This window comes from Antechinus flavipes, chromosome 1 (genome assembly GCF_016432865.1).
Source record: "Antechinus flavipes isolate AdamAnt ecotype Samford, QLD, Australia chromosome 1, AdamAnt_v2, whole genome shotgun sequence".
Taxonomy (NCBI): domain Eukaryota; kingdom Metazoa; phylum Chordata; class Mammalia; order Dasyuromorphia; family Dasyuridae; genus Antechinus; species Antechinus flavipes.
The window spans coordinates 237,156,860-237,301,038 of NC_067398.1; the positions used below are offsets into that span (position 1 = coordinate 237,156,860).

The following is a 144,179-nucleotide window of genomic DNA, read 5'->3' on the forward strand; positions in this document are numbered from 1 at the left end:
AATTTTCAAAAATTCTATTACAACAATTCATTTATTTTTGTAACTTGTAACCAAGAATCCCCAAAGACAATGAATTCAAATGACCAGGTTTGATTCTAAAGATTTAATCAAAAACGTCATTTCTTTTTTCATCCTTCTTAATGTCAAAACTTCAGAAAAATCTAAATATGTTTATGGATTTATTTCACATTCAAATAAGTGTAATAGGGTCCCAGTTTTCTATACAAGTAGTCAAGGTACAAAATGCATATCAGGTATGGCACAGTCAATACTTCATTCCCATTGATTATGCATAAGACGCACAGAACTCATAATTAATTGTGAACAAATACAGAATTACATAAAGTGCTCAAATTGAATTTCCCCTCCATAGAAAGTAATTTTAGGACACAAGTAAATGATCAGTATCTTTCCTATTGGATTGTCAATTATAGTGTACTGCTTTCAGTGCCCCATGTTTGGTGCCAAAATGTAGTGTCCTTCTGGAGGTCCCTGTTCAGGCATCATAATGTTGTGAATGGGATCCACCTGCCAGTGGCTGCTGGAGGTCTAAGTCAGACCTGTAGAATAGATCTCTTCATGTGAGAGGATGATGATGATACAAGAGACTCAGAGGCACTTTTGTTCTCTGATCTCTCTTCTCTTCTCACTTGCCTCCAATTTATTTTATTCCCAATCCACAAGGAATATCTATGAAGGCTGCTTTGTAACTCCTTCAAGTGTTATGATTCACAGCAGTGGAGGCTCTCAGAGAATTGATCTGCCCCTTCATTTAGGTATGGTCCTTAACAATTCCCTGTTCTTTGTTTTATGGAAACACGATTATTTTCCCCCACAGCATGGTCAGTAAATTTATGGATTAGCTGTTATCTAAGTCCACAAAGATATCTGAGTTAGCATGGTAGGGATTGCAAACAGCACTATAGCAGGTATTGAAGCTTGTGAGATGTCATGGAGGCAAACTTTCAAATGGAGAAGAGGATTGTAGTCAGAATAGGCATTTTTCATAAGTCTCTCATCAGTCTCCTGGCTCGGCCCTTTGATGTGTTGGTGCATTTAATTACCTCAACTAAAAAAGTCTTACTGGATCTCTTTTCCCTTTACTTCCCTGAAGGTTACCAAAGGAACTCTAGGAGGATCCTACTCATGAACAATCTCAAGCACTGCTACTTCTTTGTTTCTTGGCCCCATGTTGGGCGCCATATGTAGTGTGTTGCTTTCAGTGCCCCACATTGTGGGGCAAAATGTAGTGTCCTTCTGGAGGTTCCTTTTTGGGCACCAAAATGTAGAGTCCAGATTAGCTCTCTGGAGGATCTTGGGGCCAGCCTTGATCTTAGTGGAAGAGAGGCACCAGTATGGTAGTCAAAGATGGAGTCTCTCATTATCAGTCCTCTCAGCCCTTAGTATGATTACATCATTACAGCACACTAAGTATGTGTGAAGTAGAGAACCATTATCTCATCAGTCACACTGAGTAAGTGCTAAATATAAATACCCTGTTGTAAGTATCCTTGCTTCAAGTAGAACACAGGTGGCCACGTCCTCCCTGACTTCTCAGGAAAGGAGGTGAGAACACTAAAGGGAAATGGGAACCAAACCAGACATTGTCAGCAGATTTCCTCTGAGCTGAAGGATCTTATACCTTACCTAGGTTCCCCCACTATCTGCAGCCCTCTAAAGTTAATGTCTGAGCTACTGGTAAAATTGAAGGGTGACAAGGTTTGGATCATCAACAGAACAAATTTGTTGTTGTTCAGTCACACCCAACTCTTCATGACCGCAACTGTTTTTGTTGTGTGTGTGTGTGTTTTTTCTTTTTTTTGGTTTGTTTTCGGCAAAGATAATGGAGTAGTTTGCTATTTCTTTCTCCAACTCATTTTACTGATGTGGAAACAGAGACAAATAAAGTTAAGAGACTTGCCCAGAGTCACACTGCTAGAAACTGTCTGAGAACAGATTTGCAGTTAAAAAGAGACTTTCTGATTTCAGGCCCAGCATTCTATTTAGTAAATCACCTAGCATAATGAATAGGGATCTCCATAATGACGGCTCCATTACTCCAGTTCTAGGGATTACATTGGTAATTTTCTTCTTTTTAATAGGTTTTATCAATTTACAAATTACTCCCATTTTATGAAAAGCATCTTATAACAATAACAAAAAAAATCGTGAAATAAAACTAATAATACAATAATCTCATCTGAAACTATGTGCAATATTTTACATCTATAGCAAACATTACCTCCCCCCACTATCTTTTAAAATGAACAGAAATTTTTTTGTCTCATTCCCCATATCATTGAGAAACAAAAAAAAAGAAAATTTCTTATAAAAATATGCATAATAAAACAATACAAATTTCCTCAACAGCTCTATGTTATTGTTAAAAAAAAAATAGTATTGGTTAAAAACAGACAGATCAATTAATGGAACAGTTTAGGTTACAACAAAGAAAGGCAAAAATACTGAAAAGCCTAGTTTTTGAGAAACACAAAGGCCTCAGTTATTTGAATAAGGATTAACTCTCTGACAAAAATTGCTAAAAAAGCCAGTCAACAGTATAGAAAAAATTAGATTGAAAATAACACTTGAGAGATAAGCTCAAAATGAGGATGTGACTTAGATATAAAAGATCACATAAAGTAGAGACATGAAAAAAAAGTGAAAAACAAAAATTATCAGATCTGTAGATAGTAGAAAAGTTCATGACCAAATAATTAGAAAGTATTAAAGAAGATAAAATGGATAATATTGATTACATCAAATTTAAAAGTTTTTGCAGACATATCAAATAAAGCTAAAATTAAAAGGAAAATAATTAACTGGGGGAAAATCTTTGCAGCATGTTTCTCTGATAAAGGTCTCTTCCTTCTCTAATAAGAATGGCATTAAGAAAAACTCGCTCTAAGATATAACTCCCCATGTTGAGAAAGCCCACTCTCAGGATACCTCTCCGTGGGCTGCATGCAAACACAAGTCTACCTTTGCCATGTGCTTTGGGAGGAACACTATTCTTAGTTGCAGCAAGAAAAGTTCATTTTCAGGAACTCTTGTTTGACATGTTTAGAATGGTATGAAACAACTATGAACTTTCTCCTCGGGCTACCTTGACAACCACATGTACTATGTGGTTTTCCTGAGGGTCAATATTAACTTCCAAAGGGGGCTATAGGTAGAAGAAATACTCTCAATTGTTGCGTTCTGGAAGAAATAAGAGAAAAGGTGAGGAGTCCAAATAACAGCTAGCTATTTTTAATCAGTTAATCACTCTCATCTTTTAAAAATAATATTTTACTGATTTTCTTCTGTTTTTACATTATAGTCATTTCTGGATATAACCTTCTGGCCAGAAATTATGCTTTAATATGATTGCTTTGATCTTTTTGTTGTAATCATTATGTATTTTGTTTTTCATATTCCTACTACTCTACTTTTGCACCAATTTATATTTTCCTATGCCTCTCGGTATTCTTCGGTCATTTCTTGAAATAAGAATTTTAGTATATTCATGCATCACAATTTATGTCCATTCTTCAAATCTCCATTTGAATAGCCACTCTCCAAATGAGTAGCATCTAATTTGTTTTCTTAGTTCTTTAATACAACAAAAAGTGAAATTACAAATAATTTGCTACATATGGGACTTTTTGTCTTTGCCCTCTGAAGGGTCTACACTGAAGATCACTAGGCCAAAGAACATGGAGATTTTAGTCATTTTCTTCACATAATTCCAAGATGGTTCATCAATCTGTATTTTCTCCAACACTAAATTTGCAGGGTATGAGATGAAATCATAAAAATTGTCTTGATTTGCATTTTTGTTATAAGTAATTTAGGTGGTGCAAGTTTTAATATTTTGTTAACTATTAACTATTGATAATAGTTTTTAATATTTCTTCTGATATTTTTTGTTCATAGTCATTGACCTACTTATCTATAAGGGAATAGCTCTTGGTGGTATTATATATTTATTTTGGTTGGTGTTATATCATAGATATCAGACTATTATTAGAGATATTAGATGCAAATATTTGTTTTCCAGTGTACTGCTTCCCTTATCTTAGTTGCCTTGATTTTATTTGTGTAATAACTTTTCAATTTTGTATAATCAAAATTCTGATTACTTCTATAACTTATAAAGTTAAGCATTCTCCTGTTAGTCATACCTGCGAAATGTACCTCACCTAAATCTGCTCTAATTTCTTTATGACAATCTTTAATATTTATGTTTCATATCCATTTTAAGCTTATAGTATAAGACATTGATTTAAATCTTCCAACGTCCCCAGAATTTCCAAATTTTTTCAAATATCCCCAGAAATTCCTGTTAAATAGGAATTTGTTTTGTCAAACATTGGGTAATATTGAGTCCAGTTAGTTCTGCTTCTTTCTTATCTGGCCTGTTCCAATGATTTCTTTTTCTATTTTTATCAATCAAAAACCAAGTCATTTTAATTATTCATTGATTTATAATATAATTTGAGGTCAGAAGTGCTAGGATTCCCCTTCATTCCTATTCATGACTCTAGATTCTAGATTATTTGTCCTTCCAAAAGAACTTTATTTTGTCCAACTTTAAAAAGTATCCATTTGAAAGTCTGGCAGGGCATTAATTCTATATAACTCAATATAAATACTATCATCATTTTTATTACATTGGTATGGCCTAGCCATGAGCAATCTTCCAGCTATTTAAGTCATAATTTCTTTAGAGAACATTTTGTAGTTTTATCTATACAGGTCTTAAATACATCTTGGAAGAGTGATTTCAAAAGTACATGTAGCTTCATGTTCTTTGAATGGGATTTTACTTGATTTTTAGCCATTTTCTCAGATTTTGTTTCTGCTATGAAAAACTGTTAGTTTTGGTGGGTAGGAAAACGAAGTTAAAAGAAAACTTCCACTGTGTCTGAAACACTTAATTTTCCAATTAAACAAAGAAGGAATATTTCTTTACCTCTTGTCCTAACCCAAGATTGGCCAGTATAATATCACATAACATTCAGGCTTCTCCCCCGCCCCCTCTTAATTTGTTCTATTTAAAAACCTATTTTTGGAGTGAACCTATGATTTCAAAGGTATAAGGTTCTATCAATGAGCAAATTTTAACCAATGCAGGTTGGAATGTACCTTGCAACTTCAAATAGCTGTCAGAGCTACAGAAAACTTACATTAATTAATCGGCTGAAATTAAGAGCTTCACGGGTCCCATGTTTCCCACAGAAGTCCCAAGTTTGAACTAGAATCTAAATATTCCTGATTACAAGACTGGCCATTTATTCACCTAACCAAGCTACCTCTTTTTTTTCCTTTACAATCTGGTGCCATAATGAATATTGTTTTGATGGTTCTGCTCTCTAACTTTGTATCACCTCTTATATCGACTCATGTTTCTCAGAATTCCTCACATTTGTCCTTCCTATAATAAGATACTATACTTTGCATAGGTATTTCCCAATTACTGGGCACTTAACTGTTTCTAAGTGTTTGTTGCAGTCAAAAATGTTTTTAACGGATATCTTAGATTATCTATATCTATCTAATTTATCTATCTATATATATGTGAATTTTTTTTTTGGGGGGGGGAGCTTAACTTCTTTAAGTTACATGATCAACAGTGGGATTTCTGGGTCAAGTTATTTTTTCAGTGTTTTACTACATAAATTCCAAATCACTTCCAGAATATCAATACATCTGCCCTCCAGTGGTGCATTAGTTGCAGTCTTCCCACAGTCCCTGCAGGGTATAATTTTTTTTTTTTCTTTTGACAACTTTGCCACACACTCACAGTATTTAGAAAAAGATTAGGAACTTGGAGGGCCAGGGAAATTAAGTGACTTGTCCAGGGACACACAGTTCACCTAAGAACCAAGATTCACACTTTGGCCCTCACACTCCAAATTCAATCTTCCACTTGAGACTGGACAAGATGGCCTCTGGGATTCTTTCCAATTGTTAAGATCATGTGAAAACAGATTTTTATAGATAAGGAAACTAGCTTTTGATTCCCTATTACGTGACTAAACTCCAATTAAATTAAACTACTTAAAAAATCAATTCAATCGACGGGAGTAATGAGAATAGGTTATCCTTTGCTTTGTTCTTAAAATAAACTGGGGTGGGGGGAGGAAGTGTGCATTCAATCATATCCTATAAATGATCTCTCCACACTACGGGTGGAAAATTAAACTAAGTGCGAGGCCGCTAGACAGAGCGAACACCATTGGTCAGAGCCCTGGAGAGCCAGGCTCCGGGAAGATGCAGCCCCCGATCCTGCTCCCCCTCCCCTCAGCCTCCCTTCCTCCTTGGAGATAGTCTTTGGGGCGCCTCGGGGCTCTCGCGAGATTTCGCTAGCGCCGCCGGAGCGAGTCCAGAACTTTGAAAAAGAAAAGAGCGAGAAGAGCGAGCCCCAGGAGCCTCCGCGGTAGCGGGGCCGTCATCCCGAGAGCATCCGCCTCCGCCGCGGCGGCGCGAGTGCTAGCTTGGGGGGCGTGCTAGCCTGCTGGGAGCTGGCGCGAAGAGAAGCCTGTTCTCTTCCCTACTCTCTCCACCCCCAGGCCTCAACCAGTCAGTCAGTTCCCTCCCTCCCTCCCTCTCTCTGGGGGCCCGTGGCAGGACCGGCTTTTCATCACCAAGTGGAGAGGAGGAGGAAAGAAAGGGTTGGAGGAGGACGAAAGGGGAGGTAGCTATGGGGAGATCGACTGCGGGCTCCTGCCGCATTTCGGAGGCAGCGGCAGTGTGAATCCTTTAGTACTTAAGTCTTCGAAGGTGGAGGGAGGGCGGTTTCCCTCTTGGCCCTAGGGGCTTAAACGAATCTCTAGAGAGCACCGGAGGCAGGAGTGGGAGCGGCTGGAGATTGCTGCTGCAGCTGCTCGAGCTCCCAGCAGCCGGGTCGGAGCAGGCGCGCGCGGAGGGCCTGGCCGCGTGCGTGGAGAGCAGTCGTGGGGGCGGGGGCCGAAGAAGGGGCGACTAAGAAAGAGCAGGACGGGTGTGGGGGGTGCCTGCGTCGCCTCAGTAGGGGTCGCCGGGTTTGAATAGTGGAGGGAGGAAAGCACTGGCTGAGCGAGGGAAAGAGGTTTCCTGTGTTTTGCTGGTTCCTCGGGCCTGGGGCGGCGCTTAGAAACCGAGCAACTGAGCCAGTGGAAAAGAGGGGTGGGTGGGTGTGAGACGGAGGGTACGGCCCGAGGAGGGAGGGGAAAAAGAGCTGAGAGGAGGGAGCTCTGGGCCCCGCCTCCCTCGTGTGGCCAGAGCTGCTGCTGCCCTGGCGGAGGCTTTAAACAGCCCGGACGTTTCCAGCTGGGCCCCACGGCTATCCCTTTCCTCCACTCCCCCCACCACCCCCAACCAGGCTGGAATTTGGGGCCAGCGGTGACCGCCTTGGGAAGCCGGGCTACGGACTATCTGCATCAGAGCTGCTTCCCCGGGAGAAGGAGGAGGGTGTGTGTAGCTAGTGGTTAACGGGAGGGCAGCGTTCTCCTCACCTGGGATTGCAGCAGCAGCAGAAGCATCACGCCGCTGCAGCTCTTGGTGACTTGGGGCGTAGAGGGCGCCGAGCCTGCGGGGTTTGCCTGGGCGGCCGCGCGCTGCTGCGGTTAAGGCGGCAATGGAGGTGGGGCAGAAGCCACAACACCCGGCGCCCTCCTCCAGCGCCCAAAGGCTGCCTGCTCCCGCCGGCGCTGAGGAGACGCAGCGCGTTTCTGCCGCTGCAACCCGGGTGGACCTTCCCGGGACGGCCTTGCTGGTCCAGGAGGATGCTGTGGCTTCCAGCCTTTCGGGAGGAGCGGACAGGGGCGGGGTGGCTGCGGCGGCAGGAGATGGCTTAGGGAGACCACTGGGTCCCACCCCAAGCCAGAGCAGGTTTCAGGTAGATCTGGTCACTGAGAACGCTGGGCGGGCGGCAGCGGCGGCGGCGGCAGCTGCGGCTGCAGCAGCTGCGGCGGCAGGGAGCACCACCGAGCCCCCGAAGGATGGGAAAGCTAGTGGCGAGAGCGGAGCGGGAAAGAGCAGCGAGGAAGCCAAAGGCCGGTTCCGGGTGAACTTCGTGGATCCGGCCGCCTCATCGTCTGCGGATGAGAGCCCTTCGGACGCGGCTGGGATCGGGGGAGAGGGGGCTAATGTTAGTTTCCAAAATGGGGGAGATACGGTGCTCAGCGAGGGCAGCAGCCTCCACTCGGGCAGTGGCGGCGGCGGCCACCACCATCACTACTACTATGACACCCACACCAATACCTACTACCTTCGCACCTTTGGCCACAACACTATGGATGCTGTGCCCAGAATCGATCACTATCGGCATACGGCCGCCAACCTGGGTGAGAAGCTACTCCGGCCCAGCCTGGCCGAGCTCCACGATGAACTGGAAAAGGTGAGACAGCTCCAAACGCGCGCCACCTCTGCCTCCTCCTACTTCTGACCCTCTGTCTCTCTTTCCTGACTATTCATCGTTACCTCTTCCTTCCTCCTTGGTAAGGTGGCATGAATGCATAGTTTCCTTGCTTTCTTTAAAGCCAGATGTCAAAATTGAGATTGCATAGGAATAGAATTCAGTTGACAAAGTTTGCGACATGGCACTCCTCTGTATAATAGCTCCATATGGTTTATATCTGTTAACTCACTTATCTTGAAACTATTATCTAATCCTCAGAATGACTATAAATCTAATTATTTTTTTGTTCCGGAAAAGTTGGGTCAGTTGGTCATGGATACAATGCAAAAGGAAAAAGAACAATTTAAAGTTTGTACCCTATTTATAGTTTTTAATGGCTCAGCTAAATCATTAAGATTAATCCTGCTTGAGAACGTGGAGGTAACTTAAGTCCTAAAATTTGGAATCTGACTGGGTGTGTAAGTGGCATATGAATTATTTTTAAAAATCACTTCTTTGAAGCTTGAATGTGCTGAAGATCTCAGAAATCTAAAGTCTTAGAACATGCTGTTCTTGATAAATTAAACACATTTGATGGTAAGCCTATGTTATTTAGGGTGAGTTTGGATGCAGGACATTTGTTTAATATTTGGTTCAAATTTATTTATTATTAATTACTAGAGAAGGATGAACTAGCTTTTATTATGAAAAATATCCAAGAAAGCTTTTGGGGGTTGAGGGGTAGGGACGAAGGTGTGAGAGAGAGATGGTGAAGGTATAATATCCTTTGTATAAACTATGTATTGTACTCTAAACCTTATTTTTTTGTCCATCAATTCACTTGCATTGTTGATTTGTATTCCCAGTATAATGTGATTTATATGGCATTCTATAGTAATAAATATCAAACTTTATCCCTTAAGGGCATAAATCTTTATCTTAAAATCATCCTTCTGTTAGATTATTATTCATATCTACTGAATTAAACATATGTAAAATCCCTTTTTACATTTAGCCTTGGGAAGAAATCATGGTAGGTTGAAACTAAATTTTTATCAACTTACGTAAATACTTTAAATCCAAACAACATGAAAGCCCCTTAACTCAAAATATTTCATGTGTTCAGCATTCTAGGGCAAGTATCAAGGATAGTGTGTGGCTCTTTTTATCCTCCTACAGCTTGGAATAGTTATGAAAGACCCCATTTCTTCTAACTACTTGTTTAAAAACCTAAGATTATTTTTTACTGTTTCTTTTTTGTTGTGACTTTTCTGATATGTTTGCATCCTTAATTATCAAGAATTTCTAATAATCGTTTTTGTTTTTCACACTTCTGCCATCTTTTTTCTCATTTTGTTTTTTTTTTTTTTCTTTTAAAAATACAGATCTACAAATTTAAGATAGACATGTAACAGATTGGTTTATTAGTGTGATGCTTGCCTCTGCATTGAATCTACTATTGTAAAAGTATCATAAAAGTGAATTTCTAATTCATTGTTGGCGTGTGATAACTTAGTTCAAAAGTCTTAACTGTCCTTAAAAAGTTTTTCCTTGAGAAACAAACTCTTAAACTCTTTCAGATTAAAATTTGTGTCGTTTTAACTGAGCTATCAGTCTTGTATCTTTCAGAAGAAATAAAAATGCATTTTTGTGCTTTGTTTTTGACATATTTAAGAATTATTTTTCAAAAATATTGGAATTTTTTATTGTGTATTTGAAAACATTTTTTCTTTTCCCCTTTCCTTTCTACGTCAACTTTTTTTAAAAAACGTGGTTCTTTAGGTCCAAGTTCAAGCAGACTGTTGAAATTAACTTGATGTATAAAGTTAGTCAACTGTTTGTTTCTCCAAGTAGAGAATACTTGAATAATTATTAATGGTTCCTTACTTTCCACCTATGGATCTAGTTCCAGACTGTTAACAGAAAGGAGATGAGGAAGTGACTTAGTCATAAAACTACAGATTGAAGAAGTCAATGTGTAGTTAGTCGGGGCAAATAGATTAAATGATAGTTTGCTGATGCTTCATTCTTCATAAGTAAATCTTATTTTCAAATTTGACAGTGCCTGTTTTTAAACTTCCAAGGATGTATATGACTTGTCTATATATGATGACTGTTTTTGTTCTCTGTGCATTCATAGAAAGTAGCACCTAATCTGCCTAATAGAATTTTGTCCTGTTTACTCCAGAAAGAAACTTTTTAAAACCCAGGGATTTAACAATTTTCCCAACTCTAGGAATTATGGGGGGGAGTGGGGAGAAACTTTAAGTTAGTTTGAGTGCTCTTTTCATGATGTAGAGTTGGTATTAGAGAAAATTGGTTTTGAGATGGTGAAAAATTCTTAGTTTTCTTCTTAGTGTGTCCCCAAATCAGAATTTAATAGAATTTTTGTAGTTAAATTTAAAAAGCATTTATTAAGTTATTTTTCAAGGTACTGGGAAATACAAAGATAAAATGACAATCTCAGATGTTTATGATTCCCTTCTCTTTCTCCTTTTTCTTACTCTTCCTTTCTTTTCCTTTTTTCCGCCTTCTCTTTTCCTTTCCCTTTTCTTTCTTTCCCTGTTTCCCTCTTCTTTTTCCTTGTTTCTCCTTCATTTCTTCCCCTCCCTCACCCATTCCTTCACTCTTTCTCTTCCCTTTCCCCTTACTTGAAGTACAGGACCATTCATTGACTTAATTCTAATGATTTCCATAAAAGCTTTGTCGTGTTCTGTTTTTGTGACTTGGGTCAGTTCATCTTGTCTTAGCTTTATGCCCCTGTGTTTCCACAGTCTCACAATATTGGTGGAAACATTCAGTCCACTTTAGCCCTATTCGGTAAGAGAATTAGAAAATCCATTGGTGGTGGGAATTTAGTGAACCACACTGACTATCTTGTGACTCAGTACCTTTTCTTATTCAGTTATAGATCAGTCTGTCTCCGCTGTATTGGGGTTCCAGACCATAGCTGAGGAGGTCTGATCCTGATTTGTTATAGGCAGTTGCTTAATAAATAATATTCTTGGAAGTTTGAACCTTTGTTTCCTCAATCATTTTATAGGTAACTCAGTAACTCAGAATTGCATATCTCAAGTGATCTACCAATCCCAGATTCTCCAGCATCTGGGATGACAGCCATGTGCCACTATACCCAGCGGAGCACTATTTCTACCTGTTTTTTCTTGCCACATGACCTCTCATCTTTTCTCTGTCTTTATGCATCTTTTACTCTTATTCTTTGAAGGTTACTCATTTAGTATGTGTTGTAGCTTGTTCAAACCATGCAAATGTCTATTAACCCTCTGAATCCATCTTATAGAAACATTTCCCTGTGGATGGTAAAGTACTCCAGATGCTCCTGTTGATACATGATATTGTACTGGTTGCACCAACCCACAAAATGTTGCATAATCTTCTCGAAGCTATCTGTTAACTATTTAAGAGTTGTCCTCATCCATTTGATCTTTCCAGTGTGGATAGTCAGACCAAATTTTACCTGTTGCCCAGTTTTGACTTGCAGTTAGTGTATAAATGGAAGGTCTTTGGGCTCAGAATCAAAGAGGAAGAGAGCAGGCTCTGGATTGTGCTTTGGAAATTACAAAGTTCTAATTACCTCACATTTCTCCATGAAAACAGAGACCCATCATTTTAGTAACAGTAATCTACTGACATGTATAGCTACAAAACATGGAGCAAATTTTACAAAGTAGTAAAAATGTATAATGTGTAGTTCAAATTGAAATATTATTTGGATAGGAGAAGTCCTTGGCAATATGAAATGTCTGAAAAGGGAAGGAGTGATAGTTAGGTCAGGTGTACCTGAAGTGTGCCTTAAAAGAAGAGGAAGAGTTCAAGAGGCAGAGTGAGGGAGTCTGTGCACAGTGGAAGGGGTGGGGCGCAGAAAGGTGGGGAAACAGGTATCCCAGTTGGCTTGGAATGGAGAGTATGGAGAGGTAAAATGAAATACTAATATACAATAAGATGAAATAAGGCCAGTTAGAAGGAAATTGGAGTCAGATTGAGGAGGGTTTTGAATGTCAGGCTTAGGAATCTATATCTTTTAGTGTATACTAGAAAGCCACTAAAAGTTTTTATGCATGGGGAAGCTGATTTTGGCATGCATATCTGGCACATAGCAGGCCCTTATTAAATGCTTGTTTGTCAATTGATTGACCTTATTATAAGGACAGCTTATAAGAGGAAGAGGTTAGAGGCAGGGAGATCAGTCAGGTTGTTGAGTAGTTCAGTTAAGAAATTGAAGACTAAACTAAATAAGGCAGTTTTCATTAGAAAAGGGAGGGACAAATGAGATAGTACTCTTTGAGGGGATTTCTCAGAAATATGATTAACAAAACTTGCTACGAAGTAGTGGGGCAGAGAGGACTGAGTTTTTGAATTTGGATGATGTCATCAGCAAAGATATAAAAAAAATTAAGAAGACAGGCAATTTTGAGGAGAAATTTTGATTCTGTATCCATTATAGAAGAATACAAAGCTTAAGAAAATCAAACTGAAGTCAGAAGAACTTCTGGAATATGTCACTTAATCTCCAATAACTATAGGAGACTTCTGGAATAATTGATAATAAGAATGAAGAGTATAAGATGTTGGTAAGACCCTCAGTCACCAAAGACTAACTTTATTTTCACATTGTAGTGTTTAAGTCACTTAAAAATCATGTACCACATCTATGTAAGATATTACGTTAAAGATGAAATTAATTCGCATCCTCTGATACATTGACAGTAAAAAGGAAATCAAGTAATATTTATGTGACAAGAGAAACTGTCAATTTGAAATTTTAAAAGAGATAATCTCACATGTGTAATCAAAATTTGAATCAATACCTGCTCCTTTCTTCTTCTCACATACCTGGTTGTATTTTGAATTCCATTGTATCTCATTAAAGTATAAAGTATCTCATTAAAATATATTCTTGTGAAGTACCTTTATAATATTTTGGCATTTGTCCCTATTAATTTATATGTAATGTGTACTTGAAAATGTATAGCAGCTATTTGAGTTGGCTCCATACTTAACTGAAATATATCTGAACCTGTAATTAAATTGTAACATTGAAATAACTGTTCTGTTTTTTAATGGGAGAAATATTATACAATGGGGAAAGCTCCTGTTAACAGAGGTTTTGAAGCCAAACCTTGGGTGGTGATGGTTTGAACAAATATCCTATGCATCTGAATCGGAGCCTGTCACCAACTGTTTATTAGAAATTTCTGACGTTTAATAGGCATTTCAAGCTCACTATATTCAGAACGGATCTCATTATCATCCCATTTTCCTTAGCTCCAGTTGGGTATATCTGACAGCCTTTTATTTACATAGATTCACAACCTCACCAGACAATAGATTTACAGTTGGAAGCAATTTAAGAGGACTTCAACTCTAACTCCTCATTTTACAAACAAGGAAACTAAAGCCTAGAGAGTGAGTAGCTTGCCGAGGTCACATAGCTAGTGAGTGTTTGAAAGGGAATTGAGCCCTGGTTTTCCTTATTCCAAATCAAGCTCTCTCCTTGCTGTGCCAGGTTGTCTTTCATTATCCATTCTTCTCTCTACTCCTCTTATCCATTCACTTTCTAGGTTTTGTTGATTCCACTTCTATTAGAGCTTGGATCCATCCTGGTTCAGGCCCTTATCACCTCTAATTACTCCAAATTTTTTCCCCTGCTTCCAAACTTTTTCTTTGCTAATTCACTTTCCATGCAATTACCAAGTTGACATTTCTAAAGAGTCGTCTTATGCCACTTACTTGCTCAAGAAGCTGCATTGGCTCTCTTCGGTTTTTAGAATCAAATGCAACCTTCTTGGTTTAGCATTTTAAAACTCTTCATAATCTGCTTACATTCTCTCTTTCTAGGCTTATTATCCTCCTTTGTGCACTCTGTGAGTTGACCACCTTCTTTGTTGATCCCTCCACAGATTTTACAGCTTTGTGCCCCTGTGCCTTTGTCTTCCTAGTATATATGTTCCTTGTTTTCCTCTATCTCTTAGGATATTTAGTTTACTTTAGATGGGCACAAGTTAAAGTGGCATAGATGCCACTTCCTGCAAGAAAAATACATTAGTATCCCAGTGGCTAGTGGCCTTTTCCCACAAGAAATTACTTTAGGCATCTGCAAGAATCCTTTCCTAGCCCTCCTTAGTTTTGTTGCCTTTTTCTGTGGCTATCCCACAGGCTATCTTTTCCCTCCTTCCCTCTCCTCCTCCCCGTCCCTCCTCCCTCCCCTCCCCTCCCCTCCCCTCCCCTCCCTTCCCCTCCCCTCCCTTCTCTCTCTCTCTCTCTCTCTCTGTGTGTGTGTGTGTGTGTGTGTGTGTGTATCTTAATTATTTATACTTGTTTGTTTGCACATTATCTTCCTCATTAAAATGAGCTCCTAAAAAAGCAGACTGTAAAAAACCTTTCTTAGAATCTTCAACTTTTAAAACAGCTCCTGGCATGTAGGTAGATAATAAATACAAAGTGACTGACTTCCAGTTTTACTTTTTTGGGAACATACTATTTTCACTTTAATAGACTCTTTGAGGGCAAGTCAGTTTTATCCCTCCTTTCCTTCTTTTTTGGCCTTTATTATCTCCCTATCCTAGACAGTGTTTAGTACTTGTGTGGAAGTTTAAAAAATGCTTTTGCCTAATGAACACTAAAACCAAAGAGATTAATTAGCCTACAAATCCATTACATTTTAGAGAGATAGACTAGGGGAAGAGGCATGACGTAATTACTTGAAGTCCCAAATTTACAAATGAACCAAACATAAAGGCATTGATGATTCAATTTCAATTACTTTCCCTTCATTTCTCTTCACAGTATATTATCATACAATACAATAATTTATGAGATGCCTTTTATGTACCATGCTATGTACTAAATTCTTTTTTTTAAATATGTATACATATTTATCCAATTATGCTGCACAAGAAAAATCAGATCAAAAAGGGAAAAAAAAGGAGAAAGAAAACAAAATGCAAGCAAACAACAAAAAGAGTGAAAATGCTGTGTTATGATCCACACTTAGTTCCCACAATTCTTTCTCTTGAGTGTAGATGGCTCTCTCCATCATAAGATCATCATAATTGATCTACGTATAATCTTGTTGCCATGTACATTGATTTTCTGGTTCTGCTCACTTCACCTGGCATTAATTCATGTAAGTCCCTCCAGGCCTCTCTGAAATTGTACTGCTGATTGTTTCTTACAGAACAGTAATATTCCATAACATTCATATACCATAGCTTATTCAGCCATTCTCCAACTGATGGGCATCCACTCAATTTCCAGTTTCTTGCCTATGTATTAAACTCTTAAGGAATACAAATTAAAAAAAAAAAAAGACTTTCTCTGTCATCAAAGAGTTTTTAGTCTCTAAAGAGGATAGACTAAGATATCTAAGCTATTACTTTTTTATCTTTTCTCCCTTTTTGCTTTTGCTAAGTAAAGAAAGGGTGAGGAGAAAATATTTCACTGCCTCTTTTTTCTCTCCTCACCCCTTTGCATCAGGTTTCAGACTGCTCTCTCAGAAATCACTAACAGCCATTTAATTACTAAATTCAGTGGCTTTTTTTTTTTTTTTATTAGACCACATCCTCATTGATCTTTCTCCTCTTCAATATCTCCCTTTCCTGGATACTTTCCTTACCCTCTTGGCTTTTATAATACTTTTTTTCCGGTTCTCCTAACCTTCCATTCCTAAAGTCTTCTTACCTGAATCATTCTTTTCCTGCCCCCTTAAGTGTATGTTTTTTCCTAAGTCTCATTCTGGGCCCCCCTTTTTTCCCCACTTCTTTCACATCTTTCATTTAGTAAACGCATTTGTTTTATTAGTTCAGCTTTTATTATCCATATGGAAATGACTTCTGAAGCTATAAATCCATATTTAGTTTCTCCTGCAAGCTCTGGTCTACCTCAGATGCCTGTTGTACATTTTTGTCTCAATAACTGGTTGCTACCTTAAACTCAACATGTTTAAAACTGGATTCTTCACCTTTTTCTATGCCTTCTTATTTTCCTATGTTATTTTTACTGGTGGTAGCACAATGCTTCAGTTATTGAACTTCTGTTTCATCTTCAGTTCTTTCACCCCTACAACCAAATCCTGTCAATTTCCACAATTCTCTCACATCTATTCCCTCCTTCCTATTTAACATTACCCCACCCCAGTCAGTTCTAACTTTTTTCTTCTAACTGTGCTTAGCACATAGTTGGTGCTTCAATAAATGCTTTCTTGCTAAATGACTTTAAGACGACTGTGTGCTTTTTAAAGAGAAATTAATAACCCCTGCAGCTTCTATATCGCTTTGAAAATCTTTGCTTTTTTCTGAGAATTAATTAGGCTATTTTGCATCTATTCCATTCCAGACATTATTTTTTGTTTTTAGCCCTCCTTAGAGCTGTAGTGTAGTTATCCTTTTTCATTTTAGATGTGAATGAGCCTTGAAATCCATACACATGTAACTGCTGCACTATTTTTTTCACAGTTACTGAAATGTACTCTTTAAAGCATTGTAGTTCTTGTACTTTTCCTTGGAGTAATTAACATTAACCTCATAAATATAACAATTAAAAATACAACAGAAGAAAACAATGAAAACTATGGCAAAATCCAGCACTCAGATGATAGAAAACTAATTAAATATGGGGTAAACAACTCAGTTCAGTTTTATTTGGTCAGCCATCCAGTCAGACTGTTGTCATTAGAAGCACAAACATGTTCCACTGCTGTCACAAAATGAAGACATTTCAAAATTATTTAATGTTTAATATTTAATTTGCGTATCATCATAGGGAAAGAGGTAGGGAATGAACATTGGTTAAATGCCAAACATTTTACAAATATTAGCTCATTCGGTACTCCCTACCACTCTGAGCTAAGCTCTGTTATTGTGCCTGTTTTCATAGTTGAGGAAAGTGGGGCAGGTGGAGGTTTTAGTGACTTGTCTGGGGTCACTTAGCTGAGGAGGGTTGAACTTGAACTTCAGTCTTCTGACTGCAGGCCCAGATCTCAGTTCTTTGTGTCACCTAGCTATGCTATACAAGCAGTGTACTTATTTAAACAGCTGCATGAAAGATGAAAATATTCATACTCAGTGGATCTGTAATTTAATTAATGGAGTATTTCCTTTGTTTAGTGTGGTCCCTTCTCATTCTGTTTGATTCTTTTCAATGTTCTCCCATTTATTTTCTAGAAGCATGAACTACCCAGCCACTTTTAATGTGGGGTCCATGAACTTCTCGTTGTACATTTTGCTAACTATTTTAATGTAATTGGTTTCCTTTGTATACATTTATAACATTGTGAGGTGCCCCTAAAAGTTAAAAAACTTTAAAATCATGTGGGGCCCTATTTAGCTATCATTCTGTGGCTATTTCACTTCCTAATTTCTTTCAGTAATATGCTTTATGCCACTAATTTTATATACATCATCAGTAGAAGTATGCTACCTCATACATACATCATACATCCCACCTCTACTGTGTTTTTCTCCATTGCCTTTTGATTTGATTTGCAATTGTAATTCTTTGGAAATTGTGGTATTTCAAGAGGCTTTTAAAGATACAACTGTCTTTAAGCCAGCATTTGTTATAAAAAATATATCCTTGGATCATGGAGAAATTTGAGGTCATTGTAAACACTTGGACCTTATTAGATGAAATTCACCTTAAACTCTTCCTTGTGTTCAATTCTGGACCCATTTCAATTATTAATCAATAGGTATTAATTTACTAAATGTTTACTATGTGCCAGATACCAGGATATGTGTTGTACATATCAATGCTTATAGGCCAACTAGGTGATACAGCAGATAAGAGTGGCTGATATTAGGAAGACTCTTAGTCCTGCATTTGAACCTGGCTTCAGATACTAGCTGATATGAGTCATATCACCCTGGGAAAATCATATCACTTTTTTTTTGCCTTAGTTTCCTCGTCTATAAAACGAACTAGAGGAGGAATTATGAACTTTCCAATAATTTTGCCAAGAAAACCCAAAATGGGATTTCTTAAGAGTCTGACACAACGAAAACAATTGAACCAATCTATGTGCGCACATGTTCAAAATAATATGGAGAATAGATGTACAGGGTTTTGAAGGAAGGCAGGAATTCTAAAAGACAAGTGAAAATTAAGAGCATTTTCAGAACAAAATAACAAAATAGAATACAGACTATTGTGCATGAGGAAGAGCAAATAGGCCAGTTTGATTGGACAACAGAGTATTAAAAAGATTTTTCAGTCTCCTAAGTAGGAGGAATCTAAGATATAAAGAGCTTAAAATGCCAAATAATAGTTCATATTTGATCCTAGTAGTAATAGGGAACCATTGAAGTTTGTGATGTACCTGAAAAATCATTTCAAGAAATTTTGGGAATAGACCTGGGAGACTGTTATAATAGATGTTAAAAGCCATTATAGTAGGAGCTATGAGTGGAGAGAAAAGAGGTTGTGAGAAATAAGAAAAGAATTTAACAAAATATTTAAAAACTGAATGGATATGTGAGTGGTAAATGGACTTAAGTGACTGGAAGAATGCCTTTGATGAGTAATAACAAAGTTCAGAAGAAAAGTGGTTTTTGGTGGGGGACATAATTATTTTGTACAAATTAAATTTGAGGTGTCCAGGAGACATCTAGTTTGAAATGTCCAATAAGTAGTTGATAATATAAGAATAGAGCCACAGAAAAGAGACTAGATGAATAGATCTGGAAATCATCTCTACTTAAAGATACTTGAACTCATGGGATTTAATGTGATCACCAAATAAGATAATATAAATAAAGGGAAAAGAGAAGAGACAGTAGGGGACAATCTTGAGGAATATTCAGTTAGTAAATGTCAGATAGATCAAATGCCAGAAAATAAAACTGAGGAGCAGTCAGACTACTAAAAGAGCAGTGTAATGAAAACCCAAAAAGAAAAAAACATCTAAGGAGCCAAGAGTCTATAGTATCAAATGCTATAGAGCAGGGCTTCTTAAACTTTTCACACTCTTTCACCCGAGAGATTTTTACATGTCTCTCGGTATATAAGTATATAAAATAGTTACACAAATCAAACATTTACTGATAATAAATCATAATTCTGCAGCCCCCACATTCAATTATGAGACTCTATGGGTTTACAAACCACAGTATGAGAAGTTTTGCTATAGAGAGATAAAGAATATTGAAAAACTGAAGGAAGTAGTTTTAAAGTAAATATTAAGGTTGGAAGCTAAGTTACAGAGAATTTTGAAGACAGTAAGAAGAGGAAGTGAAGGCATAAAATGTAGACAATTTATTTTAAAGGGTTAGCCTAGTGGGAGAGAACACATAAAGCATAATAGCTGACAGATATAATAGGATTTAATAACGATTTTTAGTAATGGAAAAAGTTGGATATGTTTGTTAACAGCAGGGAATCAACTAGTAAATAGGTAGAAATGAAAGATGAGGAAGAAACTGGAATGGGATTTATTAGGAATTAAAGATAAAGAGTGGATGGCCTTTTTCATCACTCTAGTATTGAGAGTAGTTATCAGTCCTTTGTTTTCCAAAAGGATCAATGACATCATGATGGGTGAAGACTTGCACTTGAATTGCTCTCTTCTTCAGTGGTAAGATAAAAGTCAAGACTCCTGGCAGTGGACTGGGATATAGATCTTTCTACATGTCTTTCTAAATTAAGTTGTTTTCCTGGCCTCAGTTTGTCTGAAGAAATACCCATTCAGCAATTGAGGAAATCTGAGACAATTTACTTTTTGTCCTGTGCTGCTTTGGTATGTTTTCTCTGGACTACTCCATTGGATTCCACAATGGAGCTACTTGACTACACTTTCAAACCCAAATCACCCTGACTTTCATTGAATGGCAAATAACACAGCCCCAGCCCAAGCTTCTGTGGCTCATTGCTTAGATTTTGATGGTTTAGAATGGAGAGAAAAGGGAGCTAGTTCTAAATGTTACTGAAGGCTTGAAAGGAATAAAGCATTTGGAATAGCTGCTGTGTTGTGACAAATAGAGCATTAATTCGAAAAGAAGAAAGGGTAGAAAGATTGCCTTGATGCAGTAAGAACCAAATTAAAATTAAATTAAATTTTTTTCTCTTGAAATGCAATCTTATTTAATTTTTTTGTGTTCTGAGTTGTACTGTGGGATTATTTTTGCTTTCTTAGGAGGTGGATAATATGTTTCATCATGAATCATGTGGAATTATGTTGGAGAATTCTTAAATCTTTAAAAATTGTCTTTAAGTCTCATTTTTAAAATGTATAATTGACTCAAATTTGCAAGTCATTCTCTAATTGATAAATGATCAAAGGGTATGAACAGAGATAAAATTAAAACCATTTCTAGTCATATGAAAAAATCTTCTACATCACTATTGATCAGAAAAATGCAAAATCAAGACAATTCTGAACTATCTCTATACACCTCTCAGACTGGCTAAAACAATAGGGAAAAGAAGATAAATTTTGGAGGAGATGTGGGAAAACTGGGACACTAATACATTGTTAGTGGAGTTATGAACTGATCCAATCATTCTTTAAGTATTCTTTTTAGTATAGATTATTCTCTTGTTTTTGCTTACTTCACTCTGTATCAGTTCATACAAGTCTTCTCAAGTTTCTTGGAAACCAATCCCTTCATCAGTAGTATTCTACCACATTCATTTTAATATAATTTGGTCATCTATTTCCCAGTTTATTGATACTCCTTCAGTTTCCAGTTTTTTTGCCACCACAAAAAAAATAGCTAAATATTTTGGTATATTTGACTTCTTTTCCCTTTCTTTGATCTCTTAGGAATATAGTAGTAGTACCAAATATAGTAGTAGGATTAAAGAATATACACAGTTTAATAAGTTTTGGAGGATAGTTCCAAATTACTTTCTAGAATGGTTGGACAAGTTCATAGCTTCTCCTTAATGTGTTAATTCATTTATTTCGCCATAGCCACTTCTAGTCTTTATCATTTTTCCTTTTTTTTGGTCAATTTTGCTCATTGATAGGTGTAAGGTAAAACCTTAAGAGTTGTTTCAGTTTACATTTCTCTAACTAGCAGTGATTTAGAGCAATTTAATACAAATGTTTATATGGCTATTGATTTCTTGGATTTCTTCCTCTGAAAACTATTATTTGTATTCTTTGCCAGATCTTATCATTTTGGGAATGACACTTATTTTTATAAACTTGAATCAGTTCCTATATAACTTAGAAATGTGGCATTTAACAGTGCAAAGATTTCCCCCCTCACTTGATTTTCTTTTCATTTTAGCTGCATTTGGTTTTGTTTGTGCAATACCTTTTTAAATCAAAATTTCCCCCTTTATTGCTATCCTTTTTATCTCGTTTGGGCTCAAACTCTTATCCATTAATCTGAATTTTTTTTTTTTAAATTTTCCCTCTGATTGATGTCACTCTTCATGTTTAAGTCATATATCCATTTGTAGCTGATTTTGGTATAAGGTAAGAAATATTTGTCTATATGTAATTTTTGCCTGATTGTTTTCCAGTTTTTCCATTACTTTTTGTTGAATAGGGAATTCTGTTTAAAACACTACTCTACCGTGCTCATTTGCTCTTGTATGTTGCATACCAAATTGGTTCCATTAACACCACATTTAATGCTACTTTGTAATGGAGTTTAAGAACTGGTATTTCAATGATTCTTTCTTTCCCACTTTTTTCCCATAAATTCTGTTGAGAGTTTTGAATTGTTTTCTAACATACAATTGGGTTGTTTTGTTTTGTCTTTAGCACTATAAAGTAATCCCATTGGTTGTTATGGCTTTGAATAAGTAAATTAATTTAGATAGTATTATCATTTGTATTATATTGTCTGGATCTATCCACGAATAATTAGATAACATGAATTTCCAATGGCTCTAGTCTGCTGCTATGAGGGACTTTCTCTAGCTTTGTTCAGTATCACATGAAGTAAGAGTAAAAGAGCTGATGGTGGGAAAATAGAGTATATGACTTTGAGAAGAAATGATCAGGAAAAATGTAACAGGAAAAAGAGATTATAAAATACAAGGATAGTATAAGAGTTGAATTTATTTGTAGAGGAAATAAGTATAGGTTTGAAGTAGATGGGAAAGAATGTGCAGAGTTAAGGAAGAAGAGGAGTTTGGTCTTCAGCAGTTGGATTGTATTTTACTGGAATGAGGAAGTTATGGGAGAAGATGTATGCTAGTCTTTGAAGAATTCAAAAACTAACCAGCATTTATTGTCTAGTTTGTAATAAGTGTTGTACTAGGGATATAAAGAAAGAGGCAAAACAAGCTCCTGAATGAATTTCATGGGAGAGGGGAGAAAGAAGAGAAAACATATAAATTAGATCAAATACAACAAAAATAGAATAGATGGATAGTAATCTTACTCGGCGTGGTACTAGCATGTAAGAGGATCAGGAGAAACCTCTGGGAAGAGGTGGCTTTTAAGCTGACTTTTAAAGGTAGCCAGTAAATTCTGAGAATCACAAAGTGGGAAGAATAGCTTTCTGAGAAGCACAGAGATGGGAGAGTAGTGTCAAGGAATAGCAAGTAGGCTAGAATATAGAGTTTATGGAAGTTTAGGAAGTAAAATGTAATAAAATTGGAAATGAAGGGAGGGGCCATTTTGTGAATAGTTAAATGATCCCCCAAAACAGACTTTGTATTTTTATCTTGAAGGCAGTAGAAACCACTGATAGTTTTGAATAGAGGGAGTAACACATCAGACCCACACTTTAAGAAAAAAGTGAATACTATCAGCTATGTAGAGAATGCCTTGGATTTAGAAAAGACTTGAGCCAGGAAGACTTGGAAAGAAAGGGGATTTGGCTTCTCTGGGAGATGTTGTCAAGAAAAAAAAATTAAAAGATTTGGCAGCTAATTAAATTTTTGAAGAAATTATTGAAGAAAGCAAGAGAGAAGCATTATGATACAAACTTGGATGACTGGGATAATAGTAGTGCCCTTGATAGAGGAAAGTTTGGAAGAGAGCTAACTTTTGGAGAAAATGTAACCAATTTTGTTGTGCACATACTGAGTTTCAATACCTATGGGACATGTCCCATAGGTAGCTGGTGAGGCAAGGACTCAAATTCAGAAGAGTAACTAAGGCTGGATAAATCGATCTGCATAGAGAGGTAGTAAGTGAATCCATGAGATTGCTGTATGAGAGAATATATAAAGAAAAGAGACTATGTGGGATAAAAGTATAGTCCCCTGAAGAAGGCAAGGGATTAAAAGTTAAAGGTTAATTGTCAAGATTTCTGACAAGAAATATGGTGATGTCATAGGAGGCCTCCACACCTCTACCTCATGACAGGAATGAACAGGGCCTGTAACCAAAGTGTCCCTGATCATCCCCATCAAGAGGCTGTAAATAGTGTGTCTTGGAACATATTAGGCCAGGAGCAAGAAATAATGTTGTGTCCCCTTCTGCCTCAAAGGTCCTTTGTTTTATGTTTTAGCTTGTGGGACTCTTTGTTGTGATGGACTAACCCAATAGGTTTCTCACTCAGCATGTCATAGGACAATGTGTAATTTTTCTTTTTCTTTTCTTTCTTTCTTTTATTTTAAACCACATCTCCTTATGAGTCATATTGGGAGAGAAAAATCAGAATAAATGGGGAAAACTGGGAGAGAAAAAATAAATAGAAGAAAAAAGGGGGGAAAAAGTAAACATAACATGTGTTGATTTACATTCAATCTCCATATTTCTTTCCCTGGATGTGGATTGCTTTTTCCATTAAAGTTTATTGGAATTCCTTTGGATCACTGAAATGCTGAAAAGAACCAAATCTTTCATAGTTGATCATTGCACAATCTTGCTGTTACTATATACAGTGTATGCCTGGTTCTCCTTGTTTCATTCAGCATCAGTTTGTGTAAATCCTACCAAGGCCTTTCTAAAATAAGCTTGTTCATCTTTTTATAGAATAATAATATTCCTTTACTTCCCCATTTGATGGAAATCAAATTTTCAATTCTTTGCTACCGCAAAAAGAGCTGCTACCAATATGCATGATGCAATATGCATAAATCCTAGCCATCATATCAGGAGAGAGAAATAATTTTGTCTCTTTTTTGCCTATCTTTGTTTTTTATTTCTCACTCTTTTGTTTTACTGCCAAGACTAACATTTCTAGAATAATAGTATGGAGAAGGGCATCTTTGTTTACTGTTTTATGTATTAGAATTTTATGGTTTCTCCATTATAATACTAGTTTTTAGTAGATATATTTTATCCTATTGAAAATAGATGCCTCTTATATTTGTATTCTAGAGGATTTATTTGCTTTGCTTTATTTTAGCATAAATGTTTGATATGTGATATATAAATGCTTTTTTCTAACCTTCAAGTGAGGAAATTGAGGCTTAGAGAGATGAAGACTTGCACCTGGTAAGAACCTAATATACGTTGAATTAAACTGTCCTGAGTTCCTGAAACTGTGATACAGTTGGAAAGACAACCAACAATTTAGAGTTGGGAGGATATTAGTTTGCCATCTGGTAAACTCAGAGAAGTCACTTAAATTTTTCTTCAACTTAGTTTCTTCATTTGTAAAATAGTAATAATAGTTTTTGTTATCTAAAGGTAAACTATTGTGCAGAAAATATCTTATATAAGTTTTAAACCACTTCTGAATGTAAATTATTGTTTTTTGATCAATTGTCTATTGAAAGAGGTTAGACTTGTTCTGCTTGGACTTTAGATAGAATAGAACTAAGAGCTGCAGAGATACAGAATTCTGCTTATATTAGTAAAAATTTTGCAACAGAACTGTGCAAAAGCAGTATAGGTAGTATTGTGTTTCACCAGTAGATTCTGATAAAGTACTTGTTCAAAATATTGTAGACACTATTTTTTATGCACAAGGTCTATTTTAACTTTTGATCAAAGTTATACTTTTGACAGTGACAGAGACCAAACTAGAACTCATTTTGATAGTATGATAGGGAAAAAAATGCTTGATTTAGATGTAGATATTCTGGGTTTGAATTCTAGTTACTCGATCCTAAAGCATAGAGGGCCAAGGGCATACAAACTGCTTTGGGATGGGATAGCTAGGTTCTGGTCCCTCTTTTTGCTTTCATCTGCAACTAAGCAAAGTTGGTGTTTTTGCAAAGAGGAGATTTTGTTCTTTGAATTATTCTCAGCTGTGCTCAGTCCTGATCCCTAGATCCCTTATACTGGAAAGCACACTGATGGCAGGCCTCTTAGATGATGTGAGGAGTAAGAAGAGTCCTTATGGTCACCTTCTGGGAATTAGCTTTGCTGAAACGCTCAGAGGTCAGGTCAGCTGTAGTACCCATTTACCAGAGAACATACTGGTTTTAGTCATGTTTTCTTCTCCCCCTTTCCCCAAATACCTATAGGTCTTTGACTACTTTGTGCAGTTTTGAATTGGACAACTTCCGGGTATTCGTTCATTAGAAATTATTGAATTTTTTAACCATCTAGTGCTTATTTTCCCTGGAGGTAGGCTTGATTGAAACCTTACATATTACCATTTTTTGCTGGAAGTTATCTCTAGTATGTATAATTGTGAAAGATTGTTAAATTAAAAGAAAGTATTATGCTTTAGTTATGCAGAAAATTCTATTCTGAAAGGAGATGCAAGTTTTCTTTTTTTTTCTTTTTTTTTATTTTTATTTAATAATTACTTTATATTGACACTCGTTTCTGTTCCAATTTTTTTTCCCTCCCTCCCTCCACCCCCTCCCCTAGATGGCAAGCAGTCCTTTATATGTTGGATATGTTGCAGTATATCCTAGATACAATATATGTTTGCAGAACCGAACAGTTCTCTTGTTGCACAGGGAAAATTGGATTCAGAAGGTATAAATAACCCGGGAAGAAAAACAAAAATGCAGATAGTTCACATTCGTTTCCCAGTGTTCTTTCTTTGGGTGTAGCTGCTTTTGTCCGTCATTTATCAATTGAAACTCAGGTCTCTTTGTCAAAGAAATCCACTTCCATCAAAATATGTCCTCGTACAATATCGTTGTCGAAGTGTATAATGATCTCTTGGTTCTGCTCATTTCACTTAGCATCAGTTCATGTAAGTCTCGCCAGGCCTCTCTGTATTCATCCTGCTGGTCATTTCTTACAGAACAATAATATTCCATAACATTCATATACCACAATTTACCCAGCCATTCTCCAATTGATGGGCATCCATTCATTTTCCAGTTTCTAGCCACTACAAACAGGGCTGCTACAAACATTTTGGCACATACAGGTCCCTTTCCCTTCTTTAGTATTTCTTTGGAATATAAGCCCAATAGAAACACTGCTGGATCAAAGGGTATGCACAATTTGATAATTTTTTGGGCATAATTCCAGATTGCTCTCCAGAATGGTTGGATTCGTTCACAACTCCACCAACAATGCATTAGTGTCCCAGTTTTCCCGCATCCCCTCCAACATTCATCATTATTTTTTCCTGTCATCTTAGCCAATCTGACAGGTGTGTAGTGATATCTCAGAGTTGTCTTAATTTGCATTTCTCTGATCAATAATGATTTGGAAAACTCTTTCATATGAGTGGTAATAGTTTCAATTTCATCCTCTGAAAATTGTCTGTTCATATCCTTTGACCATTTATCAATTGGAGAATGGCTTGATTTCTTATAAATTTGAGTCAGTTCTCTATATATTTTGGAAATGAGGCCTTTATCAGAACCTTTAACTGTGAAAATGTTTTCCCAGTTTGTTGATTCCCTTCTAATCTTGTTTGCATTAGTTTTATTTGTACAAAGGCTTTTTAATTTGATGTAATCAAAATTTTCTATTTTGTGATCAGTAATGGTCTCTAGTTCATCTTTGGTCACAAATTTCTTTCTCCTCCACAAGTCTGAGAGAGAAACTATTCTATGTTCCTCTAATTTATTTATAATCTCGTTCTTTATGCCTAGGTCATGGACCCATTTTGATCTTATCTTGGTATATGGTGTTAAGTGTGGGTCCATGCCTAATTTCTGCCATACTAATTTCCAATTATCCCAGCAGTTTTTATCAAATAATGAATTCTTTTCCCAGAAGTTAGGGGCTTTGGGTTTGTCAAACACTAGATTGCTATAGTTGACTATTCTGTCTTGTGAACCTAGCCTTTTCCACTGATCCACTAATCTATTTCTTAGCCAATACCAAATGGTTTTGGTGACTGCTGCTTTATAATATAATTTTAGATCAGGTACAGCTAGGCCACCTTCATTTGATTTTTTTTTTTTCATTAATTCCCTTGAGATTCTCGACTTTTTATTGTTCCATATGAATTTTGTTGTTATTTTTTCTAGATCAATAAAATATTTTCTTGGAAGTCTGATTGGTATAGCATTAAATAAATAGATTAGTTTAGGGAGTATTGTCATCTTTATTATGTTCGCTTGGCCGATCCAAGAGCACTTAATATTTTTCCAATTATTTAAGTCTGACTTTATTTGTGTGGAGACTTTTTTATAATTTTGCTCATATAATTCCTGACTTTCCTTTGGTAGATAGATTCCCAAATATTTTATGGTATCAACAGTTATTCTGAATGGAATTTCTCTTTGTATCTCTTGCTGTTGGGTTTTGTTGGTGATGTATAAAAATGCTGAGGATTTATGGGGATTTATTTTGTAGCCAGCTACTTTGCTAAAATTATGAATTATTTCCAATAGCTTTTTAGTAGAATCTCTGGGGTTCTCTAGGTATACCATCATATCATCTGCAAAGAGTGATAGTTTGGTTTCCTCATTGCCTACTCTAATTCCTTTAATATCTTTCTCGACTCTTATTGCCGAGGCTAGTGTTTTTAATACGATATTAAATAATAATGGTGATAGTGGGCAACCTTGCTTCACTCCAGATCTTACTGGGAAAGGTTCCAGTTTTTCCCTATTGCATATGAATGCAAGTTTTCTTAATAAATCAGATTTTGTTAGACTTTACTATTTAGAATGCTTAATAGTTTTTTTAAAATGTAAACTGCATATCTGTTTTCTCCAAGTAATATTTAATCATTAGCAATAGTGTTGTAAACATATAACCAGTTAGTGTTTGGGGATTGAAAATAGCAAGTTGTGTTGAAACATAATGGATAAATGTTTCTAACACATTCTGGTATACCTCGTTTGGATATTGATAGACTTCAGTTCTAGGAGTAAAGAATATGACAGGTCAAGTGTAGATTTCTGAGCAATTTTTTAAAACTGTGGTTATCAGTTCTGATTTGGAGCATTATAAAGTAATATGAATAAATCATCTAATTTTATTTGTACTGCTTGAGGATTGAGCTTCACATTAATGCAGTTGGATATTAATAGAGCATTGTTATCAAGAAGAGATCAGATTCCTTTAAAACAATACTGTTTTGAATGGGTAGTCTGGTACTGGGAGCACTGCACATAATATGACAAATCGCCGACAGCGCGGATGGGGAGTGTTGGTATCTTTTGGATGATATAATTAGTTAATACTTGCATTTGTGAAGGAATATTAAACCTGGTTAATTTAACATCAAGAATGAATGTATATGCACATGGTAGACTAATTTAATATTAAATATAAATGTTGGCAATATGAAAATGTGAATTTGTGGATTTGAAATGGATATTTATGGTTTAAAAACACATCTTGGTTCAATTTAAAATAAAACAATATTTTTGCATCATCATTTATAAATAATTTGTGCAACATCTTAGCAAATTAGAATACTGTTGCTGCCCAATTAACTGGATTTACTTTACCATTCTCTAGAATAGATATTCAATAAGGATATTCCTACATTGAACATAGCTCCCTTCATCTCCCTATAAAAACATGCTGATCTCCTGATCAAGATATATTGACTCCCACTTGGACTTGGAAGGAATAGCCACTACGTCTGGACAGGCTAGACTCTTATGTGGGGGAATATCTTAAGTACCTTTAAGGGACCAAAAAGCTTGCATGGTCAGAGGCTACTCAGAAGCTATGTCAGGCTGCAACTTGAGCCTTAACCCCTGGACTACTTGAGGCCCATGGACAGCTTTGTAAGCTTTCAGAGGAAAACCATCCCAGCCTGCATGAGGGAAAAGGGTTAGTATATTGATGCCTTTCTGACTGAATTAATTGAGGAAAGACTAGTTCAATTTTTGAAACATAAACATGTTTCAAAAATTAAAGAGAACTTAATCTTTATATAAATTCAGTTTCTCATTTAACACATGAGTAAACTAAATCTTTCTTGAACATTGTGGTTTGCCCCCAGGCATTACCTAAGTTTTAAAATCAAGATTTTAAACCCCAAATTCATTGACTCCGACATCATTGTTCTTTTTATTGCATTGTGAACTGACCATTCTAATGCTATTTCTAAAGACTGTCTTATCTTTTGGAATCACAGAATCAGTCTTAACATTTAAGGGAATTTAGAGAGAGATTCAAATACAACCTCTCCTCCACAAAATACGTTTGTATTCTCTACTTGCATTCATAGAAATAGTATTTCTACATCATTAAAAAGTTAATCAGTCTCAAAGAGAGAATATTAGGCATACTTAGTTTGATATAGAAATTTGTTTCACCCTATAGGAAAGTAGTAAGGAAAAGAAAGGGAGAAGCTAATAGTAGTGAGAACAGAAGTAGTACAGGGAAAGGTATAAGAAAGGGGGAAGGGCTGTAAAAGGAGATTGAGGGTTGGGGTGGTCAGAAGTAAAATACTGAGGAGGAGGGAAGGGAAGAAAGGAAAGAAAAATATAACTTGGGGAAAATAAAATGGCAGGAAATAGTAATTTTAACTATGAATATGATGAACACTCCCCAAAAAGGGAAGCAGATAGCAGACTGGATTATGAGCCAGAATCCTGCTATATGTTGTTTATAAGAAACACATTTAAAGCAGAGCGATACATACAGAGTAAAGGTTAACAGGCTGGATCAGAATCTATTATGTTTCAGCTGAAGTTTTAAAAAAAGCAGGGATAGCTTCTCTGATCTCAGATCAAGCAAAAACAAAAATAGATCTGATTAAAAAGTTAAGCAATCTTATTGAAATGATTAGTTTGATTAAAATCCCTGCTAATAGGACCAAATTTGTCAGTGAGATTTGTCCTTTTACATCACCACATACTGTTACTCCTAATTCCATTTAGTTTATAAAGCAAAATTATAAATTGATGAATATAAATTCAGCAGCATCAGTTCTATAAAACTCGAAATTTGCATACTTGTGGTAGTCAAGATTGACACTTTCCTATATTAAGATCAATATTATTAATTTTCTTGATTCTTTCCAAAAGATAGCACAGAGGTAACTTAAGCCCAGTCAAGGTCATAAAATATGAGACTTGAATTATAATACCAACTAAATGACTTCATAAAGTAGGAAGAATAATGGTAGGTTGACTGTTGGTTTCTTGTATAAATAAGCTGTTTCTGAGGGAAAAGTCTTTATTTTATATTTAATGTTTTATGGTTTACATGGTGCTTTCTATTAGCATCCTTGTAAATTTAATTTTGTCCCAGATAACCTAGCTGGTAGGTGACAGAACCCAGAACTTGGAACCCAGGTCTAATGATTCCAAATCTGTCCTCTTTGAACTGTGCTATGACTCGAAAAAGAATTGAAACACATGGTGTGCCACAGTTGTAATATGAGATGATGGATTTGAAAAGCATTTTTTCATTAATCATTTCAGGAGATCTTAGTATAATGCTACTTAACATGTCTGCTAAGCTCCCTCCTGCTACCATACCTTATTCCCTTGCTTCAGCAGCAGATTTAACATTCCTTAGAGGAATTTCTATGTAGGTCCCCTGTAATTCATAAATTGTTTCAGATGTTTTTATTCTCCAGATTGGTATATGTAAGTTTGTATTTTGGCTAACATGGGGTAAAAAGAAAACTACCTCTATTCCTGTTTTCCTAATAATGATTTTTATAGGAGGAATATAGAAGGCAAATGCTGCTCATTTTGCTACTTAATTTTGTAGCAAGGCACCTGCTGATATGGTACTAGTTGTAACAATGACATAGCTTTTTTGGTTTTCTTAAGAAATGAATGTTCCACATAAGCAGAGTTTCCAGGTAACTGAAGCTTACAACTTTCAGCACCACTGGAACTTTTTCTAAAATGTGTTGCATACTTTCTTGCCTTAATTAGAAGCATACATACATGATACAATTTTTCTGATTTTTTTTTTTTCAGGATCTTTATATTTATCACTTGATTTTTAAATTGGATGCTATCTATATAGTCCTTTTCCTAAAGTTCATGGGATCAACATATCCATAGAATTTTGAGGGTAAAAAGAGCTTTAGAGATAGGTTATCTTAGCCAACTAACTCACTCATTTCCCAGATGAGGAAACTGAAGGCCAAAAAGAGGAAGTAAAATTTCGTAAGATGGTTTCTTAAAGCATAATCTATCAACCTATTTTAAAAACATATTGGCCACTATTTCCTTTTTTAAATGTTTTAATAAAATACAATTAAGTTGAAATAATCTGTGGAAATATATAAATACCCTTTAGGTGCTCTTGCTTTGGAAGAAAGTAGCCCCCTTTATATAGCACCCTTTAGTTTGTTTACAAATATAATGTTTAATTATTAGTTTTTATGTAATTTGCTGGTATAGTATACCTATTATGTTCTTTATATAGTTGGAGTTTTTCACTTAATTGGGAAATAATTTTGTCCCATAAAGCTAACCCAAACTGAGTTATAGCTATATTATAAATGTACTTATGTGATAATCTTAAGCTTTGTGTAAACATTGTACATCTGGTAAGAAATTGTACAGTGTAACTGATTCAGAAGCACTAGTGTGCAAGATCACACTTTTTTGGGGGTTTGTTTTGATACAGCAATAATAATTTCAGTGAGGAAGATGGTAATGATTCTGATGGTAGTAATAGATATTCATCCTTCAACTTTTTTGTAACTTTATACCCATTCTAAGAATTAACATTTATAATTTGTGAAGTTACTTTACCAGAAAACAAGCTCTTTAATATTGGTATTGTACTTGATTTTTACTCTGCAAGTAATATTTTTGTATTAATAATAAAGCTCAGTGAATCAGTAGAGATTAACTTGTGCTTTGAGGAAAAGCAGATGGATTTCAATAGCATTGATTTCTTTTGTAATTCTATGTATTTTATAACATTCTGAGAAGCGGTTTGGGGGTTCTCACCAGGCTGCCAAAGGGAAGAAGTTCATGATACAATAGCTTAAGAACCCTGGCTAACCCTGGTTAGCAAATCTAGAAATAAGATGAAGGGCTAAATTCAGTGTTCTTTCCAGTACAAAACATCACTACTTATTTTTTTAAATTAAGTGATTGGAACTTCATATTTTCCCTATACAAACAATATGATATAGATAATATTTAGATTTCCAAGCTAATCTAAAGGGAAAAAAAACCTCACCTTTAAAAAAATTTACAATGTAAATGAACTATCATAATAACTAAAGTTCTGGATTAAGGAAGAATTGAGAAAGTCATTGCTTCCTTTTCTTGTTGCAGTTAGAACCAAGAAAAACTTTTTTTGCCCTCCTATGACCTTTATTATACCTGTTTCTTTCTAATGCCATTCTTCTTGGGTTTTTTGTTTCCCATATTACCTCCAGCCTTTCATTATAGTACTGGAAGGTATAAGGAAAAGGAAAAGATTTATAAGGTTCCAAAATTATTCACTCTTCTGCCTCAAATTTCTTTTTTTTTTTAACTTTTTATTTTCAAAACATACACATAGATAATTTTCAATATTCACCCTTGCAAAAATTTGTGTTCCAAATTTTTTCTCCCTTTCCCATCCCCCCAGACAGCAAGTAATCTAATATATGTTAAATGTATGCATTTCTTCTATACATATTTCCACAATACCATGCTGCACAAGAAAAATCAGATCAAAAAGGAAAAAAGGAAAAGGAAAACAAAGCAAGCAAAAAACAACAACAAAAGTGAAAATACTCTGTTGTGATCCACATTCAGTCCCCAGTCCTCTTGTCTTGGGTGCAGATGGCTCTCTCCATCACAAGACCATTGGAACTGATCTGAATCATCTCACTGTTGAAAAGAGCCCCATTTGTTGGAATTGATCATCATATATTCTCCTTGTCGCTATGTACAGTATACTCTTGGTTCTATTCATTTCACTACATCAGTTCATATAAGTCTCTCCAGACCTCTCTGAAGTCATCTTTCCAATCATTTCTTATAGAACAATAATATTCCACAACATTCATATACCATAACTTATTCAGCCATTCTCCAAGTGATAGACATCCACTCAGTTTCCAGTTTCTAGACACTACAAAAAGGGCTGCCACAAACATTTTTGCACATGTGAGTTTCTTTCCCTCCTTTAAGGTCTCTTTGGGATACAAATCCAGTAGTAACACTGCTGGATCAAAGACTATGCCAATTTGATAGACTTTTAGGCATAGTTACAAATTGTTCTCCAGAATGGTTGGATCCATTCACAGTTCCACCAACAATGTATCAGTGTCCCAGTTTTCCCACATCCCCTCCAACATTTGTCATTATCTTTTCCTGTCATCTTAGCCAATCTAAGAGGTGTGTAGTGGTATCTCAGAGTTGTCTTAATTTGATTTTTCTTTGATCAGTAGTGATTTAGAGCATTTTTTCATATGACTAGAAATGGTTTTAATTTCATCTGAAAATTGTTCACATCCTTTGACCATTTATCAATTGGAGAATAGTTTGTATTCTTATACATTTGAGTCAGTTCTCTCTATATTTTATAAATGATCTGCCTCAACTTTCTTTACTCTTAGGCATCTTTCTATACACAGCTACTAAAGTGATTTTCGCTATCTCCACATTCAGTCAGCTTCAGCAGCTTTCTGATAGCTCTAGCATTAAAGCTCCTTAACATGGCTCTTGTTACTATTCAGGTTTTTTTTAAAGTATTACTTACCTCCACAACTCTCTGCATTCTAACCAGACTCTGTCCTACTTGCTGTTCCTCACAAAACAAGCTGTATTGCCCAGCCATATCTCTGGTTATCTTGCCATGTCTACTTCTCACCTGCACTTTTCAGAACCTGTTTCCTTCAAGACTGGATTAAAATGTCTCCTCCACATTCTGCCTCACCTCCCCCATTTACTAGTGCTCTTCTTTCCAAAACGACTTTGTGCAGAAAATGTAAAAATGAACAAAACATGTTTCCTTCTTTAAAGTGTAAGCTCCTCAAGGGAGGAACTCTTATACTTTTTTAAAGTCATTGTATACCCAGTGCTTAGCTAGTGTTTGGCACTTACCAGGTATTTAATAGATACTTGTTGTTTGATTTTTTTTTTTTTTATATCCAATAGCCCTCTACCATTGTAATCAATAAATGTTCCACAACCTAAATGAGGTGCTTGGGAGATTTGAGATTAATGATTTGTGTAGTGTCACAAGCTAGTTAAAATTCAGATATGAACTCAAACCCTTCTGACTTCAAAGCCAAGACTGTCTTGTCTTTCATACCACACTGCTTGTTAAATCAAATAAATCTCTATTTATTAGAATTTAATGTAGTCCAACAAATGCCAAAAACTTGTGGTTCTTGGGAGTAAGATTATATTTGAACCAGGGAGCCATTGCAGATTTTTCTCTGTAATCATTTCACTTCCCTGGAGTTATTTCAGTTCCTTCCAAGTCCTAAATTCTTTCTACTTTTTTGCAATTCTGGTCTAATCCTGAACTTGTGATTGAATAAAAGCATCATTTTTTTTAGCTAGGAGCAGAATCTGGTGAGGGTAAGAAGATTCTTACTGTTATATTTTTTATGTTGCTCATAACTCCCTCCCACCCTTCTGTCCCAGAAGAACAAAAATAATGAGGGGACAGGGAGGAGAGTCAGGCTGATAACTTCTTAAGTATCATATATTTTTTTTATAATTCTTATGTTTAGCTTCTTCCTCATTTTCTCCCTTCTCCCATCTGTGATCTTTTGGTCAGGAAACAAGGTAACTTCAATGAGTGATAATTATGTCTAAACTTAAGAGTAAATAGGCTGAATGAAGGTCTGAATGGACTCTTGTGATAATATTTAGTTTACATCCCTTTTTAGCTTCCTGATTGCTGGATAAGTCAGTTTTTGAAATGATTTATTAATGATACTATTCTAAACATTTTGAAGTTTTATGTCTTGAATTTTAAGGACCTAAATTGTCCTTTTTATTTTAAACATCTTTTATTTTAAAAATTCATGCTGGACTCAGTAAAGTAAAATTTGTGTCTTTGGATTATACACACCTTCATTTGTAAGCGTTATAAAGCTTAAATATTCCTATAAAATAGATTTTTGGATTGTTAGAATATAAACCCAGAGTAGTACAGATACATCAACTTGATGGTTTTATTTTGCTCAATGTAACACAATTGTATAATAGTGCAATGTATTTTAAAGTTTCTTGCTTTGTTCCATTTATCATATTGATGAATAAAATGACTCTTATTTTACTGGCTGAACATGTAAGATACATTTAGCCTGTATCCACTTTGTATTTTCATACTCATTCCATCAGTGTAATATTTGGGAAGGGGTCCTACTGCATTCATATTTTAAAATTTGGTGTAATGCAGAATTTCTTAGTTTATGTCCATTTATGTTAATTTCTAGAAAAAAATTTAAAATTTAGCAGAATGAATAATTCTAGTTTTATTTTTTTAGGTTTGGGTGGAGATAATTATCAACAGTTATTCAGATTTCTGTTATAGCTAATAAAAGTGATGTGTAAACTGAAATCTTTTTACCTCATAAAAACCCAGTAAGATTTTTATTTGTTAATTGCACATAATTATCTATATTTTTTGCACATTGTTATCCATTAATTAATTGCACATATTATCTGTATTTTACAGGTGAAGAAACTGAGCTTCAGAAATTAGTTACTTTCCTATAGTTAATATAGTTAATACTTAAGGTAGCCTCAATTTTATTCTGAGTCTTTTTACATTTAGGAAGAGATCTTTCCATTATACCATATATTGACCTCATTTTCATATTTGGTCATGTTAAACTTTTGGCTACATTTGGCCATTGACTGGAGAGGGAATTTAACTTAGTATTGGTGATTTAAAATTCACTTTAATTACTAATGTTAATTTTTATGATAAAATTTTTCCATCACTTTTGGTGGTAGATTGGATTTTATAGGTTCTTCTGATTTTATACCAAATTATTGTCCTGTTAAATGTCCTTCCTTTTTGCATCTGCTTTTGTGTTCTCTCTTTTCCAATCTGATTTAAAAAAAAAATCAGTGTATTTGAAACTTTTAAATAATTGATTTATCGGGTATCTTTTTCGCTAAAACATTTTTCCTATATATTCTTGTGAGATAAAATAGTTTGGTTTATAGAATCAGATTTAAAATTGAAAGGGATCTGAGACATCTTGTAGCCCACACTTTACAAGGATGGAAACTGAAACAGAGTTATAGCTTACTTATTCTCATTCTCTAATTTGTAGAGTCAGAATTTGAATTAGATCCTCTGAGTATGCTGTTCTTTCCATTGTATCTTATGGTATAATTCTTTGGATATTATCCCTCTTGGTCCTGAGAGAATTTTCTTTTTATTTCCTTTACTACCCTTCTGAAATTGATAGATTGGTTGGGAAAGAAATCTTTGTGATTATCTAGTCTTGAGAGGGATGACTTGCTTAAGATAACTCAGCCTTGACCAACAGCCAACAGCCTATACCAAGATTAGGTCAAAATAGGTTTGTGATTTAGACATAAACAGGTTTTTGAGCTAAGCCTTGAAGGATGGACAGAATTTAAGTGAAGAAAGAAGAGAAAAGGCATTCCAGACTTGAACAGAAAAAACAGATTTATAGGACATTTTACAGGATAGTTAAATAGACTGGTCTAGATACATCCAAGATCATGTTGTGAGAGTTTAGAATGTAAAATAGGGTAGTTTGGGATCAGATTATGACTTTTTTCCCTGTAAACAAGAGAATTGAATAATTCTGTGAGAAAATGACACTAAATGGTGATTTTAAACTAGAAACAGAGTAGTTTAGAGAGAGTTGGTTTGGATTATGAAGGCCTTGGTTCCTCTGACTGTGTAACCCTAAGAAAATCATTTAACTATTTTGTGTACTGGACTGCTTCTTAAGAATATAAATTTCAGAGCATATGTCAGTCTGTTGAGGAAGTTAAATGAAGACTTATGTAAAAATCTGGTGAAATTAGGGGCAAGAAGGGATTGTGAAATTAGTGACAAGGATAAAAATTAAGATACTAGTATAAGCACTCTGAATTTGAGTTAAAGTGAGTATAAGAATATTTGAACTATTTGAAAGGACTTTAATATTTGAATATCTGGTGTGGTAGAATGATTAGAAGTGACTAAGATTTATGTATTGATTGGCTAAGATTAGAAAACCAACAAGGAGGTTATCATTTTGTAGAGGGGCAGATTAAAGTAGAGGGGCGGGCATTATCTAAAACTAATTTAGAGGTGAGAGGGTACATTATAGGATTTCAAGCTGGAAAAAGAAAAGATCTTTTTGGTCTTTATGACCATAAATCATTTCTAGGTTCAGCCTCTTCCTTATAAAGAAAAAGAAACAAGGTCCATAGAGATTCAATGATTTGCCCAGAACCAGGATTTATCTTACATTCCCCCCAGGGTGTTTAAAGATAGTAGTCCAGATTAAAGATAAAATTTAGCTAATTGTCTGCTAAAATAGGTGTAAGAGTGGATGAAAAAAAGAAAAATTGAGAAGTATTTGGAAAAATGTCATTTAATATACCTTTTAAAAGAAAAATAAAAAGATCCCTATAAACTCCTCTACCTTTAATGTATAGTATATCCCTGGAATCTTGTTATAAAGGGAAAGTGGAAAACCCCAGAACAGCTAGAGGAAGCATTTTTTATTAGCTGCCAAATGCTTTTAAACTTAAACATTTTAAGTTAATGTTTAGTAAAATAATTCTGTATTGCTCTACAAAAAGATAAATATACTGTCTCATCAAAACTCAGATGTTCATTTAACAGACCACATAATGGAAAACCTTTAGTACAATTTTCAAAGAATGTCATCATGTGGCAGGGTAAATGAATATTTGTGGCTCAAAATATTTTGTGTTGGGCTAGAATATAAATAGAACCAGACAGGTTAGACTTTTTTAAATTAAAATTTAAGCTTTATATGCAAACTTCATTTTTTCATTTAATACTTTTTTCAGTGAAGAATTAGCCTCTTATTTTGGGACTTTTTATCACTTGATAATATTAGAAGCATTAAAGAATTTTAGCAAGCACAGAGAAAAATCACTGATTTCATAGACCTTATAATTGATTTCCTTCCACCTTTACTCTGTAAGTAAAATCTTTTTTTTTTAAGTAAACTAAAGATGGCAGATTTTATTTCTACTTAGAAAATTGCAAGCACAAGTGTTTGTAAGTTTAGTCTTTCACTTGTTTATCAGATAAGTCATGAATTTCTTCAAGTTGCCAGTGCTTCTCTCCAAATTTCCCTTGTATTTGCTTTGAATATACTTATTTTGTTTATATTTTATTTATACACATTGTCTACCTCTGTAAACATAAGTTCCTTGAGGTGAGGGATTTTTATTTTTGTCTTTTTGTCCATCTTGGTCAGCACAATGAATGTAATATAGGTACTTAATAAATGCTTTATTTAGATGGATCTCTGAAAATGGGAAGGTGTCTCTTAGAACTAAAGGTACTCCAATTACTAGATTCTTTATCTTGTCTTCTTTCATGAATATTATTTTATAGATTCTGATTGTACTTATCCCAAATATCCTTAAAGCCACATTGATTCAGATAGATCCTAAGGACTCAAGAAGTTATCAAAGGACACATTTCTTACTAAGTAGCTTTGGTAATATGAATTGTTGATTCTAATTACTTATAAGGGAGATCTGAAAACACATTGAGAAAGATACAAGAATATCTACTTTATTACAGCCCTTCTTCAGTGGACTCTTTAGAATCTAGAGACTCTTTCAAGGGGTTGTTGAGGTCAGTGTTATTTTCAGAATAAAATTAAGTTATTACTTGCTTGTTAAAATACTCCTCCCTTTTTCAACTACATATATATGTGAGGCTGAATTTTCTTCACATACTTTAGCCAAAATAACATAACATCAAATTGATTACAGAACCAGATCTAAGATTCCCAAAAGTTGTCTATTAAGCCAGACATCAAAGAGATTTGCAAAAACATATAAAATAATGCCACTCTCCTCAATTAGGTTTTTTTGTTTGGTAAAGGAGTTATTTTCAATAAAAAATGTATTATATTAACATATATGTCATTTTTTAAAGAGTAAATATTTTTAAAATTTCATCAGTTTTAATTTCTAATGTGATGAAATTCACTTTTTAACTCACATAAAAATAGCTCAGGGCACAACTCATGGGCTCAACAATTTTTAAGAGTATAAAGAAATCCTGAGACCCAAAAAGTTTGAAAACTGCAAAGCTATTATATATTTGGAACTCTGAGTCCTTGCTTCATAGAAGAAGATGTCATTACTAACATTTCAAACTATCTAATAACTCCTGTCTCAATTTTAAGTGAGATTTAAAATACATATACTTATATATTCACAGAGGTATACTTTGGAGATAACATGTGTTGAGTTCCAGATCACTGAATATCATAGTAAAATAAGTTACCCAATTTTTTAGAATTGCCAGGGCATATAAAAGTTATATTTATACTATATTGTAATCTATATAAGTATGCAATGTATTCTGTATTAAAAAATATATATACTTTATTCTAAAAAATGCTATCATCTGAACCTTCAGTGAATTTTGTTCTTTTTGCTGGGAAGGTCCTGCCTCAGTGTTGCTGGTGGCTGATGACTGATTAGAGTGGTGGTTACTGAAGTAATTTCTTAACATAAGACAGCAATGAAATTTGCTCCATCAATTAACTCTTTCTTTCACTTGAATGCTTGGAGCTCATTGTAGGATTACTAATTGGCCTAATTTACTCTGTTATTTCTCAGGGAATTGGGAGACATGAGAGGAAGGGGGAAGGAGAGACAAAGAGAAGAGGGAAAAGAAGGGAGAAAGGGAGGGAGAGGAAGAGAAAGAGAAGGAGGACATGGGGAGGGAGAGAGGGAGGAAGAGGACACATGATATCTGCCAGTGAAGCAGTCAGAACACACATTATTGATTAAGTTCTCTCTGTCTTGTTTGGGTGCAGTTCATGGCACCCCAAAACCGTCATAATACTAACATCAAAGATCACAAATCATCATAACATTTATAATAATGATGTCAATTTTTGAAATAATTGTGAGAATTACCAAAAGGTAAAACAGAAACCCATTGTGAGCACATGCCATTGGAAAAATGACACCAATAGATTTATTGGAAGCAGGATTGCCAAAAATCTTCAATTTATAAAACAAACAAACAAAAAAACCACAGTATTTGCAAAGCACAATAAACAAGGTATTCTTGTATATATATGTGTATGTACATATATAAATCTTCCAAATTACAAAGGAAGGTAATTGGAAAATATGATTTAATTGTACATGTAGTTGCTTTGCAACCATCTTTTCTGGAATATGCCTAATTACTCAAGCTATAGAGAGCCAACCTCAGAGTTATAAAGACCTGGGTTCAAGTCTCACCTCTTAAAAGTATCACTTATTTGAATTGGGTTAATCACTTAGCCTTTCAGTACTCGGTGATTTAAGGACAGTTCTCATTACTAGTACTATATAATAAGTTTGTTCCACCAACTTCCTCACATTCTCATTAAAGCATCACAAGATCTCTATGAGGTGAGTAGTATTAAAGGATTATCTTCATTTTTACAAAAAAGGAAATTGTAACTCAAAATAAGAACTATTCTAAAAACTTCAGAGATTTCAGACATTAAGCATTTGTCAGTCAGTAAACTTTAAGAACCTACTATGTAGCAGACACTATGGTAGGCACTTCATATACAAAGAAAGAAAAGAAAGGGCCCAACTTCAAGGAGCTCACATCTAACATACTACTGTATACAAGTAAACTAGAGGATAAATAGGGAAAAATCAACAGACAGAAGATATTAGGATTAAGAGGGATTTTAGTTAAGATTTGAATGAAGCCAGCACATGGGAGGTGAGGAAGTAGATTTCATGTGTGAAGGACTGGAAGTTTTGAGAGTTAAAAGTTCCAAGAAGAGCAAGGAAGCCAGTTTCACTGCATCAGAGTGAATTAGGTGAGAGTATTTTTATGGCAAGGAGGTCTGGGTTATGAAGGACTTTGAACTCCAAGCAGAAAGGATTTTATACTTAATTCTGGGAGTTTTAAGAAATCATTGGAGTTTATTGAGAAATAGTCCTAAATTCCTAAATTCTGAAAATTACTTCAGCCATTGAGTGGAAGCTAGACTGTAAACTTGTAGCAGATAAACTCATTAGCAGACTATTTATAATAGTCCAAGTACAAGGAGACAAAGGCCTGCCCCGAGTGGTGGCAATATCAGAAGAAAAAAAGGAGTACAAGGTGAAATCAGTAGGCCCTGATAAGATATTGTATATATCAAGAGTTAAGGATAACACCAAGATTGAGGGCCTGGGGAACCAAAAGGGATAGAGGTACCCTGAGCAATAAAAGGGAAGTTTGGAAGGAGATGATGGGGGGAGAGTATAGAAGGTAAAATAAGAGTTCAGTCTTGAACATGGAGCATCCAATTCAAAATGTCTTATTCATTTGAAGATGTAAGTCTGGAAGTTAGGAGAGAAGTTAGGGCTGGATATATTAATTTGAGAATCATCAATATAGAAATGATAATTGAATAAAGGGAGAAAGAGAAGAGGGCCAAGGATAGATCCTTGAGAAACTCCCATAGTTGGTGAATATAACTGTATTGAAAATCCAGCAGTGGAGAATAACAAAGTATAGTCAGGCTAATAGGAAAGAGAACCAGAAAAAAAATAGTGTTGTTAAAACATAGAGAGAAGAGAATATCTAGAAATATAATACTATTAAAGACAGTCCCTACCCTCAAGGAATCTCTGTTCTAATAGGAAGACAAAATATAAAAGAGTGCAAAAAATGAGGACTGGAGAAATGATAACCCTGCTGAGAGAGTCTATGAAGTTTGAACATAACTAGAAGGGAATAAAGCATGGCTGGCGACCAAATGGATACCAATAGAAGGTATCATCAGTGGGAGAAGAGGTTTGGCATGGTAGAACAATGATAGCAGCTAAGTCAGGGTCTCAGTCTAATGAGTCAGTGTGTCTGAGAAGGAAAAGAAGATAGGAATTGAGTTCTAATTTTACTTTCTTTCCTAACCCATGGTTTTCAGGATATTGAGTACTTATTTAGCCAATACACCATTACAGTGGATTGTACCTCACTTGCTAAGACCAAGCACATTTGCTTAAAAAGTAGTAATACTTAATGAGACTGGCTATGTGAACTTTTAAAGAAATGTTTAACCTAATTATTAATCATGTAAAAATGATCTCCAGTTTAAGAGCATGATTGCCAAATATAATATAGAAATATAAACTCAGAAATTCCTGCAGAGAAAATGCACAGATTATGATTATAGATTATGATTATGATTATTTATCTATTTGATTTTGCTTGAAATCAGATCATGTAGCCTTTCAGTTTCAGTATTCAAACATATGGACAGAAGGTAAAAAGAGAGTTTGAAGGGATTATCTACTTAAAAAGCATTTTATTTTAACCTAATAGATAAGTGCCTATTTCAGAAATAGAAGCTGACTTAGAGTCAAGGTTACTTGGTTTGTACATATCCCTGATACGTTTCAGTATCCTTATTCATAAAATGAAAGTAATAATATCTCAGAATTGTTTTGATTTTCAAAGAAGATATGAAGTGCTATATAATGGTGTTAATAATGGTGGTAGTTTTGATTATGCTAATTAAATAAACAACAAAGGACTTTAAATTTTAGGAAATTTTTTTTGTTTGTCATTTTCCAGCATTATTTAAAATTTTTTCCTTCATTTTAGTGCCAGATAATGTATTTTATAATACATATGAAGCTCAATTACTGAAACCCCTAGGTGCTTGATAATTATTTGTCTTCTTAATTTTTCTTTAAAGCAAAAGGCCACAATTGTAGCTCACTAACAATTTCCTTTCCTCCTTTGGACAGAAAAGTGAGAAATATGATAATCTGAATAATTCAGAGGAATTTGAATCACTTGGTAGGAAAAAGGTTTTTGTGAGATTTGTTGGAATCAATTATTTCATCCTTGGGGTTAGTTAGTTCCCCACTGATGTAGGTTGCTGCTCCTGAAACTCATACTATGGAGTTCATCTCTGTATTCTTCCATAAATACTTTGTAGAGGATCTACTCAAAGGGCTGGATACTTTTCTCCTGCTTTTAATATTTTGGGGGGTAATTATCTTTCTACTTACTGTTCAGACAAATCTATTTAGGGCTTTTCATGTTATAAAAGTGATCTCTCTTTTTTGAGTCATATATTTGCCAATATATTAAGTTTCTTATGTTTCTTTTTTTTTTACTGTGGGGTTAAGACATTTTGAAATACCATTTATATGGTTTTATAATTTGAAATCTAACAACTTTGGAATCCTTCAAAAATTTTGGAGGCGCTCATTCTTAACTAGCCATGCATGGAAACAAATGTAGCTTTCCATTATGACAGTGCATGCCATGCTTAACTGTATGTAAACTATAGCCTAATTAAGAGTCCAGTCCCTTCAAATCTTTTAGGACTTCACATAATCGGGGGAGATTGGAGTTGCCAAATTCAATAGCTTTTTCTCAGCCCTCAATCTTCTCAGCCTCTCTGCAGCCTTTGATATTATTGATCACCCTTTTCTCCTTGATAATTTTCTGTTTTCAGATATCACTCTTTCATGGTTTTCTTCTTACCTATCTGCTTTTTCTTGGTTTCTTTTGCTGGATCCTCTCCAGATTAAGCCCTCTAATTTAGGTATTCCTCAGGAAATTTTATCTCTTCTCTCTATACTACCTCCTTTGATGATCTCATCAATTCCAGTGGATTTAATCATTTATATGCTAAAATTCTCCATCCTACCCATCCTTCTCTTCTGCTGAATCAGTAAACCTCCATTTTCAAACATCTTTCAGACATCTTGAACTAGATGTCCAGTAGACTTCTTAAACGCAGCACATCAAAAACAGAACTTACTATCTTTCTTTTATTCTCTTTCCCCATTACTGTAGGGTACAATACTACTCTCTTCCCTGGGCCTTATAGTCTAGGTGTTCTCTTCTACTCCTCACTATCTGAAAATAACTGCATTCCCCCATATAACATTGGTCCATTGCCAAGATCTTATATCTTACCCTTTGCAGTGTATTTTCTCTCCTCTGACACTGACCATTCTCATGTAGACCTTCATCACTTCATACCCACACGCCTATGGAAATTGTTGTGATATTATGTATTTTGTCTATTCTAACTATAAAAGTTGGGAATGAGATTGTCAACTGTTGAACAGGAACCCTGGAAAATAGGGCAAGAGAGAGAAATACAGCTTAACCTTTGCATGCTTTTCTTTCACCTTAGGGGCAATTGGTAGAAAAGTTGCAGAGTTAATGTTAGCCTGCTTGGTAGGCTTATCCACCTTGGACCTCTCTGCAGCCCTGTACATCTTCCATTCTGTCACCAAATATTTTCCTAAAGCTGAGATCTGACTGTCACCACCAAGCCTCCTCCCCCTTTGTAAATGTCAGCAATTTCTATTGATTCCAGGATCAATGCAACATATGCTGTTTAATCTCCAAAATCCTTCATAACCTGGTCCCATCTTACTTTCTCAGTCTTCTTGTACTTTACTCCCTGATAGGTATAATTTGATTCAGATATACCAACCTTCTGGCTGTTACATCAACAAAACACTCCCATCTCTTAATTTGGGCATTTTTTTCTGGCTGTCTCCTGGAACAGTATGCCTGGAATATGCTCCCTCTTCTACTCTGCTTACTGATCTCAGTGCCTTCCTAAACTAAAAATCCCATCTTTTACAGAAAGTAGTTTCTAATCTCTCTTAATTCTAGTTTCTTCCTTCTGTTAATTATTCTTTTTTATCTTGTACATAGTTGCTTATGGTTTCCTCTATTAGATTGTAAGCTCCTTGAGGGCAGAAACTTGTATCCACAGTGTTGACACATACTTAATGTTTATATGACTTTCTAACTGAGAAAGCATCTCAAAAAGACCTCTCATCTAAGCTTCACAATCCTTGCATCTACTATCAGAACAGTCTGGTCTTGCTGCTCATAATACTTGCTGCTGCCTTGCTGCACATGAAACAAAGTTCTGAAGTTTGTATAATTTAGCATCACCCTTTCCATAATTCTCTAGCCAAACTGATTTCTATTTGGGTTCTGTTCTGAATGGGCCATGCATTCATGGGCTTCTATGCTTCTTTTTCCTCAGATAAAGTCTTCGTGCTTGGAATGCTCCTTTTCCCTCTTGGACCTTTTTGAATTCCTGCTCATCTTTTGAAACCTAATTTAAAGCTTTCCAGACCCTTAATACTTAGTTTTTTAACTTGGGTAAAAGATGCCAACACTCTTACTTCTGAACATCTGGAATGAAAAAAAAAAAAAGGATCAAATTCTGAACTCAAAGAAGCCTTCATGGGAAACTGGAAAGGAAAAAAAAAAGATTTTTAGAGTTACTTTAGTTTGGATAAACTTTTTTGTATTGTTTTCTTGATTCATGTTCTGCTTGCAGAAAATAGTGGAAAATTTTGATCTTTATTTTTGTAGGAGGATTATGATTTTTTAAATATTCATTTTATGAATGATAGAAGAAAAATAACTTTTATTAAGTGAACTATTTTCCATAGAGAAGGTGACAGTCAAATTTAAGGTTACTTGCGGATCTTGAACTCAGAAATGGGATTCCAGCATACACCCACAGAAATTTTAGAATGCCTTCTTGTTGTTTCTGCATTACTAAAAAGGCATCCACTTATGTGGTAGGCACTGACAACAATAGTCTATTAGTAAATCTGTACATATGCCTAGATTTTCTTTTCTTAGATGTAGGAGATAAATATTCAAAAATTGGTTTATTGTGGAGTTGGAGCACATATAAACTATTTTGGATGATCTTATGTATTAACATAACAAAATTACATTAACATAACAAATAAGGAGTGCTAATCATAGCATAGCAGTATTTAGTAATGGAAAAGTCATCAACTTCAGTTATGAATTTATAAATCAAAATTATTTTGATCCCATCTCTTCTCCAGAACAATTGTATTATGTGATTTGAATTGTCAAGACAGATTTACTGGTGTATAAACCAACACTCGTAGTCTAAATGTCCCTTCAAATATCTATATAAGACTTGGACTTATATCTTTTCATTCATTTTACCTATCTATGAGTTACCTGGTTGACCGTTTTATCTCAAATAGAGGTAAGAACCAGTAAAGTGGAGAGGGGGAAGAATGTGAAAGTCCATGCTCTGAAGAAACTCATGAACTTTGCCAGAAAGACAAACCCTTTAACTCTTTAGCTTTCTTTATATATAATTTGGAAATGTATGATGTATAAACCCCTTAGAGGCACATTAAAATAGGAAAAATGACCTGCCAACAGTTGTACTGATCACTTCCCAGGGAGAACTGATAGCAGGATATAGAAGGAATATAAAAACAGACATAACTCAAAACACAGTGTTTTGGGATTATTGGGCCCAGTTGAGTACAGATTGATATAACTGAATTCAGAGTGATACTGCTCTTCTAGTATAATATAAGAATTGTTTTGTTTTTAATTATTACTGTTGAGGTACCTAACCATGATCTTGTCATCAAGGAAAAAAAAGCTTAAATTTTGTTTACTGTAAGAAGACAGAAAAGTATGTAATATTTTTGAAAGATTGATAGCCAAAAGGGTTAACAAAGTTTTTGTGGAAATTAAAGCTATTTAAAACAACTCATTCTCTAAGACTATACTAATATTTGCATTTGAGAATTAAAAAGTAGAGCTCCTTCTTATTTTATCACTTACCTTTATAGAAAGCTATGAAAATAAAAGACTTTCTTAAAAAAACAGTTCTTAAACTGCTTTGGCCATGGTATTATTAAAGTCTAGTCAAATTAGTGTAATTTGACTTAGATGTAATGTTTTGGAATCTGGAATTTGAGAGATTTAAAACTATGCTTTTACAAAATAAATATTCTAGACTGAACTTCTGTATTTTAGCACATTGATAGTTGTTCACAAGGAAAGTAGGTTTTTACTTCTACTTTTGCTCCCCCTTTAAAGGGCTTAAACCAAGCCAAAATAAAACAATCTCAGGACATAGTTCGAGTAAGATAATTTGGTCTTTTGGGTTTGAATGTCTTGGATATTGGGATTTTTGAAACTTTAAATTTCTCTTGTCTTCTATAATATATATGTTATCTGTTAGATGAGCAGGGAGGTGGTTGAGATGTTCAGTATTGAGAGTTTAGATATAGAAGACCATGTTCAATCAAGCATGACTTACTTGCCTATTAAATTTTGGAGTTGTATTTCCATGACTTTGCATTCAAATCAGCTTTCACAGACTTCATATTGGTTCTATACAATACCCTGAGGCCTGCCAAATAATCTTTCCTTAAGACTTAGCAATAACTTATTTTAGGATTGATTTCAGTTCTCTTTTTTTGTTATCAAGGGCTGCTATAAATGGGAGTAGATTCTCAGGCAGAACTCTGCAGTCTGATGGATGTAGGATCCAGAAACTTTTGACAGAATTTAGTCAGTTGCCAGCGGGAATAAGAGATAAGTTTATAAATTTTTGAAAATCTTAGGGGAAAAAGTGTGCCTGGTATGTAATGAGAAAGAGCACGTGTATGCTAACAACACATGCGTGCCAGTTTGGGGAAGGAGGAGGAGGTAAGAGAATTTAACATTTTAGCAAGAGAAAATTTTCAGGATTGGTACCACATCCAAGTACTGTAGATATACACTATACAAAAATTGGAGGGCAGGTCACATGTAAAGTATTAGGAATGTACATTTAGAAAATATCTGCTTAAACATGCTTGGTCAGATTAGATAAGCTCGCCAAAGAAGTGATTGGAAAAGGGAAAATGAACTTTTTAAATTAACTAACCTAGACATAGGCAGATATTACTCTGATATATCAGATTCTTATTAGCTAATAATAATAATAAAATTTTAAAATAGACTTTTTGTCTTTTTTGGGTTTTTTTGTCATTTTAAAAATAACTGTGGGGTGCTTTCTTTTAATATGGCTTTGCATTATTAATCTTTTCAGAGTGTTAAAAAAAAAACAACACAGGATCCATCCATTCATTAACAAATTTGTGGAGCACCTTTGAGGCATTATCATAAGGTTGCTCTCTGCTGGTTATTTTTTTTTTGTTTTTAAAATATGTATTCTTGATTCACAATTAAATTCTCTTTCTGATTTTGAAAAAAAATTCTTGAATTAATTTGCAAATTATAATTTTTTCTTTTTGTCTAACCAGGAACCTTTTGAGGATGGCTTTGCAAATGGAGAAGAAGGTACTCCAACCAGAGAAGCTGTAGTCACATACACTGCAGAAAGTAAAGGTGTGGTGAAGTTTGGCTGGATAAAGGGTGTTTTAGTAAGTATATAAACAATTTTATATTTAGCAGGGTAGTTTCCCACAGGATTCACTTTGGATGCTACTTTGGATGAGACTTTTCTTGATTCCTTCTAGTTATTACTCTTTTTCTCTATTGAAGTATTATTTTATAATTATGTGTACAGTATTTTTACTTACTTTTTTGCATACCTATTGTATTTCATTAGTAGGATATAAGCTATTTTATTGTATTTTTATGTTTCCAGAATTTAACACAGTTAAATTTTCATCCAGCTATCCAGAGTTGGATTTTAGTTATTATAGAACATTATATATGTATATCACTGGGTTCTTAAGAAAGTTTGGTGTTTTTCCCAATTTAGTTCTTTTGAATCGTTTAGGAAAAGACCATATCAACTTGTACCCAAGCAGTCTTTTCTATTTCTGTTATTAAAATGTAATGAGACCAAATAAATGTTTCCATCACTAAGGTAATCAGTTCATCCAGTGTTTCTTAAGTGCCTACTTTTTGTGCAGTTCAGAGGTAGTATAATTTAGTGAATAAAAGGTCAGGAAGACGAGTTAAGTGTGTTTCAAATATATTAGTTGGGTCAAGCACTTAGCCTCTCTATTAGTCCCAGGCAACACTTCAAGACTGTAAGTTCTAAATGGTCACTGATATACTATCAGATGGGGGAAATTGACATACTCGGGAGTTCCCCACATCAATGAAATCACAAATCTAGGTCAGAAATAAAAAAAGTGTAATTCATTCATTTAGTGTACTAGCTTATGGCCTTAGTCACATTTCATGCCCTCAGTCTGACATTAAAAGCTATCCTTTCTAGTACTCTCTAGTACTGCTTTTGCAGTCATATTTCACATGACTTCATTTTGGCCAAATGGCCTGCCAAGTTGTAACATTGCATCTTCTGCCTCCTTGTCTTTTCTCAGTTTGTTTTCAATGTCTAAAACTCTTGCTTGCCTCCATAGACTTTAACTGATTCCCACCTTACGCAATTAGTAGTTTAGTATTTTCTGTCCTTTGAAATAACTTGACATAATTTTGTATTGTTATCTGTCTGTGTACATGTTATGCTTTCCCTAGTAGAGCATTAATAGTTTCATTTTTTTTTCTTTGTACCTTCAGGACCTGCTAATGAGATGGCTTTATGCCATTTTGGAAGGAGTTGTTAGTGGGGTAATCTGGGATCTGTGTTTAGACTCATTCTGTTTACCCTTTTTATTAGTGACGTGGATAAAGCAAAAGATGACTTCTCATTAAATTTACTGATCCAGACACAAGGCTGACAGAGATGACTATCATAATAGATGAAGCAATTTGAATCCAAAATGATTTTTCCAGTTTTTACATTGTTGGACTGAATCTAATAAAGGGAATTTAAATAGAGACACATGTGGGTTCTTATATTTGGGGTAAAAAGATCAATTTCACAAATATAAGCATGATTGGATAGCCAAAAGAATTGGAGATTTTAGAGGACTGCAAACTCAATATGAGTTGACAGTTATATGGTATTCCAGAAAACTGACTATGACCTTGGGGCGTAGCTTCTGGGAATAGGAAGGTAATAGTCCCATTGAACTTTTTTGTCATCAGCTCTCATCTGAATTACTGTGCTCAGTTCTGGTTTCCAAAGTTTAAGAAAAATATACTAATAAGCTGGAGAGTATACACAATGGGGGCCTATCGGTCCATTTAAGCATCGATAGATGCTTATGAGAATCAATTGAAAGAACTGTGCATATTTAGCCTAAAGAAAAGAAGATTACAGAAAGGAAGAAGGGGGTGGTTAGCTGAATTCAGATATTTGAAGAGATCTCAAGTAGGGGATGTATTAGATTTTTTTGTTTGTTTGTTTGATCCAACAAGACAGAAACAGGAATTGTGAGAAGTTTTAGAAATAAATTTAGGCTTTATGTCAGGAGCAACTTCCTAACACTGAGAACTCCAAAGTGGGACGGGTTGCCTTAAAAAATGGTGGTTTCCTTTTCATTGGGTGTTTTGAAGCCAAACCAGAATGTTCATTTCTTAGGTATCTTAATAATGGGAGGACCTCTGTGAATGGGGCAGATAGATGTCATCCCTTCTGCTTTCAGTTTCTGTGATTTTGAGAACCAGAGTAGATATGAATGTTACTAGATGGTGTTATTTTACCTACCCCTGTATCTTAGGATGGCTTCAAAAATCATTTTTTAAAAAGACTTCTTGAATAGAATTATGTTAGGGATTTATAATATTATGTTTGAAAAATAGACAGTGGTGAGGTAGTCTATAGAAGTTAAAATCTGTGCAAGGTAAAGGAATGAGAAAAATATAATTTAATTGAACCATTTTTAGAAAGGGAAAAACAGCACCCCTTTTACCATAAAGATCTTCAAAATATTTATAATATTTTTTTTCTTTTTTACTTAGGGCCTTTGTTAGTGACAGACATTTGTGATAGACATTTGTCTTTTGTTTTTTTTTCTTGGATTCTGAGATTTTTCCTCCTTATCTGTACTAAGCTTTTATTGCAACATGTTTAATCTTTTCATTAAAAAAAATAGCTTTATAGCAAGTGATTGTGAAACTGCCATTGGCTATTAGTTTTTCACTATATTTTAGATCCTATCTGTATGTTACTCCTTTCCCAGGTACGATGTATGTTAAACATTTGGGGTGTGATGCTCTTCATCAGGCTGTCATGGATTGTGGGTCAGGCTGGGATAGGTAGGTATACTTTTATGCTGTTTTATTTAGTTGGGAATTCTTTAGGTACTGCGAAAGAATGGTGGTGTGTGTTTTACTGTACTTTGTTTTGACTTTTGTGACATAAGATTAAAAAAGAAAAATAGACATTTTGGAAAGTGTTTTGCTTTGTATCAGTGTTCTATTAGTAATATTCTGATAATCTTCATTCTCATGAGGGTATTTTTTTAAATCCATTTTTAGCTATGAAATAAATTAGAGGCTTTAATCATTTGTGTGTATTTATAGAATTTTATGATTTATGAACTACTTTCCCTATAGACAATTCTTTGAAATAGGTAGAAGCAAGTACAGGTTTCTCCATTTTACAGTTGACCAAACTGACATTCAGTTTGTAACTTATCCAAAATGATTTAGATAAGAAAAGGCTGAGGTTGACCTAGACAGACTATGGAACTCTTTCAACTTTACTATATTTGCCTTTAATCAGCTCACAGGTACAAAATTCTAGATATAATCACCTGGAAGTATAGTTTTTACTTGTTTTCTCTGCTTCAAAATTATTTTAATTAACAATTAAAACATCCATTTCTTTTTTTTTAAAGGTCTGTCAGTTCTCGTTATAGCAATGGCCACTGTTGTCACAACCATCACAGGATTGTCTACTTCAGCAATAGCTACCAATGGATTTGTAAGAGGAGGTAAAGTTTATCTTTTTCAAGTTCATATTTTGTCCTAGTCTTTTAGATCACTATAAAAATACATGTTTTAAAAACCACTTTTTAAGGGCAGCTAGGTGGCTCAGTGGATAGAGCACTATCAGGAGGTGCTGAAATCAGGAGGACTTGAGTTCAAATCTGGCCTTAGACACTTAACACTTCCTAGCTGTGTGATTGAGCAAGTCACTTAACCGACTTGTCTCAGCAAAACAAAACAAAATAAAACAAAACCAAAAAAAACCCACCTTTTAAAAATAAGTTAAAGCTGAGTTGTGTTGATAAATTTTGGTAAATACATTTTCCAAGCAGCTAGTTGGCCCAGTAGATAATGGATAGTTCAAATCTGGCCTCAGACATTTATTGTTGGATAGTGTTTGCCTCTGTTCCTCATCTGTAAAATGAGCTAGAGAAAGAAATGGTAAACTATACTCCATTATCTTTGCCAAGAAAATGCCAGATGGGATCATGAAGAGTCTGACATAACTTGAAATGACTAAACGACAGTTTTCCAATTACTCAGAAACTGAATAAACCACTGTTTAAGATGTTGCAGAAGAGATTCTTGTTCAGCTATAAGCCTTCTCAGATAAAGCAGAATGTGAACCAGACTTTTCTTGAAAGGTGGTCAGCAGTCAAATCTGGAATTACAGGATATAGACTCTCACACTGAGTTGATCCAGTTACGGAATTTATTGATAATCTATAAATCAGTTTAGTAAGCAAAGGTAATTGAGCATGCAAATCCTCTTATCACCTCGTTGTGTCTTGAATCTTAATATCTGTTCTGATTCTGCAAGACTAAGAGCAAACATTTATCAGTCCTAATGATTAGCCCTACCCAGATCTTTGCAGGCAGATGCTAAGAGCTCCTGGGTTAAGAATCTGGAGGTAGGGTTAAGAGGAATAGGATTCATGCGGTTTCAAATTTCAGTAAATAAAGGAAGATGAGCCTTTTACAGTTATATCAACCTTTAGTGAGCATACTTAAGCCACTTTTGAATGTGTCGTTCGTTAATTGCGTTGGTAAGAATAAACACAGGATAGACCTAATTCCTTGGTTTCAGATACCTAATGAATGAATGGTCAGTTATTATTTTCATTTTAACTATTTATGCAACATTCGTGCATCTTCTCCTTCCCCAGTACCCAATGGAATATGAAGGCCAGGACTGGTTTTTTTTTTGTTGTTGTTGTTGTTTGTTTTTTTTTTTTTTTTGTCTTTGTCCTTGTGCCTGCCTCACAGTTGCCATATAATAAGGCTTGTTGAATGAATTGTCAATATTCCTTCTTTGTGGTGGGGGTTGGGGGGAATGCAGAAGGATTGGAGGGGGTGAGGGTTGGGAGCAGTCCTAACTAGTTAAATAGACTTTAATAGGTGAAAGACAAAGGATATTTTAAGTGCTTAAATCACATTCATTTGGATTTTAAACTTATTTTGTCATTGGGAAATTGAGAGGAAAAGAGATTGTAGAGCAAGTTTAGGAAATCTTCACTGAAGAAGAAAAGAACGCTGGAAATGCTTAAATTAGGAGTTGGTTAAATTTGTTTATAAACCCTCTAGAAATAACAGTGTTAGAAAAGAGTTAATTATCACCACCAGTTTTCTTTCATTCCTGGTGGGATACCACTGAATATTATAAAGGAAATGACAGATCTAAAGAGGCATCTGTTTATTTGGTTATCTCTTGTCCCTTTGATCTAATATAGACATGGAATCTTCATAGTCAGTGTTACAATCAAAAAAATTCTGTATTTTAGGTATCTGTTCTTTATGGTAGTTTGGAATAAAAATGACATGACTGTTGGATTGTACTTACTTGGTTGTTTTTTTTTTTTTTTTTAATCTGATCACTTTTCATTGTATTAACTGTTGTATTTTTTTATGGTTGTTTTATGTTTTTAGACACTTAATGATAGCAGAAATACTGTAATGCCCAATGGGCAATTATAGTATTATATTATAATTATAATGGGCAATGTAGACAGAAAAAAAAACTATTAGAGGAAATGTTTCCCCAGTAGAGTTTTGTTTTTGGACTGTTTCACTGTTTTTATTTTTAATTTAAAGGACTCAATACATTTTTCAAAAGTGTCTGGCTATGTAAAAATTCAGTAGTAGTGGTTAACAGAGAGTCTGTTAAATATCAATTTGCATAACAAAAATGAAAGTCTTTTCAATAGTATGTCATATAAATGATATAAATTGAGCAGCTAGGTGATGCAGAAGTTTGGGCCTCAGGCATTTGTTACTAGTTGTGTGATCCTGGGCAAGTCATTTAATTTTGTTTGTTTAAATGGTTCTTTATCCATAAAAGGAATTGGAGAAGGAAATGGCAAAACCCCTCCAGTATCGTTGCCAAGAAAACCCCATATGGCAACATAAAAAGTACTACATGATTGAAAAACAGCTAAAATCAATGGCACACTAAAATTTTATTTAGCAAAATAAAATTGACTAGGAGTTTTGTTGTGTTTTCTATTTGTGATGGGAAGGTTATAGTATCATTTGATCTGATTTCTTCTATCTGTTATGTGGGTTTTTTTCTCCAAATTCTGTGTTTAAGCAACATTTTAAATCATATTTCACTTTGAATTTTTGATACTCATTTGATTCCTTGAAATATTTCCATTGTCTTACTTGTTCTCACAAAACTAAGTATGTATTTTGTATAAATTTTATATGTTGTTCTCCTTTCCCCAAGAGAATATAAGCTCCTTGAGAACAGCAGTTGTTTGATTTTGGTTTTAATCCCCAGAATCTAGCTTACTAGACTCATTGTGCCCAAAACATAACTTATCTTTCTTTCTAAACTCTATCTTCTTGAATTTCTTTATTATTAACTTCCCTTGTTTACTCCACTTATCCAGTTTCCAGGTGTTGTCATTTTTTTTCCTCTATAGTATCTCCACATACCTAACCACTTCATAAGTTAGCCCTCATCACCTTTCACTTGGACAATTGCAATTCAATTAATGTCTTTTTAAAAAAGACCTCACATGCAACTCTGCATGTTGTCTCCCCTTTACCCCATTAGACAAACAAACATATACAAATTAAATCTATATGGGATAAATTGAAGATATTTCCAGGGGGAAGGCACTGAGATTAGGAAGTCTTTTTGTAATTAAGATTTGAAGGAAGCCAGAGTGTTCAGGAAGGAGAGATGAAGAGGAAGAGAGAGTTTCATGTTTGGGGAAGACAGCCGTGACAATATGTATTCAAGAGATAAAGTATCGTGCTGTCATGACTTGGAGTAATTGCATAGTTTTAAAATATCATTATATTCATTTTAATTTCAAAAGTTGTTAGTGTTTCAGAAATGATGAAAGAATTCCAAACCAGATTCCTGATGAAGGAACATTAAAGTTGTCTTGATTTTAAAGAACCTGTCAAGGATACTTCAGCAATCTCCTCAATCTAACTTCCACTTCTTCAGGACCAACTTCTTTTCTCCATTTACAAGGTTTCAGCCTTTTCAAATTCTTACCTAAACTTTTGGAATTGCTTTCCTCATTGTCTTCAATAGTCAGTCACAACTTCATGAAACTTATGTGAAAACTAGGTTTTTTATAAGAAAAATGAACATTATTGCAACATATCTAACATATATAAGACTGCTTGCCATCTGGGGAAAAATCGGAACAGAAGCAAGTGCAAGGGATAATGTTGTAAAAAAAATTACCCTGGCATGGATTCTGTCAATATAAAGTTATTACAAAATAAAATTAAATTAAAAAAAAAGAAAAATGAACATGCATGTGGAATCCAGAGGTCACAGTTCATATGAAAGTTTGCATATTTATGATAGCGAACAAAGGGAGGAGGAGGAAACAAAACTCGATCTAAAGGGTCATGGCATGAGGATAAAAGTGCAGTAAAGGTGAGAAAAGGATGAAACCCATTCTGAAGAGAAGAAGCTAGGTGATAGCAAAAGCCATATTGTTCTCTTAGATCTGCTAGAAATATGATGCTCTGCATATCCATAGGGACCCAACTGCACAAGCAAATATCCCAGCCTGGTACAGACTGGCTGGCATCTGTCTTTACTCCCAAGAACACACAAAGAATCTGGTTTGGAATACAAATAACAAATTATATCAATGGGAAAGGTAGGAGGTAGACGGGGTTAAATTTCATCATTGACACATTCAGGACCTCACACACATATTCTGGGTCCAGTATTTCTAGAATATATGACAATTCAAAAAAACAAGTTTCAGGAATTTTTTTTAATAGTTCTCAACATTCCCCCTTGTTGCTCAAAAGTGACTGCTGGGTACATTGATGACCATAGGGTGTAACACAGTGAGTAAAACAGTAGTGTGTGATACTCCCTGAGATAGCTCCAATTACAAAGTGGGATCAGAAGGATCAGAACAATTAACAGAATACAGTACAAGGCATAATAAGCATGACCAAAATTAGGGATTAATTTGAAGGGAGAAAAACATCATCAAATTATTCAAAAGAACTTAGTATCTAGATATAGAAAATAAAAGCAAAAGAGGAGGTGTAATAATAGATATCAATAATAACAGACAGGTCTCCCTGTAGCTTAGTAATCCTTTTCAATATCCATTCAGTCAATTCAGTTCATCCTGGATCTTATACATCCCATGCAGTCATCTGGTTCCTAGCACATCTTTACTTGCAGCAGTCTGGAAAAATCGTGTCCTTATGGACACACAGATTGGATTGGATTTTCTATTCTGGTTCCAATTACTTGTAGAGATTTCTTTTTTGTTCCTCCTAGAATCCCTAACAAAAGAGAGGTCTCATCAAAATTTACTCTTCCAATAACAAGTTTGTGTTGTGAAAACCGGTTCAAACCTTGAAGTTCTCATTTAATCAGTAACAACTAAAAAAAGAGAACACTAAAAGTAGGAAGCCAGAATTTACTTGAAACTTAATTAGAATTTAGATTACAAATACCCCATTCTTTTTCTATCTTAAACACTGTTCACAAGCATTGTGTTAATATATGTAAGATAGCCAAATAATAATTAAACATTTTAAATACCTCAGAAGGCAGAATTTTCAAAACCTTCCTAATTACAAATATATTCATTTGATCTTGTTGCTTATTCAAAATTTTTACTCAAACCTTTTTTAACTTAATTATATTTACCAATTAAATGTTAAATATTTTGGAACTCCAAATTTAAATAACATTTGTTCTAAATTAATTCTGATCCAATTCAGTTATCCAATATTCCCACCCCACCCTTTAGGAGGAGCAGAGACAGATAAAAATTTTCATCCTCACACAATAACATAGGTCACGGAACATTTTTTTTTTCAAGAAGATGACCTATAATACTCAAATGAAGTCATAAAAAAAAGAAATCAAATACCAAATTAACATCAATTATAGCAGAAAACTTGGGATGACATAAGCAATCAAGTGCATATCGAATAAGTGATTTATAATAAAACATGTTTGTATTATAGGACATGCTTAACAAACATATTATTTCCACATTACTTATAAACTTGAATAAAATTGGCTTTTCCATTAATTACACAAAAAAGTTCTCTAAGTTATTTGCCTCTTAAGAAAACTGATTGCACTAAAATGGAGAAATTAATAGGGTAAAAAAATTTAAAAATTAATAAAATAACAGCTAGGTCCCACAAAATAATTGTATTAATACCCTAATATTATAATATTAATACCCTATTTCAAAACATTTAAGAACCTTATTTTATAGAGAAATATATATTTAATAACAGGTAGATGACTAGATCAAATACTCATTTACCAAGTTGTTTAGAATATAGAAAGGAATAAAAAGTTAGTTTAAAAAAAAAAAACAGCTGATCTGGAGAAAGGACAAGAATAATTGGAATATTCAAAAGTTATAGTAATAAAAAAGAATGTACAATAATAATAAAATAGAATATAGAAAGGAATATAATTCTAATCTGATTAACTCAGTTCTTAATACACATACATTTTATTATAGTAGCTCAGATGTGATGTATCTTAGACTTAATCCAGAGGATAATGATAAACATTGTGTTTGTATGTATTTCATTTCACAAACTTCTTTTACTTTTGTCCATTTATGAACAATTTCAGGGATTATTAACAAATGAGTATGTAAATGTTAGCAGGCAGATAACAAGCCTGAATATTAATTTATCTAGTTGTTTGGAATATGAAATGCCCATAACTCTGATCTCTGCTGGTTGTTTTTCTCTACTCCTTAAAAATGGGTCTTTTTCAAAACTCTATCCTATCTGTTAATCTTTTTTTCTCTGATGTCTCAAGATAATATCCATCCCCATGATTTCAAGTTAAATCCCTAGCCTAGACCCTCTCCCCCAAGATGTAAACTCCCATTCCCAACAACTTTTTTAAACTTTTACTTATCTTTAAACAATAAAAATGTTGTCCTACTTCTACCTAACCCCCAAAATGGTTCTGCATCCTTTGGATGTTGTCTCAGGACTACAGGGATGATGGGAAGGGGCCTGCTATTTCCTATTTTCACTACAGAAAATTAGATAATGCTAATATTTGGACTATCTACCTTACAAAACTTTTGTGATATTTAAATATGATCAGTTATTTAAAATGTATTATAAACAAAAAAATCAATAAATATCAGCAATTTCTGTCAATGCTTTGTTATTCTTCTAGTTACTCAAATTTGAAGTTTTAAGTCCTATATTATCCTCCTAATGATACTAGAATTCAGATCTTTTATTTTTGATTTGCATATTGAGTCTTTGAGATGTTTAACAAATCTGTGATACCATTCCCATCTGAATCTCTCCTTCTTATTCTCACTGACGCTATCCAAAGTGAGATTTTCGCTACTTGTGCAGAATACTGTGTAGTTGTACAGGGCAAGCCAGGTGGCACAGTAGGTAGAGTGCTGGGCCTATAGTCAGAAATATCTTGGTTCAAGTCCAACATTATCTGCTTACTAGCTGGATACCCTTGGATAAGTTATTTAGCAAAAATAGTTATTTACCTCCCAGGGTTGTTGTAAGGATCCATTGAGATATTTGTAAAGCTCTCTGCAAAATTGAAAGCAACTATCTACATGCTAGCTGTTACTGTTACTATTAGGATTGTTTTAATAGGGTTTAAACTAATTGCCCCCTACTTCTACCAGTGACAGATTATTCTCTATGAAGTAACTGACTCCTTTTTTCTTACCATTACCTGCAGAGTTTAATTCAGAAACTCTGTTTTGGTTTCAGCTAGCCTTTGTATTTGTCCCTCTTCTCTTCCCTCCCTGTTTTCTTTTTGCAAATATCTATGTATTAAAATCCTACTGATACTGAAAAGAGCTAACTTAAATGGCATTCTCTAAGAAAAGTCTGGCCTAGTTATATATTTTGATGAATGAACTTTATTTACTCATTATTAAGTGCTTCTACATACCAGAAACTTTACTAATTACCAGAGATAGAAAGAAAGGCAAAAGATAGTCTCTGTTCCAAAGGAGCTCACAATCTAATGGTATAAACAATATGAAATAACTATGTACAGAAAAATATGTACATGATAAAATGGAAATAATCCAGTAGAGGCAAGGCACCAACATTAAGGGAGAGGGAGGATCAAGAAAAGTTTCTTGTAGATGATGGATTTTACTTGTAACCTGAAAGAAATCGGAAAAGCCATAAAGCAATAATGAAGAGAGAAAGTATTCCAAGCATGAAAAATGGACAATGAAAATACCCAGGGTCTGGAAATGGATTGTCTTATTCAGGAACAGTAAGAAGTCCAAAACCACTGAACAGATTTGGGGTAAAGGGAGGAGAAATTAAGTCTAAGAAGACTTGAAAGGCAGGAGAGGGCTGGATTATAAAGAGCTTTGAATACAGTGCCAAACAGATGATTTTCAGTTGATCATTCATCTGTACATTATAATCTTTGCAAGATATTTTCTATCTTTTACCTAAGTTTATTAGGTATTATGATGACAAACACTTAATTATGGATCTTATTTAGGGAACCCTGCAGTGTTGTGATGTTTGGTAAAATTAGCATGTTTTCACACAGAGAACAACACCATCTATAAAAAGTCTCTCTTCCCTTTCGGAGTCTGCATTGAACATGATCCAATATATTGAAATTTTTGGAAAATGTACCTCCTTGTTGTTTATATTTTGCTTGTTATTAATGATCAGAAGATCATTGAACCAACTTATATTACTTCTTGAAAGGTAATAGTATATGATTTTGGCACATATGAGAAGACAGTATTCATCTTAATTTAAATCTTTGTTAAATCGTATATGTAATATATACGAAGAATGAGGAAAGATGGGCAGTCCAGATAGAAAGAGAAATCACATGGGTTAGAAAGGTTATTATTTATTACTTTTAAGCATTGTAAGAACATGCAAGAGAATTTGATGAAATTTATTTTGTTAATGAAGCCTAAATAATAATGCAACTTTTCAACCAAGCCACCCATTTCAACTCTCAAAAATAATTACACTTCTTAGAATTATAGCATAGGAAACAGAGTGATAGAAAAGACAATTGCAGGATGTATCTGCCATTTACAATATGAAGTAATTTCAGTGTGCCATACCAACCCACTCCTAATGTTGTTTTATTTGTCATGGAGTTGCATACCATCTACCAAAGAAAGAGAAGGATAAAGAAGTAATTTGTGGGACACGTGCTGCTATTTGCCATTTTATTTCATGGTGAACTAGTTAAATTATCAGAGTTACTTCAAAAATTAATAAACTTATTTCTCCTTTTTCCTACCCTCCCTCCAGTTTTCTTGAATAATACTTTAAAATTTTAGTTTAGAAGAAAAAGTAATAATGATTTTCTAGCTTATATTATCTATTTCAAATATTATAGAATAAATTTTGGAATAGCAGATAAGGATAAGGAATATCCTTATAAATAAAAATAAGAAAATTGAAGCCCTAGAAAGAAAAAGTGATGTGCCTAAAGTCCTAAGTGTGGGAAGAGGCAAAGCCAGAAGATAAATCAAGTTCCTGACCAGCCTGGTTTTTCACCCACAAAGGATAACTAAAAAGACTGAGATTTAGAGAGCTAAATAACTTTCAGGATTACCCAGCTGCACAGCAGTGCGATCCTTGATTTTCTAGTGCCAAGTTTAGGGGTCATTATTAGAGAAAGGCAATGGGACATCTTGGGAAAGAGGACAGGATTTGGAATCACAAGAGACAGAGTTTGCATTCCATTGTATGTCCCCTGGGCAAATCACCCCTAAGGCACAATTTTTCCATCTCTAAAGTGAGGATTATGCTTACAGCACTTACCTCACCAAGCTGTTAAAAAGACCAAATGAGATAATGTAAATAAAATGCTTTGTAAGTTCAGAGTGCTATAAAGTTAGGTACTATTGTGCATTGCAAATGATATTTTGGTATCATTAATATTTAAAACCCTAAGAAAAACATTAAATCAATTTTTTCCTATTTAATTTAGATACAACTATATTTTTCTTCCTCCCCCCCCATCCCTCTTATATTATAATCACTATTTAGAGGTAATAAAAATCATTCTACAAAGTTTATTAAAAACTCAAGTCAAAGTTGTGACAGAAAAATAAGGAGAATGGTAAATAAACTGAATTGGAACACAGTGATAATCCCTTTGCATATGCCAGTATTTTCATGTTGTAAATACGTGTCTAAAAATTAACATGGGAAAAAACCTTAAATTACCAAATTGACAACAATCTGCTATTTTATCTTATGCATAACCTAATTTCTCTTTCCAATACCTCTGTTATTATCAGGGTTTTTCTTTGATCAGTAGGTCTAACTTTGTAAACTGGGTATCCCATCACATGTATTCCTCTCTATGCTTCTTGATTACCCTGAGAGTTTCATTGGAGTCTTAAGTATTTTAAATAAAACTCCACGCATCTTAAAGTGGGTAGAGAGAACAGCATTTTTTTCTTTAGTATTGTATTGTTTTGCTTTTGCTTCACAATTCTTGATGTTTTTATTTGCTGAATATCTTAAGTTTTGATGATGAAATCATAATAGTTATGTTGGATTATTGAAAAAATATAACAGGTAAAATATTTGAATAATTTTTATAATATTGAAGATAATTAGCCAATAATTTCCTTGACTTATAGTGCATGTGGCCATAAAGACCTTAATTTTCTCTCTTTAAAATGGCAATTTACTATTTTGTATAGAAAGGCTTTATTTCATGATTAGCTTTAAAGAGTTGTAAACTTCAAAATATCTACTGATGATTACGAAGTGTTAGACAGGAGAAACTTAGTCAAGTGATAATTTTCCTTAAGAAATAAAAATAGAAACTTGTAACAATCGCGCTGGCACCCAGGAGATCTCAGAATCAGCCGGATAAACAAAAGTCCTCAATCTTTATTCTTGGTCCCCTTAATCAGGATTGAACAGGATGGAAACAGATTCTCCACAACCGCCTTCTCCCTCCTCAACTGCCAAGAATGTGACTCTGGCTAGCTTTACTCCACCCCCTAGTCCCTCCTACAATTCTCTATGCACCAATCATTGAGCCAGCATGGATAGTGGAAAAAGGACCATTTTCCAAGCATATGCCCAGAATACTGTCCAATCAGTAGTTAGCCTCAAGTGCTCAGCAGTCCTGACCTCAGTGCATTGATTCCATAGTTTCAGCCCTCTACAGAAACTAATCATGAATGGGCAAAAAAACCAACAACAACCAGAAGCCATTTTACAGGTGCTTATAAAATTAAAACCGCCAAATAATGTTTTTTCAGAAAAGGCAGTAGGATTTGTTTATTTTTATATTTCTTTTGTTAATATTTGGTTGTCAAATTACCTAAAAATACCTCTATAATTTAAAATTGTACAGAAGACATAACACTCAGGAAGCTGAATAACAAACATCTTATGCACTCATCAAAATAAGATTTAAAAATTAATTATTTATTGGTGAATAGGTTAAATTTACTGTGTGTGTCAAGCTTAATAAAGGGATATATTATAAATAATCTTAATTGGTTCCTTTTTCTTTATACTAAGGATATTATAAGAAGAAGTAGGAAATTAATTTCAGCAAGATAGTTTTATATTGAATGAAGGGATAAATTCTTGTCTGTGAAAATTGTTGATTACTTAAATTTGTTATCAAATAAATGACTTGTTTTCTTTCTCTGAATAAATGTTTTCCCAAAGGATAAAGACTTCAAATTTCTGTTGTATTATTACTTCTGAACCCTGTATTTATAATAGCACTTATAATTCCCACTACATAGAGTGGTGAAAATCAAAAGATATTTCAAGAAGCATTTACCACTTATTAAAATTGCAACTAATTTGCACAATGTGTATTCATTGTAATGTAAAACTTTAGGAAACTATAAAGTGCTATGTAAATGTAAACTCATTTTCATTCATTCTAACTTATTTTTTCTCTCTTTAGGAGGAGCATACTATTTAATATCTCGAAGTTTGGGACCAGAATTTGGTGGTGCAATAGGACTAATCTTTGCTTTTGCTAATGCTGTTGCAGTGGCTATGTATGTAGTTGGATTTGCAGAAACAGTTGTAGAGTTGCTTAAGGTAATTTGGTTTTCAAGTTGTTTCTTTGGTAACAATTTCATTCTTATTTATATCAAATCATATTTTAACTAGAATAGTTGATCCGCTGTCTACAGTGTAAAATTTTTGGAATTTAAAATCTGAATTCCCAAGCAGAAGGCAACTAGGTAATATAATAGATGAATTCCACTGGAGTGAGTAAGATCTGGAATCCTGCCTTACACACTTAGTAGCTTTGTCATCCTGGAAAAGTAATTTGAAGTCATTCTTTCTTTACCGAAACAATAGGAATAGTAATAGCACCTACCTTACTAGGTTGTAGAGATTGAAGGAGAAAAATCTAAAGAGCTTTATAAATTTTAAAGCACTACATAAATGTTAGCTATGATGATGATAAAGTTGAACAGCTTTTCCAGTTACCTACTGTAACTATACTCCTAATTTATTTTATTGCTTTGTTATAGTAAATTTTTAACATTTTGTAATAGCAAATATAAACACTGGTGTTTGTAATATCCTAAAGAATATCTAATTATTTTAAATGATAACATAACATTGCTTTTAGATTTTAATACTTACTTTTAAAATTTAACAAATCACCTCACTTCTCATGTTGAAAAAATAGAACATTTTAGTTTCATAAAGGCTGAAAATATTATTAATCCTAGCATATTATTGTTTCCATATGCTGGCCATTCATCTATTTATGAATATACTTATTTTTCACTTATTTATAGCGAATTCCTATTCCAACTAGAAAACTAGTTGCCCAACTAGGAAGTTATAATAACCATGTTTTCAGCATTCAACTTTTTAAATTAATTTTTTTTAAAGAACAAGCATTAATTTTATCTCCCATCCCATATATACCCTCCTATTCTCAGGGAAACAAAACAAACTCTTGTAACATACGCAGTCATGCAAAGCATATTCTCTTTTTGGCCATGTCCAAAACTGCCTCATTTTGTATGTTTATTTTATCACTTCTGTGTCAAGAATTAAGTAAAATATTCTTTCTCGTTGATCTTTTTGAATCATAATTTTTAATTGAATTGATCAGAATTCTTAAATCTTTCAAAATTATTCAGTTACAATTCACTATTCGCTTATGTGAAAGTAAGATACATACCATAAGTGAATACATACCAAGAACTTATTTTTCAGATTCAAAAAATGTGAATTTTGTACACACACACACACACACACACACACACACACACACACACACAAGAACAAGAGACTTTGTTATCCAGTCCCCAGCCATTCTGTTTTAAATGAGAATACAATTTGACTTCTAGACATGAAAGTACAGCTCTTAAAATCATTCAAATCATAGAAAAATTTAGAGGTTTGTTAAAAATAGAGGTATATTATGCTAGGTTAATACAGCATTATAAAATTATTTCATTAAAAATATTTTATGATTATCTTTTGTATTAAGTTCTTAATATGTTTTGCATTGAATTTTAAATAAGTTAATCTCCATTCTAGTCAATCTTTCATATTAACATTAAATGAATGTTACTATTATATATAATCTTTTTATAGGAGCATTCTATACTCATGGTGGATGAAATCAATGATATCAGAATTATTGGAGCCATTACAGTGGTATTACTTTTAGGTATCTCAGTAGCTGGAATGGAATGGGAAGCAAAAGTAAGCAATTATATGTGAAAACAAACAACATATATATTTCTTCTAATGGGTTCCATTGATGTGTGTGTGTGGGAGGGGGGGTGTTTGTAAGTATATACATATATATATATTTATATGTATATGTATATATATATATTTATATGTATATGTATACATACATATGTAGATAGACAAATTGTTACATATGGTTGTTTTTTTATTTGGCAAGAATATAGTGGGTGAGAAGTACCTCAGGACATTTGAGTGCTTTCGCAGCATTACTGTCATACTTGGTATCACTCCTTGCTGGTGTTTCCCCATTCCTCTCATCATCACTAACCTTTGCCACATCCCTTTTCTAGTTCTGGGTTTCCCTTATCCATTTCTCCTATGGGGTAGACTGAATCTCTTTATTCTCTTTTGTTCTTCAGCTTCCTCTTTAATAAGAATAGAACTCTAACAAGAGGCAGGGATTTCTCTCAGATGCAGGAGAATTTGGATTTCAGTCCTATCTAACATAATGCTGACTGTGAGGCCAACCTCTCAGCTTCTGCAGGCAATTTCCTAAGATTATAAATTGCAGAAGAGTTGTTGGTCTTCATTGGTAAAAGGATTCTTTAGTCCCCTTTTTTCTCCTAAACCAAATCTAAACCTGAAACCCCAGGTCTAAACCAGATTATCTCTAGTACTGTAATCAACTACTAAACGTATCATTTATAGACTTAACTTTATAAAATACAATGAAAACTTTAGTCTTATATGCAAATATAGAGGCAATTAATAGCTTTAGTTCTCATTCCTCTTACCACATGTTTTTTCCTGTAGTTCTCACCTAAAGTCAGTCAGTTCTCATTCTGTCTGAGCTGAATGCTTATTGAAGCTCTTAGCTTGAATAGTTTATATGTGATTAAGCTTATGATTTTCTTGGCTTTTCTACAATCCAGTTCTGGATCTTTACCTCCTGTCCTGTAAAAACATTTCTCATCTGGACCCCTAAATATCCATTCCATTTTCATCTTCTTATAGCTTCTTTGAAACCATCATGAGTCCAAATTGGTTACCTGAATAATAAGAATTTGTCTTTTTTCCTATTTGACCTACAAAAATTCCTCCTTTAGGTCTCAGGTTATTTAGCATTGGCCTTTAAAGATCTCATCTTTTATTATCTGGCTTTTAATGTTCTTCTTTTTTGGTGAAGCATACTTGCTTTACCTCTTATTCTAGTATCTAAGTCTCCCTCATTTCAGAATCTGTAGTCCTGTTTGCTTTTGTTTTGCAGTCATTGCCAAAATGTTGTGATATGGGTTTTTTTTGGGGGGGTACAGGGGGATTCCTGATTGATCGCTGCAAAAACTCATCCTTTTGATTAAGCTTCCCATTAAATTCTTGTATCTATCGAAACTAACCAGTTCAATCTACTTTCCTAGGTATTTTTTTTAGATTTTTTTTTTCTCTTCCCCCATTTTGTAGAATCTGTTTCTTAATTTCACGTATGATAATAGTTTCACCAATAATATTGTGTTCTCCATAAGCTATAATATATGTTCCAAATGAACATAATTACATCCTCCCTCTTCCATGTTTTGGGTAATAATATTCAAATCAGTGACAATGGATAATTGACATTTCTTATGAATGTATATATTGTTATTTTAAATAACAGATGAGAAAAGCTGATTAGTCACTCTACTATCTAGGCTTAGAAAAGCAAGCTACAGTTATTTTCTACCACTTCTAAAATTTTTAAAACCAAAGACCTTGCTACTCTCAACTAGGGGAAATGGTGAAATTAATAGGGAAATTGTGGTAAGGTCAAAAATCAGCTTGAAGAAACTAAGTGGAGGACAGAACTAATTTTATTTTACATACTTACAAATGTCTAATGAAATTGAAAGATGGTATATAAACTAAGTTTCTTAGTATCCACAAAGCCATTGCCAAACCACTCATTTCCTATTTCAACAATAAACATTGATTTTTTTCCCCACTTTACTAGAAGCAATAAATGCTTTCTGTCCCCCTCGATTGCCAAAATAATTTGGAAATGACTGAGAAAAAGGAAGGGATCTTAAATAAATGTCTCTGTCTTTAAAAAGTTTCATATTAATTTATATTAGTGCTTTCTCCTCAAGCTTTACTTCCTTTCCCCACCCTTTCCTTTTACTTCATCTTTTTTTTTTTTTTTTTTAAACACTGGTACCTTTTCAACTATTCACATGTTTCTATCTTATTCCATTTGTAAATAGTGTACCATTTGTGCCCATAATCCTATCTTATCAAACTATCTTGCCAGAATAATTATACATAGAAGATGGAGGGGGAATGTATGGGAAGTGTTTATCAACAGTAGATAGTAGAGAAGTCCATATCAGAATTGTTTGGAATTTGCAACACTTTTTTTACCTGTAGGAAGTGTATATACTTTCCATAAGAGGGAACCTATATAAGAAAGTTCTTTATCAAACGGGCTTTGGCCTGGATTAGCTTATTTATTTTCATATATCTACTGGTAAGATATTAAATATGGAGAGTAGAAGCAAATTTTCTTCTAGAAATTTACTGAACACTTTTGTGTGATCCTTTGTCCTACCTAGACTGTTATACTTCATAACTACTGTTTAGGTAAAAATTAATTTTTAGCAAATTGTGGATGCTTTGTAATTATTAACTATGTACACAAAAATGATAATTTATTCTATATTTTAATGACAATATTTAAAATTGCAGGCACAGATTGTTCTTTTGGTGATATTACTACTAGCCATCGTTGATTTTGTCATTGGAACATTTATCCCATTGGAAAGCAAGAAGCCTAAAGGTTTTTTTAGTTATCAAAGTAAGTTAAAAAAAAAAAAAGTATCAAAATTTTAGTATAAAATTATTAGTACATTTTAAAGAATTTTGATAATGTATCAGAGGTAGATAGTTTTGTTTTATGCTTATTTAATTCATTTTGAATCTCTCTATGTAGTACAATAGAATTTAGTTGTATTTGTTTTTAGAATTCATTTTTTTCATCAAACAGTGACAGAATTTAAGATATGTGTAAGAATTTTTCAGAATTTCATTTCCTACCTTATCTTGCTTTTGAAAGGAGAAAGATTCATAGAATTTTCACTTTTGTATTGAATTGGTTATCATATGTTTTGGTTTTTTGGCTTATATTTCTACATATTTCAAATTGTGAAAGCAAGTAAAATATTTTTTCTAACTTTTAAATAAAACAAAAGCTTCTTTAATTAGTTTTCATCTAATTTATTCCTTTACTGTTAGATTTCTTATTTTATTCTATTCTCCCTCCCCAAAAAAAACTAAAATTTCTAACTGCATCTTTCCCTGCAATTACTTGATTATAAAGATATGACTAAATTCTTACTATTTCTTACATTACACAACAACGTACAAAAAATGTGAAATAAAAAATAAGACCCATAAGTGAAGCCAATGAGATAAGGACATTGTGAAGTAATGTGGACTTAGAGAGTCAGGAAAATATGGTTCAAATATTGCTTCAGATCGTGTAACTGTGTAATACTTTCCTGGAGATTTGAATTCAGTGGACTATAAGAATTTTTCCAGATCTTACTATATGAATTAGGAAGATTGCAGAAGAACTTGTTCCTTTAATTCAAGCCATTTCTTGACTTGTCCATAGTAATTCTGATTACAATCACATCCAAGCCTGATAAGCACAAAATTAGGATAGTATTTCAGAAAAGATTTGAAGGTTTTTTTTTTTTTTTTGCAAGCTAGAAGGTTATAAAGAAAGCTGCTTTTTTCACTTGTTTTTTGGAAAGAAGGAGCCGATCCCTAGTACCCTACTATTTGTAACACTGCATTATTATATGTAGTTTCACTTTTTATTTGAACAGTGTTTAGTTGTGCTGACCCCTTTCCCGCTAAAACATTGCTGTTAAGATTATTCTGGCTCCTAGATTTGAGGTCATAATATTTAAAAAATAAAACATAAGGCTATGTTTAGAATGGAGCAAGAAAAGACAGGAGAAGGAAAAGCTCCATAGAGATTTAAACTTGTATGATCCAAAGGCCATAGAGCAAGCCTGATTTTAGGTGACTAGCATTCTCCTTAGGTCTTGAGATCTATCTTTTTGTAAAATACACATTTTTTTCCTACATGAATCCATAATAAAGATTTTTTCATGTATATGGAACAAAATAATACACTGTATGTTTTTGTTATATATTTGGCTCATTGATGAATGCTAGCAAAAATGTGCATATGGTTCTTAGAAATGTGGCACAGTGTAAAATGGGGATCTGTCCATCATTTTGATTCTAAACTCTCCTATTCCTCCCTCCCCTCTTTGTACCTTTCCCTCAGTTATAGGAAATATTCCAATTATATTTATTTCATTATAATGATCCAGTTTTGTCATTAAAGAACCACTTTGTATACTGGCATAAACCATATATGCTAAATTTTTAACCTATGTATATCATGAATTAAATATGATTCTTCTAAGATTCTTCTTCAATACAAACTGAAAAGTCTCTGTCCATTGACAGGTGAAATATTTACAGAAAATTTTGGACCAGATTTTCGAGATGAAGAGAGTTTCTTTTCTGTATTTGCTATCTTTTTCCCGGCTGCAACTGGTATTTTAGCAGGGGCAAATATCTCAGGTGATCTTGCGGTAAGTCACAAATTAGGATATCATTTTACATGAAAAATACTTTTTCCCTTTATTGTTAATAATTTTAATCTGGTTTCTTTCAGGATCCTCAATCAGCTATACCCAAAGGAACATTGTTAGCCATTTTAATTACTACTCTGGTTTACATAGGAATTGCAGTATCTGTAGGTAAAAACCCTTTATTTTTAAATTAATAAATTTAAACTAGAAACTTCTTATGTATTACAATGTAGATGATATTCATGACATATGTATCTATGAATCAACAAGCAATTTTAAGCTCCAGGTAGAGTGCAAGATACTGTGCTAATCACTGGGAATATCAAGGCAAAATTGAAGTAGTGTTTGTTTTTAATTTGTATCCACTTGGGGAGACAACATACACATTTTTAACTTTGAGATTTTTGGGGAGGGGGCGCAGATAAGGGAATGCTAGTAGTAGTAACAGAATCAGAAAAGTCTCATGTAGGAGGGTAGTACAAACTGATCTTTGAAGAAAACTGGTTTTCAAAATTGGATTAATTTAAAAGTTTAAATCATTCAGTGAAAGTACGGTTTCAAATTGAACATTATTATCTATAACTATAAATAACCTTTTAAATTAAAAGAATATGAAAAATCCTGCTACAGTTCTTCCAGTTATTACAAACCTGTTGAAAACATCACATGCTCTGTTTTATTAATTCTTAGCAAAGAATCTGTCCACAAATAAATAAAGGCTTAGAGTTTCCTTTAAAAAAAAAAAAAAAAGGAAAGAAAGAAATTTTAGTATCTTCAATCAGTTTTCTTTAAAATACAGATTTTTGACCAGCATTCAAGTTACGTTGTACTGCTTCTTTGGATTTGTACAAGAAACAAATGGGTCTGAAGCTTAGCTCTGCTTCTTGTTTTGGGGGACATTAATTAATTTAGTGTGATCATCTATAAAATGACTGTAGGTGATTTCTTTGTCCTTTCTACTTCTAAGATCCCTTGACCTGATCTGCTAGAAATAAGAAGCACAGCTCTCCCATGTATTCTTAATAGGTAATTAGCAATAATGTAGTAAACATGACAATTCAGAATGTTTAGAAAAGAATCATATGTAGGATTTGTCATGTTTCCATTGTGGTCTATGGCAAGGGGAGTGTTATTTTCAGATAAAACAGATGTGAAGTCTAAGGATGGAGAAACTCTGGTTCATGACTTGGATCTGGCTTTCACCATAATTCCATTTTGCTTAGGATAAGTATGAAGAGATTACAATTAAAACTTAGGGCCAGACTGACCTATTCAGAGCAGTGTTTCCAAAGTAACATCTGACACATATTAATACCTGAAATTTTATAGTATGTTTTACATCTATATAATCTCCGATTCTTACAAAGGAGGACCTGTGGACACATATGATAGGCATTCCAATTCTTACTGTCTCCAAGTCACATTTAAGAATTATGAGATCCAAAAGAGGTTAAATGATATGATCTAACAGCTTAGTTTAAAAAAAGGGAGACAGACTTCAAATGCAGGTCTCCCTTGACTTGAGCCCAACACCCTTCCATGATTTCATGATATCTCTTTTAAAAAGGTTTGATAAGAAAATTTCAGAACTATGAACAGTTCCTAAAATAAGTTTGAAAAAGTTCTTCCTTTAATATTAGATTCAAGGGCCTCTTGTTCCATGAAGTCTTTTCTGATCTTTGTTATTGTTAATGTTCTTTCCCTCCTCAGATCACTTTGTATTTTTTTTTTTATCTGTTGTATTACCTCATTTGAATCTAAGCTTCTTGAGGGGCAGGTATTCTTTTTGATCTTTGTTCTACACTTGGGATAGTATCTTACACTTAGTAGGTACTTTCAAAATTAAATATTTATATTGCCTATTCTTATACAAGGTGTTATTTGTATTTCAGGTTCCTGTGTTGTTCGGGATGCTACTGGGAATATCAATGACACTATCACCATGGAGCTAACAAACTGCACTTCTGCAGCCTGCAAATTAAATTTTGATTTTTCATCATGTGAAACCACAGATTGTGACTATGGCTTGATGAACAATTTCCAGGTGAGTGTAGCCTTTGTGTTTCAGTAACAGATGAACAATCTTAGCAATGTTTAACAAAACCAGGGACTACAACTTTTCATGTAAATCCCTTTCACTCCACTTATATGACCCCCATCCTAGACTATCTCTCACCACCTCCTTCCTGAACTTTTGCAGTCCCTTCTAATTTACTTTGCTATCTCAAGTTTCTTCCTGCTCCAGTATATTCTCCACCCTGCTACCAAAGTGGTTTTCCTTAGGCACAGGTCCGATGATATTCCTCCCTTCTCTTTGTCCTTTAAATCCTTTCACAACTTGGCACCAATGCCTTTGTAGCCTTATACCTTGCTTTCCTTACAGCCAAACGATCCTCCTTCCTGTTCCTCACTCATTACATTTCTTCTCCCTTTAAATTGGCTGTTCTATTCACTGTAATGCATTTCCTCCCCTGTTCTATCTCAAAGGACCTTTTATTTCCTTCAAAACACAGCTCATGTTCTACTTTTTACATGGAATCTTTTCCAGAACCTTCTGAAAGCTAATCTTCTCTCTCCAAAAATTCCTTGTGTTTGTTATCATTCATTCATTTCAGTTGTGCCCAACTCCTCATCCCCCCCATTTTGAATTTTCTTGGCAAAGATCCTAGATTAGTTTTAAATTTCCTTCTCTGGCTGATTTTACAGATGAAGAACTGAGGCAAACAGGATTACGTGGCTTGCTCAGGGTCAGCCAATAAGTATCTGAGTATTGAACTCAAATCTTCCTGACTCCAAGGCCCAGTACTCTATCCACTGAGCCATCTAACTACATCTACCTTGTATTTAATCTATATAAATATATATTTGTATATGTACATGTTAACTTGCTTTGACAGAATGTAAATTCCCCAAGGATAGGAATTTTTGCCATTTTATCCATAAATTTATCCATAAATCTTAGCATAGTAGTAGGCTTTCCATAAATGCTTCTTGATTGAACTTGTATGAAGTAGAGAGAAGGTTTTTGGAATGATAAAGTGCTTACCCTAATACCCATGACCAATCTAAGGGAATAGTTATCTACAAAATAAAATAGCTTAGAAGCAGTGTAGAATATAGAAAAAGTGTGTTCATAGCAGAAGTTTAGTTATAAAATCTCAGCTGTCTGTGGAGTATTTATGTGCAAACAATTCTAATCTCTTCTATAGTCCTTGAGGGGATCTTGTTATTGAGACCCAGAGGAATAAGTGATTATTGAGAACTCTTGAGTCTTCAAGAAAATATTAGATTCTGTTTAGCATACTCTAAAAAGGTAGGGGGAAGTATGTCATAGATTTTAGTGAGATTTTTATAGAACACAGTTAAAATAATTTTAATTTTGATGGTAAAGGAAATGTTTCAGTTGGCTAGAAAACTCAGTTATTTAGACTACTTCTATGTGAGGGGTTTTTTTTTGGTTTAATCACTACTCAAATATGAGGTACCTGCCTGGTTTAAATTTTCTCATTTACTAGTATTATTGGTATTTCTGAATTTACTTTGGTAATCAATGAAGCTCTTTAAGCTGACATGCCCATATAAAATCTGTTGTTTTGAAGGATCCAAACCAAAAATTTGAAATTCTGTCTTTGGTGTGGCTCTAAAAATAGTATTTAATGTACTGCAGGGTTGCTCTGGTTACTGAGAGGTTAGTTGACTTAGATATGGTCAAACAACCACTGTAAGGCAGAAGCAGGATTTGAGCCTGGGTCTTCTTGACTCAAAGTCTAATCCTTTTTCCTTATGCTTTTTTAAAGCCTTCAAAAGTTTGCTCCAACCTATCTTTCTAGACTTATTGCATATTGCTGTTATTCTGTCTAGCTTTGTTCTTCAGTATTCGTTATCACTCCAAAAAACAGTGATTCTTATTTATTACTTGTTAGAAATATTGGAGAAAAAATTAATGAATAAAAATAAGGATTGGTAACTGACTTAAAATCATTTTTTTTGGTCTATGCCTATTTTAATTATAAATCCTAAGTAATTTAAGAGTTAATATATATGTTTTACAGGATTGTGTTTATAAAGAGCATTTAAGAGATAAAATAATACAGCTATGAATTTCATGTCGTTTTTCCATTGTATATCTCTAGCAAAGAACTGATTTTTTTGTTATAAAATTTCATGCAATTTAAGAATAATTGTTGTTTCATTGAGTGGTATAAATATTAAAACATTACATAATCGTTTGTTTTTCTAGTCACAAGACTAGGTAAAATTTCTAGAATGAAAGAAAGTATTCATACACAGTTAGTGATTCAGAGCTATTCTGACATTGATATTGTGTTTGAAAAGCACAAATGTTGGTTTCTTCCCAGTGTCTGAAAATGCCAGATTCTTGTGATGTTGCTTTAAAATACAAAAGTTTGTTGTCTTCATAAAGTCTGGTATATATTCATGCATGAACTGAAAAGCAAAGTGTTGGGACAGTTGGTATAGTAGAAAGAAAACTGTATTAAGAACAGAAGACCTGGGTTAAAGTGCTGCTTCTACTTTCTTACTCATTTCATTATCTGTCTAGACCAGGAGTCTAGGGGGCCAATTCATTGTCCCTCAGACTGAGGGCCAGACTATAGTGAAAACAAAAACTTTGTTTTGTGGGCCTTTAAATAAAGAAACGTCCTCAGCTGCCGCATCTGGCCCACGGGCTGTAGTTTGAGACCCCCTGGTTTAGACTTTGGGCAAATATCCTTGACTTCAAAATTAGGTTGTTGATCTTAAGCTGTGATTCTCAAGATTTTTGCTTTCAGGATCCCTTTCTGCTCTTAAAAATTGAGTACACACTCCCATGAGCTTTTGTTTATATGGGTTATAGCTATCCATTTTTACTATATTATATCTTAATATCATTATAAAAAAGTTTTAACACTGACAATCTGGAAGAGTCCACAGGAACTTCTAGGAGTACATTTTGAGAGCTGCTACTCTAGATCAAGGGTTCTCAACCTAGTGTCTGGGAAATTGTATGTGTGTCTGTATTGTGTATATTTATGTATACATACTTGTATACAAACTTACATATATATTCCTTAGTAATCTTATGTATTTGATTTTATACATTTAAAAGATGAGATCTATGACACAAAAAACACAAAAAAACTAAGTACTACCCTAGTTCCAGATAATCTTTAAAATTCCTTCAGTTCTAAAACTGTATAATTCTTTACATTTTATTACTTAATTTTTAGCATGTGTTTTTATAAAGATAAAACAGAGCAGTAGAGGAATCATTTGCTGTTTTGGAGATGAAAAATTAATGAAGAAAGTTAGAGGGGGCATTTAGACTAGAATCTTGCTTATAGTCAATACAAAAATTGTATCTATATTCCTAATAGAAATATTTTATAGACAAGTCATTTTTGAAGGAAGGGTATCTTAACTCACTTGAAATGATGGTCAGGATTCAAAAAGATTCTCTCTACAATCCAAATCATTAATCTTGGTTTTAGAAAGATGTATACTAAGGTTCAAAAAATTAGTTTTATAAATGCATGTTGGGACAGATCTGTAGTGTGAAAAAGATTTAAAGATTTTAGTAGACATCCATTCTCAAAATGAGTCAGCAGGATAATATGATATCCAAGAAAACTAATGCAATCTTGGGTCTAGTGTCCAAGACTATGGAAGAGATGATTCTGTTATATTCTGCCATGTTCCATCTATATTTGGATTACTAGGTTCAGTTCTGGAAACCATAGTTTAGGAACAACGTTGATAAATAGGCAGGTTTCCAGAGGAGTTCAAACAGGATAGGTATTAAGTTAGCAATTTCTTGATTATCCATACGGTTAGTTATCCTAACATCTGTGTTGAAGAAAGGCAAAAATGATTTTAATGTTGCCCAAAGTGATATATGTTTGGAAAGGTAATACAGTGCAATGATAACTAGTACTTACATGGTACTTTAAGATTTTTGTAAAGCATTTTACAAATATCATCTCATCTTAATTAACTTTGTAATAATCCTAGGAGGTAGGTGCAATAATTAACCATATTTTATAAATGAAACTGCAACAGACTGTAACTGTAAATGACTGGTCCAGGGACCTCGAGTTAGTAAATTGAATTTGAACCCTGGCCTTCTTTACTCCAGATCCAATGCTTTTTCCACTATGCTGCCTAACTATCACTTTATAGTGCCATGATACATTAAAAAGTGCCATTGACTTTTCCCCCTTTATTAAAAATAATCTAGAGATAACTACTAGTCTGTTTCTGCTGATACTTTTGCATTGGTTTTTTTCTACTTGTTGATGAGATTGCTTTTAATTTCATTTTATTTCATTGCTTTTAGGTAATGAGTATGGTGTCAGGATTTGCACCCCTGATTTCTGCAGGTATCTTTTCTGCCACTTTATCTTCTGCATTGGCATCTCTTGTGAGTGCTCCCAAAATCTTTCAGGTAAGTACATTATAATCAAGTTATTCAAGTTATTACTTAAGAGTAACTAATTTATAGAAAGAGTACTAATAAAGGGAATATAAATATATATTACATTTCCTGCTTGAAGATGCTGTCCATTGTCAGGTCATATGTTCTCAAACTTTTTTCCATATTAGCAGAAAGTAGATTCATGAAAAAATTATTTATATCATTGCTCTTTGCATCCTTGTGACCAATATGAATATATATAAAATAGTAGGTAAGATTAGAAGTAATATAGTTGTAAACAGAGGAAAGCAAATTAGATTTTTCATAATTAACATGTTATTTCAATCTACTTAACTAGCCAATTGTAAACATGTTTTAGAGCATTATCTTGTTTAAAGCATATCAATAACCAAGCAGCTATTAATTGTTAAATAAGGATTGTTTTAACTAGCACTGTTTCCTACTAGCATTAAGAGTAAACATAAAAAACAAATTAATTTTGTTTTAAATTATGCCAGTTAATTTTTTAATGTATTAGTTCAGTATGTTAATTTTTAAAATTTTAAAGTATTTGTTTTTAATATACAGGTGTATTCTGAATATATGTGTATTTGTATACATGAGTGAATATGTATATTTGCATATATGTGCTGTTTTATATAGAGTATAATTTTGTTCTGTTTTCAAAGTACTGGGAATACTGGCTAGAAAGGAATAAAATGATTATTTTTATTATGATCAGAAAAAGCTTTTGCTGTGACCAGGGACAGCGATATAATCTTTATTCCCTTCATGATACAGAGGAGCTAGCTGCTAGAATAAATTCTAAAGCTAATTAGTCTTGTTCTTTACCTCCCCCCCCACCATATAAAAAGGTTTACCCCTTTTCAGTGAGAAAAGGTACTAAAGGAATGAAAAAAAGAGAAGAGTTTTATTTCTCTATTCTTGTCCTATGCCAGAAGACAGAAATACTTTCACAAATATTTTGTTTTTGGAACTTGACCATACCTGTTTGGACTTTTCCAACATAATAATTCTTCTGAGTCAAGCTTCCTTAATTTACCTAATTTTAAAGACAACTAAAACTTTGTAACCAAGGTTGAATAGAATTAACAACTATAGAATCATAGATTTGGAGCCAAACAGACTTTTTTAAAGTTCATCTTCTCTCATTTCATAGAAAAGGAAAAAAGGTTGAGTGCATGATTTGCCTAACTTAGGGGAGGGGAAAAGTTTAAGTATATATTTAATGCCTTCTATGTGACAGGAACTGTGTTAAAGACTTTTAACGAATATTAACTTATTTGATCTTCACAACAACCCTGAGAAGGTGGTGCAACTATTATCCGCCATTTTACAGTTGGGGAAACTGAAGCATACAGAGGTTAAGTGACTTCCCCAGGGTCACCCAGCTGTGTTTGAAGCCAGATTTCAACTCAAGTAACTCCAGACCCAGGATATTATTTATTGTACCACATACTGCTAGTTTATTTCTTTGGCCCCTGGCCCCCAATCTACATATACTAGTTCATGTTAAAATGAATTAATCTTTAAATGTTAAAGCTGTAAGAGCTTTTTGATTATCTCCTCTAACCCTCTCATTTTATAGGTAAGGAAATGGCTCTAAACGATTGCTCAGAGTCACATAGCTAAATTAATAGCAGAAATAGTATTGGAATCCTGCTACCCAGTCCAACTTTTCTACTGTTGAACCCTCCCAACTTATCTTGGGGTTTACTGACTAGATTTCCTTGTTAAGGTCCATGCCTTAAACCAAACAAACTCTGATTCTCATTGATTGGTCACCAATAGGTCCCAGACCAAGCCCCATTTGGTGTGCTCTCATCAGAGAAGGTGCTGAGCTCTATAAGCAAAGCAGAATTGAATTAGCTCAAAAGAAACAGAAGATGTGCAAAATCAGAAAGTCCCCTCCAAATGTTCATAAGGGACTATTTATGTCCAAGCTGTGGAAGAGCATTCCAAGCTTGTATTGATCTGATTAACCAATGACACCCTATAACTCGCCTCTAACATAGTGATGTCATTTTGGTCCTCTCCAAGAATGAAGGACAACAACCAACCAACCAAGGGTCCTGATTGACTCACATGGAGTTACTTAGTCATTTCTGCATTTTACTAGGTTGAAGTGTCTCCACTTTTAACTTTGCCTCACTTGCTATCTAAGGTTAAATACTGAATGTGGGTTTAGCCTCAGTCAAACTGAGACCTGTTAAAAACCTCAGCCTAAAAAGGTCCAGGTCTCCCACTGCATCCAGGACTATCTCCAGTCCTCTTGTTCTATATCTGGCCACTGGCCCCCAGATGGCTCTGGAGGGGAAAGTGAGGCAGGTGACGTTGCCCAGCCCTCCCTCGCTGAAATCTAGTTTACTTGTATGTCACAGCATCGCCTTCCTGTTGTGATCCTCTTCAAGAACTAAGGACAAACAGGAGAAGCAAGGTGGCACAGTGGCTAGAGTGCTGGCCTTGAAGTCAGGAAGACCTGAGTTCAAATACAGCATCAGACACTTAATACTTGCTAGCTTTGTGATCTTGAGAAAGTCACTTAACCCCAATTGCCTTAGCCAAAAAAAAAAAAAAAAAAATCTAATGACATATGATTTTCTTAAAGAAAAACCTATCTTTGTTATGTGCTTAATTGCATTTAACCTTTTGACCTTTAACACATTGATATTATAGACTATTTTAACCTTCAGTTAGCTGGTTCTGATAGTGGTGGTAGTATATGATGATAGAAAACATAGAATGACTGACTGTTTCTGGTAGAAAGGACATAGAACTACATACAACTCTTGTAACCAGGGGTAAGGTTTCTTTCATCTTAATAGTTATCCTGAACTTATTTAAGTTCTCCTCTTTTCTTATTTTTGAGTATAAAGAATTGTTTATACCTAGCCATACCTAGCAAACCTTTAGAGGGGTTTTTGCTATTAAAAAATATTGAATGAGAGGGAAAAACATGTTAATAAAGTATTTATTTTAATGTTTACTTTTCTTTATTTAGGCATTGTGTAAGGACAATATCTACCCAGCTTTCCAGATGTTTGCTAAAGGTTATGGGAAGAACAATGAACCACTTCGTGGCTATATCCTGACATTCTTAATTGCACTTGGGTTCATCTTAATTGGTTAGTTATTTAAATAGATATAAATGAGTTTTGTGACTTTACATTTTACATTTGTTTCTGACCTTGGATTTGAACAAAAGTATCTGTTTACTATAACTCGTTTTACTTAATCAAGTTCCATTTGCTTCTGGAAGGGACTGTCAGGAAGGAAATACTTAAAACCCATTTATTTATAAGATTCACCAAAATAATTCATCTCATAATTCTGGAAATGTAAAATCTTTAATTCAGTTCCAGAACTTTTGAATAACTCTCACCATCTTAACTACCATGGAACCTCTGTGACCTCATTTATTATATGGGAATAGAATCAAAATTAATTCAAAAGGGTAATGGACTCTCAATCATACAAAAACCTTTCATTTGAATTTGTAAATAACTTAACCTCTTTATATGTGGTTCTTTACAGCTGAATTGAATGTTATTGCTCCAATAATCTCCAACTTCTTCCTTGCCTCATATGCACTGATTAATTTTTCAGTGTTCCATGCCTCGCTTGCAAAATCTCCAGGTAGTAATTTTCCATTTAAATTTTTAAAATGTGTTCATGTAGAAATTGACTATCAAAGTACTGTTTGGTGATTTTAGAAAAGACTTTTAAACCTACCAACCATATTTATGTATGTGTGTGTCTCTATAATTTTTATATAGATATGTAACATATTAATAGAAAAAAATAACATTCAGAATTTTGTACTATAACATTTGAGAATGATAACAAACCAGTTCTGGGTAATTAGCAAAGGAATGTCACAGACCAGAAATAGGATTAAAATATATTTAAGAGAAGTTTTTGTAATTTTTTAAAGTAAGAGAACCTGGGGCAGCTAGATTGTACAGTGAATAGAGCACCAACCCTGAAGTCAGAAGGACCCGAATTCAAATCTGGCCTCAGACACTTAACATTTCCTAGCTGTGTGAATCTGGACAAGTCACTTAACTTTTGCCTCAGCAAAAAAGAGAGAGAGAGAGAGAGAGAGAGAGAGAGAGAACACGAGAGAATACCTATGGTAATTAGAACTGAAAGCCACCTTAGAGAATCCTGTAAATCCATCTCTCTCAGTTTATAGATGAGTTTACAGTGTAGAGAATATAATTGCTCAGAATTTCACAGGTAGCATATTCAGGATTTGAATCTAGCTTATCTATCTTCCAAATCAGTGTTCTTTCTACTATATCAGAGTTTGATAATTGTTATTTTAAAGATAAATATATTCAATTTGTGTTTTTAAAATAGTGCTTAAAATACTTGGTATCTTTGTCATCTTTTAAACCTAAGTAGCTACAGGTAATATGTCTATGTGACACATTTGTATATATTCTTATATATAACTATGTTATAAAACAGGTACTAGTTTTGTAGAATTGAATTATAAATTGGTGATCTTTTTCAAATTAAATTTCAGTAAATTTGTATACAAATAGCCTACTATTTCATTAGCATGGATATTGAAATTACTTGGAGTATCCATTTTTATATTTTGTATGTACATTGGGTTACGTATGTGTATGACATGCATATTTCCATCAAACAAAACAAGTAACAAAATAATGTGCACAATAGTATTAGAAATGTAGATGACAGTCCTTTATGATATGTTTTTGAATTGTTGAATCTTCTTTCAGGGAAGTAAATATACTTATTACTCCATACTTTCCCATGATGGTTTGCTCGATTATTAATACATTTATAAATCTTGACTCCAGAAGTGATACAGTAAATAGCACTCTGATCCTAGAGTTAAGAAAGCCTGAGTTCATACACTTATTGCTGTTTAAACAGATCACTTCTTTTGCCTTAGTTTTTTCAACTGTAAAATGGTGATAAATATACCACCTACTTCTCAAAGTTGTTGTGAGATTCAAATGAGATATTTGTTAAAAGTGCTTAGCATAATACGTGACACATAATAGGTGCTATGCCCAACACCAAGTGGTGAGACATGACTCTTCATTAAATACAAAAGAGGTGAATTATAGGTGTTAAATGAGACATATGTGAAATATGCTTTGGGTTTTTTTCTTGGAGAGCAGGGTAAGTCGTTGGAAAGTGAAAGTAATATAAGCACAAATAAAATTTTAAAGTAAGCATTACAAAATGGGAGTTCATGTAAATGTGTAGTAACGTGACCTTAATTTTTTTTTAATGATTAGGTTGGCGTCCTGCTTTCAAGTATTACAATATGTGGATTTCACTTATTGGGGCAATTCTCTGTTGCATAGTGATGTTTGTCATTAATTGGTGGGCTGCATTGTTAACATATGTCATCGTTCTTGGATTGTACATTTATGTTACCTACAAAAAACCAGGTCAGTAAATTATGTGTGATGTATACTTTTAGACTAAAATATTGTTACATTGTTATAAGTATTACTACTGAGGATTATCATTGACATGTATTTGCTTTACATTCAAAGACAAGTTTGTACTTGATTTTAAAATAAGAAAATTTTATTTATAAAATTTATTTATAAACAGTAAGAAAGCTACTTTAAATTCAATTATTGATGCTATCATTTATTAACTCAAAATGACATGTAAAGCTAATCTTATTTCTAGAAAATAATTAAATATAATCTAATATTTAACTTATCAAAATGAGTTAATAAAAAACTTCTTTTTAAGGTTTAAAACCAGAGGCAGGATAATAGCTACGATACATATATACACTGGCTCTGATTCAGTTGAACAGGCATTTATTGAATGTTTACTTTGTGCTCATTACAGTACTAGATATTATTGTGTTCCCAAAGGAAGCCACTGCTTCTTTGAGCTGAGTAATTGAGAACACACAAACACAAACTTAAGGAACAATTATAAGGTCATATTGAAAACATCATCAAGTAGTTTGAACTTTATAATTAAATTCCAAAAGCACACAATTTAGAAATTCTTAGAAAAGGATTTAGTTACTAATTGAAAAAAATTCATTGCCCTGCCTTGGGAGAAGGAGTTTCTTCATGCAATTGTTTTGGATTCACAGATCTAGTCTATCACTGTTATAAAGATTATTTTTGCAATTATCTAAAGAAGAAAATTGATGGGGAGACTAGAGGCAGAAGTAGAAGTGAGTGTTATTCCAGTAATTCAAATGCAAAATAGAGATTTAGATTGGGAAAATATGTATCTTATGAATTTATAAGCAGTTTTCAAGAGTTACTTTCTTTTCCTGTTAATATTTAAAATATTCATCTGTTATACAATTCAAATTACCAAACTATGGTATTTTTTTTTCAGAAATCTCTTTAAAATTTACATTATTAAAGGAGTGAGCATCTTGAACATTCATTAATGTACTAAGAAATCCAAATTGCCAGTGCAACCAAACAAAATATGTAAAAGCCACACATTTTTTCTATACATTATATATACATATAGTCTTTATAATAACTAATATGGATTAGAGTTCTGTCTAGATTTTAAAGCTTGGTGTTATATCTTAAAACAGTATTTAAAATATTCTTCATTTAGGTAAGTGAAAATTTTTTTTTGAGTTGACTTCACATGCTTACAACTACATGTATGTATAAATGCACATAAACATGCATAAATACACGTATATTCATAGCACACACCTATTCCTGTACATATACACATCCACATGTATGCTTGTGTGTGTATGTATATATGTATATAAATGAACATATATGTTTGGTTTCATGAGTATGTATCTTCTTTCCCTTGGTACTGGCATCCCATGCCTTGATAGACAGTTATGAAGACGGAATGTGGTTGTGACCCTCAAAAAGCTTACCTTGGATGGCAGATCACCAACAGACACAATCTTTCACTAGCTGTATACATGCTTTTCAGTGTAGTAGGTCTTGAGAGTTTAATTTAAGCTAGAGTAAGTAGAATTTTTAGTGAAAAATATTTAAATTTTATATAATTTAAATAAATATCCATTAAATTTTGAAAAAAAACCTTTCTTTCTCTCCCCTTCCCCCCAAGTCAGATTGATAATAATTAGCAATATTGTATATCCTACAGATGTGAATTGGGGATCATCAACACAAGCCCTGACTTATTTGAGTGCATTGCAGCACTCCATTCGTCTTTCTGGTGTCGAAGACCATGTGAAGAACTTCAGGTAAACTATAAAATATCATAGGGATACTTGTTGTAACTCCCATCAGCTCTTTGCTATCACTATAATGGAAATGGTTGATTTTCTTTTTTATATTCTTTGACCATCATCATTTCTTGTGAACAGCAATATAGTTTTCTCATTACTTTGGCCAAAAGTCTTGGGCTAGAGTTGACTAATCTTGCAATAATTAACAAATTAAATGAAAAGTTTACCCAAGTTTCTTGTTATTCTCTCTTTATGAAAGGTTGGCAATTATTAGCTACTTCATAAGCATGTTATTGTAGGGGTCTCTATTGAAAAATAATATATAAAATAATCCTTTTATTATATAACTTTATTATCCACTTTTAAGTTTATAATGCCCGTATCACTACATTTATTTGTTTATTAATCTAGGTGTGAACAAAACTTTTCTTTGGACAGCTAGGTAGTGCAGCTGATAAGTGCCAGTCTAGAATCCCGAAGACTTCTCTTTCTGAGCTCAGATTTCACCTCAGACCCTTATTAGCTGTGTGACCTTGGGCAAGTCAATTAATCCTATTTATCTTAGTTTTCTCATCTACAATGAAAAAGAAAATGGCAAACCACTTAAGTATCTTTGCCAAGAAAACCCAAAAGAATCAGAAACAACTGAAAAGAACTGAACAGAACTTTTCTTGTATTACTGCTTTTATCATATCAGTGTAACTGTGATTTAGAAGATGTATGCATAGGCAGGAATAAATATTAGTTGCCTTAGTATTCAAATTTAGAGCCATAGAATTGGAAGGGAACATGTACTTTATTTTTTGTTGATTAATAATCCTTGTTAAATACATTTCATTTTGATAATTCTTTATATCCTATTTATTGCTGTTATTGATTTTAAATCTCTTAATATCTTTATTTAGCATTGTTCTAGTTTGCTGCTTCTAATAATTGTTTAGATTTTATTACTGAAGCATTATAAAGAAAGAATGCTATAAATACAATATTAACATCTACATTAGTCACAAATTAGGCTTGTGACTATTTTTTAAGTGAGATCATAAAATAGTTATTTTTTAATTATGCAACCCCAAATTTCTACTTACATCATGGTTGAGATCTTTAAAATCTTATTAGATTACAGCTAATTGATTATAAAATCTCAGGTAAATTTAATTCTTTTTTTTTTTTTTAACTAATATGATCATATTACTTTATATAGTTTTCATTGTTCGGATGTCTTCTAGAAACTTGACTTTTTCATGTTTCATTCTTTCCTTTACCACCAACTTTCTTTAATTTACTATTAAATTCTTTTTATTTTCATTATTTAAGGTCTGTTGTTTTACATTTGAATCACACAGGCCTTTCTTGAAAGGTTCCTATTGATTTGGGAATAGTTATTATGATACGAGAAACATCTATTTTAAAAATTATTTTGAGTAATATTTAATCCTTTTAAAAATATTTTTTCTGCCTATACTTTAAAATCAATTACAGAAACAGCCTGTTGATTTAAAAAAATAAGTACATGCTGTAAAGTCTATACAGACACGACCATTTTATACCTTTATTATTGCTATGATTCAGCACCACAAACACCAATGATCAGTCATAATGATCCCAAAATATCTGTGATAAATCCCAATGACACAGAATTTTGAAATGGGTTTTTAGCATTAAACTTAGGTTCAACTGGAATATAATCTGATGAAGAAATGAGTAGATGCTCATAGAAATAAAGTTACTTGGTCAAGGTCTCATAGATAGAAAGTAGCAGAGCTAGGCTTCACATTCAGATTCTTATCAAAATTATTTCTTTTTCAGCTGAATTTGAAAATTGGTAAACAAATATTTGATGCAACTTTGAATTAGAAGACCTGAGTTTCTAGTAGGAAGTGTCTTTTTCTTTTTTTTTTTTGTTTTGTTTTTTTGTTTTGTTTTGCTTTGCTTTGGACTTTGAAAGCTAGCAAACACAGCAGCTTTATATCAATTGTGAATGTCATAATGCTTAGTTTTTGAATTTAAATGATTCTACATGCTACATATCAGCAAAGATAGAGATTAATAAATGACAGCTTTGATGTAGTAAAAGGATATAACTCATACATACATATTTTAATATAAAATAACTACATTAAAAAAGCCTTTTGGGCTTGGGACTGGGAAAATCAGAGAAAGCTTCATAAAAAGGGGCATTTAAACTGAATATTGAAGAATGTAAGTTCCTTTAAAAGCAGACACTCTGAGAACTAAATATTGTATTTTCCTCACTATAAGGCACAGGCACTCAATAAGAGGAAATGACTGTTTTCTGATAATGTGATAATTTCAGGAAAATTTCCCATCTCCTGAAAATAATGTTTGCGTCTCATATCAAAAAAAAAAGGAAGGTAACTTCTGATGAAGAATTTTTAAATGAATACTACTATTTATATGTTTCTATTGTAATTTTGTCTCATTGAGTGATTATTTGAAACATGGGTAGAATGAAGTTGCTTCACAGTACCTATACCTATTTCTGAGAAAACATTAAGCAATGGTGTTAGTTTGAGAGGTTACTTACCCAAAAAGGTAGTGATTTTTTTAGAGCAAAGAAGGACGTTAGAAAGTGATATTAACAACCATCACCAGAAAAGGTTGTTGTAGTTTGGGTTGGCAGCTGAAAAAAATACAAATAATAATTAAAATATAGATAATGAAATTAAATCCACTATTTCTTGTGCTGTCAAATTGTTATGAGCTATTAGAAACTTAGAAGTTGTATTAGTTGTATTAGAAGTAAATGATTTACTGTGATATGCAGGTCTTTTTTATCAAACTGAATTTGACCCTGTATGAAATGACATTTTGAATTGTGTCATTAAAGAAGTAAACAATAATATTTTAGCAACAGATCAAACCTTACTTTAATTACTAATTTTTTTTCCATAATTAGACAATATTTATTTTAGTTCTCAGATTTGAAAGGAATTTAAGTGATTCTGAGAACTTGGTTTCTATGGGCATCTACTCATTTCTTCATCAGATTGTATTCCAACTGAACCTAGTTTAAGAATCCACTCCACAATTCTGTATCATTGGGATTGATCATTGATATTTTGGGATCATTATGACTGATCACTAGTATTTGTGGTGCCAAACCATGGCAATAATAAAGGCATAAAATGGTCGTGTCTGTATAGACTTTGCAGCATATACTTAAATTATTTTTTTAAATTAACAGGCTGTTTCTGTAATTGGTTTTAAAGTATAGGCATTATTGTTATTTTATACTTTTCAGTATTTTAACTTTGTCTATATATTTCCTTAAAATTATTAATGCTTATAAACCTAGTCATTACTGAAAAGCTACCAGTTTTAAAAAGCTAAATATGTGTTAGTTCATTTGGGATTGTATTTACTTTTTTTAATAAATATTAAATAGAAAATTCTGATTTTGTTTTAAAAACTTTGTTCTTCCTGAGTGTCACAGAATCACATAACTTTAGAGTTGAAAGAGACCATCAAGTCTAATACCAGAAATCACTAACCATTAATTAAACACTATGTAGCAGACACTGGGAGATTTACATTGAGAGTACTAATTAAAGCATCAAACAGTCTCTGCTCTGAAAGTATGTAGATTCTTTTGAGGGAGGTATATACATATGTAAGGATATATAGAATAAATATATAAAGAGGATAGGATAGTTGCACTAGGGGAGGAATCAAGAAAAATTCTGTTGAAGGTAATTGTTGAGGGGAAGAGGAAAGAATCCAGGATATTTGAAGGAAGAGAGAGATTTTAAGCAATGAAAGAGGAAAAACATTTTAGGCAAGGGTGATGACCACTGCAGAGTTGTATTGCTATGTTTAAGGAACGGATAAAAGATCATTTTGGCTAGTTTATAAAGTGTGGAAGGAGAAAATATATAATGAGACTAGGAAAGATGGATGTACATGAGGTTGTAAAGGGCTTTAAAATACAGTTGTTTATATTTTGCTCTTGAGATATTAGGAAACTCCTAAAGTTGGTCAGATCCTATATTTATTTAAGGCAGGTCACTTTTCTAACAATTAGAAGAGACTTGAGGTAAGAACTTTGTTGTAATTTTTAAGTGAGAGGTAATGAGGTGGTGTCGTATAGATAGGAGTCAGATGTAGTCAAGCTTGTAGAGATAGAAATGTCAAAATTTAGCAGCTCGGATATATGAGGTGAAAGATATAGAATAGGGTCCAGGTTATGAACCTTGGAAACAGGAAATATAATGATGCCTTTGGAAAAAGTTGGAGGAACATAAAGGTCCAGGCTATCATTTTCAAGAATATTCACAGTTAAGGATTTAATCTAGATGAACAGCCAACAAATAAGAGTGGATTGGAGTGGTCATGGATGAGGAAAATCAGAAGAGAGTAATGTCACAAAAAAATTCAGAGAGAAAAGGATATACAGGATGAAAAGGGGTGGCCAATAGTGAAGTATAGCAGAGAGATAAAGAAAGATTGGGGCACAGGGTGTGGAGAGGAACTAGATTTGACTTTTAAATTCACATCTAAGTTTTAGTGGGTTTTGTTTGGGAAGATTTTTGGTATGTTTTAAGAAAATAGGAAAAGAATCAATAGAAAGGGAGACATTAAAGACAAAGTATAGCGGTAGATAATTAATGGAGCTATCGTTAGAGAAGATAGAGCAAGAGATGGAATCAAGGGTTTATATGGTGTGGTTGGTAATAGACAAAGGAATGAGGGACTCGGTAATTAAGGGAGACAGAATCTGAACTAGTTAACTGTAGGGTCCAGATTAGGAAGAAAGGAAAGTCAAATAAATGAGCATTTATTATTCACTTTGTTCCAGGTACTATGTTAAGTGCTAGGAATACAAGTAAAAACAATTTCTGCCTTGAAGGAGAAACAAAGCACATAAAAGGAAACTGGAAAAGGGGGTTATGGGTGGGGTGAGATGATGGAGAAAAAAGTCTAGAAAGTGAGGAGTGGAGGCTGTTATGGTTTGAATATGGCTGATCTGAATACTTAAATTGCAGTTCAGCAAGTGCAATTCCCAGAGGGAACTGATCAGTGGAGCCAAAGAAGTAATGCAGTCTTCTAGGGTGAAAGCTAGGTAGGGACTGTTGTTGTTTGCTCTTCATTCTCTAAGAGGACCATGATATCAGGAGGGAGATGCTGTGACATGCAAGGGAGTTGGTTTTAAATAAGGGAGTCTCTGCAAAGTCAGCAGCCTCACTTTCTCCTCCAGAGCCATCTAAGTCCAGTGGTAGGATACATATGAGGACAACTGGAGATGGCCCTGGATATAATGGGAGATATTGGCCTTTTTGAGCTAAGATCTTTCCCAGATCTATTTGTTTGATTAAGTTAGGGGGGAAATGAGAAAAAGAATGGTGTCAAAAAAATAAAATACAGGAGGAAAAGAGAGACTTTGACGTTTTTAACAAAGTCTTTAATAGCTCTCAGGTTGTCTGAGGCAATGCCCAATTAGTGATTAAGGCTAAGTAAGAAATGGGGCAGAGAATGGCCTTTTTCACATAGTCCAAAAAAAGGGTGGGGTGCCTAGGAGAAGAAGACCCTCAGGGTTTCTGGCCAAAACAGGAACATTTACTCATTTTGAGCCATCTGAGTCCAAATTATGCAGTCAGTTCAAACAATGTCCAAGTGAAACTTAGCCTGGGTTTGTTCAGTCCATTAAAACTAAAGTGATAAGGGTTTAAGGCATGGCTCATTAAAAAAAAAAGCCCAGAAAGCTCCAAGATATCTTGATATTTGGGGATCAAAATTTATAGTTCTTTGAGCAGAGCATCCTCACTTGAGGTTATGACTCCTTATGTGACTGGAGAGGGGGCAGGAAGCAAAGAAGGAAGGAACGCCTTGGATCCCTAGTGGGAAAGTTACTATTACAGGTTGTTGTTTGTCCTTCATTTTGGAATAGGTCCATGGCATCTAAAAAGCGACGTCTTAACTTGCAAGCAAACTGAATTTAAATGAGGGAGGGAGCCTCACTCCTTCCTCCAGAGCCATCTGAGTCCACTGGCACGATATATATCAGGCAGATTAGAAATAGCTCTGGAAAAACAGTGGGAGATAGTGGCCTTTTTGAGCTAAAATCTTTTCCCAGGTCTCAAGTTTGTCTGATGTCTGTTCAATGATTAAGGCTAGGGGAAATGAGACAAAAGAATGGTGTCTTTTACCTAGTAATAAAAAATAAAGTCAATCCAAGAGGAGAAGAAAATCAGGTTTTCTGGCCAATGCAGAAAGAGTTAATCCAGAATGTAGGAGAAGGGATAACGGGGAACTAGAACTATTACTATAGTGCTATATTTAAGCAATGAGTTAATATTCTCTGTGTCAGAGTAGGACCTAAACAGGATTTCATAGCTTTAGGGAATCTCAAACTCTATCCAATGCCAATTGACACCTCTGCAACTTGAGTCTTTCAAAGTTGGCTAGAGTACTGGTGTCAGACTCAATAGAAATAGATCCCTTATTGACCATATATTAACCTAGAATACCACAGATTAGCATTATGTTGTATTTTTATTTGTTTTATTAAACATTTTCCAAATATATTAATGTTTGTTGCTACCATATACCATAAATTTAACACCTTTAAGTTAGAGCACTGAAAGGTTAATTAGCTTGCCCAAGATCACACAGCCAATATGTAGCCAAAGCAAGATTTGAAGCTAGGTCATATTGGCTACAAATCCAGATTTCTATCCAGTGTGCCATGACTGCCTCTCGTTATCTCTATAGGACATAAAACATTAATAGAGTAAACTTAAAAAGAAGGGAGAGTGTTCAGGAGTGATAGACAGAAATTACCTAAGTGCATGGGAATTGCTGGGTTTGGGGGCAAATGATTTAAGATACAGTGGGGTATGAAGAGAGTGAACAAAGATAGAGCATCATTTTGAGGAAGCCAGTACATGTAGTTAAAAAGCTGCCTGCCTTTGCTTCTTTTCTCTTAACTCTTCTGATTTTTGCATGCAGACTTCCAACCTCATATTTAATTGAAACTGTTCTCTTCAAATGATGTCTTATGTCACATATAAATGCCTCTTCTCAATGATGACTCTCTACTTTTTGCTTCACTGTTATCTCTTGATTTTCCGGACTATTCTTTCCTAGTTGACTTTACTAGATCATTGTCCAAATCACTTACTAACTTTGGTTATTTCCCCAGAATTATCCAGAATTTTCCCCTCTCTCTATACTTTACTATCTCAATAGCTTCCACAGGTTCCGTTATACAGAAAACTCACAAGTGTATTCAGCCTCCTCTCTCTCCTGGATTTTTGTTCCACTTCAAAAGTTAACTATCATCAATTTAAAAATGAACATTTCAAACTCAGCATCTCTAAAACAGTATCTCCAGCCCCTCCCTATTTCAGACTTCTCTATTTTTGCAGCACATGCTTAAAGTCATACAGATTCACAATTTCAATACTACCTTTGACTTCTCACTTACTCACTACTCATATACAATCAATTTCCCCATCTTTTCTCTATGTCCATACTATTTTCCCCACTTTCTCCATTCATACAGTTACTACTATCCTAATTCAGACCCTTATCACTTCTTATTCTGTATTGCTACATTATTCTTATTTGATCTTTTTCAAAGAAATAAGACCCTCCAAAGTGAATTTTTTTTAAGTGAATTTCTTAAGTGTTCTTTGTTACTCCTCCCCTTTTCGGGCAGTAAATGCCAATGGTTCCCTATTATTTCTAGAATCAAATATGATCTATTTTGTCTGCCATTTAAAGCTCTTCATAATCTGACCCCTTCCTACTTTTCCAGTCTTTTTATATTATATTGCCCTTCTTACTTTGTGCAGTCATACTGGCTTATTTGCTATTCTCATTTATGACACTCTATTTCTTCTCTGTGCCTTTGTCTTTCTTGCCTGGAAGGTGCTTCCTTCTCACCTCTGCCTCCTGGAATCCTTGATTTCTTTTAAATCTTATCTCTAGACCTGTTTCACACTTTTGAATCCTTTCTTTATCTATCCACTCCACTTCTTGATAAGGATGTAAATCCTTGATAAAATGTAGATCATTTTGAGGGACATGTTTTTGTATTCTCAGCACTCAGTACCCTTCTTTGTATATAGTTAAGTGCTTAAGAAATGCTTGTTGGTTAATTTATTGACAATCAATGAGCAACATGTTGCCACAGCATTTTGTACTGTGAGGATTACTGGAGTGTGAGTCAGTTGAGACCTGGATTCATATCCTCTTTTACTAGCTAAGTGACCTGGACAAATCACCAAGCTTCCCAAGCTCCAGTTTTCTCATCTGCAAAATAAGAGTATTATCACCTGTAGTAGTACTTCCAAAGATTTTTTTGTTTTGTTTTGTTTTTAAGATTAAATGAGACAGTTGATGTAGAGTGAAACAACTTTATCATATAAATGTCATTTATTATTACTATACCTTACTGGACATTGTGTGTATATGTGTGTATGTTTGTATTCATGTGTATATGTACCCCTAAAAGATCGAAAGCCACACTAATACTAAACTTAGTGATATTTCATGTACAAAATTAGAGGTTAGTAAATTTATCAATTCAAAAAATTTGCTTAAAAATTTTAGCAAAACACTTGTATTAATTTTATGTTTGTACTTAGCATTATTAAGTGATAAAAGAATTCTTCCTTTTCATAATATTAATCAATTTAGGTCCTAAGTCAGATTATTTTCTTTTTTTCTCTTTTCTTTTTTTTGTTAGTTGACCACCATTTAATTCCAGATCTTTAAGTTGCTAATAAAAAGTCATCTACACTTTTTCATTGAAAATGCAAAAAAAAAAAATTTTTTTTGATAAGCTAGAAGAAATTAATATTTGGGAACATGGATACAAGTCGGGTTTCTGAACCTTTTCTTCCATTTGTTTTTGTAGACAGAAAATATTTAATTTTAATATTTAATATGTTATCAGAATTGGAATTTGAAATGGAACTAGAAAATGTTTTCTCTGAGCCTTAGACAGTACTGTTCAAGTGATAGAATAACTGTGCCTCCTTTTGATTTTACCAAAATTATTCCCAAATCAGAGAAGAAGAAAAACCTAGTTGAATATAAATTGGCAACAGTTACAAGATATCAAAAGTGATTTCCCTAAGTCTTTGTTATAAGCTTATCCCATGCCATAGCCTTCGGAATGACAATACAGAGGTGTTACATCTTACAGAAAGCAACTAAAAATAAGATCATGCCATTAATCAATACAAAAAATCCAAGGTTTTCTAATTTTTGTTTTTCTTTTTTAATCTTATATTAGGCCTCAGTGTCTAGTTATGACAGGTTCTCCAAACTCACGTCCAGCTTTGCTTCATCTTGTTCATGCATTTACAAAAAATGTTGGTTTGATGGTCTGTGGTCATGTACATATGGTAAGTGTTCATTTTTTTTCCTGTGTTAGAAAATTTTCCCCATTGTTTACTGTGATATATAATATGACTTGTTAGAAGTGAAATGTCCTTATAAAGTAAATGTGTTTTACCATATTTCCTTAAAGTTTACCTTAAATTATGTTTTATTTCAGAATGTTTAGTGCTCTTCTTTTGGAAAGAGCTTTCCTATCTGTTATTTAGCTTCAAAATATTCAATCCTTCTTAATGCTATTCTTTTCTGATTGTCTTCTACTGTCCTCTCCATATATACAGATAGATAAGGATTCTCTTCTAATCCTTTCAAATATTTGTTCTTCTTAATTTTCATATCCTTTTCCAATGGAACACTTCAATTTCCCTTAAAGCCTACAAACTGGAGAGGCTTTTCTTCCGCACCTTCATCTCCTCTTATAGAAAGGTGATTAGTTTATATAGTCAGTCAGTAAATATTTATTAAGCACCTACTCTGTGCCAGACATTGTACTTAGCCCTGGGGATACTAATACAAAATTTAAAGGAAAGCCAGTCCCTGCTCTCAGAGCACTTACAGTCCTCTTAGAACATACAAAAATAAGCCAAAAAGGAGGAAGGAGGTTACTCAGAGCAGGGGCATGAAGAAATAATCTAAAAGCAGTGCAGTTGGGAAAGAGCAGAATGGGAGAGAAGACTATGCTGCCCTCTCCTCTTTAAATGGAAATTTTAGAGCTTTTGGTTCTGCTCTACAGTCTGATGTGAGTACCAAGATTAATTTAGTCTTGCAGGATAATGAAGAATTTCCTGGGGTATGAAGGTATGATGGTCCAAAAACAAAAGTCATTCATTCTATGTTGGTCACTGCAGAATTCTCCTTGTTTCCATTATTTATTTAAAAAAAAAATAAGAACTCAGTCCTTTGTTATTCTTGCTAATCACTATTATTACCAACTCCTCATGAAACTGCTATGGCAAACCTGAGTTTCCTGATCTCTTTTCTTCTCACTACACTGTATTGTGCCTCATATTTTTTAAACTATGTGACAATAGCAACCACCTTATTCACTGAGACAGTGGATCTTTGAACTAAAGTGACAAATTGTTTCCCATTCCATATCTGAATTCCCAGACCCCATAAGTTTCTGAAATAATTATTGGAAGTTGTGTTATTTCCAAAGACTTGACAGATTATCAGAGTGTTGTGGTCTTGTCCAAAGCCAAAGAAAGGAGTAAAGAGACATTAATGATTAAATATTGAGGAGAATAGACAGGAGCAGTAAAGAGCTGGGTACTAATTGAGGTGCTCAGCTTAGTTTGAGCTACTGTATTTTCCTTAACTAGTTTAAAAGAGAATCAAATTAAAGAAATGTCATCAATTCATTTAACACAGTAATAAACTAATAAACCTGTCATTAGTATTTTGCAGGATGATGTTTTCTGAATATCTTTTTATAATAGCTTAGGTCTGACTTTGAATGAACAATCCCACTTCCCATTAATATAATTTACAATTAGGGTAACATTTAAATTATAGTTTTCATTTCAATTTGAGATAGAAAGTGAAATATTCTGCCAAAAAAGTTCTATAGAATCTCCATGCATTTTGAGAATTTTTTTTATTGTTTACCATAGATAATTGCTATGGAAAAATGATCAGTTCTGTGTTTGATTTGGTTTTTGTTTTCTTTTTTTCAGTTAGTATAGGATTGATTTCTTGTTTGTTTCTGAAGTTGTTTGGAGATTAAGGTAGCCTGACTTTAGTAATAAAAGTAAATGAGAACTGCCACTGTGTATGAGGATAAGCCTACACTTAAAGCTTAGGTCAAAATCTGAATTTTTGGGTAAAAATTGAATTTTGCTTATAAGCCCTTCATTATCTCTTATTTCAAGATATACAGTATATATATTTTTTCTGCCTATGTCAAGTAAGGGCACTCTTGTTTTATACTTGCTCTTTTTGTTAGAAAAGTTAGTTATAGGGGATGAGGTATGGAATACTGTCATATAGGAAATAACAATAGCTTTTTTACTTCTGAATTCATTCTTCTGCTATTGGTCTTTGTCCCCAAGCTGCCCAAGGAGTAAGTGAGTTTCATGTTCAGATACAGGTCTATTTTGCAAGAATTAATATTTGTGATTGGCAAGAAAAATTTATTTTTAGTTTCTTAATTTTATAATTTTTTATATATTTGATACATTTATAATATATTTATAATATTTATATAATATATTACTATACATAATATATTATAAATATATATTTTACATATTTGTAAATTTATGTTTGCAAGGCTTTTTTTTTAACCCCAAAACTTGCTTTGGTCTAGCAAGGATTTGCATTTGTGATTTGCAAGAAAAATTCATTTTTAGTTTCTTAATTTCATAACTCCTTGATTTTGTTTCAAAGTTTTTTTTATCCCCCACAAACTTGTTTTGGTTTTATTTGCATTTAATTTACTGTAATGTCCATATCTAGGCCGTACTTCTAAACTGAGATCTTTTAAAAGATATTTTAAAAGGGAAATATGGGTATACATACACTCACAGTGAAAAATAGCATTATTATATGTTATGACTAGGTATTATATAAGCCAAATGTTGGTGAAGAGTATGATCTATGTCTGTTTACTATAAATTATCTACTAGCATCACAGTACTTGAGAACAGTTACTTTTTTGAGAATAATTATTTAGAAAGACAATTATTTTGTTTTAAAGGGTCCTCGCCGACAGGCCATGAAGGAGATATCTATTGATCAAGCAAAATATCAACGATGGCTTATTAAAAACAAGATGAAGGCTTTTTATGCCCCAGTACATGCTGATGATTTGAGAGATGGTGCACAGTACTTAATGCAGGTAAATTGTGTTAAGACTTTTATAAAAGGAATTAAATAGCAACCACAGTGTCTTGTTCCAAGTGTGGCTTTCTTATAGTTATAGCCATCTTATATTAGATGATCAAGGTGATCTTGTAGAATTTGAGACAGAAATGTACCTTAAATATTGTCTAGTCCAAAAATCTCATTCTTTCTTAAATGAAGAAATTGCAAAACAGGAGAGAATTAATTAGGTACTTGACCTGAGAATATGTCCAGTCGCACAGATGGGACAAAAATCCAAGTGCATGATTTCAAATTTTGGCTTTTCATGACAATATCCATTACTAGGTGACTCAGAAAGAAAGTCAGGATCATTCATTGAGAATAATGTTAAATGTATAGGACTGCTTGCCATCTGGGGCGGGGGGAGGGGGTGGAGGGAGGAAGGGGGAAATCGGAACAGAAGTGAGTGCAAGGGATAATGCTGTAAAAAATTACCCTGGCATGGGTTCTGTCAATAAAAAGTTATTTTTAAAAAAAGAGAATAATGTTAAGAGTTGAGTGAAACCTACCTACAATGACAGAGTTTACCATATGTTACAAAAATTATTTCTCTTTTATGTGACCTAGGATATCATCCAGTTTCATATTGATCATTATTACTTCAAACTACATTTTATAAAATATTATTTCTTCTCTTGACAAGAGTTTTATCCTAAACTATTAGAGCTCTTTATGCTTTCTTTTCCTGTCAAATCAGGCAGCCTATATTCTAACATTAATTTTAATTAATTAATTAAATCTTGATGTTAATTAAACATTTCGTGGTGTGTTCATTCCATGTTGCTAAATTTAAATTCACCCTTTCAGTTTTTAAACATATCCTTGATTGTAGAGACATAACATTGAGCACTCAATCTAGTGGTAAAGGAGTTGGAATTACTTCTGCTTTTTTTTTTTTTTTTTTTTTTTGAAGAATCAATAGCATCATTTCAAAAACCTCTGCTTGCTACAGGAAGATATATAAAGACAAAAGAAAGACATATATGTGTGCTTATCCAGATAGCCTCTGAAAAATCTAAATCCTTCCAAAATTCCCTTTCTCATATCTAAGAGAACAAGGAAAATTAATTTAATATTTAATTATCCTTTTAGCTAACATGATAATTTTACATCATATTATTATCTAGAAGAATGGCTATTCATGAAGTGAGTACCAGTAGTGAAAGACAGAAAATATAATATGGTATAATATTTCAGATAGAAATTATAGGGACATGCTAAACTTTAGTAAAGGTTAAATAAAATTCATGCAACTGTGCTAACCAAGTCCACTAAAGATTTATCCCAACTGATTTTATACTCAAACATCCTTCTATGAATTAATTCTTTGGTCCCAGTGAATTTAGCAAACTGCTACTTGTACTTATTAGGAGAAAATGGAGGAAAAAATATAAGATATTGGTGTTTAATTAAAATATGCCTCAAAAAGCCTTTCTCAAGCATATGTTGGAACCATACAAAATTCCTTGACTGAAAATATCTTTTCTTCATTGATTCTTAAGTATTAATATTAAGGTAGACTTATACTTGTGTCATGGAGTAAATCCATTGGACCATCCAAGGGGAGAAAGTAAGGTTTTCCACATGTTTCAGTTTTCAGATGATGATGTTTTGTTTTAATTCAATCCCTGAAATTACCAAGTTTCATCAGTGAGAGTCCAGGCTAATAATGAAATCAGCCTAGCAATGTGCACAGGAAGGATTAAGTGGAAAAATCAAAACTTTGCCCAGATTATGTCAGAGGCAATAGTGCAGTGGATGGCCCACAAAGTCAGTGCAGTTATTTTGAATAGGCAGGTATTTTAAAGTTCCAATTAGGCATTGTTTTGCAACAGTCCTTTTAAAGAGGTCTGACAGATATCAAGACCACTCTCCAGAATACAAATACTTAAAAATCTATAATATTTCTTGAACATATGCTATGTACAAGATTATCTTTTTAATCATAATGATGTCTTACTAGAATAGCTTCTCTAGTTTGAATTATAGGATATATAACTTAAATAAAGTACCCTACTTTCCATTTTGAAAACTCAAAGCACTGTATAGAAGGCTCCCATGTTTAATATTTCATCTGTTCCCATATGCTACCAGTATGATTAAGGGTAAAGATGATATCCCCATTTTACAGATAAGAAAACTGAAGATAAAGACTTGCTAAGATTATATAGATATCTATTGAAAAGACTCTGGAATAGATGCAAAATCATGTGTTTTTTAGCCCTTTTTCCTTTTCATTGTGATAAAGGGATTCAAAAGAGCACACTTGCTAGAATAAATGAGTTTTCAACTACATTTTGAAGAAAGTGAGAAATATAAAAGAGTATTGAGTAAGGAAATATGCAAATGCTAAGGAATAGAGAATGAGAAAATCATATTAATAGAATAATATTACGGAAGCCACCTGCTAGTAGCTGCTGGGGATCTAATTCTAACCAGCAGAATAGATCCCTTCATATGAGAGGATGATAACGATACAAGGAGACTGAGAGACAGTTGCATTCTCCAACCTCTGTCCTCTTCTCTCTTGCCTCAGATTTATTTCATTCCCAATTCACAAGCAACATCTGTGTCAGTAAAGGCTGATTTGCAGTTCCTTCAAGTGTGTAATGATTCACAGCTGTGGGGGCTTTTGGAGAATCAACCTGCCCCTTAATGGTATAGTCCCCTTTAACCCTTTACAGGCTTTCTGGATTCCATACCTAGGTGTGGTCCTTAACAGGTGTAGCAAACAGATTTAGTTGACTGTAACAGTCATTCTGGAGAATAATGGGAAATGGAATTAGTTTTACAAAAGGTAAGGGATAAGCAGTGTTTCTATTGGGCTTATATCCCAAAGAAATACTAAAGAAGGGAAAGGGACCGGTATGTGCCAAAATGTTTGTAGCAGCCCTGTTTGTAGTGGCCAGAAACTGGAAAATGAATGGATGCCCATCAATTGGAGAATGGCTGGGTAAATTGTGGTATATGAATGTTATGGAATATTATTGTTCTGTAAGAAATGACCAGCAGGATGAATACAGAGAGGACTGGCGAGACTTACATGAAGTGATGCTAAGTGAAATGAGCAGAACCAGGAGATCATTATACACTTCGACAATGATATTGTATGAGGACATATTTTGATGGAAGTGGATTTCTTTGACAAAGAGACCTGAGTTTCAATTGATAAATGACGGACAAAAGCAGCTACACCCAAAGAAAGAACACTGGGGAAACGAATGTGATCTATCTACATTTTTGTTTTTCTTCCTGGGTTATTTATACCTTCTGAATCCAATTCTCCCTATGCAACAAGAGAACTGTTCGGTTCTGCAAACATATTGTATCTAGGATATACTGCAACATATCCAACATATAAAGGACTGCTTGCCATCTAGGGGAGGGGAAAAAAAAATCGGAACAGAAACGAGTGTCAATATAAAGTAATTATTAAATAAAAAATTTAAAAAAAAAAAAGGTAAGGGATAGCAGGAGGTAATTATAGAGCATTTTAGGAATAGATAAGAGTTTGGAAGTTTGAAATACTTAGTACTAGGGATTGCTCATTTTTTTTGAATCAGAATGATAGTTTTTAAATGTAACAGAGAAAGATAACTTTAGCTCTTCTGTAAATTAATAGGTAAATAGAGAAGATTCAAGATTGACAAATTAAAATCCAAGTGATTGTAATCTGAAATTTTGCAATGACTGTAGAATTAAAAAAAGGAAGGATAAGAAATTGAGAGTACAAAAACAAAGTGATCATTTTGCAGATGAGATAGGAGTTAAAAGAGACAAAATAATAGATTTTTCATTTATATGAAATAAATGTTAAGATCTCTTTCCTTCGGTTTTATTTTGTATTTTAGGCTGCTGGTCTTGGTCGAATGAAACCAAATACTCTTGTTCTTGGTTTTAAGAAAGATTGGCTACAAACTGATATGAGGGATGTGGATACATATATTAATATTTTTCAGTGAGTACAAGATTTTTATTTTAATTATATTTTTTTTAAAGATTATGTTTTTAAATTGTCATTGTTATTTAAAGCATAGTATTGCTTTCTAAAAATTAGTATGGTATAGTAAACAGAGACTCAGCCTTTAGAGTCAGAAAGACTTACATTCAGATTCCTCTCCTGACAAATATTAGCTTGTGACTAATATGTTAAGATACAGAGGATATTCCAGTCTGCATTGGCAGAAAGCAAACTAAGAGTTGCCTCTACCAGTGAGATCACAGATCTGCTTTTAAAAGTACTATTCTTGAGTCATCCTTTTACAAAATCACATGGAATGGACTATTGTAGCCATTTGGTCCTTTCTTCTTTCTGTCAGGTTATTTATCCATTTGTTTTTTTAGCCATTCGCACCATTTTGAGTTTACTACTAAAATACAACTTGATTTTTATGCTATTCTTAGCTTTGAGGAGTGCCCTTTATAATCTGACTCTAGATTGTACACATTCTATATTCCTGCCACATTGGCATGAGTGTTTTTCTTGATTCATGGGGTCCCATTTCTTGTCTTTCCACAATTTGTTCTCCTTGCCCATCTCTGTCTCTTGGAAGCTATAGCTTTCTTCAAAATTGTTTTCAAGTGTAGTCCTCCTTCAAGAGGTCTTTCTTGGTTCTTGCAGTTGTTACTGTTTCCCCTTCATTATATATTATTTTTCTTACATATTGTATATATTTTTCTGTGAGCATGTAGAATGTGTCGTGAAGACAAGAACTGACTCATTTTCCTGTCCCTAACTCTTGGCATAGTATATGGCACAAAATAGAAATTTGTTGGTTGATGTTAACATTTTTAGCAAATGTTCATTATTTATATTATAAATTATATAGTATAATATAATATGAATTATATTATAATATTATATAATATAATTGAATAATAAGACTATACATTCAATTCAACATTTCAATTTAGCTTTTGGCTTTTTAGCTTGAAGGGTATAATCTCTTCTCTTTTTCACTGCTTTTATAGGAGAAGGAATTTTTACCAGCATCTGTACAATACTCCACTGAGCATAAACATATTTCTAATCATTCATTGTCTTTCTTTTATCCAACTCCTTAATTAGTCTCCAATATTAGGTTGTTTTTCATATCTAAGAGAACTGTTTGAGGAACTTAAACTTTAAGCGACTTCTTGGAGGACACATAGTTAGTATATGTCAGAGGCAAGCTCTGAACCAGGTCTTCCTGACTGAGGCTGGCTTATTGGAGAAGGTTGATGAATTCAAGTCTGGCCCCAGACTTCTAACAAGCTATTTGACTTTGGAAAAATTAAGTGACTTGCTCAGACTCTCTCTGTCTACTTCAGGCTTCTGTAATGAAGATAATAATAGCACCTAATTCACTGGGTTATTATGATGATCAAATGAGGTAACATTTTTTTAAGTACTTAGTACAGTACCTAGCATATAGTTGGTACTGTGTAAATGCTTATTCCCTTCCCTTCCCCTTTTCCCTCTTTGTCCACTGTGTTGCAATTACCACTCTGGTTAATTGATTCTCTAAAATTGAATTCTTATTGTAATAAAACCCTTAGACTTTAGGGATACAAATGGTAGTTTTATCATTGTTGCCTTTTAGAGGAAAGGACATCATAATAGAAATCTAAATTTGGGAGCAGTTGGTTAAGAAAGTGGAATGGAATGTGGATTTTTGAATCGTGATTCAAAATATAGTAATATACTCCTATATAGCAGAGTACATTTACAATTAGGGTTGATGAAGAGTGTCTTTCTGAGTTTTGAAAATCAAATTTTTTAAAGTTCAGATATAAAATGAAGGGAAAGAATAGAAAAAGCCTTTATTAAGCTCTTACAATGTGCCAGATAGTGCTATGTTTTACAGTGTTAGTTCTTTTAATCCCCACAACAATCTTGTGAGATATGTGCTACTTTTATGTTAATTTTACAGTTGTGGAAAGTTGCAGGCAGAGATTAAGTGACTTCTCCAGGGTCACTAGTAAATGCCTGGGATGGCATTTGAATCTAGATCTTCCTGATTCTAGGCCCAGTACTCTTATCTAATGTCCCAAAAGATTAGGAGAGGAATAAAATCACTAACATATCCACCAATCTAGATACCAGCTATTTCTGTAGCAATAGAGATACCCCGAAACCCAAGAAAGAACATAATTATAAAACCTTTAAACTCACATGTCAAATTTTACCTCCCTTTCACTGAAATTTAGAAAGGAAACTTGGAAGTCAAAAGCTGGCCTCCACGCTAGAAAGACCTGGGTTTGAATACCATCTTAAACAACTTGTGTGACCTTGGACCAATAATTTGATTTTTTAGTGCTCTAGCTAGCTCTTTATCAGTCATGCAACAGATGATACAAATGTACAGAATAAAACAATCCCTATTAGTGAGAAAGCTTACATTCTAACAACTCTTAAATTGGGGAGAAAGTACTGACTTGCACTAGTGCCAAAGAGAGAAGTAGAATATCTGATCATAGGGTTTTATGGAGTCACTGAGTTATTTAGTAAAAGGTTACATAATCAAATCTATCTATGTTTTTAGGATAATTACTTTGCTACTGAATGGAAGATAGATTAGAGTAGAAAAAAAAACTTGAGGCAAAACGACCAAGTAGGAGAATATTATAATAGGAAGGAGGTGTTGGAGTGAAAGCCAAAATCTGAGTAGTGACTGTGAATGATAAGAAAGAAATGGATGTGAGCAATCATATGGATTTAGCAATGACTAAGATTTAGCAACTGATTTAGATGTATAGAATAAGGAATCAAGGATGATTCCAAAATGATAACCCTGGATGACTGAAAGAATGGTGGAGCTCTCAGAAGAGTGGAGAGAAAGATTATACACACACTCACGTGAATCTGAATGTTTACTACAAAAGAGAATGTGGGAGAACATCCAGTCCAGATTTGTGATTTAACAGATCAGGAAACCATACCAATATTTTATTTTCATAACTCTGTCCTATTTGCAGTGATGCCTTCGACATCCAATATGGAGTAGTGATTATTCGCTTAAAGGAAGGCTTGGATATTTCTCATCTTCAAGGACAAGGTAAATCTTATATGAAAAAGGTTTGTGGGTTTTTTTTTAAGAACAGATATTTTTATAGTAGTTATAAACACTAGTCAAAAACACTTTTGTGAGAATTTTCTAAAAGAAAAGCAAACCTATATGCACACATAGACACATAAGAAATTTAAGTTAAAACAATGTAATTATAGGTATTTAGAAATATTAAGTATTTCTTAATTAATAATTAAAATTATGCTGGATTTGGAATAAAGTTAGAAGAGATCTGTACTAAATCTCAACTGTGCTACTTCTATTTGATTTTGAACAAGGCATTTAACCTCTCTGGTCTTCAATTTACTCTTTTGTTAAATGAATAAAGTTAGACTCTTTAGGTTTCTTCTTAGCTTTAAATCTATGCTTCTATGGCACCAATGCTTTCTTAATTTGTCGGTAGGTTCTGAATAGTATAAATATTTGAAAGAATTGAAATGCTTGGTCACTTTTGATTAATTTGAAAAAATTGTTAGATATAATAGGTGTATTGAATCACTATATCTTTTCACTCAAGACCTAAAAGCCAATGAATTTGGAGCTTTGTGTTTTTGAGACTTAACTTTACACTTGAGCTGATGTCAACACAGTATACTATAATCAAATCAAATAAATGTTAAATGCTTACTACATGTAGTACTTTGTAAGACCTGAGTGGTAATACAGAGTTTAAATAAGACAGTTTCCATCTTTGCATAGTCTATCAAATATTTTATCACAAAGAAAATCTATAGTACATACATTTAAAATTTTTCTACATAGGTTAACTTGCTCATAAATTTGTAGCATGGGTTTATACTGCCAGGGAATGCTATTAATTATTACAAAGTAGATATCCAACCCATTTTTAGACTATTAAAAAAGTATCAAAATTACATCTTTTAAAAATATTTATCATTTAAGTTAACCTGAAAAGTAAAACTTGTTTTGGCCCCAAAAGTGAGATTCCTAATCAATCTAACTTTTTTTTTTTTTTGGGGGGGGGTGTATTTTGTATATCTCAGAAGAGTTACTATCATCTCAGGAAAAATCTCCAGGTTCTAAGGATGTTGTATTAAGTGTAGAATATAGCAGAAAGACTGATTCTGACACTTCTAAACCATCTGATGAGAAAAGTCCTGTTATGCATAAAGGTAATTTCTCAAAAACATTCACTATTAATACTAATTGTAGATGATCTTCATTTCTGCTTAAATTTTTAATTTCTCCAGAGAAATGTGTTCATAATAATTTGACATATGACCAGTATGCAGCCTAATATAATAACCTTTACCCAGTATCATACTGTTTCTTAAATTAGTTCATTTTCCATATCTAGTACAGATTTGCATTTTGTACTTTCAATTTCAGATGTTAATTTGCCCTTAAGAATTATTCTGGTATCTAGGAACCATCCCACAAAGCTGCAAATACTTAAAGCTAATATAGTAGTATTCAATTTCAGTTAAATTGGGAAAAGGTTCGAAAGTTGAACTCTAAACTTAGGAATTATATGTCTTTGGATGCTGATTATAACTCTGCTACCTTGTGTCTTTGGGAAAGTCACTGAACCTCTTGAATATTTAATTTTCCAAGTTGAAATTATGATGATTAGGGTGTTATGCATTATCTGATTATTTCTGCATGTATAGCATTGATTATTAAGTGATATGCTATTTATATTTTATTAAATTAAAAAGGTTTTTTTTTAACATTGTTTTTATGTGTGGAATGAGAAATACTTAAAATGTCTTTATAGAAACTTCAAAAATGAATATTACATTATATGTAGAGAGGATATTAGTGTAGCAAACAAAATGCAGCACTAGATTTTAGAAGCCTTCTTGTGAAGACTGTAAACCAGCTGTAAACCCTAGGCAGGTCACTTGACTTCTCAGTGCCCTAGGCATATCCGAAAAAACTATAGATTTGCTTATATGAATCTGCCATCATTTAATAAAAGCTTTACATCACTTGTTCCCTATACCAATAATAGGTTGAACTGCAACAACAAAAGGTAAAATTAAGTAATAAATTGTCTCCCCTAAAAGAATAATAGCTCCCCCAGTATCCTTTGCCAAAGAAGCAGCTCTGTAACCCTTAGCACTGATTTGATATATTTAATTACCAAGTATTACCCTATAATATGTGTATATGTTTACACATATATCTGTTTTCTTAGTCATAAGAACTTAAAGATGGGTAAGGATTTTTACAGTTTCTTTCTATATTACAGGAAAGTTTTAGATAACTGATTCCACAAATTTATGCTTTCTGTTTTCATTTTCAAGGATGAAAAAGTAATGAATGACTTCCAAATCTGACTCTCCACCCTGACTCTTCCACCTCTACTCAATCTAGTATCTCCATCTGTCATGCTGCCAGCTTAACTAAGCTAAACATGAGAGTACTTTGTATTTCATCCATCTGTATCATATATATTCCCTTACTTTTCATTTTCCTATTAATAATCACTTTCCTTCCAAATCCCCAAACCTTAATATTATTTCACATCTACTCTCCACATTTTCTACAAAGCTGATATTTCTGCATTTGTGAAATTTCATCTCTTGTTCTCCAATCTCTTAATAATTCTGTTGCAATTTTAATGTTAGCTTTTTTTCTCTTCATGCTAATTAATTTTTTCTCATTTCAAAAAATTGTTAAATATCCCTCTTAATTTTGACTGTCACTCTTTCTTTGGATTCTTTGCTAACATTCTATTTACTTTTTGATTAATTTATTTCTTCTCCTTATATTTCACCTAGAAATTTTTACTTTGTCTTCTCTGCTGGACTTTAGTGACATTTTCTCTTGCCGAAATACATATATTTTTATCTTTGATAGAAAATAAGTTTCCCTAAATTCCATTCAATATTGGCTTTTTTCTTGTGCATAAAATATCTTTCCCAGTCATTCTGCAAAATCCATTAGCAATTGGCATTTATTTTTCAATTTTTAGAATCTAGCAACTTCATATTTATTAGGTATGCCTCAATTCCTTTGTTTATAATCTTTAAAGGCTGGGTTGGTCTATTTTTCTTTGCTAATATGAAAGTATATACCCAAGCCACTAACTATTGTATGTGATTCTTTGTTTTTTTTTATCTATGTGGTCAGTGGAATCAAAAAAGTAGTGTACACACTTAAACAAGTATTAAGTTATATTTTGATTTATAAAACTTAATATCATTATTCAATCAAATCTATTTAAATATAGTTGTATTTTATATAGTTGAAGGTTTTGCTTCTGCTTGCTTATGTGAGTTTTCCCAAAACAATGACAAATTTAATTTAAGGCCATTTCTATTTAAAGCAATACACTAAAGAAATGCAAGTTAAAAATATGTAATTGGAATATGAATTTTTGGTTGGTTACTTTAAATTTGAATATGTGATTTATTAAAAAAAATTACTGATATTTCAAAGTAGTTTACACTTCATTTATAAAGGGGAAAAAAAGCTGTTTAGAAAGACATATCCCCATCTCTTCAATTTCCCAATTATTTCTTTATAGCATATTTCGTGGTTTATATGCATTAAAAGTAGTTCCCATCCCAAAAATTCTTTTAGTCATCAGCATAGTAGAATGTACAATATTTTGTAATTGTGTGATTTATTTACACATGTTACTGTAGCTTAAATTCTACAGTATAAAATTATCTCTTCTACTGATTTTAGTTAGGAATTAACCCCAATGGAAACTTTTGGCATTTTTGCAGGGATAGATTTAAGGAATTTCTTATTTTCAGTAGCTTTAAAGTTGCTGTCCATGATATATCTGCTTTTAAAATCTTAACCCCTCAGTATAAAAAGAAATGGTTCTTAAATATTAACTATTTTCTCATGGACTAGTTTCATACTATGTTTTGTTTAGATATGTGCTGTTAGTTTTTCATTATTTCATTAATAATACAAAAGAAATTAACCTCTATTTTGTATTTTTTAAACAAAATCTAGATGAGGAAGAGGATGGCAAGACTCCAACACAACCACTGTTGAAAAAAGGCAGGCATTTTCCATCTTTTTGTTTCGATCCATTTTTTTCCATGCTGTTAACGCCAATTTTTTTAAGTCTATCTCCATGGTGAGGTTGTAATATAGTTATTTGTGAGTTACAAATTAGAGAAATAATCACTGATTATTTCAACTACATAAAGCAGTTCCATCCAGCAAGAATGAAATCACATAAACAAAATTGTAAAATAAAATGTTATTGGAAATGTTCAAATCCTAAAAGTTAAGACTTTAGTGAATGAATCTTTTTGTTTTGGCCCATGTGTTAGATAATTTGGAGTAAAAAATGAAGAGTTTTCATTCATGACCATAAATTGCATCCATCTAAATCTTTTTTGTAATAAAATTTTATTTTAACTTTTATCATATTTTTCATAGTTCTGCTGAGCCTTGGGAGATACATAATCATCATTAAATTAGAGGGTAGAGGTGAGAGTTTGGAGGAGTGTGGTTTGGTAGCCATATTATTTCATCATGAATGATTTTGTACTCTGCATACATGCCGTAACATTTTGTGGTAGATATTATCATTTAATTGACAGTAATTCTACATTGATGACTAGATTTCCTCCTGTGGATTTCTGCTTTACAAAACTGGTAGTTTTCACAAATAAATATATTGACCTACTCTCAGCTCATTTTTCCTTTATTTTGATTCAAAGATCCTAGAGAACATAATTATTCACCTCTGGTACATTTCATTTCAACCATGCTGTGAGTTCTTTCCTAACCTAATTGCCTATGTACTACTATATAATATCAGGTTATGGGATCCCTATCCCAAACCTCTTCCCCACCCCAAATTTCAAAATATCAAATACCAAGGCAAATCATGAATAGAATGTTTCTCAGTGGGTAGTTTTAACTGTAGATTATTTTTTATAAATTCTTTCATTTAGTCTTTTCAATTTACAGCATACTTTAAAAAATGTTCTTGTGAGCATCAAGTCATCAACAATCCAGATTATAAATTATAGGCCTCAATTTATCCAAATAGTCTAAAAGATTTATAATTTCTTCAGAACTATGTTAGAATTTCTGGGCCAGTTATTAAATGTTAAGTTTTGTTAGTACTTTCAGAACACTAAAAACATTTGGTTTTATATAATTCATTTAAAAATGTTTAAAGTTGATCTATAAGAAATTACATTTATTATAGTTGACACATTGAAAAAAGTAAGCAATATAATCTTTTTTTGCACAAAAGTGAGGAAATGGTAAGAAAAGTGATTAAAGAAACCAAAAAAAATCTTATTTTTTTTTCTTACATATGCTTGTTTCCATTCTTTAGAACCTAAAGGTCCTGCTGCTCCATTAAATGTAGCTGACCAAAGACTTCTTGAAGCTAGTACACAATTTCAAAAAAAACAAGGCAAAAATACTATTGATGTCTGGTGGCTTTTTGATGATGGAGGTGAGATTACTTCTAATTTCAAAATTGATGCTTTTTCCTTAAGAATGTTTTCAGGGGCAGCTAGGTGGTGCAGTAGATAGAGCACCAGCCCTGAAGTCAGGAGGACCGAGTTCAAATCTGGTCTCAGATACTTAACACCTCCTAGTTGTGTTACCCTGGGCAAGTCACTTAACCCCAATTGTCTCAACCCAAAAAAAAAAAAAAAACAAAAAAAAACAAAAAAACAAAAAAACTGTTTTCACTAATTGGCACAGAGTAAATTATTAAATTAAAAATAAATCATATAGAATTGAACATACTTAATGATTTATTGTGTTTTATTATTTAATCAGGTTTGACCTTATTGATACCTTATCTTCTGACAACTAAGAAAAAGTGGAAAGACTGTAAGATCAGAGTATTTATTGGTGGAAAAATAAACAGAATAGATCATGATCGGAGAGCGTAAGTTATTCTAAATGAATATGAATTTTGCTCCTTCAGTGGTGTGTCAGTGTTATAATTTAACTTTAAGATATCTGTAAGATAAACATAAGAGAAAATTCAGAAAACTCATGTTTCAAGTTAATATTGTACTTTAAACATTTGATATTCTACTTATTAGCATTGTAATGTAAATAATTTAAATTGGAAGAAAAATTCCTTTAATGAATTTATCTTAAAATTTTGGCACTTGGGGCAACTAGATGGTTCAATGATAGAGTGTTGGCCCTGAAGTTAGGAGGACCTCAGTTTAAATCCAGCCTCAGACACTTAATACTTCTTAGCTGAGTGACCGTGGGCAAGTCACTTAACCCCAATTGCCTCAGCCAAAAAAAGGCATTCATATATGTGTTTATCTCTATAATTTAGTCAACTAAATATATATACAGTACATAGAGAGAGATATACATATACCTAAACACATAATTTGCATTTATATTTTGATTAAGACTTAGAACCTATAAAAACCTGTAAAACATTGATTGAAATAAGATAAGACATAAGTAGATAAGACACTACTTTACCAGTATCTGTCATAGTCATCCTGTCCTTTGTAATCCCTCTCTGATTCTGTCATATCTCCAGAATCAGTTCCAGTATTAGAAACTTTGTGCCATAGCTAACTTCTGTGCTTCTCCATATAAGAATAGAGTTTTAGAGTATTTTTAAAAAGTAGATTTTTAGAACTTATTGAAAGAGATTAGAAAGGAGTATAGGTAAATCTGATTTGTATAGCATCTTCACACAAATGATCATGTGATTCTATCAGTAGATTAGAAAAGGCTTTTGAAGTAATACAAGCATCATGTTCACAGCATTGAAAGTGTTCAGAATAAAGGGATTGGCCTTAATGTGGTAAACAGTTTCTATCACTGAGAGCTAGCATTATTTGTAATGCTTAAAATACTAGAGCCCTTTTCAGTAAAATTTCGGTTAAGATCAGGGACATTGTTGTTTGATATAATCCAATCTCAATAAGACAAGAAAATCAAATTGAAGAAATAAATTTAGGTAATTAATAGTAATTTAGGGCACACAGAGACCCAAGAGCAGTTGAACATTGTTCATGGCAAGAATGCCAACCACTGCAGAAAATAGTTTCATTCAACAAAACCTACTGGAAAAATTGGAAAGCACTCTTGAGAGAAATTAACCTTAGTGGACAGATTTAAAGTATAAGGAATCTCAAATATAAAAAACATGGCAAGTTCTTCACCAAATACAGGAGAGAGAGGATAGATCATAAAAGATATATGTTTTACAACTTAAAAGCTTTCATTAAAAAAAAAAAAAAAGCAATGCAGTTAGAATTAGAAGGGAAGCAGTAAACTGAGAAAATCTATGTAGCTAAATTTTTTGGATAAAAATATAATAAGACAGATAATATATACAGCAACATGAACAAGAATTCTCCAGTGGATAAAAGGCCAGTGGAAGAAATATAAACTCAAAAATTTAGTGCTTCAATTTATTAGTAAGAGAAAGAAAATTATTTTATGACAAGGACATGCTAATTTTCAGGATTTTGAGAGAGCAATTGGATGAGTATACAAAAGGAAGTAGAGATAAAATCCCCTACCCCAGAGAACTGAAGTACTTCTTGTAAGGTTCTACTAAATAAATTTAGGAAGACTGAGTTCTTGTTTTTCCTATCAACTGATTTCAGCCTTAGTTAAGTATTGAAACTTTTTTTAAAAAAAAATCCTTAAATCTACAACTTTGTGTCTCTGTTTTAGGATGGCAACTTTACTTAGCAAATTCCGAATAGACTTCTCAGACATCATGGTCCTGGGAGATATTAACACAAAGCCCAAGAAAGAAAAGTAAGTTACATAAATATCTTCTTGAACTTGATTAGGTCATGAATGTGTTACTCAGATGAATCATGAGGCATATACCATTCAGAGCTTAATTTTTTTTTAAATGGAAAAAAAAAATTTATAGTCAAAAAACCAAGGTTTAGCCATCCTCTCACTTAATTACCTTTCCTGGAGCTTCACTTTCCTTATCTTTACAGTAATAGGAATGACGATTTGGTTGAAATGCTCTCTAAGGTCTCTTTTACTCCAAATCTTTAATCTTATAACTTCTTTGTTGACAATATATATACAGATAAGTCTTTTGGCTCCTCATGAAAGTTGACACTGATTTCTTCCTTTTCCTTTCTCTTGTGTCACAAGATTTCTTTAAATTCAATCTAAGAACATACAAATATTTGCTAAAATGCACTCAGAATTCATCCATAAAATCAGATTTTACTCAGAATCATCTTTTTCAACACCTTAAAAATGTGGGCTCTTCTTTATTTTAAAGATGTTGTAAAATTGAAACATTTGTTGAGATTTTCTTTTAGAACTATTGTTATTTCTTAATAAGTCATAAGACTTCATGAAATAGTAATTTATAGCATCTTGATTGTCAAATATCTAAATTCATGTAGGTAAGTATGCTTTGTAGTGTCTGTCTGTCTCTGTGTGTGAGAGAGAAAGAGGGAGAGGGAGGAGAAAGAAGATCATCTTTGTGGATGCTCACTTTTTTCATCTTGTGCTACTCTTTTTTTTTTTTTTTTTTTTTTTTAGGTAATGAGTTTAGTGACTTGCCCCATATCACACGGCTGAGGCTGGATTTTAATTCAGGTCCTCCTGATTCCACAGCCAGTGCTTTATTCACTTCACCACTAGCTGCTCCTTCCTGTGCTACTCTTGACCATGGCATCCCCTTACTTGTATGCAGAAAACATGCTTATGCCGGTGGCCTTAGAAGCAACTTGGGATGTAGAGAATATCTAATCTGCTAGTCTCATGTTGGCCTGACAATGCTAGATAGTACAGATTCCTTTTGATTAGCTTATTATGAGAACTGAAGAGGTATAGGAGTTAACTCATTTAACATTGAAATGGAAGCATATTCTAAAATGGCATTACTCTTGTCAAGAAAGGAAGAATACAGTGACTGTCTTTGCTGTCCTAACTATACTTTTAAATCTTCATAGATTGGTATTCTATGATTGCCTTATTTCTCCACTTAGCAAGATCAAGTAGCTTGGGTTTGGGGATTTTTTTTCTTTTTAGCTACAGTAATTTCTAGGCTTTTGAAAATAGTCACAGTGTTGATAGCCACTCAAATAACCACCATTTTTTCTCATGTTTATTTTTCTAATTTGGTGGGGTGGGGTTGTCTTTTTTTATAACAAGTATCCTAAATGCATAGAAAGCTTATTCAGAAATAGTTTCTACCTGAGTTAGCTACTCATGTTTTTGTGATATTATTTGATTCTGACTGTGTCCATTGCCTCCAGACTCTCTTCTTAAAGAAAATATTCCTATTTCTACCAGTATGAGTCTCCTGTGAATTATTGGCATCTTTTGTTTCTTAGATCCAAAACATAATTTTGTTATTCTTTTCCATGCCCACCTTTGCATGGAAGTTACCAACTTGATTTGAGTAGTCTTATCAGATTCTTCATGGGATTCCTTGATTTCCTCATCCTCTACAACAATTGTTGGTGTATAAACTGAAATTATGTCATAGCAGTCTTTCTGCAAATGTTTATGAATCCTATAATACAGGATTCAACAAATTAGATGTTTGGTTCTACAAGCATGGCTATACAAACAGCACTTGGCATAGTGCCTGGCACATAGCACATGCTTAATAAATGTTTGTTGACTATTGAAATTCAGAAAACAAATATTTATTGCTCTCAAGGAGCTCACATTTATTTGTCAGGGAGCATTTATTAAGGTCCTACTAAATGGCAGTCCCTGGGACAGTTGTTTGCTTGTTGTTCCTTTGTTCTCCAAGAAGCCTCAAATGACATCACTCCATTAGAATCCAATTACCATGTGTCCACCTGTGACTGGTCAGACCAGAATGAGCCCAGAGTACTTGGACCACAGGTCAGACACAAATAGTCCTTGTGAGCATTTGGGAGGTACTTTCTAACCTCGTGTTTCTTTACTGATTTTGGCATTGAGGATGCAAATACAAAAAAGAAGCAAACAAATTCTGCTCTCTAGAAAGTGATAATGCCACAGCCTTATGACATAGAGATTTTATCTGAGAACTGAAAATGGCCTTCAAGACCATCTCACCCATCTCTGTCATCTTATAAGTATCACAGGTGACCCCAGGTCTTCTGATTTCCAGAGCTGCTGCTACTGGTGGTAAAATCTTTTACCAATTTTAAAATTACTTTTATCCTAAGGAAACATAGGAGTTGAATTATAGTTTCACAACCAGGAAAAAGCCAGGTTCAAGTCCTGACTAACACACATTGACTGCATAAAACCAAGGAAAGCCACCTATCCTATCAATGGTTAACCAACTCTTCCATTCTCTGAATTGCAGGGGGACCATCTTGAAGCCAAATGAAATCACAGAAAATGAGTGATTTGGTGGAGGGTGTTAGTTACTATCTAGGTACCTTGGGGAGGTCACTTAATCTCTGTTTTCTTCAGTTTGTAAAAAAGGGGGTTGGACTGAATAGCCTGCTAGCCACTAAGGTTCCTTAGTTCTAAGCTATAATCTGATACTATTTAACTAACAAACATAATAAAAATACTGCTCCACTTCACACACAAAGACACTTAAAAAGGAGACAACAGAGCTTATAATGCCACACTTTGTTCTAACATGTTTATCCTACCACCATTACAACTAAAAAAAAAATAGTTGGGAAAAAATCATTGTCAAAAATTCTTTCATTTTGTTTTCCAATATTCATGCATATTATTTTACCTATAAATTTCATTTATACTGTTTATAGTATAACTTAAATATTTATAATCTAATTGCACTGTTAAAAAGCCAACTTCAGAGAAATTAGGTAACAATGTCACAAAATAATCCAACAACCTAGTAAATACTAATAAAGTTTAAGAACTTTTAAGTATTTCAAAGATATTCCAATAAAGGAAAAAAATTACCAGGGAGAAAAAAGGTTATTTGTTTTTCCCCACATAAAAATAGTAGGAATGAGAAGGATAATTATATCTTTCTGAAATGATCATTTCACTATAGAGTTCAACAAATATTCAGCATTTATTAAATGCCAATGAATAAAGCACTATGCCAATTCTTCAGAAGCAAAGGATTGAAAAAAAAACTACTAATGTGGAAAAATATTAATTGGTTGGTTGTTTTTGAATGTATCTCTTTTGCATTATCTCTAAATCCTTTCCTTTCTAGCTAGTTAGCCTATATATATAATAATGATAATTGACATGGTTATAAACATCTTCCAATCCAGCTATAATTTGTAAAGAACCTACTATAAACCTATTTTTCTGTTAATACTCCTGTTTTCCAATTTTATTTTCATCTCATTCTGCCACATTTATTTTAATCACTATTGCCATTTTAACCATATTTTCCCTTTAAATTTTTTTCTACTAAACATTTTTTTCAATTATTTAAAAACTTTTTTTTCATATTTAACCTATATCAAATTGCTTGTTATCTAAGGGAGGGGTGGGGAAGGAGAAAAGTTAGGAATACAAGGTTTTGCAAAGATGAACATTGAAAACTATCTTTGCATGTATTGTGGGGGAGGGTAAGGCTATTTTAAGAAAAAGGAGAGTTGACTGATAACACTTGCCAATATGAATAAAGCAAAAAAAAAAAAAAAACCTTAAAAAATACTTTTTAAAAAGAAGTCCATGTGTGTTTCACGAGAACACCAAAATTAGTGCAAAAAAAAAAAAAAAAGCCACAGAGTGTGGACCAAAGTTAGAGCAGCAGCATGTCTATAGATGTGTATACAAAGAAAATAAATACAAGGAAAAATTAGGGAGAAATGATACTACATTCTAATAGACTTGGTTGTCCCATGAATAAGTATTGCCTTTGAATGTATAATCGAATAAATTCTGCAAACTTCTAATTTGTCTCCATCTTTCCATCTAATTGAAAGTTTTTTCTTCTCATTTCATTTATAGCAAGAATTTAAAGTTTGATATGATTTGATTCCTCCAGTAATATAGTCAATCTTTTGTCACTGGACAAGGATTTCACATGTAGAATCTGAACTAAATATTTATATATTTATCAATGTTTAAAATATCATGTGATTCCTAGTATCCTTTGCCCTTTTCTATCACTGTGCCAGAAAAATACAGCACAGGATCAGGCTATTTGTGTTACATGGGATGTGGATAAATTATCACAGTGTTCAGTCTACTAATGATGAACCACTGTGCATGTAGTTGTGCTGTTCCTTAAAAATCAGACAATCTTAGCACAACTGTACTCAAAGTCCTTTGAGAATGAAAGGACTAGAGTTTGAGCTCCACTAAGATGGCTCTAAATGTCATAGAAGTCTTTTATCTGGGGGCAAAATTAATTGGGGATGGGTAGCAACAATATAAAGGTCAGTCACTTGTGGGGGAGTGGGAGAAATGACACAAAAGCTCTTGCATTGCAGACATAATTATAATGAGAGAAGTTAATCTGTCCCCAAAAAAGTTTAGTCTGCCCCTTTGGGGGTTTTATGGGTAGACAGACTGTAATAGGAATATGTAAAGAGAAGAGGGGAAGGGTTATTGAATATTGCCAAGATAATGGAAAACTTTAGGGTAGAAGAATGGCAGGGAAGACTCCACTGCTACTTCACTCCACTGAGTGCCCACCCATTGGGACAAAGTTTGCCTAAGATAGAACATCAGTAGGATTTGATGAAGAATTATGAAAAAGTATTTACACTTTTTTTTGCCTTTCAGAAAAATTGAGAATGATAACTGATTTTAAATGCTCTCTGTTTCTTTGAAGTATTGTGGCTTTTGAAGAAATGATTGAGCCCTTCAGGCTTCATGAAGATGATAAAGAACAAGATATTGCAGATAAAATGAAAGAAGATGAACCTTGGAGAATAACAGATAATGAGCTTGAACTTTATAAAACAAAGGTATTCTCTTTCTTTATGTAGTCCTACCATGTGTTTTTAAATGTATATTTTTAAAAATAAATTTATTCAGACAAATTGCTAAGGATTTTTTATATCTTTCAGAGTCTTAATTTATTATTGATCATTTATTTACTCTCTTACATTTTTGCTTTCTTTTGTCATTTCTAGAATTGTGAATCCTGATAGGTGATTTTCTAAATTGGAACTAACTTTTCTCCTTTGCCTTTTAGACATACCGCCAGATAAGATTAAATGAGTTATTAAAGGAGCACTCAAGTACAGCTAATATAATTGTTATGTAAGTAAAATGTGCAGTATGCCATTGTTTAGCATACTTTTTTCTGGTAGTGTTATCTATTTTAAGTGGATAGATAGATAGATAATGATTCCAGTTTAGATTTTTGGTATTGTGTTCTAACATCACTTTAAGTTAAATAAGTTATGAAAAAGTACCTATTAAACACATATACTGACTTATATAGTGATTACAAATAGACATCTGTTGTTTAACTTTAAATACAAACACATCAAATGTGGTGTTAAATCAGTTTAGCTTTCCTTCTCTTGCTTAAAATATAAGCAGTGCCATTTAGCAAAATTCTTGCTATATTTTTCTTACTTTGGGGGAATCTTTGGATATTTCACTTTTTTTTATTTTAAATTTTATTTTATTTAATAATAACTTTGTATTGACAGAATCCATGCCAGGATAATTTTTTTACAACATTATCCCTTGCACTTGCTTATGTTTCGTTTTTTCCCTTTCCTCCCTCCACCCCCCTCCCCCCAAGATGGCAAGCAGTCCTAAATATGTTAAATATGTTGCAGTGATATTTCACTTTTTAAGAAACAACTTTTGGTTGTCAACAAGGAAACTACACGATCCCTTATGTCTGATGTTTTCCAAATTTGGCTAGGAGCAGTTAGGTAATTGGGTCTAAAGTCAGGAAGACTCATCTTCCTAAATTCAAATGTGACCCTGGGAGAGTTATCATTTTGTTTGCCTTAGTTTCTTCATCTGTAAAATGTGGTGGAGAAGGAAATGGCTAACTACTCTTTTATCTGTTAGAAAATTCCAAATGAGATCATAAAGAGTTGGAGCAATAAGATCTATGAATGTATCCAACAAATTTTCTTATTTATTCTTTTTCCCTTCTCCTACATAGAGATGGAAATTAAGAGCCCTACCTCAAACATGGTGATTTGTGTCACTTGTTTTCATTTGCCAAGAACAAGGGTCACCTGGTTTTTTCTCTATTTGCATTTGCACTTCTATTTATAAAGTTATGAGCCTTTGTTCAGACAGACAATGGAAAAGTGAAACGTAAAAAAGAAGATGCAAAAAAAATTAAAGTAAATTTAATTAATGAGTTAAAGCTGAGATTTTCTTTTACTGAATATCACAAGGTGATTATTTTAATTTCAAAGTTATGTCTAAGTTCAACTTGTTCATATAAGTTGTTTCAGACAATTATTGTTAGTAATCAGTAAAAGACTTGCTGGGTAGGAGATATTCATAGAGTTCTAGAACTAGAAAAGACCAGAGAATCCATCAGTCCTACATTTTACTGGTAAGGGAACCAAGGCCCAAAGAAACTGTGAAGATGAAAATGAAGTAAGATTAGTTGTCTCTGAACTGTCACTCATGCTGCCCCTTTCTTGCCTCATTTAATTAAAATGAGTAAGCTTTACCTGTTTGAAATAGAACTATCTTTTTTTTTTTTTAATAATTCCTTTCTAAGAAAGGAAACATACAATATGGTATTTCATATCAGTGTAAATTTGTTCAACTTTATGCATCAGTATGAGAAAAAAAATGTTACTATCTTTCTTTGGCCAACTTCAAAACAATTAGGATGATAACGTAATTATAATGCAATAAAATGAAGTAATCAGTAAGTTTTTCTTGAATTTCTGTGTACTTTTTTGATTATTTTTCTTATTAATACTAAAACATTTTGAAGTTATTTACTGTTATTTTTCTTACTATTAGGAGTCTCCCGGTTGCACGAAAAGGTGGTGTGTCTAGCGCCCTTTACATGGCATGGTTAGAAGTTTTATCTAGAGACTTGCCACCAGTCCTTCTTGTTCGTGGGAATCATCAGAGTGTCCTTACCTTCTATTCGTAAACACCACATCATGGACAGCCCTAGGGAAATGACAGTACAATCCCTAGTAAAGTGACTTGAAATCTTCTGTGAGACTGCAATACGGTGGCAAAACAGTGGCTTTTCTTCCACATTTTTCAGATCTGAAAGCACACGGGGAAGTTGCTCCATTTGCATGGTTGTGGAGACTTCAGTTTTATTCCTTATTGTTGGACATAAGCTTTTTCTTTGCTACTTGAATAGCAATAAAAGTGTGTTTTTATTTTCAATTGGTGAAAGAAATATAGATTTATAAAAGCCTTTTAGCCTTGAGGTGCCTTCTGAGATTAACCAAATTTCATCCATATATATCCTCTTTTATAAATTTATAAAGAATATCAAACTTTGCCTTCAACTAAGACTATAGCTCAAATGTAAGTTGGTTTCTAGTCTCGTCCATCTTAAAATGAATGCTGCTTTTCTGTCTTCCATTGAGCAATTAATTAGTTTTTAGTACTGTATGTTTTCTATTACTGTACTTTTTTTTATGGTCTCTGTTAGATGTTAATGGGGTAAGAATTAGGGCAGGTCTTGTCATTTGAGATGAAACACAAGAGTCAGAACGTCCAAAAGTTTAATCCATTTAAGTATGCATGTATAAATGTAAACCTTTAAGAAAAGAGTTTTCACCTTTTATGAAACCTTATATTATCAATGTCATAATTTCCAGTTAAGAAATGTCAAAAGATTTATTCTCAGTAGTTTTATATGACATGCTGAAAACCATATTCCATTCTACAGTCTAAAATATACATAACTTTAAATTATTAGAGGGGACCTGTCCGTGTTTGTCCTTCAACTCTGAGTGATTTTTCAGTAAGAACTTAGATTTCCTATAGGAAATTTGGGTTAAGTAATGCCATCTTACAGAGCATTTCAGTAAACACTATGTGGCATTCTTTCATCCTTTTAAAATCATACAGTTTCTTTAGTTTATCATCAAAATGGTTAAATGGACCACTGGTTACTTAGTGAAATGTTTTTAGGCTAATTCATTTGTCAAATACACTTAGTCTTAATATACTCAGGTTTGAACATTTAAATTTAATCCATTCTTTAATATGTAAAGTCCATATTAAAAACTGCCAGGTTGTGCTTTTTGAACATTTGTTTTGACAGTATAGTCTACCAGTATATAGTAGTGATAATGCATAAGGTATTATCACAGAAAGCTTTCTATACAAATTACTAATGTGAATTTTTTCATTCTTTTATATTCAAGAAAAAATTGCCTAAAAACATTTCAAGAGTTTTAAACACACACACACACACACACACACACACACACATACACACACGTATATCATATATATGGTATATATATATATTTTATATGTATGCATTATATATTTTATATACACTTACACAACAAACTACATGTTACTAGGCCATATTGCTGGTTGTTCAGCAGTGTTCAGTGATCAAACTTCATTAGCTAACAATTTTGTTAAACATAAGATCAAAGTAAATTATCATATGGTTTTCTTAATGAACAAAGTTTTAGTCATTTGTAAGATACATTGTTAACTACAAATGACTAATTTGTGATAGTCAAATGTTCTATAATTCATCCATATTACTATTCAGTCCAGTTATTTATAAGTTAAAAAATAGTTTTTAAAATATTTTGTTTCTGGTTCTCCAGATCTTTGAATTTTTTTCTCTTTTCAAAACTGCAGTTTTATTTGATTTTTGCTGCATGAATATGAAGTAAATTAGTTTCAGAATGGACCTGGTAATTTTTAAATGTAAAATATTAGTAAAAATTTTAATATTTTGTTTTCCAAATTTATTTTCCTAGCTCATAACTCACAACTTTATTGCATTTATTACAAGATTTGCAGTAATTGTGGGGGAGAATAGTAGAAATGTAAAATTACTCAATAAGCATGGAATTGTTACCATGTTTGAATTTTTTTTCCTTTAAACAGATGGACAATAGGGCATGGACTTAGTGCTGCTATCTTGAAACGTGCACAGGTACATTTATTTTAAAAGTTTTGCCCATTCAGGAAACCATCACTTACAATCTGTACCACAGGAACCAAATGAAGTGTGTGTATTCATACATGTGTAAAAAGTATATTTAAATATGCATACTTGGGGAAGGGAATCGTAGTCAATGAAATAATGTAAGATGCTTTTCATTTATGGATTCTTTACTTTTAACACTAGATACCAGGTCAAAAAGGTTCAAAGTTATTGTAGCTCTCCAATAAATTTCAGCAGTTAAATTGTTAGAAACACATAATAGCTAGTGATGAAGTTATTCTATTTTGTTTATACTGAATTTTGATTGTTTTGATGCCAAATTTTTTTAGTTCTAATCATTGGTGATGACTTGAAATAAGCAATTGTGCATTGGCATTTGGCAGTTCATTATTTCTGTAGACAAAAATTCATGGGGGTTTAGCTAAAATAGCTCTTAAGCTGACAAATAACAGTAGCTGATAAAATCAATTATTTATTTGTTACATTTCAATATTTGTATTTTAGGTTTCCTTTTACATAATTTCTTTTATGTTTTTATGACATTACATATTTAAAGAAAATGAGGAAATAACTTAAATAATTGTGCTTTGGTGGATAATTATCAGCTAAGTTTGAAATTGTAATATTTTGATAAACCCGTAACTGTCACATGAATGCTTTTCTAATGTTTTAACACTGAATATTGCAGTTTCAACTTTGTATAAAGATTACTGCAATAAAGGAAGTGAATCCGATAAAATTATTTGTCTACAATTTGTTTCATAAATATTATTCTCTACTTTTTTGCTTTGTAAATATCTAAAATATCACCAGCCTCATTTTGATAAATTATTTCATTGATGACAATTTTTTAAAAGACCATAATTTAGTTAAATCCTTATAAGTAGCAATTTATGTTGACAAATTTATGAATGCCTTTCTGCAAATTGTAAATTGGTAAATACCTGAGCCAACTGTGCTAAATCTTGTACTATTAGAATTGAGACCTTATAAATCAGTCTCCTTATTTTACAGTTGAGGAAGCAGACCCAGAGAGGTCATAAGGGCATTGATTAAATTTAGTTTATAGGTTTTAAACTGAAACTGAGGTTTCCTTTTCCCCAGTCCATTGCGTTTAGTAAAGTATAACATTTCACTTTTCTTTATCTCCAACAGTTTCTTATTCAAGAAATTTTGTTACTGCAGGTTAAAGAACATTATAATATGTGACAAAATGGTATACAATTCACTATGGCAAAAACATCATAAAATTACAGGGTTATAAATGATAGATTTGGGATTCAGTGAGTTAACATGTAAAGTGCTTCAGAAATCCTCAAGTACAATATTATAAATGCTATCTAACTTTTTTTATTCATTGGAAACTTATTCTACTCTGTTCTTAGTACCTCCTAGTTACTAACTCATGCTTCTTCAGTCATTAGATATTTATTCAGTAATTAGTATGTGCCAGACATGCTAACTACTTCTTTTTCCCAATACCAATTTGACCTGTTTCTATCTGGAACCAAATTCTCTGTTTTTAGAATTGGCATGGTTTTTGGTTGGTAAGGTTGTTTCTTGCCCTCGTCTCAAGAGTTAAATATCTAGCCTCCTCAGAAAGGAGCTAATCACTGTGCTGAGAGCTTTTTAATAAATATTATCTCATTTGATAAGAGAATTACTGGATTGACTATTGCATGGTTTGCATTTTTCTGACAATCTCATCCCTGACTTGGTTCTGTCCTTTTTGGTTGAACTAAAGCAAATATGCTAGTTTTCAGTTGCCAAGGTAAGTCTCATCTGTATGACAAAGCTTGATTTGGGGAAGGGAGGGAAATAGGGAAGACATAAGCTAACAGCTGGCCTTAATTTAAGGAAATGCAGTGTCTTAAAGACTTGGTTTTGCTCCCTGAAATCTTTACTTTTTTTCATAGGCTTATTTTGTCTTTCTTCTGAATACAAGTACCATGTTCCAGAATTCTGTGTCCCACCACCATGCCTTTACACCAAATTCTAATTCATTCTTCTTTCTTCTGCTCAAATCTTTAATATAATTTTTGAAGTCGCAAATCATGCTCTCTCTTCTTTGTTTTTTATTCTCAGTGTTTAGCAGTTTGTAAAATTAATGAATGGTAGCAAAATAGGTCTGCGTTATTTTGTGACGTATGTGCCAAAGTGGATTAGATAATGATGTTATTCACTGTGAGCAGGTCAGATTTATTCCAGAAACGCAAGGTTGGTTCAACACTGAGAAAAATTATAAACAAAATCATATGAACAAATAAATAGTTAGCCTTGGGACTTGAAAAGAGCCTACCTTTGAATCCTGTCTCAGCCAGACTGGCTGTATGTTCTTAGGCAACTTTCTTATCTCATCTCTCAGTACTCTGAATAATTATGACTTTAAGTGGGGGAAAAGTATCAACTTAATACTGGAAGAGATGTACCAGTGAAATCAGGCATGTTCCTTATCCCCAATCATAATATAGCAATAAATGCAAAAGAAATAAAAAGACATATAGCACTGGATGTGACAAGGAAGGGTGGAGAGTATAGCATTAAAAAAAATTCTCAATGTGATCAAAATTATCCATTGTAAACAAAAAGCTAATATCATTTGTAATGGAGAAACAGACTATTTACAACTGACAGAATTAAGTGTAATCCTACTGGGAGGGAAATAGACCTTTACTGGGAAAAGGATTTCCAAATATTCTTGATAAAAAGACCAGAATTGAGTAAACAGTGCTTGGAATTGCTAGCACTAAAATTAGCATAGAAAGGTAAAGTTATATGACTGAAATTCTTTTGTGTGGGGTATGAGTTGTGTATGTGTTAATAGAAGTATAAGAAACAAGTATCTTCTCTGGTCATAAAGAAAAGATTAAAATAATAGTATAAGGTTACCTTTGTTCTATCTTAATGGTCTTAGACAAAAAATGGGAGTGTATAGGATAAAAAGTGGGGGAAGGTATAAGGGAAAGGACATCCCCTATACCTTTCATCTGAATCAACTAAAAAAGAAGAGAAACAGTTACACAAACACACAAAAAAAGTAAAAATACACTAAATTTAGTCCACAAAAATTAAATGCCTATCTGGCTTTAAGAAGTTGATAGTCTGGAGAGAGGGATTGGATTGCAAACCATTAACTACACATAAACAACCTGTATGCAGGATTCATTTGAAATAACAAATGGAAGACACTAGAGGATCCAGAAAGGTTTTCTGTTGAAGGTGAGATTTAAGGCAAAATAAGAATGCCATGAGTTAGAAATGAGGAGAGAACACTCCATTTGATGAGGGCAGGATACTGAAGGAGAGGTGTAGCAGGAATGGGTGAGGGTTTCCTTGTTCTCCAAGGCAAGAGTTCGCAGCGAAGGATATTTGCTAAACTCAAAGACTGGTAAAAAGTTTTTTATTGTTAAAGAGGCACCAAGAGAAAGACTTTATTGGTGGGCAATATTCTCAAGAGAGAAGTGATTTGCAAATTTCTGAAGACCTATTTTATACAGGAGTCTTAAGAATTGACATTCTGTATACAAGACTATTTGAGTTTGTATATGAAAGGAGACATTTTCTGAAGACTCATCTTCCTGTCTCCAGAGCATGTAAAACCATTTGAGTTTGTGTAACTTTTTGTTGGTGATTTTACATAACTTTACAGGGCTGTCTTAGGTAAAGTTTTAGTTTCATTACAAGTATAAGGGTCAGGTAGTGAAAATGAGTGGAATTGAGAAATGGAATCTTGTGGGAGAAATGAAAAGGTTAGTGTCACTGCATCAAACAGTATGTGGGGGAGAAAGATAGGAAGGTGTTGGGTTGTGAAGGGCTTTGAATGCCAGATAGAATTTTATGTGTAGAGAGTGTATTACACTGAAAAGGGTGATTAATATTGTTGGGGCTTATAAGACCCAATTCCTTGGTGTGAGATCATAACACTGCCCTTCTAGCCAAGAGAAGAACAGTATCTCAGGACCATGTTACAATCATATGTATATGACTTTAATAGTGAAAGAATAGACCAGGACAAAATGGTCTTGCCAAAAATATGAGGAGCGTAACCATAACAGAAAGTCAATTCAGAAAATAAGACTAAAAGACAAAAAAAAAACAAAGAAGTTAAAAGCTATTTAGTGAAAAAAGATAAACAATACCCATAATAAAGCCTCAAAGAAAAAGTTTGCCCACAAGATCAATTAGAATTTCTAGACAAAATAATGGAAATTTAAGGGAAGAAAAAGTCAAAAAATATTAAAAATGAAATAACACTTAAAAATTGGAAATGAGAGGTATGGAGATTTGAAAAGTCAGTCTGTATTTATTAAGCACTTATTATGTACCAGGCATTTACTGTACTCTGGGGACACAAAACCACAAAGATGGTCCTTGCCCTTAAGAAGCTATAGTCTAATGTAGGAAATAACATGACAAGAACAGCATATAAACAAGCTATATACAGGATAGTCTCAGAAAAGCACAAAGATTAGGGAGTAAGGCTAGAATATAAAATCCGCAGGGAGGGATTAAGGAAAGAGGGAGGAGGAAGCCAGATTCCAAACATGGACAGCCTTTGAAAATGCACAGAGTTGAGGGTATCTTGTATGAAAAGTAGCAAGGAATACAGTATCACTGAATTACAGTATTTGATCAAGAGTAATATAAGAATGGGAAGGTAAGAGAGGGATAGGTTATAGAGGTACTTTAAAGGAGGAATGAGTGAGCTGGAATATATTCCAGCGTTGGAGTGGAGTGACTTGCAGGACATCCAATTTGAGATGTCAAGTAGCCAGCTAAAGATGTGAGACTGGAAAGATTAAGCTTAGAGAACTAGAAGAATCATCCACTTAGAGATGATAAATGAGTCTATGGGAGCTGATTTCAAATTAAGGAAGAGAATAGAGCCAGGAACAGAGTCCTTAGGGACATCCACCATCAACAAGCATTACCTGGATCTAGCACAAAGACCAAGGAATGGCCGGAAGGGTAGGAAAACCAGAAGTTGTAGTCACAAAAACTAGAAAGACAAGATCAAGAAGAGGATGATTTATAATATCAAATGCTGCAGAGAGGTTAAGAAAGTGAGCTGTGGACCATGGGCTTTATCTTGAATGATAAACAAGAAAGGAAGCAAAAGCAGCTATGAGATTCTAACCTTTGAAGCAGCTCATGTTCTCAGATCATCTCCCAACATAGTCTGAAGCCTTTAGTGGAATAATCAGGATAGAAAGCCCAGATCAAAGAACCTGCAAAGTTTTTGAGCTTTGTAATGGTTAACAATGGTTTGAATCTAGAAGCATTTCCTAGAGCTCCAACCACATCTGTTTTCTCAGACACAAAAGCTCCAAACTTGTACTTTGGGAACACTGAAAACTTAAAGGTTAATATCCTGAGCTGTCCCTGAGATGCTGGAATAACATACCCAATAAAGGAACATAAGAAACTGAGAGGAGACAAAATGAGCATAGACCATCCTGTTCCCTCCAAAAAGTATGCCGATCCAGGTCCCAAAAAGTAGGACAAAATAAAAAACGGATATTCAAGGTACAAATTCAAAACACCTACAAACAAAGCTTCAAAGAGAAATATAGCTTGATAGCATACTCTCACCATTCTCTTCTGGATGACAAGAAACAAAAGAGAAGGAAGAAGTATAATAAATAGAATAATATAATGAAAGGAAATATAAATTAATGATTATAACTATGAATATGAATGGAATGGATTCAGTAATAAGATTGGAAAACATAGATTAGAAAACTGCATTCCACAATTGTTTACAAGAAATATATTTGCCTCAAATTTTACATAACCTTTAGTCATTTAAACACGTTTTGCCTCAGGCAATCAGACATGGAAAGACTTTAATTTAGGACAGAGGTTTTCCATTGCATTTTGGATTATTTCCATATATCTTGATTTTTGTCTTGTCACTGGACTTCCAAAACCCTGCAGGAGAGGATAAGGCTGACAATTTTGCCCAACTGTACCTGACTAAAATCCATTTGTTACACAAATCAGGCCATCACCCTCATATTATTAGTACTACATTTTGATGACAAAGGACAAACAACAATGTGAAACAAAGATTTACACAGTTAAAATAAAGCACTGGAGTAAAATTTATTACCCTTCTGCTAAAGTAAAAAAAAAAAAAAAAAGCGGGGATAGCGATGACAATCTCGATTTGGGAATAGAAGAATTTGACAAAGTAAATGGGGAAACTATATATGTGGCCAGTTTAAGAGAACAAGAAATAAAGGACTTAACTAAACTAAATCTTAGAAAAAGTAATTGAAAAAGTCATCATAAATAAACTCCCAAAGGGAAATAAACCAGGACCAAATAAATTTAAAATTGAATTCTATCAAAGCTTTAAAGAACAAAGAGGTCCAGTATTTTTAAAAAAGAAAAAAATGGGGAGGAAAGGGGAAAGAAAAGGTCCTGTGAAATTCTCTAATAAAAATACAAGTGATACCTAAACCAAGGAGAAAGTAAAAACACAAACAAAAAAACTAAACTTGTATTACCAATGAATCTTGATGCTACTATTTTAAATAAAATATAAGCAAGGAGACTACAACCACATATCACAAAGATTATATACTCTGACAAGGCTAGATTTGTATTAGAAATGCAAGATTGGTTAAATATTAAGAAAACTAAATATAATTGACCATATTATTAACAGTAAGAAAATCAAATTATAGCAATAGCTATTTTAAAAGTCTTTTACAAGAATCAATACCCATTTCTAAAACAGGAATAGAAATAGAAATAGTAGAAAACAGGAATAAATAGATCATTCCTTAATATGAAAAGTACTATTCAAGAAGAACCTGCATTATATGTAGTAGGGATAAAACAAGGGTCCTTTTACAAAAAGATCAGTAATGAAGCAAAAATGTCCATTTTGACCATTACTACTTTACTAAGAAAATCCCAAATAAGATCACAATTGGTCATGACTGAAATGATCAAACAATAAAAATTTTATGTAGTACTAAAAGTGTATTTTTATTAGAGTATCGATAAGAAAAATAAAAGGAATATGCAAAAAAGGAAATAAAATCAACACTTTTTTTCCCAGCTGATACGATTTACCAAACTTAGTGAATGAACTAAAAAACTAAATGAAATAATAGACTTCCGTAAAATTATAAGATATAAAACAAGCCCCATAAATCAATAAATCTATACCACCAACAAAATTTATCAGGAAGATCTAAGAATAGAAATTTCAGTTAAAACAATTAGATAATGTATCAAATAATTAGAAGTCTGTTGCCAGGTTTAAAAAGTCAAAACACCAAGAAATACTTTGTAGAGCTAGAAATTAAAACAATAACATGTATGTGGAGAGGGAAAAGGTCAAGAATCTCAAGAGAAATAATGAAAAAGAATGGGAAGATACACATGTATATTAAAAACAATATTACAAATATGTCATCTTAAACTATATTGCAAAGCAGTAATCATCAAAATAATTTGGTATTGTTCAAGAAATTGATGAGGGAGTGGGGGAAATAAGATAAATAGGATACAGAAGCAAATAAGCATGATAGCCTAATATTTAATTAAATCAAATTAGGAGTTTGACCAGCTATTGAGTAAGAATTTGCTATTTGACAATAAATGCTGCTTGGAAGCAGGAAAGTGGTGAGGCAAAAACTAAGATGGAGATCAGCAAATACATAAAGAATTTCAAAATGTGGCTTTTTTAGTAATAACAGAAGTTAAAAGAAGGGGTAGGGAGGGGAATTATTACCTTTCAAATATGTGGAAAGGGGAATAGTTCATGAACAGCGATGGAAAGGATCACAGATGAAAATAATTTTGTTTCCCAATGGAGCTAAACTTGGTAAGTGGATGGGGGGAAGGGGTATTTTTAGCATTCTAATAAAAGTCAAATTTCCAAGACTTACAGATCAAATTTATAAGAATTAGAGCTATTCCCTAATTGACAAATGTCCAAGGGATATGAAGAAGGTCTAAAGGAAAGAAATACAAGCTATTTTTACAAAATTTGAATGACAATTGAAAAACTTTCAAATTTAATATTTAGGAAATGCATATTAAAGCAACTCTGAAATTTGACCACATAGCCATCAGATTGGCAAAGCTAATAAAAAGGAAAATGGCAAATGCTTTGGAGGTTTGAATTTATAACACTATTCTGAAGGTAATTTGGAAACATGCCCATAAAGTAACTGCATATCCTTTAACATAGTGATATCATCACTAGTTCTAAGAAATGGGGAAAAAAAATCATACGTGTACAAAAATATAGCAGTTCTTTTTTAAGATGGCAAAAACTGAAAACTAAAGTGGTATCCATCAATAGGAAAATGGTTAAATTATTGTATATGAATATAATGGAATATTATTGTGCTACGGGAAATTAGGAAAGGAAAGGATTAAGAAAAACCTGAGACAGCTTAAATAATTTAATGAATAGTGGCATGTGAGGAGGAGAATTGGTACAATATTTTTAAGTTCCCTGTATTATAATGTAGAAAATGGTATATAGAAGTCTTATTATATACTTGCATATAACAACAGAAAACTGAATTCTTTTTTGCCTCAATACTTTGACAGATTTATGAATTGGAGTTATCATGTAGGCTCATCATATTGGTACCAGACTTAATGCAGACAACTGCCTGGTTTTATTCCTATTGTTACTCAGAACTGTCAGTTCAAGTGATCCACCAGCCTCAGTCTTGTATCCCAGATACAAGTTTTATCTCTTGTAGCAGTCTCCTAGTAGCATGGTCAAAATTATGAACATATGAACATCTATTCTTTCTGGGCAAGCCCCCAGTGGTTAATAATTTACAATTGTATTCTTTTTTATTTCTTTAATTTCTTCTCCATTGTATCTTTATTTTAAAATGTTTTTATTTTAACATTGTTTTCTTTTTTGAGTTCCAAATTCTCTCCCTCTTTTACCCCTACCCCACTGTGAAGGCAAAAAATGTGATATTAGTTATATCTGTGAAATTATGCAAAATATTTCTACATATAACTATGTTCTAGTAAATATAGCAATGCACATCAACATTAACAACTGTATTTATTGTTTTGCGAAATATCAAATAAGTTTTGATGATGAAGAGGGCTTTGGACAAAAAAGAAAACAAAAGTGGTGGAATATATGAAAAAAAGAACTCATAGAAAATGAGTGGAACTGTTTACATCTATCAAATCATTACAGCCATGTTATCTTAAAAAAAAAAAACTGACGGTATTTTCTTCATCAACTCAGATTTTCAAACACAGGTATCAACCCTTCTTGTTGCTCCCTACTGCTTTCAAAAGCAAAGTCTCTGGTTTTTCCTTTGACTTTCATCAACCATGAAAGGTAATCGTTTGTTTAGTGTCCATGCACCTGTGCATGTTTTACATTGTTTACTTTACTCTTGTACTTTTCCTGCTTTTCAAGATGTTGCTGTTAAGTAAATACAGGTGTATTATGTGATGGAAGATTTCATCAGAGAGACTCCCCAGCTCTCTCTCCTGTTAGGTATTCTGAGAACTCCCTTACATAGTCTCTTTAAGTTATACAATACCATTATCACAAGTTTTGTCTCCAACTTGAACCACTTGCCTCTAGTCAAACCCATTTATCACTACCTATTTCCTCCTTATTTCATAACCATGCCAGTCCTTCTCAACTTAATCCTCACCTTACCTGTTCTGTCTTAAGTAACTAAGTAGGCCTGATGTCTGCATTATAACACAAATCACCCCATTCTTTTTTGTATTCCTCTATTATCAGGTTTTTTGATGACTGTCATATTTCTTTGGCAGCTATCAAAATAGGTACACCCAGATCTTTTGGAAGGAATATTTGTAGCCAGGTATCAATAGAATCCAGAGTGAGGATTCCTATTCTTTTTTATGTCATTGACCTTTGCACCATTCTCAGAATAGTGTTTTTAAATGCATAATATAAAATACATAATTACAAAGGAAATAAAAAATTAGCAAAAATAAAATAAAGATGCAATTTTTTTTCTGCCAAGCTAACAAATGTCCTTAAATTTATCCACAGACTCTATATTCTTTATTCCTACTCTATATTCTTTATCTTCCTCAGCTATGTACTTTGACCTATAAATACCCTTAGGATCTTGTTGGTTTACATAAGAAAATTATGAGGACTATATTTTATATATTTGCCTACATACTACTCTGCCAGCAAAATCCTTTCATTCTTGTAAGAATCACAACTAAGTTTATATCTGCAGAATGAAAAATCAAACTATCAAAGTTACTCCTTCACTGATTTCAACTTTTTTTCTCTAAGAAAAAGTTTGATTTTGGTTTATCTGATAATAAAAATAGCTGAAAAAAATACATTCCATGATATAAATTATCTGCCATAAAAAAGAGGCAAAAAATAAGCTTTTACAATGGAGGGGGAAGAAAGAGAGAGAGAAGTGACTCAAAGCAGAAATAACACTTAATATGGGTATAGATATCTATCTTACTCTGCAAGAAAATAGAAGAGGAATGGAATATGAGAAGGGAGTGATAAAAGAGAGAAAGGAAAAAGAATAGAATAAATGGGGAGGGGGGAATACAATTAGCAATAGTAATTGTAAAAAAGCAAGTTTCTCCATAAGGCTTTATTTCTCAAATATGGAACTAAGTCAAATTTATTTATTTTTTTTGACAAATCTAAAATTTTATTATAGTGAAACAAACCACAATATCTGATCTTTCTTTTTTTTTTATTGACAGAATCCATGCCAGGGTAATTTTTTACAGCATTATCCCTTGCACTCACTTCTGTTCCAATTTTTTCCCTCTCTCCCTCTACCCCCTCCCTCAGATGGCAAGCAGTCCTTTACATGTTGAATAGGTTACAGTATATCCTAGATACAATATATGTGTGCCGAACCGAACAGTTCTCTTGTTGCACAGGGAGAATTGAATTCAGAAGGTATAAATAACCCAGGAAGAAAAACAAAAATGCAGATAGATCACATTCGTTTCCCAGTGTTCTTTCTTTGGGTGTAGCTGCTTCTGTCCGTCCTTGATCAATTGAAACTGAATTAGCTCTTTTTATAGAAGAGATCCACTTCCATCAGAATACATCCTCAAACAGTATCGTTGTTGAGGTATATAATGATCTCCTGGTTCTGCTCATTTCACTTAGCATCAGTTCATGTAAGTCTCGCCAGTCCTCTCTGTATTCATCCCGCTGATCATTTCTTACAGAACAATAATATTCCATAACGTTCATATACCACAATTTACCCAGCCATTCTCCAATTGATGGGCATCCATTCATTTTCCAGCTTCTAGCCACTACAAACAGGGCTGCCACAAACATTTTGGCACATATAGGTCCCTTTCCCTTTAGTATCTCTTTGGAGTATAAGCCCAGTAGAAACACTGCTGGATCAAAGGGTATGCACAGTTTGATAACTTTTTGAGCATAGTTCCAGATTGCTCTCCAGAATGGCTGGATGTGTTCACAATAACTGAGTCAAATTTATAAAAAATAAGAACTATGCCCCAATTGATAAATGATCAAACTATATGATCTATGCCCAAAGGGCTATAAATTCAAGCATATTCTTTGACCTAGATACTACTACTAGACATGAATACCAAAAAAAAAAAAAAAAAAGATTTTTTAAAAAAGAAAAGGACTTATGTATACAAAATGTTTGTAGTAGTCTCTCCTTAGGGCAAAAAATTGGAAATTGAGAGGTTGCCCCATCAATCAGGGAATGGCTGAATAAATTGTGGTATGTGATTGACATGGAATATTGAGTTTCATGGAAAATGAGGAGTAGGATGCTCTCAGAAAAAACCCTGAAATGTCCTCCATGAACTCAAGCAAAGGAAAATGTACCGTATACAAAGTTGTTGCAGCCGTCTTTTAAGAGCTCATGGCATATGAGCCCCTTGATCTCAGAAGTGAGATGAATGAGATGGGAGACTCATAGATTGTGAAAAGAGCTCAGTTTATTATGCTATACAGCCTTGTTGATATACATTTTTGCAAGTGTGATCAGCGCATCGATAATAGGCAATCCCCATGGGCATTGCATGTGCATGATATCTGCCAATGGGAGGAGAACCAATCCAGCAGTTTAGCAGTTCACTCACAGGCGAGAAGCCCTGTTCACGTAGCCACTAGTTGTGACCCTCAGCATACACTCATTCCCATGATCACAAACCATTGCTCCTTGCTCAACAAGGGCATTTCTGCAATGTGACAGAAAACTTATTGTGCATCAAAGATCAAAGTTTTCAGTACTCCTTTTCAGTAGAATCCCATATCCTTGCAATTCCTCCTTTTTATCTTTCCTTTCTTGAGCTGCAACTTCTGAAAGTATGGTGGAGAAAGATCTATAAAACCATCCTAATATTACAGGGCAACAACAAAGCAGTAACAACATAACAACACACAGGGCAATCCAGGATTCTAATTTTAACCATCATGAAAGAGGTATTATCAACCCAATATTTGATTTTTTTCAGCAGTTTTATCTGGATTCACATTGTAATTGAGCCTGGAGTTTCAATAGTTCTACTTGTGCTCCTATTTCCAATGATACTTCTCTTTTTTCTAATGGGATTAAAGTCTGTTTCTCACTTTTGACAAGAAGTATTGATACATGAGCTCTAGTAATCACAAATACAGTCTGATTTTCAATTTCAGTATACAATTCCAATAAGAAACATTGTAAAAATCTAATGTTTCTTTGGTAACAGTTAGAGTCCCACACATAAATGCACATTTCCCTCCAAGACAAGCTTTAGTATAGCACTGGTATTCAATTCTTGTGCCATTTCTCCAAGAATCAGGGCCCAAAATATTTTTCCATGTGCCAAACTGCCAGCCCAATTCTTGAGTGACAAGAATGTGTCCCATGAAGGCTTGTGCTTTCTAAGGGGCCAGCCTGATGACCCCTTTATGTAGACACACTGCTGCAACCCTCCTGCACAGATGAGGGTGTCGCTATGGCAGGGCGTCCCCTGAATACCCAGCACGTGATGCCCCATGCCCCATGAGACAATCCTAACCCATGGTGGGTCCAACCCACCTTTTAGCCTCTGTTGCCAGTCCTGATTGTGGGTAACACAAGCCCATATAGACAGAAAGCATCTTGCTAGTGATCTTGGGGGCACATCTTCTCCTGTTGGACAGTCACCTCTTCTTCCTTCTTTTCCTTTCCTGCTTTATGGACAACTTTGAGATGTCCGGTAGGGATCCACTACTGAAGGTTTTCTCTTCTGGAGATACGCATATCCTGACCCCCACATAGAATCCTATAGGGCCCATCCATCCTTCAGGACCCTTTTTCATTACCATGGTCTCATTCTTTGGGGGGGAGGGGTCTTCTTAATGAAGATGGGGTGTTATCTTTGAGTGATTGTATGTTCACCAAAGAATATTTCATAGCTGGACTTAAATCATTTGAATCAAATTTTAAGTAATTTATTGTGTACACTGCTTTATCTATATTTTAATGAGTGACCCTACTTCCATCTTCCTGTTTTTGTTTTTTGATAAATCTCTTGAGGGTCTGATTAATCCTTTCTAGAATAGCCTGTCCTGTAGAGTTGTAAGGAATCACAAAAATATGATGTATGAAGAATTCCTGTAAGAATTGTTTTAATATTTTTCAGATATAGGAAGGTCCATTATTAGTCTTAATGGTATATGGGATACCCATAGAGGCAAAACAGTGAAATAAGTGAAACAGCTTCACCTTGTTGAGAGGATGCAGATACAAAGCCTAAATAAGTGTCAACTGTAACATGAATTCACGTTTTTCCCATATGTGTAACATCGATTTGCCATGTATCATTTGGCCTATCACCTCTGGGGTTAGTCCCCAACTGTATAGGTCTTTGAGAATTATATGTTGGTACTGAGAAAGCAAATTTATCCATGTTCTCAAGGTGAAGAGGGATAGAGTAAAAGCAATATTTAATATCTATTATCCACATGGGCTATTCCCTGGGGATCATATTTGTGGATGGCAAACCTGCCTGTAAAGAATCCATGTCTTTCAAGACTGAGTTTACTTGTGTCAAATCTGTTAACATTCTCCATTAGCCAGATTTTTTCTTTATAACAAATTCAGGGGAATTCCATGGGCTATTTGTTTCCTCAATATGTCCTAATTCTAATTGTTCTTGTACTTATTGATATACAGCAGCTGTTTTCTCTTTGGACAGGGACCATTGCTTCACCCATTCTAGTGTGTCGGTAGTCCAAGTCATTTTTGGAGCAATGAAAGCCACAGTAGCAATGATCTCTCCTAAAAATCTGTGGCAATTTTCATCCCTAATTGGTGTAATATATCCCTACTCCATAAGTTAATATTAAGCCATCTATTATTAAATAGATCTTTCCATATTTTTTTGCCAATTTACTTGGTTCAACGGACATCAAAGCCTCCTTACTGCCTCCTCCCTCTGCCAAGGGGTCCATTAGGAAACAGCCACCACAGTCCTGTCAGCTCCAGTCTATTAATCCTTCAAACTGTTGGTTATTCAAAGTAAGTGTCTGTATTGGCCGACTAAGTGTGATAGTCTTTGTAAAATATGTTTATACAACAGCCTCTGAATTTGGATTCATCTGTGGGGCTAATTCACAATTATTATCTTCTGTTTTAACTGTAAGTTCAGATGGAATGACTGTTCCTTGAGCTATACTTTGTCCCTTGTTAAGATATGTTTCAATATTGTCAGTGTTAATCATAGTTACAGACACAAGCACTTCCTCATATAGTTCCATGACTGGGACAGCTAATGAATACCAGGGTAGTGGAGGATTTATAACAATGATTATTAGTTGTTTTCCTCTTTGAAACTATTGAATGGGCACTTCACAAATAGCATGAGGGGGCAGGCGGTAATAATCATTGCTCCTGAGTTTTATTACTGTGATTGTCCCTTGGTGTCTAAAACTACATACCTGTTGCTCCATTCCTGATTTATATCTGTCCCTACTTGAGCTGTCATTCCCCAGGTTGGTTTCAGGGCCCCAGTGCCACTAAGTTGCTCAAAATATAACTTCATGTTTGTTCCTGGAGCAACCTGAATGGCAGTCAACCGAGTCAGTTTTAAAACTTCTGTCATCCAGAACACTGCCTGGCCTGGATTCAACACTGCCCATGCGAGTGCTTTCCAATCACTGGGGCACAAAATTGCCGTGACATTGTTTCAAATTGTAATATAACAAAAGGCGCTTTGGGCTCATATTTATGAACTGAGTCCTTAGGGTAGATTAGAACTTTAAAGGGAAGAGGTTCATGTCTGCATCTTCTCTGCCCTGGGTTAAAAGGGTCATCTTCCTTTTTAACAAGATATAATTCTTCCCACACCTCCATGTCTTTTCCTTGATCTCTAGCCAGCTGCAAAACTTTCTGAAGTGAAGATAAAGAATATAACTGATTACCTTTTGCTTTTTGTCTGCTAAGTGTCGCTGTAGTCTTTGTTTTATATTTCTGAAACTATTTTCCTCAGTTCTTATTTCATTTTTTACATTAGGAGAGCCTTTGAAAGGTTGTAGGTCTGAATAGACACAAAAATAAGGCAAGGCTGAAGGTGGTGGTGGTGATGGGGAAGCCATTCGTTATCATCCTCCTCAGGCTCAGAAGAGGGACACACACTGCTAAGAGATGGACCTGTCTATGCTCCAACTGTAAATTTCCTGATCTCCTTTTCTGGTTCTGATTTCAGACTTTGTTTAATGAGATTATTTTGTATTTTTCCTGAGCATTGTTTATCAAAGGTAGTGAGCTGTTCACCCAAAACAATCCATCTCTCACAATTATAACAGCGTTCCTCAGGTAATCATGGAGAAACTTTGTAAGCAATGTCCAGGAATTTCCTAATGTCTCCTAATTGAATTGTGTGCCCCTGATCTTTTAAACATTTATATATAGTCTTGACATATGCTTCCTTGTCTGAAGGCAGTAGGGTGCCTATTTTCTGCCCCATTAGGTTACTTAACTGCTCTCTGCCACACTTTCCTGGTCTGGAAACAGTGCAGCTCTGAGGGCTTTCCCTCTGGAGTCCTCATAGAGGTTGTCTTGACCACGTAGCAGTGCTTGACTGCGGAGTGGTCGCTCTGGCACCCTTCCAGGTTTCCTGTCCCTGTTCCCCAGGAGTCAGTTGTTGTGGCCGTTTTTAAGAGCTCATGGCATATGAGCCCCTTGATCTCAGAAGTGAGATGAATGAGGCTGTAGACTCATAGAGTGTGAAAAGAGCTCCAGTTTATTATGCTGTACAGCCTTATTGATATACATTTTTGCAAGTGTGATCAGCACATGGACAGTAGGTAATCCCCAGTCACCATTCAGAGAAGCAGCTCATGGGCCTTGCGTATGCATGTATCTGCCATTGGGAGGAAAGCCAATCCAGCAAATCAGCAGCTCACTCACAGACAAGAGGCCCTGTTCAGGCATCCCTGTTCACATAGCCACTGGCTGTGACCCTTGGTTTACACTTGTTCTCACAATCACAAATCATTGCTTCTTGCTCAACAAGGATGAGCAATGTGGTAGAAAACTTACTGTGCATCAATAATGTGCAAAAGAGGTGGCCATGGTACTCCCTCTCAGCAGAATCCCATACCCTTGCACAAAGTAATAACAATGTTCTGGAATGGTCAGCTGTAAATGATTTTGCTATTCTCAGCAGTACAATGATCTACAAATACTTGGAAGAACATGATGAAAATTGCTATCCATACCCAGAGAAGAAACTTATTGTGTCTGATACAGATTGAAGCTCTCCCTGCCCTCTCAATTTTATTTTTCTCTAAGGTTTTTCTTTTATTAGGGTAGATCTATTTTTTTTCACCACATGAATTTATGGAAATGTTTTGCATAACTTCACATGTTTCTTAATGAAGGCTGGGGTGGGAATAGGGGAGAGAATCTGGAATTTAAGTTTTTAAAAACATGTAAAAATTATTTTAAATGTTACTGGGAAAAATATTAAATAAATATAAATTTATGGTGGGGGAAAAAAGAAAATACATTCAGGTTGACTTATGAACATCTTGCAGCTTCTCTGTTTAAAATTGGATGGAAAATCTCAATTACTGTAGAACTGAATAAAATACCGTATTTTTCTTTTCCAGCCTTCCCTTTTTATATTAATTTCTATTTATCAAGGTAAAATTGTCAGTTTCTTGGATAAATAGCTTATCTTCTTACATGAATATAAATTCAGTAAATCTGATATTACTCTCAACTGCTATTTCTTAGCAGTGTATGTCCCCCTCCTGAACCTGAGGAGGATGATAATATTGTTTATTGATCTCACTAGTCTCAGCAGGGGGGGCTTCACTTCCTCAGAGGCCATGATAAAACTCTATTGCAACCATGGCATGGTCCCAGTGAATTTAACAATCAGAGAATGGAAAGATAGGTTGCATTACACTTTGATACCTACCTAATTGTGGGCATTATCTCCCACAAAACCACTTCTTTCTTCACCCATTAGCATCCAACACACCTACTTCTTTTTCCCTTCTTACCATGTGAGATTCCATCCTCCCCACTTCTGCACTAGCCATTGTCCCCTCGATATAGTTATAACCTAACTTTGACTTAAGCATCTGCGGTTTCTGCTGCACAAGGGTCAACAAGAACATTATACATCCTTCACCTCCCAGTACTCACTCCCTTCCCCAGGTTTCACCTCATGACTTTGATAGGCATTATTCAGAGCATTCCACTGTTCTCTGTTAGTTTGCAGTGACCAACTACTAAAAGAACAGCTATCTGGATCTTTCTCCCCTTTTCATTTTGAGTGGTATAGAGTAAGAAACCCTAGATGAGTAGGGTTGAATAGGTTGTCATCTCCCTCACTGATCTCATTACATCATCATTCCCAAAAAATGTACCCTTCTTCCAAACTTCCCTGATTTTGTCAAGGTCATCATCACCATTCCTTTCACTCAGTTTCATAGCCTTGGTGTTACCCTCCACTTCTAATTTTCATTCACTGTACATATACATCTACTGTACATATACTTCTATCTCCAAAAATTCTCCTACATACTTCCCTTTCTCTCCACTTTTACAACCATTACCCTAGTCTGGGTCCTTACCACCTCTCCTCTGCAATATTTAAAATCTCCTATTTGGTTTTTCTGATTCAAGTCTCAATCTCCACTACTCAATTCGCCATACAGCTGTCAAAATCAGGATCTTGGGAAAGAGCCAAGAAGCCCCGGACATAGGTGAGGACCTTTGTCCATTTTCCCTCATGGCAGCAAGATAAAAATAATTATAAAATAGTATTATAATTTCAAGACCCACATTCAGGCCACCATTTCTGATCTAAATTGTTTTAGGGCTAGGTAGTATTACAAAAGAAAACCATACACTTGCTCCTCAGATCCTGCCCTACAAATTTGTTCTAATTCTTAAAAAAAAAACATGCTGGAGGGAGTTAAGGGGACTAGAGGTTTATCCCATTTCTGACCTTACTACCAGATCTTTGGCTTCTCAAAGGCCATCTCAAAAGAGATTAAAGTTGCATTCCAACTGAAACATCTTTTGCTATATAGGAAGGCAGACTGCACAGAAGTGCATGGTACACCATTCAAATCCCTCAACCAGCATTGCCCTGTCACTGCTAAGATGGGGATCCCTCAAGAAAACTCCAAAGTCAGAAGAGACAAGGGAGACAGAGATAGAAGACAAGGAAGAAGGACAGAAATTTACTCATCCTGGTGATAGGCCAAATTCAAAACAACTCCTAGAGAAAAGAGTGGGGGAGAAGGAGAAGCTCAGGGACCTGCCCTCAACTATTGCTCCTAGGTTTCAGAACCAATAGAAATACAGTGATCGTATCCCATCTCTAAGAATTACCAAAAGGCCGAACTCATTTCTCAAAAGAAGGGGCTTTATTGTCATACAAGCAGGCAGAACCAAACAATATTAAGATACTGAATTAGAGGAGGTTACTAGTGAGAATATATAGGAAAATGATTATCTGGAAGAGAGGGGGATTACTAACAAGGCTTTTCTGGGGTCCCCAGATTTTTAAACATTTGCACAATCCAAGCTTCCTGCATCTGGCTGACTAGGTAGCTGCATCCTGTATTTCTGTTCCCTATGATCAGCTGCCCACACAAAAACTTCCAAAAGGCCCTGCTGGGGCCTATTCCACTAGGAACAAATTTGGCTCCTTGCAGCTATGTCTGCTTTTACTTTTTTTTTTTTTTAATTTTTCCAATTTGTTTATAATATCACTATGTTTAAATCATGAACCTATTTTGACCTTATCTTAGTATACAATACTATGTGTGGGTCAATGCCTAGTTTCTACCATACTAGTTTCCAATTTTCCCAGAAGTTTTTGTCAAATAGTCAGTTCTTATCCCAAAAGCCGGGGTCTTTGGATTTGTTAAATACTAGATTACTATAGTCGTTGACTATTTTTGTCTTGTGAACCTAATTCCACTGATCAGCTATTCTTATTTCTTAACCAGTACCAAATGGGTTTGATGACTGCTGCTTTATAATATCATTTTAGAACTGGTACAGCTAGGCCACCTTCATTTGCAATTTTTTTCATCAATTCCCTTGAAATTCTTGACTTATGTCCATTTTTAGAGAAAATTAATCCATAGTTGGGGAGTGTGGTGGAGGGGGTGGAAGGAGTGTAAGTCTTATTCATGTTGTATGGAAGCTTAGGAAACATCAGTAGATAATAGATACATTGATCAAGTTACCTGAATAATTCCTAGTAAATAATTATTATTTACAAGTCCATTTTTTCTCCGCAGGACATGCACAGGAACTTTTTTTTATTAATGAAACATAATCAGATTATAGAACTGTGACATCAACATTCAAGTGAAAAAATGTTTTGTTAATTAAAATTTAAAAGTTTAAATATTCATTTCATTTTATCTCATTTTTATTTTATTTTTTATTTTCATTTTATTTTCAGCTTCTATCCTATTTTTCTTTTCATTTTTATTTCTATTTTAAACCCAACATATGTTATATAATTTATACATATATGTATATATGAGTCCTATTCTAATTTTTATTGATAAGTGTTGATGAGACTAATGTAGTGAGGAGGTACGAGAATTTGGGTGGAGAATCCCCTCTGGTTAGCACAGGTCCAATGTAAAACCTGAAAAGTCTGTGTGGCAAAAAAGATTTATATTGGCATTAAGAAACCAGCTTTGCTAGGAAGACAGACTTCTTAGTGGGCAATGTCCTGTAAGGAAAATGGCAAAGGATAACACCTTTGACAAATCAAAGCCTTGTTAGTTTTGATGAGTCCCCAGCCAATGGTTGAAGAATATCTTCACAGTGGACAAGAGTCCTGGCAGGCAGCTCTGCCAAGAAGAGAGCTTCCTTGGCAAACATAATCCTGTTTCGAACTTCTGCAGAGATTTGGAGTGAAGCTCAGGCTTCGATTCAAAATTGAATGAGATTCCTGCAATGTTGTCAATTCCCAGGCTTAGATCTCCAGTTGAAAAGAGATTGCTCATCTTGGAGTTTTGAGCCATTCAATAGGAATATCAGGCCGAGATCTCCCACTGAATGATACCACTTAACTGTCCTGAAGATGAGACTTCTTTCAAAGGAGAATTTGGACAGTCTCAGGGTTCATCCTCATCATTTTCCCCCTCAAGCAATACAGGCAGTCCCCCAAATTCATTTGGGGTAAAGGGGCAAAGGCCTCTTTTTCAATCGCTGCTTCAAGCTGACAAGGGTCTTGGAGGTGTCCCTAAGTTCACTGGGGGTTCAGGCCAGGAGGGGAAGTGGGAGATCTGAAAACAACAGAAGCAGCATCTAAGGGGTGTTGTATGTCCCAGTCAGTCATCTCATGATCTCCAGGCTGAAGGAGCAGTTGGAGCTTGGAGCCTAAAGGAAAGAAATCTCAGGAGCAGATTAAAAGGGGGTACCATCCAGGGTGGATTTGGTAACATTTGGAAATGGGACCTTTTGCAAAAAATGCGTCAGGTCCCATCTGTGGGCTGCCTTAAGGATGCTGATGGCCTACCCAACAATGCTAAATACCCCCACTGCCCATGGAGCTCCCTCATTGAAAGGCTGAGGAGTTAACTGCTGGCAGGGGCCAAAGAATGATAAAAAAATAAAAAAGCAGGAGAGAAAATGCTAAGAGCAAAAGTTCTTATCCTTGGAGTGAGAAAAAGTTAGGTAGAAGAATGAGAGAAAGAAGGATGCAGACAATTTCACTCTTCTTTCTCCAGAGTGCTCACAGGAGTACTCTGAAATATCTGAGAAATAAAAGCTGGACTATTTGTTGCTCTGTAAGGAGCTAGGCAGGCGTAGCAAGTGCCTTGATACCTTCTAGAGCCTTATCAATCCTGTAGGGAAAAACTTCTACCCAATTAGTAAAGGTGTTAACAAAACCAAAAGCAGTTAGAAACTCCCTACAAGAGGGCATTTGCATCTTTGAGAAGCAAGCAACCAGTCTGGTATCATCCAGGGTATGGCTCTGTCTGTCAGGGCTGTAGATCAAGATAAGACAAGTTAAGAGGCTCCAAATCTCTTAACTAAAAGTTGTGCTGAAGAAATTTCTCAATCTTGGAGAGTTTTGGGAGCAGTACAAAGACCATCTGGAGATCTGAGAAGAGAAAATTGAGTCCCCAATTTCACTATTAAATCATGCCCCAAGAAGGGAGCAGGATAGGAAGGTGTAATAACAAACGAGCATTTAAATGACAGGTCACCAAGCTGGCAAGGCAGAGAAAACAGATCTTAAATTCCCCTGCTATTCCCACTTTATGGGGGGGGGGGGGGGGGCAGGCGAGACCAGAGTGCCAGATCGAGAGTAAAGGAGAAGGCCCTCCCATAGGAAAAAGAAATTCAATAGTCTTGACTTGGGCAATAACTTGCCCAAGGTCACATAGCTAGAAAGTGTTATGTGTCTGAGGTCAGATTTGAACTCAAGGCCTCCTGATTTGAGGGATAGTGCTTTATCCACTGAGCCACCTAGCTACCCTCATAGATTCAGTTTTAAAGGCCCTTGAAAGAAATAAAACAAGGGTATAAAAACATTATGTTATAAATGCAATTTATTCCTCTCATGAGGAAATAACTGGAAAATAAATTGAGAGTTCTAGAAGAAAGGTTTGAAACAAGCTTTAGTAGCTTAATACAAAAATTTTCCCAAGAAACAAATAATCTGAAAATTAATAGGACTAAGTTAAATGTTATAAGAAGATTTTTATCAAAATTTTGAAATAGAAAAAAATATAGGATATTTCTTTTTAAAAACAATGGACCTGGAAAACTGTTGTTGTTGTTGATGGTGGTCGTGGTGGTGATGGTAATGGTAGTTGTAGTGGTAATAAAACTGAGAATCATTGGATTATCAAAAAATTATGGCCAAACAAAAGAACTTGTATACCACATTTCAGGAAATCAAGGAAAAAAACTTCTTAAACCTATTAGAGGTAGAGTCCAAATTTAAAATAAAATTCCATAATCATTTTCTGAAAGTAATTTGAGAATGAAAACATCTCAAAATCTAAAAGCCAAAATCCAGAGTTTCCCATCAGTCACATCCAGGGATAGCCAGAGTTCCAATGTCATGGTGGAGTGAGGGGGAGATTGACCAAACCCTAAACTCCTGCCAGAGGGCAGGGCATTGGGGGGACAGCTTGTCCCCTGTAGGTAGTTCCTCCTTCAATGCTCCTTCCACTCAAACTCAGGACAAGGACTGGGGAGTTTTCTCAGACAGATTCTATGACATCTAAAGCACAAACCTCTATAGTTCCTGCAAATGTCAGCAGCTAAGAGTAGGGACTGTTCTCCAAATCTCCATTTAATTCTGCAGCCTCTATCCTCAGCTGCAGTTTGATCCCTATCATTAAATACTCCAACAGCTGTTTTTAACAGCTGGGTGGGAGAAACTTGAGGGCTCAGAATTGGCTTCTGCAGCTTCCTCTATGTATCTGGGGCAGATTGTTCAATTAACATCTCCCCAGGAAATATCAAGGAGAGTGCTGGCCTTGGACCCCTCGAATAACTGAGTGGGGTTCCACCCTCATCCAGAGTAATGGCCAGGTTTAATCTGAGAGATATTTGACATTGAAAGAGATACCTCTTTCAATATTAAGAAAACTATTAGCATAATTGATTATATCAATAACCAAGTTAACAAAAACCATATGATCATCTCAATAGACTCAGAAAAAGCATTTGATAAAATCCAACATCCATTCCTATTAAAAAACACTTGAAAGTATAGGAATAAATGGATTTTTCCTTAAAATAGTCAGTAGCATCTATTTAAAACCATCAGTAAACATCATATGTAATGGGGATAAACTAGAACCATTCCCAATAAGATCAGGAGTGAAACAAGGTTGCCCACTATCACCATTACTATTTAATATTATATTAGAAATGCTAACTTAAGCAATAATAATAGAGAAAGAGATTAAAGGAATTAGAGTAAGTAATGAGGAAATCAAATTTATTTGATTTGAAGATGATATGATGATGTACTTAGAGAACCCCAGAGATTCTACTAAAAAGCTATTAGAAATAATCCACAACTTTAGCAAAGTGGCAGAATACAAAATAAACTCACATAAATCATCAGCATTCTTATATATCTCTAACAAAATCCAACAGTTAGAGATACAAAAGAGAAATTCCATTGAAAGTAACTGCTTATATAAATATATATAAATATAAAATATTTGGGAATCTATCTGCCAAGGGAAAGTCAGGAACTATATGAGCAAAACTACAAAACACTTTCCACACAAATAAAGTCAGATCTAACCAATTGGAAAAATATTTAGTGCATTATTTCAAAATCCGATTCTTCTTGTGCAGCAAAATAACTGTATGGATATGTATACATATATTGTATTTAACATATACTTTAACATATATTTTTAAAATCTTTTGAACAAAAAAGAAAAAGAAAGAAAGCAATACCTCTGCTCTGAGTGTCTATTCACCATCACAGTAAACTGAGCCAGCTCACTAGTGTGCAATATAGTGGCTAGATCCCCTGAAACTACAAAGAAGCTGCCCTTAGATAGATTTCAAATTGCATATATGCAGCCAGATGATGACAATGCTTGTATGAAATGCAATATACATTTTTCATGTAATTATGTGTTTATTGATATACATTTTAATTGTTGCATGTTCCTGTTTTATTATTTTTCTCTTGTATATTTGTTTGCTTTCTATTAGCTTAACTTACACACT

At 33.9% G+C, this 144,179-nt stretch overlaps 1 protein-coding gene across 2 annotated transcripts; it reads left to right on the top strand.

Annotated features, from left to right (window-relative positions):
- The first annotated feature begins 7,203 nt into the window (after nucleotides 1–7,203).
- Nucleotides 7,204–120,712, top strand: SLC12A2 (solute carrier family 12 member 2). 2 transcript variants are annotated; one of them, XM_051998306.1, is made up of 27 exons: nucleotides 7,204–8,365; nucleotides 48,797–48,916; nucleotides 51,536–51,611; nucleotides 52,196–52,291; nucleotides 63,709–63,848; nucleotides 65,376–65,486; nucleotides 68,193–68,301; nucleotides 69,993–70,120; nucleotides 70,204–70,288; nucleotides 72,013–72,164; nucleotides 76,455–76,562; nucleotides 79,555–79,678; nucleotides 80,088–80,189; nucleotides 81,833–81,988; nucleotides 83,670–83,769; nucleotides 93,020–93,131; nucleotides 95,822–95,962; nucleotides 99,840–99,946; nucleotides 102,946–103,025; nucleotides 104,042–104,170; nucleotides 106,977–107,024; nucleotides 108,325–108,447; nucleotides 108,780–108,891; nucleotides 110,667–110,753; nucleotides 115,699–115,834; nucleotides 116,065–116,132; nucleotides 117,828–120,712. In XM_051998306.1, the coding sequence occupies exons 1-27, from the start codon at nucleotides 7,604–7,606 to the stop codon at nucleotides 117,961–117,963; spliced, it is 3,648 nt and encodes a 1,215-aa protein (XP_051854266.1). In that variant the 5' UTR covers nucleotides 7,204–7,603; the 3' UTR covers nucleotides 117,964–120,712. The 2 variants fall into 2 exon arrangements, with proteins under 2 accessions (XP_051854266.1, XP_051854274.1); XM_051998314.1 differs by lacking the exon at nucleotides 106,977–107,024.
- The last annotated feature ends 23,467 nt before the right edge of the window (nucleotides 120,713–144,179 follow it).

Coding starts and splice junctions, on each gene's coding strand:
- SLC12A2 (XM_051998306.1), top strand. CDS start 7,604: ATGGAGGTGGGGCAGAAGCCACAACACCCGGCGCCCTCCTCCAGCGCC. Junction 65,487..68,192: donor GAATGGAATGGGAAGCAAAA/GTAAGCAATTAT, acceptor TTAAAATTGCAG/GCACAGATTGTTCTTTTGGT. Junction 95,963..99,839: donor GTGCACAGTACTTAATGCAG/GTAAATTGTGTT, acceptor TTTGTATTTTAG/GCTGCTGGTCTTGGTCGAAT.